Raw genomic sequence first — 144,179 nt, 5'->3', positions numbered from 1 at the left:
TATTTCCGTAAGAAAGTGAAGTGACCACCTGCACGTAATGCGTCAATGTGTCAATGCGTCGTGGGCACCCAGCTGGGCGGCAGATGCCCGAAAAAAGAAAAAACCAATAGTGTGTACCTTTTCAACGGCACAGGCAGAAAAAAAAGGGGGAGGCAATTATCCTCGCTATTGACATTCCTTTGTAGAAAGCATCGTAAATACGACACCCTCAAACTTGAAAACGTGATTTCGATGTAGAGTTCTTAATTTATGATATTTTCTGAAATGAAATGATGAGAAACATTTCGTGTCTATTGTCTTGCTAGTTGAAAGATTGTTTACTGCATTATGAAATGCCATATGGCTAGTGAATGACGTTTCACGCCTTGCTTCACCTATTTTGTTTAATATCTAGTTTCTAGCTGCACTGCAGCCTTGGTTAAAATAAAATTTTATAGATGTACTAATATAAATATTTTATGCCTACAGACCCAGTAAAGAATAACTTTGATGTACTTAAAAAAAAACGAAGGAGCACAAAAACACATTTCCCTTCACAGGAATTGCATACAGAATTATCTTTTCAAGTACTTGGTAATTTCTTTTGTAGAATAAATTGTGATGTATCACTCTAGTGTTAAGATGTGACATAGGTATTAAACATGGCCATTTTTACTGTAATATTTTTTCTGCTTGAGCTTTCTCATGTTTAGATATAAGTTATTAAGCTAGTTTTACTACTGATTTATTTTTCTTGTTTGCTTCACAGTGCCTTATATTAGTTGTAATATTGCAATTGCTTTGCTTATTTAAATTTTTTGTCATTGATGTTTGTGTTCATTGTTTTGTGCTGCTGCATTACCTCGTCCCTTAGTTTAGCATCTGAGCTCAGTAGATTTAAGTTAGCTTAAGAGGGGGTAGACTATATAAGAAACTAACTATGATGAATTGGAAGAAATGCATTGAGAAGCTATAAGAAACTGGTTTGGCCCAAAAAAAGTATTTTGAAAGAGGATATGAACAAAAAAGTAGGGTTTAGAGACAACAGTATTAGGTAGGATTTTCTTGGGAATAAATGTTGAGGTAAGATTATGGTAAATAAATAATGAGGTAAGAAATGTGTGAACAGAATACAGAAAGCATGCTTGGATAGAATTTTTTTGGCTGGAGCAAATGTCGAAATAAGAGGAACGATCTATGGAATGAAGTTTTGGGTGGGACTGCAGTACCAAATGTTACACTGAAAACGAACCCTGTCCTTTCCTTTTGTGTTATCCCACTATGTGTTTGTGTACCCTTGTGTATTTGTTTTCTTCCTGTCTCTGCGTAGTTTCATAGAATTTTTTCTTCTAATACTAAGCTACATTCACTATGATGGGAAATACCGTTATCCTCAAATATAATTGGCATTAATAATGTGTTATTTACCTTGTAAATATGCTTAGACATTATTTATTCTGTTTTGTTTTAATGCTAATGTGTGAAGTGGATGTTTCAATAATTATTCTGATCTTTTATGTATGTACTCATGTCATAATTCCTGTAACACTGATGTATATGTCTATTTCTATTCTTTTGTAAAGCCCCTATTACTACAAATGTTATCTGTATTATTATGTTTTTAATGATGTATCTTGTACCTTTGTAATTGTATTCTCATGTTATAATATTGTAATTGACACCAGTTAATCAAATTAAGTAACTTGTAAGCATTCATTTCACTGCACACATTTCTGTTGGTCACAGTAATGCACAAAATGTGAGAAGTAGGGACTGTTAGTGTTTGCATGTGTGTTGATAATTCAGCAAGGGACTGGATAACAGCATTGCTGGTTGTAAGGACAATTCCAAAAACTTTGTGAGTGCACAAGTGGTGGTTTATGGACTTGCTATCTTCTCTGCAAGAGTCTTCGATGGTGATTGTGCACCTGCACAGTCGCAGCAGATGGCTGCTGGCCATCTCTACAAGGACTACAGTGGGTCTACACCTTTGCTGACTCACCAATACCATTATTTCTACAAGGACTGCAGTGGGTCTGCACCTCTGGTGGCCCACCAATACCGTAATCTCTACCAGGACTACAGTGGGTCTGCAACTTTGATGGCCCACCAATACCATTATTTCTACAAGGACTGCAGTGGGTCTGCGCCTCTGGTGGCACACCAATACCATATTCTCTACCAGGACTACAGTGGGTCTGCTCTGTGACGACCTACCTAACAATCTTCTTCAAAACGTCGAATGACTCTAGTGTGGTTTTGCTCTGTTGTGGCCCATTACCTGTCAGCATGTCAAGAGTTAGCACTGTCTTTCAGTTGGAAGGACAACACTACTTCTTCAAGACTGCATGGAAATCCACTACTTCCGTGTGCATTGTCTTTTACTGCTCAGACTTAGAAAAAAAAAACACTGAAATTTTACTGTGATGAACAATCTGGACTGTCTTTATGGACTGTGAGAAAATTTTAGCTTTTGACCAACATTGTATAAATAAGTGTGTGCATTTGATATCTTTGTTATTGTAATTATGAAAATTTTTTTCAAATCATTATTGGCCACTGCCCAAAACGATTTGTAAAATTTTTTTGTGGGGAGCATGGGGGCTATGTAAGTAGGCTGTTTATGTTTTCTTTATGTAAGTAGGCTGTTTATATTTTCTTATTGGCAACGTTACGTAGCGCTCTGTATGAAAATCACTGGCTGTGCTGTGTGCAGCCTGTGGCTAGTTTGCATTGTTGTCTGCCATTGTAGTGTTGGGCAGCGGCAGCTGGATGTGAACAGCGCGTAGCGTTGCGCAGTTGGAGGTGAGCCGCCAGCAGTGGTGGATGTGGGGAGAGAGATGGCGGAGTTTTGAAATTTGTTATACTGGATATTATGAACTGCTATGTATACTATGGTTTTTCAACACTATTGAGGTAAATACATTGTTTGTTCTCTATCAAAACCTTTCATTTGCTACCTATGCCTATCAGTAGTTAGTGCCTTCCGTAGTTTGAATCTTTTATTTAGCTGGCAGTAGTGGCGCTCGCTGCATTGCAGTAGCTTGAGTAACGAAGATTTTTGTGAGGTAAGTGATTTGTGAAGGGTATAGGTTAATGTTAGTCAGGGCCATTCTTTTGTAGGGATTTTTGAAAGTCAGATTGCGTTGCGCTAAAAATATTATGTGTCAGTTTAAGCTAAGTCGTGTATAAATTGTTCTAAGGGGACGTTTCATACTCTGTTAATAGTATTAATTTCTTTTCTCATTGGCGTAGAGTTGAAAATCCAAGGGTGGCGTCGAACCTGTCACTGAGTCGACCACGGCCTTTGATGTTAGGGTCAAATTCCTCTAACATTGTCCATTCAGTTTTCGCTTGCTTGGCCAGTGTACTATAAAAATCATTGTACGACAGGGGTACTTCTGGGGGAAGTAGATGTTGCAGACCCTTTGGTCTGCACGTTTGTCCACCCTAATACCAACACGGCGCGGTACCCATTATGGATTGATCAGGTGACAGATGCGTGTCACTGTATCGTGTGTCAAGGGATTTACAGTTTTTCCTTCGCCTGCCCTCTTGCTGTAGGGCACTCCTAATGTCAGTGTATACTATAACTTGTCGACCTGTACATCTGTTGTGAAGGCATCGTAAAACTGCCTAATGAATCAGCAGTCACACGTTTGACAAATGGTGCGTAAGATTCTCAGCACCAAGTTTTTAATCGACTATGTAAAGAATAGCTTGATGAACGGCATCCAACTCTACGTTTGATATCGATGCTTCTGTTGTTAACAAGAATGGCAATGGCCTTGCTGCAGTGGATACACCGGTTCCCGTGAGATCACCGAAGGTAAGCGCTGTTGGGCGTGGCCGGCACTTGGATGGGTGATCATCCAGCCGCCATGCGTTGTTGCCATTTTTTGGGGTGCACTCAGCCTCGTGATGCCAATTGAGGAGATACGCGACCGAATAATGGCGGCTTCGGTCAAGAATACCATCATAATGAACGGGAGAGCGGTGTGCTGACCCATGCCCCTCCTATCCGCATCCCCCTCTGAGGATGACACGGCGGTCGAATGGTCCCGGTAGGCCACTCGTGGCCTGAAGACGGAGTATTTTTTTTTAACAAGAAGAACTGCCCGCAGCTCATTTACGCATCAAAAAATGCAACTCCTACAGAGACATACATTTCGGAACCATCGTGTGCAACTGGTATCACTTATGGTAGTTAACGATCCAATTTTGGCAGGGTAGAGGCTCTCTGTTCACTCGATGGTACGTGTCTTTTAGTTAGATGAGCACCACATAGAGTACAGTGAATTTTTAAGGAGATAGCGTCTGATTGATACCGCTTGTCCTGTGTTAAACTGATTTTAACATTGTGCTGTCAGATGTCCCATAATATCACAATACTAGATGATACTGAAAGTAATGGTTTGGCTTTCCTCGTACAGTATGACGTGTTCTGTATCACGTCAAGTAAACATCGTTTTCTAGTAGTAGCACGAATTAAAATTGTCATGCATAAAGTGCGCTTGCTATCTCTAAATGAATATCAACCCAGGAATCGAAGAACAAAATTATAACTGCTCTCTCTCTCTTTATCTAGATTGTGACTCCATAAGGAAAACTAGGCTTATGGAAAGTGTGTGCCAACCGTTTCCTCGCCCGACTGCTTCGTTGGAAGTACTGCAAACAGCGACTGTTTATGCACCTACATGTGCGCCCCAGATAATACGTCGCTTACTTGCACACGTCTTACCTGAATAACACAATGCATCGCACTGAGTCGTACATGGTCAGCGAACTGCACATGGTTCACATGGCTCTGAGCACTATGGGACTTAACATCTATGGTCATCAGTCCCCTAGAACTTAGAACTACTTAAACCTAACTAACCTAAGGACATCACACAACATCCAGTCATCACGAGGCAGAGAAAATCCCTGACCCCGCCGGGAATCGAACCCGGGAACCCGTGCGTGGGAAGCGAGAACGCTACCGCACGACCACGAGCTGCGGACAGCGAACTGCATGAAAACATTCCGGACTCTCCCACTGTCGACCCGTCAGTACTTCGGTACATGTGAGCTGTGACTAATTTCTTCTAATCATTTAAATTAACAGCACAAATAACGTCAGTGTGTTCCTGTTTATTTAAAAAAAACTCTTGACTGAAAGGTGGAGTACCAGCTGTCTCATTCTACCCTCATTCTACCTTCCTCAGTACGTTTAGACATTTTTCCAAAAATTTTGGCTTGCGAAAGTCCCACAAGTTCCCCTAACTGTAAGTCACTCACACCCACAAGACCATCGCTGTGAGTCGCTCATACCCATCCACTCCCAGTTCCCCTTTCTCACTCATTCAGCCCAACTCATTGTCATTATCTCTTTGTGTCTCTCTGTCATTGTCTCCTGTGTCACAGCCACAGTCCTCTTCAAATAGTTCAAATGGCTCTAAGCACTATGGGACCTAACATATGAGGTCATCAGTCCCCTAGACTTAGTAATACATAAAACTAACTAAGCTAAGGACATCACACACATCCCCGCCTGAGGCAGGATTCGAACTTGTGACCATAGCAGCAGCGCTGTTGCGGACTGAAGCGCTTAGAACCGCTGGGCCACAGCGGCCAGTCAGTCCTCTACCTCCTGCCCTACTACTACAGTCTCTTCTCAGTGTCTTCTTGCTCTCTCTTACTGCTAATATCTCATTTCTTCCTTCCTTCTGCTGCTGTTTCTTCTCACTGTCACTACCGCTCTCTTCTTCGTTGTCGTTTTCATACACTCTGTTACTCCTTGTCACCAGCTCTCACGCATTTCCACTTTCTCCTTCTCTCTATTCCTGGCACTGTCTCCTTCACTCTTTTCCTAGCAGTGTTCTGTCACTGCCAACTATGCTCCACTGCCGCAGTGTCCCTCTCTTCCTCTTACCCTGCAACTGTCTCCTCCGCTCTTTCTATACCAGAACCACTTTCTTATGTCTTCCAGTATTTACTACTTTGCCGTCTCTTTGCCACTGCTACTTTCTTCTTCTCTCTCAGCATAAAGAGCGGGAATACGTTCATATGGCAAAATTTTTGGGAAATGAGACAGGTACAATGAGACAGTTGGTAGCCCACATATCAGTCTGAGTCTTTTAAATAAACAGGAACACATTTTCATCGCTTGTTCTCCGATAGGAGCATTTTTGTGCTGGTTCCTTTCTTTCCCCTTCTGCTGCAAGGCATGTACGAGGGTAATCCAAAAAGGTCTCCTATTTTTTTTATCAGTACAGAACTTTGTTTGTGTGGCAGTTGGTCACTGTTATCAAGAGTACTTCACGCGCTGTGTGTAAACATGCGCACGCAGCGCTGAGACGCTCAGTTTTGGCTTGGCAGCTGTTGAGAATGGAGCTCCCGTTGGATGTTACCGCCAAGTGCAAATTGAACGCAGTTATCCGGTTTTTGAATGCAAATGGCACTGCGCCGATTGAAATCCATCGCTAATTGACGGAACTGTGTGGTGAGTCGTACATGGATGTCAAAAACGTTCGTAAGTGATGTAGAAACTTTGCAGCTGGTCGGACCGAAATTCACGACGAACAAATGAGCGGGAGACCGTCAGTCTCTGAAGAGACAGTGTTGAAGGTTAAGCAAAGCAAGCGTTAAATAGGCAGATCACCGTGGATGATCTCTACACGTTGGTTCCTGAGGTTTCCCGAAACACCGCTCACAGAATTTTTACGGAAACATTGATCTACCGGAAGGTGTGCGCAAGATGGGTGCCACTCATGCTGACTGAGGACCACATGCGGCAACGAGCTGATGCTTCTCGCACATTTCTTCACCGCCTTGCAGCCGAACAGGACAACTCTCTGGACTCAATTGTCACGAGTGACGAAACCTGGGCATACCACTTTACACCTGAAACCAAGCAACAACCACGCCAGTTCATAACTTTATGAACAGCATGGCGGTGAGCTGGTATGACATGCGAATACAAAAACTGCCACAACGTCTACAAAAATGCATCGACAGAAATAGTGATTATGTCGAAAAGTAGCTAAATGTTCAAGCTGTAAACTGATGTAAACCATTGTAGAAATAAACAGGTCTATGTACTTATAAAAAATACGAAACCTTAGTTTTGGGATTACCCTCTTAACACATATGAAAAGAAACGTCTTGGTCAAAAAATTTAGGTAGTTTACTTATGTGAAACTGAAATAACGCAAAATATATTTTACTCCTCAGACCGCATTTTATGTACAAAAAAATTTTGCATTTGCTTCTGTATTACAACAGGGCGTTCTCAGATGTTAACGGAGACACTTCACAGCATATTTCTCTGCGCATATTTCCCCCTCTCACTGGATTTTGCAAACGTATTTTACGTGTACAAGTAGGGTAACTTTAAACCTCTATATCTCGGAAACGGATAAATATCTAAAGAAACCTTTTTAAGATAGGTCGAGATCGGGACCCTAGAAATACATCGTAAAAATTTCAGTCTTTATCTGTGAATATCAGTCTTCAAATTCTAGTCTGGGGTTTGGTCCGCTAGTGACGGCGAAAATATGGTAAAAAAAATTATTTTGTTTTCCAAGGAACCGACCATGAACTAATGAAGCCTCTATAAGTCCCATCAAGCCCACCGTAGACCAGATCAAATGCAAAAAGAACCAATCTATGTGCTTCATTTGCCTAACCAGAAGGAATTGTGAATACTCATACTACGACACTGTACTGAAAAATAGTGCCACTAAGACGATGCTTCTGTTGGGTATACAAATGGTCCCTAACCCAAGGGCTACCAAATCGCTTTTCATCACCAATTCGACCCGGGGTATAAGGACCGGAAAATAAGGTTTCTATGCCCGGCGTTTCGCACACTTTAGGTACGCAAGCTGTCGCATGCATACCGTCTTCCTACAACTCAGATTTAAACGGGTGTTGCAGTACATGAAATACGAACACGACTTAAACACCTCTCAGTTATGGAGTTATTTTCCGTGCTATTGTAAAACTCTTCGAGAATATTCTCTTAATACATTTTCTCATATTTCCGTTCAAAATAGTTCCAGTGACGGAAACAGTTTCCTTATCAATTTTTTGTTATCAGATAAGAGTGCTCTCAGGACTCAGCAGGGTTCTGAGAACGTCTTTCAATTTCTTTCATATAAATAGTGTATTTACATGATTTTACAGAGGGGTTAGTAACACCTTTTCATATATATATATACATAGAAGATATAACATGAGGATTAGAATATTTCGCCAACAGCCTTGCCGCAGTGGTAACATCGGTTCTCATCATCTCACCGAACTTGAGCGCTGCCGGGCTGGGCTAGTACTTGGACGGGTGACCACCCGGTCTGCCGAGCGCTGTTGGCAAGCGGAGTGCTCTCAGCCATTTTGAGGAAAACTGAGGTGTTATTTGATTGAGAACATGCGGCTCCAGTCTCGTAAACAGACATACAGCTGGGAGAGCGGAGTGCTGACCACATCCCCCTCCATATCCGCATCCAGAGACGTCTGTGGCCTGAGGATGACACGGCGACCGGTCGGTCCGGTGGCCCTTCCTAGGCCTGTTCGGACGGTGTTTAGATTAGTTTTACAATATTTCACTTACAACGAGCGTTCAATAAGTAAAACAACATCTTTTTTACTGAAAGCAGGTTGGTTTTATTCAGTGTTCCAGTACCTCATACCGTTCACCTCTCTTTTGGCTACAAAGGCCTATTTTTCAACATAATCTCCGTTCAGTACGACGGCATTGCATTGCATTACCTTAGTGGAGGGCCTGTATGCCCAAATGGTACCACCTTCCTGGTACTTTAGAGCCGACTTCTTGTTGCACTAATAACCTCTCCCTCCTCGTCTACGGCTTCGGGGGTGAGAATAGGCGCGAGGTATTCCTGCCTGTCGTAAGAGGCGACAAAGAGGAGTCTCCCACTTTTCGGCCTAATACGTTACAGTCCCCTTTCAGGGTTTGACCTTCCACTTTCAAAATTCTACAGCAGTGCGGGCCATTCGGGGAAGGGCGCCTTATGTGGTGCACCATACATCCCTTGTGCAATTAGACTTTCTGCACCTTTCACTGTCATAGATCTGGAACATCACCCACAATCCAGCACTTTGGGAGAGGACACATTAAATTATGCATCATCTACTTCTGTTTTCCGTTGTCCTCTTTTGCCCCCATGACAATTTTGGATTTCTCCACACCTAATATCCATAATGGTCGTTAATCCATTGTGGTAGAGCTGTCAGGTACCCTCTTGGTTATCGCCCCTGACAACAAAGGGATCGCACTGCTGATGCCTGAGCTGCAAACTCCCCATGTAGGCCAAGGAGTAGATGTCCATCTTCTTGGGGCATCAGGACTTATGATACGGCCATTGCGCCAAATAGCCTTTGCCGTGGCTAGGTGGCGCCCCTGATCGGAGTGGATGGCATCAGAGTGGATGACCTGAAATGAAGTGGACCAAGTCATCTCTTGCCGGTGATCGACTGGCGCCAATGTCTCTAAGAAGGGCAAGACAGACTATAACTCTGACAGCTACGACCCTAAATCGCTCCCTCCCTAGCTAAAACATAGGAGGAATGTAGGAGTATGGAAAAAGAGGGAGACTTATGGGCCAGGGTATTTAGTCTGCAGCAGAAGAGATGGGGACTCCTTTCTGGCTACAAAGCCTTTATTTTTTGTTGAAAACCTGAGAGACAAGTTTGGGGAAGTGGCTGCACTGTCCAAACTGACAAATGGGTCTTTCTTGTTTCAGACAGCACCCTCTTCCCAGTCCCAGGCGTTCCTGGCCTTTCACAACCTGCGTGATATTCCCGTTTTAGCACACACTGTAAGAGCCTCTACATGGTCCGGGGGACTGCTTTCCATCGCGACCTTCTGTTGCAGTTCGACGACGAGCTAAGCGCAATTTAGAATGGGCCTTGCCTGGAGCCATTTAGGGAAATCACAAAAAACCTAAATCAGGATGACTGGACGCGGGATTGAACCGTCGTCCTCCCGAGTGCGAGTCCAGTGTGCTAACCACTGCGCCACCTCGCTTGGTACTTACCAAGAGATTAAACGTAAACATGAATGGCTGCAAAGCATTCACATGACATCTTCGTATGTTGCAGCTACATCAATGTCACCCTCTCTGGCGACAGTAGTTCCCACATCTCTGCCCTGAGGGCCACCTGAATACATCTGCCCTGTGATGATTGGGGGCACTTCTCTTCCATTGCTCCCAAAGCACCTACTTAAGGAGCAACACCCTCCCCCCTCTAAACACCGTGGACGTCAGTCCCCTCCCCCCAGCCTGAGAAGCAACAGCCTCCTCCTACTCCTCTCACACGAAAGTGATCCCTTGGGACTTCCCCTTCCAAGGTCTCAATCAATGCAAAAGTGGGCACTCGACAGCGGCTGAAGGGACCACAAGCTGCTGGATGAAGGGCTTCATGGTCTTCCTCAATGTCTGAAGTTACATCAGAGAAGTCTTCCCAGCAAGCCCCTAAAGAGAAGCGAGAGAGCAAGAAGATGAATAAGAAGTCCGCTAAGAAACAGGAAACTCTGGTGACCCCAACATCACCACTCCCTACCAGTTCTGCATCTGAGGATGAAGTGGAGATTTTAGCGTCCTCCAAGAGCTGACACCTCAGCCGCAATGGAAATGGATACAAATACTCAACTGGTGTCAGCAGGTGATTGTGAGGCGTAAACTGCCTCCTTGGTCACTTCATACCTTCCCTGACAACAGAAAGCGTCACCCTCCAGTGGAACCGCGGCGGTTTTTCCCCCCACCTGGCTGAGTTATGACAAATTTTAAGCGTTACACTGGCTTTTTGCGTTGCCCTTCAGCAAAACTGGTTTCCAGCAATGTGGATCCCTGGCCTTTGTGGCTATCAGGGGTATTACAAAAATCATACTGACTGTAACAGGAACTCAGGTGGAGTCTGTATCTAGGTCCATAGCTCTATATATAGCGCACCTGTGCCACTTCAAACACCTTTAGGAGGAGTGGCTGTCAGGTTGAGGACAACCCAGGACATTAACATCTGTAACACCTACCTGCCTCCAGATGATGAGGTGCCACACCCTGTATTGGCTGCGCTAATTTCCCAACTCCACACCTTTTCTACTTCTGGGTGATTTCAACGTCCCTTTGTGGGACGGAACCAAGGTTACTGGCTGTGCGGAAAATGTCGAGAATCTGATAATTCAACTCGACCTTGGTCTCCTAAATACAGGTGCCCCCATTCATTTCAGTGTGGCACATGGTACATACTCGACCATTGATTTCTCTATTTGCAGTCCTGGCCTTCTACCGTCTATCCACTGAAGAGCTCACGACGACTTGCGTAGTGGTGACCACTTTCCGCTCTTCCTGTCCCTGCCTCAGCGTCACTCACCTGGATGCTTGCCCAGATGGGCTCTTAAAATGGCTCTGAGCACTATGGGACTCAACTGCTGTGGTCATTAGTCCCCTAGAACTTAGAACTACTTAAACCTAACTAACCTAAGGACAGCACACAACACCCAGCCATCACGAGGCAGAGAAAATCCCTGACCCCGCCGGGAATCGAACCCGGGAACCCGGGCGTGGGAAGCGAGAACGCTACCGCACGACCACGAGATGCGGGCAGATGGGCTCTTAGCAAGGCAGATTGGGACGCTTTCACCTCCGTTACTAGCGTTGAATCTCTGTTGCATGGCAACATTGATGAGGTACTCTAGCGGGTTAGGCTTTAGTGACACTAGATATTGAGCGTCATTGACAGAGGAAAGGAAAGTTCATTATTTTGTTATGTATGGTGGGACGGAAACGACACTTTGTGGGCGGTGGAATGGGTCCTTTTATTGGCTCACTGGGTGAGGTGTGAGAGTAACATTGGTGGTTCCACTAAAGTCATTTACTGAGGCACAAGACCCTTTAAAAAAACAGAGCAATACAATGTGTTTTAACTCGCCCAATTCCTCGCAGCAGCGGAGCGGCGGGATCGCAGCGTGCAGGTGCTGCTGATAGCTGATGCGGCAACGGCTCGAGTTGCAGCAGCGCGCCGCTGGCGTATTCTTCCAGCCAGTACCGTACCCGTAACTCAGTGTGCCCCCGCCACGGCCTCCTCCTTGTGAATTCGCTCGTTGCATTATTAACAAGCGGCTACAGCGTGGCGTGGAGTTCTCCGTCCCGGACTCCAACCAGCGACCCTCAGTTTCGGCATCTTCTGGCAGAGTTCATCAACCTCTAGGTTCACAGGTGACTCATTTGGTGAGACCGCAGTCCATTCGTTCTCAACAGCCACCTGGGTAAGTAACACCCGAACTACTCTGGTAACATCTGGGATGGCATATTCTGCGTTGACCTATTGGCGCGGTACTGACATCATCTACATCTATACTCCGCAAGCCACCTGACGGTGTATGGCGGGAGGGTACCTTGAGTACCTCTATCGTTTCTCCCTTCTATTCCAGTCTCGTATTGTTCGTGGAAAGAAGGATTGTCGGTATGCCTCTGTGTGGGCTCTAATATCTCTGATTTTATCCTCATGGTCCCTTCGCGAGATATACGTAGGAGGGAGTAATATACTGCTTGACTCCTAGGTGAAGGTATGTTCTCGAAAGTTCAACAAAAGCCCGTACCCAGCTACTGAGCGTCTCTCGCGCAGAGTCTTCCGCTGGAGTTTATCTATCATCTCCGTAACGCTTTCGCGATTACTAAATGATCCTGTAACGAAGCGCGCTGCTCTCCGTTGGATCTTCTCTATCTCTTCTATCAACCCTATCTGGTACGGATCCCACACTGGTGAGCAGTATTCAAGCAGTGGGCAAACAAGCGTACTGTAACCTACTTCCTTTCTTTTTGGATTGCATTTCCTTAGGATTCTTCCAATGAATCTCAGTCTGGCATCTGCTTTACCGACGATCAACTTTATATGATTATTCCATTTTAAATTACTCCTTATGTGTACTCCCAGATAATTTATGGAATTAACTGCTTCCAGTTGCTGACCTGCTATATTGTAGCTAAATGATAAAGGATCTTTCTTTCTATGTATTCGCAGCACATTACACTTATCTGCATTGAGATTCAATTGCCATTCCCCGCACCATGAGTCAATTCGCTGCAGATCCTCCTGAATTTCAGCACAATTTTCCATTGTTACTACCTCTCGATATACCACAGCATCATCCGCAAAAAGACTCAGTGAACCTCCGATGTCATCCACAAGGTCGTTTACATATACTGTGAATAGCAACGGTCCTACGACACTCCCCTGTGGCACATCTGAAATCACTCTTACTTCTGAAGACTTTTCTCCATTGAGAATGACATGCTGCGTTCTGTGATCTAGGAACTCTTCAATCCAATCACACAATTGGTCTGATAGTCCATATGCTCTTACTTTGTTCATTAAACGACTGTGAGGAACTGTATCGAACGCCTTGCGGAAGTCAAGAAACACGGCATCTACCTGGGAACCCGTGTCTATCTCGTGGACGAATAGCGCGAGCTGGGTTTCACACGATCGTCTTTTTCGAAACCCATGCTGATTCCTACAGAGTACATTTCTAGTCTCCCGAAAAGTCATTATACTCTAACATAATTCGTGTTCCAAAATTCTACAACTGATCGACGTTAGAGATATAGGTCTATAGTTCTGCACATCTGTTCGACGTCCCTTCTTGAAAATGGGGATGACCTGTGTCCTTTTCCAATCCTTTGGAACGCTACGCTCTTCTAGAGACCTACAGTACACCGCTGCAAGAAGGGGGGGCAAGTTCCTTGGCGTACTCTGTGTAAAATCGAACTGGTATTCCATCAGGTCCAACGGCCTTTCCTTTTTTGAGCGATTTTAATTATTTCTCTATCCCTCTGTCGTCTATTTCGATATCTAGCATTCTGTCATCTGTGCGACAATCTCGAGAAGGAACTACAGTGCAGTCTCTGTGAAACAGCTTTTGAAAAAGACATTTAGTATTTCGGCCTTTGGTCTGTCATCCTCTATTTCTGTACCATTTTGGTCACAGAGTGTCTGTACATTTTGTTTTGATCCACCTACCGCTTTGACATAAGACCAAAATTTCTTTGTATTTTCTGCCAAGTCAGTACATAGAACTTTACTTTCGAATTCATTGAACGCCTCTCGCATAGCCCTCCTCACACTACATTTCGCTTCGCGTAATTTTTGTTTGTCTGCAAGGCTTTGGCTATGTTTATGTTTGCTGTGGAGTTCCCTTTGCTTCCGCAGCAGTTTTCTAACTCTGTTGTTGTACCACGGTGGCTCTTTTCCATCTCTTACGATCTTGCTTGGCACATACTCATCTAACGCATGTTGTACGATGGTTTGAACTTTGTCCACTGATCCTCAACACTATCTGTACTTGAGACGAAACTTTTGTGTTGAGCCGTCAGGTACTTTGAAATCTCCTTTTTTTCACTTTTGGTAAACAGAAAAATCTTCCTACTTTTTTTAAAATATTTCTATTTACGTCTGAAATCATCGATGCAGTAACAGCTTTATGATCGCTGATTCCCTGTTCTGCGTTAACTGTTTCAAATAGTTCGGATCTGTTTGTCACCAGAAGGTCTAATATGTTATTGCCACGAGTCGGTTCTCTGTTTAACTGCTCAAGGTAGTTTTCAGATAAAGCACTTAAAAAAATTTCACTGGATTCTTTGTCCCTGCCACCCGTTATGAACGTTTGAGTCTCCCAGTCTATATCCGGCAAATTAAAGTCTCAACCCAGAACTATAACATGGTGGGGAAATATACCCGAAATATTTTCCAAATTATCCTTCAGGTGCTCAGCCACAACAGCTGCTGAGCCGGGGGCCTATAGAGACATCCAATTAACATGTCTGAGCCTGCTTTAACCGTGACCTTCACCCAAATTATTTCACATTTCGGATCTCCGTCAACTTCCTTCGATACTATTGCACTTCTTATAGCTATAAACACGCCTCCCCCTTCACTGTCCAGCCTGTCTCTGTGGTATACATTCCAACATTATTACTGCCACCCATCCCTGGAGCACCTCATTGTCTTCAAACGGCTCTGTGCCCATGTCCACCAACTCATCAAATAACAGAAGCAAGAGTGTTAGGAATGATACATCTCCACCATTAGAGCACGAACCTCTCCTTTCCAGGTTTTGGCCAAGCTCAGATACCTTTATTGATAAATTACTCCTGGAGGTATACCTGGAATTTCCACGCATATGCTGTCAGAGGCTCAGCATTCATTTTCTGAGTACGGGCTTGACGACTCCGGATTTCCCGAGTTGGGGACTGGTAAGTGCTGCCAGTTCTTTGTCACTGTAAGCTCTGGGGATGCTTCAGCGACCACCGTGTAGGGTGGCAGTGGAACGTTGAGTGTCTCAGGGAACACGGACCTTGGCTTGACCGCCCAGATCCCGAGGATCGAATAAACCTCTATAAAAAAAAAAAAAAAAAAACTCAACGTCAATGTGAGCTACGTGCTGATCAGATGCATGGCTGTTGAGGTGGAACAGTCGTTAGCTCTACAAGTGCTTCACCTCCACAATACAAAGATAGGGGTAAAGTAAACCCACATCGATGCAATGGCTCCCGTCCTACAGTGGAACTTGCAGGGCTTCAGGACGCATGTGGAGGAGCTCCGTCTCTTCTCTCAGGGTAGACCACTGTGTCTGTGTTTCCAGAAGACGAATTTCCATAAATCGTATATCCCTGAGCTATGAGGCTATGTCCTACAAAAAAGGACGACCTGAGTGGAGAGAGAACTAAAGGAGGCATAGGCATTTTCGTGAGTATCGACTACCACTCCTCCCCTCTCTCCCTTACAAAGAACTTACACACCGTATCAGTGCACTTGCATTATCCATTGACAATATGTTCCCATTTCTTGTCCCCACATGATGTGTTCAATGAAGAGGCCTTAACCAGCCTCATCACACAGCTCCCCCACCCCTTCATCCTCTGTGGTGAATTTAATGCACACTATGTGCTTTGGGGCTCTGCAACTACCTGCCCCAGGGGTGGAGGAACTGAGGGGCTTCTAGTGTCCTCATGCACATAATTGCTAATTACGGGACAGAGCACTCATTTCTGCACAGCAACTAGGTCACTCTCTGCCACTGATCTCTCACTTTTCTCTCCAGCTCATACTCACACTGCTCAATGGGAAGTGATCGATGACTCGTACGGAAATGATCAATTCTCAATACTGATTCACCTGCCAGATGGAGTGGAATCCGAAAGCAAACCGCAGCGATGGGTGCTCGGTAGAGCCAACTGGGCACTTTATAGTCAGTTGGCCCAGTTTGAACATTGTGCAAATGTCGAGGCATGGGTGGATCATATTACCACAATGATCCACCGCGTCGCTGCAGCATCCATTCCACAGTCCATGGGACAAGAGAAGAGGCAACCTGTCCCTTGGTGGAGAGACGAATACCTCTCTGCAACCAGGACTAGGCGTGCAGCTCTGCGTTGGTTCAAGTGTGGGCCAGCTTCAGAGAATCTTGCCGCCTTTCGGGTGGCGAAGGCGAAGTGTCGCCGAATTATTCGAGAGAGTAAGAAGAGATCGTGGCAACAGTTCCTGAATATCATTAATCGTTCCACCAAGAGTTCCGTTGTGCGGGACACCACTAGGAGAATTTCTGGAAGAGGAGGGAGATACCCTATGGCTGCTGTAATGAGGAACGGCACTCTCCAAACCAGTCCACGACACATTTTCCAGACTATGGCGGCCTATTTTGCCACTGTTTCTGCTACTGCCAGTCAGGATCCAGGTTTCCAGCGCCATAGAGTGGTTTCTGAAAGGTTAGTTTGGACTTCCAGACCACCTCTGATAAAGATTACAACTGCCCATTTTCCATGTGGGAGCTGGATTAAGCATTGTCTGTGGCTCATGACACATCCCCTGGTCACGACAGAGTCCATTACAGTATGCTGCACCACCTCACCAGGCGAAACAAAAATTTTCTCCTCACCCTTGTTAGTTCCATTTGGGCGTCAGGTCACTTTCCTGACCTGTGGGGTGAGACAATTTTAATTCCTCTTTCAAAGCCTGGGAAAGACTGTACATGCCAAAGTAGTGTTGCCATCACTAGCTGCATGGGAAGGACCTTGGAGCGGATGGTCAACCGCCTCTTTGTCTGGATCTTATAATCCAAACTAGTCCTCAGTCGCTTTCAGTGTGGGCTCTGGAGGTATCACTCCACCTTCGATAACCTGGCCCTCCTGGAGGCGGCTAAACAACAATCTTTCCTATGCCGGCATCACCTTCTAGGTAGATTTTTTGACATTGAGAAGGCCGACGATAATGCTTGGAGGCGTCTTATCCTCAAGCAGCTTCATAAATTGGGTTTTTGTGGAAGTCTTCCCGTTTTTATCCAGTCCTTTCTCTCGCCACGATCTGATCATTTTGAGCAGGAGAACAGTGTCCCTCAGGGTAGAGTTTTAAGTGTGACTGTGTTTGCCATAGCTATTAATGGTATTATGTCAGCAGTGAAAAGTTCTGTCCAGTGTTCCTTGTTTGTGGATGACTTGTCTGTGTTTTGCTCTTCTTCCAGCCTGGCAGCGACAACACGTCAGCAGCAACTATCTCTTCGACGTTTGGATGAATGGACGCAGAAGAGTGGTTTTAAATTTTCAGTCGGAAAGTCTGTGTGCGTTCTTTTTAACTGTTCTCTCTTTTCAGCTTTCCTGAATTGAGGATGAGGGACACTGTTCTTACATTTAAAGACAGAGTGAGGTCTCTGGGCCTCATTATTGACCGTAAACTTACGTGGTTGCCACATCTTAAGGACCTGAAAAGACGGTCCCTTAAGGCTCTATATATTTTAAAATGTCTTAGCTACAGTACATGGGGAGAAGACAGGACTTTTTTGCAAGTTTATGGGTCTACAAGACCCTCTTATTTAAATATGTTGAACGTGGTGTACCATGAAGGGATTCGGTTGGTCACTGGGGCGTTCAGAACAAGCCCCATACCAAGCCTCTGTTTAGAGGCTGGTGAACCGCCACTTCGCATCAGGTGATGGCTACTTACTGTGCGCCAGGAGTATAAAACACTGTCCAAACCATGCACTCCCACCTACCATACCGTTTCTCACTCTCTACCGGAAACGCTTTTTCGTAACCGGCAACAGGCAACGAGGCTCTGTGAGATTCGTGTACGGGGTTGCCTTCTAGAGATGGATGTGGTCGGTCTTCGTGTTTTACATCGCGGTTCGAGCAGATTCCCACCTTGAATTCGCCAGAGGCCAAGACTTATTTTAGACTTGACCAATTTTAGGAAAGATAGTTCGTCACATTTTACATTTCAATTTCTGGTTTTTAACATTTTAGATATACATCACGGATTGACAGTAGTGTACACTGACGGATCCAAACAAGGGAATTCCTTTGGCTGCTCTGTCGTGTTTCCCGACCATGTCACCAGGAATCGCCTTCCTGACGAGTATACCGTTTTGTCAGCGGAGCTCCACGCGATCGTGAAGGCACTGGAGCAGATGCGTCGTATTCAAGGCAAACGGTGTCTCATCTGTTCCGATTCCCTCAGTGCCTTACAATCTTTCCATAATCTTTACCCAGCTGAGGACCGATACAGCTGATATATGACCAACTATACTTGCTCACAGTACGCTATATTTTAACAGAGTGCACTTTATACCATGATGCAAGGGCAAAGGCAAATATCGGTGGGGATCTACCCTCTATTTTAGCTGATGATGAGACGAGTGTGACTAAAGTTTTAAAGTTTTATAATATATCTAGACTCTGGGCTAAACTTTTAGGAGGGAGATTTTAGTATGTTGCAGAGCGGCTGGCTCCTACCTTTATTTTTATGGTCAGCCAGTCACGTACATCTGATACATTGTTTTAACTCCTTATTTCTCATTCTTCCGTTTCGTTGTTTTAACATTGGCATGATGCTTCGTTTCGTGCTTCTGTGTGGGTACACACGTGGTATTCGACGTTGTGTTCTTTTTAGTTTCCGTGCTCTTTTATACTCCTTTTTCTAGTCTTTTTCTGATACGTGTCTCAAACAGTTTTCGCATAGGCACTCGAGACCTTGGTGTCGTGCGGTCATCCCAACATATCCACCACCACCACCACCACCACCACCTTTCCACACATGGAGCTGTATATGCCGATCCAAACGTAATCGCAGAGCATCTTGCAGAGCATTATGCTTCTGAGAATTACCGCCCTGCCTTTCGTCTCCTAAAACACCAGGTGGAACGACAACACCTGTATTTTGCTCCACGCCACTATGAGCCATTGAATGCTCCCTTCAGTGAGTGGGAATTACTCAGTGCCCTTGCCGATTGTCCTGACATATCATCTAGTCCAGACCGCATCCACTCCCAAATGATTAAACATCTGCCAACAGAGTACCAGCGCCACCTCCTTGCCAAAATGGCGAATTCCCGTCGCAGTGAAGAGAAAGTATCATCGTTCCAGTGCTAAAAACTGGCAAGAACTCGCTATATGTGGATAGCTATCGTCCTATCAGCCTCACCAAAGTACTGTGCAAGCTGCTAGAGCGTATGGTGAGCCAGCGGTTGTGTTGGGTACTTGAGTCTCGGAGCCTTCTGGCTCCGTCCAAGGTCGATTTTCGCCAAGGTCGATCCATCACTGACAACTTGACCTACCTGGAGTCTGCCAGCCGAACAGCCTTTACCCGGCGTCAACACCTTATTGCCGTCTTTTTTGACTGGTGACACCACATTCTCAATACTCTGCACGAGTAGGGTCTCCGCAGCCCGCTCTAGATTTTTAAACAAAACTTTTTGTCGTTCGGCACTTTCAGAGTTCGAATCGGCGCTTCACACAGTTCGCCCCACCTCCAAGAGGATAGGGTCGTGCAGGGCTCTGTTCTGAGCGACCCAGTCTTTTTAGTTGCCATTAATAGACTCGCAGCAGCAGTAGGGTCGTCAGTATCCCCCTTCTTACATGCTGACGATTTCTATATTTCCTTCTGCACCTCTTCTATTGCTGTGGCTGCACATCGACTGCAGGGACCCATTCGAAAGGCGCAGTAATGGCCCTCACTCACGGCTTTCAGTTTTCAGCCGCCAATACTTGCGTCATGCACTTCTGTTGTCATCGTACTGTCCATCCACATATGGAACTTTACCTCCTCGATTACCAACTACTTAATGTAGTGGAGACGTACCGCTTTTTGGGACTGACCTTCAACGCCCACTTAACTTGGCTTCCCAATCTTCGTCAGCTTAGCGAAAAGTGCTGGCGGCAACGTAATATTATTCGATGCCTGAATCACATCGACAAGAGTGCTGATCGCCTTACACTATTTCAGCTGTACAAATCCTTGTGCAGTCCCATCTTGACTATGGGAGCTGGTGTACTGTTCAGCATCACCCTCAGCATTGCAGCTACTGAACCCTATACACCACTGTGGAGTTCGACTTGTGACTGAACTTTACGAACAAGCCCAGTGAATAGCCTCATCGTGGAAGCTGGCATTCCTCCATTTCGTATCAGGCGACAACAACTGCTTGCGAATTGTACCGCCCACATTCATATTTCGCCTCACCATCCAGATTACCGTTTCCTTTTCCCTAAGACAGCGATCTATCTCCCGCAACGGCGGCCCAGAATGGGGATTCCAATCGCAGTCCATTCCCAGTAGCTTCTTAGTGAACTCGACACTTTCCCTCTACCACCATTCTGCGAGTCCACTCACGTACACCTCCATGGCCCATGCCTCGGCCACAGCTTCGTCTGGACCTATCGCAGGCTCAGTTTCACCTGAGGCCCTCCGCCAGAAATTTTTCTCTGTTCTCTGCGAGTTCCAGGGCTCAGCAATAGTCTACACCGATCGCTCGATGGTCGATAGTCACGTGTGCTTCGCTTATGCTCCCGTTGAACATACTGAACAGCTCTCCTTGCCAGATAGCTACAGTGTTTTCACTGCAGAGTTGGTAGCCATCTCTCGCGCTCTTGAGCATATCCGCTCCTGCACCGGTGAGTCCTTCGTTACCTGTAGTGACTCCTTAAACAGCCTAAAAGATGTCGACCAGTGCTTCTCTCACCGTCCTTTGGTAATGACTACCCAGGAATCTCTTTATGCCCTCGGAAATAGTGGACATTCAGTGTTCTTCATTTGGACCCCAGGACATGACTGGATCCTGTGCAACGAATTTGCTGACAGGCCAGCGGAACAGGGTACCGGCAGACCAACTCTGGAGATCGGCCCGCCAGACACTGATCTCCGATCGGTCTTAAGCTGTAAGGTTTTAGTCATTTAAGACACTGAATGGCGCACCCTCAGGACACCAAATGAACTCCGTGTTATCAAGGAGACAACGGATGTGAGGCAGTCATCAACACGAACCACTCGCAGGGACGCCGTTGCCCTTTGCCGGCTGCGCAACGGCCATACTTGGCTGACCCATGGTCGCCTCTTCTGTCATGATAAGTCACCTCAGTGTCGATGTGGTTCTCACTTGACTTTCGTCCCATCCAAGTTTTAGCCGCTCTGTGACGGACTTTTAACCTTCCCGCCAAACTGCCAACGGTGGTGGGATACAATATCTCAACGCCTGGTATAGTCTTACCTTTTATTTGTGAGGGAGGTGTTTGTCACACAATCTAGGGGTGAGCGTCTGGCCTTCTCTCCCAGGTCTCCACCCTCCCTCCATTTTAACTATTTCACACTATTTCTTTCCTGTTTGTTCGCATTGGTGTTCGTCTTTTCCCTCTCTGTGTTCCTCTAGCTTTTTCTTTTAGACTGGAAATGTTAGTGTGTTGCAGAGTGGCTGGCTCATCATTTTTTCTTCTTGCGATCAGCCAGCCCAGGCCATCTGATATACTCTTAACACCTTCTACCACTTTTTTCCTTTTATTGCACGTTCTCCCTTTTTGTCTCGCCTCTAGCGTTTTCTGTTTCCGTCTGTTTCCCAGTTAGTTTTCCGCCTTTTTTACTTCCCAGACTCTTTTAGAGACTGGTTTTACTCTGCGATCTGTTTGATTGTGGAAAAAGAGACAGATGACCCTGTAGTTTGGTCCCTTTCTCCCTAAACCAACCAACTTCCCCATCATTTGTGTACTGCTTTCCGCAGTGAGCATCCTTCATTGGGCTAAACAGATGGAAGTCGGAAGCTCTGGGCTGTAGGGTGGATGAGGAAGAATGGTCCACTGAAGTTTTCTGACGATGTTGGACAAAACGTCTTCACGATCATCCTCATAACGCTCAAGTCTGCACAGATGGTCCTTCGTTGCTCTTTATGGTCTTCTGTTAGATGGTGAGGGCACCAGCGAGGACACAGTTATGAGTACCGCGAATGGTGGCCGACTGTGTCAACACCACCAACAGAGAAGTGCAGATGTTTGGTTGTGATCACCTCGAATGAGAGTGTCCGCACATTCCAACATTGCCATGAGTCGCAGCTATGTGCGGACGGCCGACACGTGGGAGATGGGACAGGTTTCTGTGACCTTGTTGCGATTATGACAGACCCTTCGCCCAACGATTCACCGTGCTTTTGTTCACTACCAGGTATCCGTAGACATTCTCCAAGCCCCTATGAACATCTGCGGCGCCCTAGTTTTCTGCCTAAAGGAACTCAATGACAGCTGTCTGCTTGGAACACATCTCCGTTGTAAACGCCATTTCTAAGGTTACATACATCCCCACTACCTATTTCAACTTCATGAAACCATAGGGGCTGAAGAGAGAATATTCTACGATGTCGCACAACAAATTCCACATATTTTCAGCCAACATTGCCGAGAAAAAATGTGGTTCATTACTTATTGAACGTCCCTTGTAATAATACATGGTCCAGTTGAATCACATTAATGTTGTGGAGGGTATATAAGACGTGTCGATGGGACGCGTATAACACGGTGGTGGCGGAACTACAGTCATTGTACACAATGACATTGAACACACGAACCCCACTCTCCCTGCACTTGAGATAGTAGAGGCTACGGCCGTCAGGGTCAAGTTCAACGGAGCTTACACGGCACTGACACCGCTCTATAATAAGCCTGGAAACATCAGCACACGCAATATCAGCGCAGTACTCAACATAGAATCGCTTTTAATCGCTGCTGGAGATGTTAACGCAAAGCACACTGATTAGAACTCACGAAGACGGAACCCCAACTGCAGAAAACCATACGAACATGCACTAGGCCGAAAATACATCTAACCTGCGCCGTTTAAATCGACTTATATTCTTTACCAAAGAAACCAGAGGCCATATGTGTTAGACATGGCCCTCATCAGTGGTATAACAGTTACTCTCAACCTTGAAGTTGTAAACGATCAGCCCTCCAACCACACACCTGTTACACTTCAAATGGTTCAAATGGCTCTGAGAACTATGGGACTTAACTGCTGTGGTCATCAGTCCCCTAGAACTTGGAACTACTTAATCCTAACTAACCTAAGGACATCACACACATCCATGCCCGAAGCAGGATTCGAACCTGCGTCCGTAGCGGTCGTTCGGTTCCAGGCTGTAGCGCCTAGAACCGCTCGGCCACTCCGGCCGGCAGTTACACTTCACACGGAAGAAACACTGCAGAAGAATGAACTACAAGCGAGTGAATTGGACCCTGTTCAAGGAATCGCTTGATAGTCGCATTCCTGAAATACACGAAATTACGAAAACAGAACCAATCGACTCAGCGGTTGAAGATCTCATCACGGCAATCCAAGACGCAATGGCTGACGCATTTCCACTTCAGTCACCACAGCGCCACACAGTGGCTATGTTCCCGGAGATTCTGGACGTTATCTCATTGAGAAACCGTCTCAGGAGACACTGGCGGAAGACCAGGCTCTCGCTGTATAAACTCCAGGGTATCATACCGAATACAATACGAACATGTAAAGCCACACAATGGAACCAAAAACTTGCTGGGCTGGATACCACGCATCCTAGAGAGTGGCAGCTATCCCGACACTTCACCGGGGGAAAACACTACACACCAACGCTACACGGTCCGGCCGGCCCCGCATACTCCGCAAGGAGAAAGCGAAGTTCATGGCACCAAACTAGTAGCGTCTTTCACAACGAATCTGGTTCCATCCCGATTCTGTGTTCACACTTGAAACCGGTCGTGTGGTTACACGTCTTGTAGCCCAGCCAGCGAGCACCGAAATGTGACGCACGACCACACGCGATATTACCTGGGCTATTGAATACTCTTCACCTAGAAAGCACCTGATCACGATTATATTCAGAACCGTGTCCTCCAAGAGTTCACTGCTGAAGCTATCGGATACCTTACGCACACCACAAATGCCATTCTACATCACCACCACTTTCCTTCCAGGGAAAGAGCAGTTTCTACCGCAAAATTGCCGCTGCATCAGCCAGTTGAGCGCGCTCAGCGAGGTTGCTGAGAAGGTAATACTAAAATGATTCACTCGGTTTTATATTGACAGTAAGACGCTGCGCCCGGAGCAATTCGGCTTCAGAAATCACCAGTCCACAACACAACTCTTAAGAGTGGTAGAGCACATAACACACGGCTACAACGTGAACAAGGCAACAGGGGATGTGTTTCTGGACATCGAAAAAACCTTCGATCGTCTCTGGCACAACGGCCTCAAATGCAGTAGACGCTGGATTCCCCGATGGACTCATATGTATCGCACACTCACACCTCACAAACACATGTTTCAGCACAGAAGTGCATGGCAAACAGTCGGCACAAGACGTTATCCAAGCAGGCTTACCCCAAGACAGCAATCCTCGACCCCGTCGTACTTAGCCTCTATTAATGATATCCCAACAACACGCAACACGATGGTAGCCATCTACGCGGATGACACTGCCATTCTTGCGCAAGACAGGAAACCATCGCACAGTAACAAGAGACTGTAGACAGCACTCAGAACTGTTGAGAATTGGTTGGAGCGATAGCATGTTAAAGTGAACGTCGACAAGTGAAAGGGAGTTCTGTTTATTCGCACGCCGAAACTATTGCGTAAATACCATGACTGTAGACAGATAACACTCCCCGTACACTTTTGTGCAAAAGTCAGATACCTTGGCATCTGGCTGGACCAGAAGCTTACTTGGGAGGACAAAATACAATACGTGACCAACAGAGCTAAAACGCGGCTCAAACAACTATATCCAATGCACAATACGAATAGTACACTGAGTAGGAGGCTGTCTAGGTCAAAGTACACGACACTCATTAGGCCATTGGTGACATACGCAGCTCCTGCCTGGAATACGCAGCGGCTAAACACCTGAATCGCCTTCAGAAAATACAGAACAAATTTTAGCGCATCGTAAGCAACGCTTCCAGATATACTCGTAAGCTGATCTTCCCAACAAATACTGCCTGGAGACTCTCTCGGAGGTATTCGAAAACACGCAACACTACTATACAGAAAATCTTGTCATTCGATCAATCCTCACATTAAACACCTGGGTAACTATGGTCACAACCATAAATGTAAACACAAGTGCCCAAAGACTCTGCTCCTTAGGGGCTAACCAAATTTGGTATTTGTGCAATCAAGCTAAATACACAATAAAGCATAACAGCCACTGACTAGCACTGTTAGCTGAGCCGCAGCCAAAAGAATTGTAAATGGCAGGGAAGTCGAACACAGTACACAAACTAATTCTCATCACACACTGCAGGCGTCAGTTCTTTCAAGGACCGTCGAACTGACTAACATATGACGCCACTCCTCTGTTAGGAGCAGCCGCAGTTGCTGTCCCAGGAGACTTCATCGGTGCCCGGCAGCAGGGTCCCTTACTTCTCTACAGGACTAATTCGTTGTATGACAAACCCAGCTAAGAATTACGATACCGATGCATAATACTCAACGACTAACACAATCCGACCTTTGCATGATCCCTCGCAGATAGCAAGAGACCACTACTGCCCTTACCACCCGACCTGACTGTAGCAGAGGTTCTTTTTTCCCTTGGCACTCTGCCTTGGCACTTTTTCCCTCTGCCTTTCAAAACCACTACCCTTCGTTCCCTTTCGATCAACTATATCTCCAGATGGGACCGCATTAATAAACAATCCTACCCACGTAAGGATCACATTACATGAGGTGTGTTTGAAAAGTCCATGGAAAAATAAAAACTACTTACGTGTTTGGGGTAAACCATTTTATTTTTCGACATAGTCTCCTTTTAGACTTGCACCAACGGTGTTCTAATTTGTTGATTCCTTCCGAATAATAGGAATTGTCCAAGTCTGCAAAATAGGTATTAGTTGCTGCAATCACTTCCTCATTTGAATAAAATCTTTGTCCCGCCAGCCATTTCTTCAAATTGGGGAACAAATAGTAGTCCGAGGGAGCCAGGTCTGGAGAATAGGGGGAATGTAAAACGAATTGGAATCCTGTTTCCAATAATTTTGCGTCCACAACTGCTGAGGTGTGTGCTGGTGCATTGTCGTGATGGAGAAGACATTTTGCGGTCAAATCGCCGGCGTTTTTCTTGCAGCTCGGTTTTAAAACGGTCCAGTAATGATGAATAATATGCACCTGTAATAGTTTTACCCTTTTACAGATAGTCGATGAGGATTATCCTTTGCGAATTCCAAAAGACAGTTGCCATAACCTTTCCAGCTGAAGGAATGGTCTTCGCCTTTTTTGGTGCAGATTCTCCCTTGGTAACTCATTGTTTAGAGTGTTATTTCGTCTTAGGACTATAGTAATGTATCCATGTTTCATCAACAGTGACGAAATGATGCTTTAAGTCCTGCGGATTCTTCATGAACAGCTCCAAACCATTCTTTCAACACTTCACACGATTCCGTTTTTGGTCAAGAGTGAGCAATCGAGGAACCCATCTTGCGGATAGCATTCTCATGTCCAAGTGTTTATGCAAAATATTATGTACCCGTTCATTGAGTTGACCACAACACTAGCAATTTCACGCCCCTCAACTCGTCTGTCATCCATCACCATATCATGGATTTTATCAATCATTTCTGGAGTCATAACCTCCACAGGGCGTCCAGAACATTCAGCATCACTTGTGCCCATATGGCCAGTCCGAAAATTTTGAAACTACTCATAAACTGTTCTAATCGAAGGTGCAGAGTCACCACAATGTTTATTAAGCTTCTCTTTAGTCTCCTGAGGCGTTTTGCCTTTCATAAAGTAATGTTTAATCATCACAATAAATTCATTTTCGTCCATTTTTTGACAATCACTCGACTTCCTTCTTGATTCACACGAATGCCAAACACAAAGAAATAGACCAATAGGGCTGAAACTGGGTATGCGTTCTTTCCAAAGATGCTACTAATTAAACATGACCTCGATACGTGCCGGTGGTCCCATCTCTCGGACTTTGTACCGACTTTTCAAACGCCCCTCGTAGACCGCATCCTGTGACCTCGATTAAACACTAACAAACGCAATGGTGGCAGTGCAACTTTTGTGATGGTCACCATGCCAGTGCGGGCGTGAAGGGACTCCAATCTAAAAGACAGGGACGCGGATAACAGTGCAGGGTTTGTCTTAATGTGGAAACGGAGCGATTTACCTGATGTCCAAAAGGACATGATGGTTCAAATGGCTCTGCGCACTATGGGAATTAACATATGAGGTCATCAGTCCCCTAGAACTTAGAACCACTTAAATCTAACTAACGTAAGGCCATCCCACACATCCATGCCCGAGGCAGGATTCGAACCTGCGACCGTAGCGGTTGCGCGGTTCCAGACTGAAGCGCCTAGAACCGCTCGTCCACACTGGCCGGCTAAAAGACATGAATTTGGCGTTTGGACCAAGTGTGGAAGCATTTCCAAAAAGGCTAAGTTTGTAAACTGTTTGCCTGCCGTAGTGGATGAAGTATACCGTGCATGGCAAAATGGTAATATCCAAAACAGATGACGAGGTAACTGTGGTGCACCACGGTCCATGGAGGACGGGGGTGAACGACTGCTGCGAAGATGTTTACGTGAGAATAGATGTGCAACTGCTGAGCAACTGTCCGCCCAGCTGAATCAAGAGGCTACCAACAGCGTTTCCCCAACGACTATTCAGCAATCGTTGCTGCGAATGGGGCTCCATAGCAGGCGCCTGATTCATGCAGGCATGCTAACTGCCGTTCATAGGCGACGAAGTATGTAATTTGCACACCACTACCGCAAGTGGTCGTGAGAGGTGCCAGGTGCCCTAAGTCACGTTTTACACTACATCGGACAGATAGCCGTTGGCGTGTGCAGTGTGAAACGTCTGAAAGCAAACACCCTGGACGCGTTATGGTCTGGGGAATGTTTTCGTAGCACTCCCTGGGTGATGACGGCATTGTGGAAGATACAGTGGATCAACACAAATGTGCATCTATCCCTCGGGACCGTGTCGACCCCTATTTGCAGCTGTGTTTCCTTGACGCTATGGCACCTACCAGCAAGACAATGCAACGTGTCACACAGCCCGCAGTGTACGTGCGTTTTTCGAACAGCACCAAGATGAGTTTACCGTACTTCCCTGGGCACGTGGCTTCCCGGATTTAAGCCCAATCGAGAATCTGCAGGACCAACTCGATCAGACTGTTCGCACCATGGATCCTCGAAAGAGAAACCTATCACAACTGCTAACGATACTGGAGTTTGCATGACTACATATCCCTGGTGGTACCTTCCAGAACATCATTAACTCTCTTCCTGCACGGTTCACAGCGTCCCGCGCTGCAGAAGGTGATTATTCAGGCTCTTGGCAGTTGGTGACATTCATGTGAATGGACTGAGTTTGCATCAGATTTTCATAGCGTTGGATTTTCTTTCCGTTTCCCTTCTTAAGCTGGCAATTTTATTCACATAATTCTGGCTACTGAGAAGTCCAACTGTCAGCGTTGATATTTACGACAACATGTATGATAATTCACACCAAATAGATGCATATAGAAACATAGCATACTTGGAATTTGGGCCTATAATCATTTTTAAAATTTCTTTTGACAACGGTAAGAATATATTCTGCGTCGAGCCCTTCTTGCCTTAATCTGTATGGCGCACGTCCAGTTCAAATATATCTTCTATCAATCTATGTACAATATGAGGAAGTTTTTTACTAGACGCTGTTATAGCAATGTTATCAAATAATAAAGTCAATTTCTGCCAGTTTCAGACCGAAATTTCCTCTTAGGACCGCTTGATCTGAGACATGTCACCACATGTACACAGTGTATTTTATTGAAACTGTTTCAGGCTTTCTTTCTGCTGTAACGTACAGAAGCACGTCTCTTAATTCTGGAACAGTTCTATCTGTTTCGCTTTTTATAGCCTTCTGTATCACACGTTCATTGCCAGCGCAGGCACATCGCGTGGGCGGACCTATTTAGCCTCCCTCCACTGCTAAATGGAATAATGCATTTATCGTCATATAATCTAATACCTCTCTGCGCTTATAAAATGTCCACCCGTATATGAAAAGTATTTTTAAAGTGAAAATTAATAAACATCTCCGTCAACGTACAAAATACTGTGAACGTTTCATGCAGGATTATATAGGTAATACCAATTAAAGAAATCATGTTATCGCGAGCATTTTTGATGAAACTGAGCTAAATAATTGGACTGCATTTTGGCGCTTCTGAAAAATCTGTCGGCAATGATTTCTATCCGCTGTTTATTTTTGTTCTGTCGACCGAAAAACGTTGGAGATTTTAGAGGGTTCCAAGAGAAAAATGAACTGCGGATGAAAAGCCGTGTCCGAAACCGTCATCCACCGAGCCAACAGAGTATCGCATTCGTAGGAAACAAGGATTTTCTTGAATTACAGAGCCAACTACCAAGAATCAAAACAAATGTTTCAGACAAAATTTACGTTGTTTTTTATGTAGAATCTGATTCTGCAATAAAAAATGGGGGTTCCCATTTGAAATTTTAAAATTGCCTCCCCCCACCCCCAGAGGACTAGGGTGGCGGGCGAATTTTAGCACCAGCAGATGTCCCCCTCTTAAATAATCAACTTTGGGTTCTAAACATTTTTGCGTGTGAAGCTTATTTTTCGAGTTATTCTGGTTAGTCAACTTAAAATTTACTCCCTGTACAATGTACTGAATACAGATTGCCGCACACAGGTATATTTGTGAGGCCATTAGCCAATCTTCACGGGCCATTATGTGAAGTTAATTCTCACGTAGGAAGAAGTCCGGGATAAGACTTCAATAAGGAATGACGTCATTGCTAGCTGAAAGCCACAGCCCGAGAGAGAGTCCAGCCTGGAACTCATGTTCCAGGCAGCGACTTGCAGACATCACGCGATTTCTTCCACGCTATTGGCTGCCCACAACGGGTGCATTGTGGCCAGGTTGTGAGCAGAGCACTTAGATCATATTTTTTGTAGATTTACCTAAGAATATTTGACAATGTTCGCTGGAATACACTGCAGCTAGGCTCAGCTGGACTCTGGGTACCTAGTAACACTGTTGTTCTGTTTAACAACTAGTGACCCCATCATTATTTGAAAATGTTACAACTATAGGTTAGTTACTTCCGTTTTACGTACGAAAAGGGAGGTTGAAACATACGTCAATATCTCACAACAGCTTTGTGGACGACCCCCATGATATTCAGTCTGTATACTGACCTTAAGTTAGTTAGGTTTAAGTAGTTCTAAGTTCTAGGCAACTGATGACCGCAGAAGTTAAGTTGGTTCAAATGGCTCTGAGCACTATGGGACTTAATTCTAGTTAGGTTGTACCACAAATTTCTATTCTCCTCACTTCCATTCAGTACCTCCTCATTACTTAGGTGAGCTACCCAACCAATATTGAGCTTTCTTCTATAGCACCACATTTCAAAAGTTTCAATTCTCTTCTTGTCTAAACTGATTATAGTCCATGTTTCATTTCCATACATGGCTTCAATCCTACCAAATATTTTGAGAAAAGACTGCCTGACACTTAAATCTATACTCGATATTAACAAATTTCCCTTCATCAGAAACCCCTTCCTTGCCATTGCCAGTCTTCATTTTATATCCTCTCTGTTTCGACTACCATCAGTTGATATGCTGCCCAAACAGAAAAACTCATCTACTACTTTAAGTGTCTCATTTCCTAATCTAATTCCCTCAGCATCACCTGATATAATTAGACTACAGTCCGTTGTCCTAGTTCTGCTTTTGTTGATGTTCATTCTCCTTTTGAGACACAATCCATTCCGTTCAACTGTTCTTCCAAGTCCTTTGCTGTCTCTGACAGAATTACAATGTCATCGGCGAACCTCAAAGTTTTTATTTCTTCTCCATGGACTCTAATTCCTACTCGAAATTTTTCTTTTGTTTCCTTTACTGCTTGCTTGATATACAGATTAAATAACATCTGGGATAAGCTACAACCCTGTCTCCCTCCATTCTCAACCACTGCTTCCCTTTCACGTCCCTAAATTCTTATAACTGCCATCCGCTTTCTGTACAAATTATAATTAACCAGTGTTTCTGAGACTCATCCTAAGGTCCCTGACTTGTAGTAAGTACAGGGAACTGCACAACTGGCCATTAAAAGTGCTACACCAAGAAGAAATGCAGATGATAAACGGGTATTCATTGGACAAATATATTGTAACAGAACTGACATGTGATTACAATTTCACGCAATTTGGGTGCAAAGATCCTGAGAAATCAGTACCCAGAACAACCACCTCTGGCCGTAATAACGGCCTTGATACGCCTGGGCATTAAGTCAAACAGAGCTTGGATGGCGTGTACAGGTACAGCTGCCCAAGCAGCTTCAACACGATATCACATATCATCAAGAGTAGTGACTGGCGTATTGTGATGAGCCAGTTGCTCGGCTACCATTGACTAAATGTTTTCAATTGGTGAGAGATCTGGAGAATGTGCTGGCAAGGGAAGCAGTCGAACATTTTCTGTATCCAAAAAGGCCCATACAGGACCTGCACCATACGGGCGTGCATTACCCTGCTGAAATGTAGGGTTTCGCACGGATCGACTGAAGGGTAGAGCCCGGGGTCGTAATACATCTGAAATGTAACGTCCACTGTTCAAAGTGCCGTCAATGCGAACAAGAGGTGACCGAGACGTGTTGTAAGTAGGCTGTTTATGTTTTCTTATTGGCAACGTTACGTAGCGCTCTGTATGAAAATCCCTGGCTGTGCTGTGTGCAATCTGTGGCTAGTTTGCATTGTTGTCTGCCATTGTAGTGTTGGGCAGCTGGATGTGAACAGCACGTAGCGTTGCGCAGTTGGAGGTGAGCCGCCAGCAGTGGTGGATGTGGGGAGAGAAATGGCGGAGTTTTGAAATTTGTAAGACTGGATGTCATGAACTGCTATTATGACTTTTGAACACTATTAAGGTAAATACATTTTTTGTTCTCTATCAAAATCTTTCATTTGCTAACTATGCCTATCAGTAGTTAGTGCCTTCCATAGTTTGAATCTTTTATTTAGCTGGCAGTAGTGGCGCTCGCTGTATTGCAGTAGTTCGAGTAATGAAGATTTTTGTGAGGTAAGTGATTTGTGAAAGGTATAGGTTAATGTTAGTCAGGGCCATTCTTTTGTAGGGATTTTTGAAAGTCAGATTGCGTTGCACTAAAAATATTGTGTGTCAGTTTAAGCACAGTCCTATATAATTTTTCAAACGGGACGTTTCATATGGCGACCCTGCCAGGATACCTTACTGGAATCTTCTGATTATTTTCTTGTAGTTTGTGTAATTAGTGTAGCTATTGTTTATTGCTAGTGTGTAACTGTAGAGAGAATCTCCTTTGTAGTTGCAGTCTTTCATTGTTGTACAGTAAAACGGTTGTGGCATGCATGTTGATTTGCACCAAGTATTTTGCAGTTGCGCTTGCAATTAACTAGATATTATTTTCAGTGCTATGTTAATGTGTTCCCCTATTTTTGCTCTTCAAATGGTGTTTTTCTGTGTTGTCGTGTGAAATATTGTGACAATAATGGCGTGTGAAAAACGTAATACTAGGCTATAAAGTAAACTGAGAAATGACAGTGAAGACGAAAGCAGTGAGTTAGCGCCACCATGTAATGAATTAACTAATGTTCAACATAGTAATTTGGTAATTGTGCATAGGGAAATGGAGTGGGCGGCAAACAATGGCGTAGGCAGTGAAACAATTAGTGAACAGGGAAGCATTATCGATCGATCGCTCGGCAACAGCTCGCCTCAGGAATCCAAAATGACGGGGCACAATTTTGCAAATACTGTAGATTCAGGTTTTGCGTCCTCACCGTTTTCTCAAATAAGTCAAGACACATTTTCTGCTTGTCAAAATGTGAGTGTTGCCGGTGCAAATGCACTGCCGAAAAGCGTAGAGGAACAGATTCCAGACACTAATGCATTGTTATTACAGCTAATGCAACAAATGGAACAAAATCAGAGACAAACACAGCAAAAGCTTCAAAAGTTAGACACAATGGAACAAAATCTTCAAAAGTTAGACACAATGGAAAAACACCAGAGACAAACACAGCAAAATTTTCAAAAGTTAGACACAATGGAACAAAATCTTCAAAAGTTAGACACAATGGAACTACACCAGAGACAAACACAGCAAAAGCTTCAAAAGTTAGACACAATGGAACAAAATCTTCAAAAGTTAGACACCACACTTGAACAAACACGTGAAGATTTAACTACTAAGTTACATGAAATCGAATCGAAATGTCAAAAAGTCTGTAATGACGTGAAAACACAAATTTGTGAGCATTTCCAACCTATTTTTTCGCGTCATGAAAATGCATTACAGAATTACGAAGCAGCCATAAAAGAACTGCAAACCATTGTTCATGAAAATCATGAGACCTTGTGGACTAAAATTGACTCAGTTGCATCTACCGATTCGGTTACACAACTTGCAAAAACTCACGAAAACTTAAAGGACACAGTAGATTCTATTTCAACACAAATGGACACTCTGAAACTTGGTTCAGAAAAACACTCAGAGGAAATAATTTCACTAACGGATAAAGTAGCTGAACTTTCAGATCAGTTCACTAACTTATCTACAAAGGTAGATGATGATCTGAATGACACAAGACCTGTAGCCATCACTGACACAGAAGAGTATGAACAAATTAAGAAATTCAAACAAAATCAGAATCAAATTAATACGCAACACAAAACAGAAATCCGGGAAGTACAAGATCAGTTGGCACAGGTAATACAATAATTACATATTTCAGAGGACACTCGCCCTCCAACACGGGAAGAGGGACTTAGAAATACGGAACAACCACAAAATAATAACACAGGACACTTCGGAAATTATGAAAGAAATTGGCAAGGAACACCGAATTTTGAGATGGAACCGCCGAAACGACGTAACAATGACCGACATGCGACTCGCCGACATGATGATTTTGACTATAAGCTGTTCATTACTACACGTAATTTCAAAACATTTAAGAATTCTGGCAACGACATTCATCCACAAGCGTGGCTTCATCAATTCTCTCACTTTTTTCCTCCCAACTGGTCATTGGAGCACAGGTTAGAATTTATGTGTGGCTACTTAGAGAATGAACCAGCTGTAAGAATGCAATCGGTCATTCACGATTGTCACAGTGAAGGAGAATTTTACCATGCGTTCCTCTCAGCATTTTGGTTTCAAGCTACACAAGCCCGAGTAAAACATAGCATCATGATGATGAAACACTTTGAACAATCTGAATTTTCCAGTCTTGTGAAATATTTTGAAGACATGTTGCACAAGAATCAGTACCTGTCAAACCCATACAGCCCCTCAGAACTCATCCGCATTTGCTTAATCAAACTACCTGAACATTTACGGCATATTATTTTGGCAGGACGTTGCAAAGACGACATTGAAGCTTTTCAGGGACTGTTACAAGAATTAGAAATTGACACAGACAGTCGCGGGATGCGAAAACAGGAACACAATCACTACAGGTCACATCAGTCACAATTCTGTGATGACAGAAACAATAACTGGACACGACAAGTCTATTCTTACAACGCAAATCGTGACCAAAACAGACACCACCCATATGACAACCACTGGCAGAGTAATAATAGTTACAGAGAAAGATCGCATTTCTGTAGTAATGAATATGACAGAGATTACCATAGAAACAGACAATATGGGAACAAAAACAGTTATTATCAAGGGAGACAGAATAACTTCAGACGCAACTGTCCACCACGCAGTTACGATTCCGGGAGAAATTCTCCACCACATGACCGACAAACAAGAAACTATGTAAACTACCGACAAAACGACAGACCTGAATTCCATCAGAACTGGCGAGCTTCAAACAGGGCAGGGCCTTCTCGGCAAGGTGAATTTGTAGAAGTTAGGTCTCCTAATCGCAATAACGGCGCGCGCCAACAAAGAGACAGACAATGACTCATACCGCTGGCAGCAATAAAACGTACATATGACACTAACGACGCAGCTGCCATAGCTAGTAATTACGTAGAAATGGAAGACATTAGGGACATCTTACTACAGGAACACAACGTAAAAGATAACAACATTGCATATCCTGTGATTCACATTACAGTAAATGACGTAAAATTTACGGCAGTACTTGACTCTGGCAGTCCCATTTCAGTAATTAGTGAAACAGCCTTTAGCAAATGCAACAAATCGAACGATTGCCCCACACTTCCGTTACGTAAGAGTAAATTAAAAGGTGCAATCTTTGGAAAAAGTGTAGATGTACGCCAACAAACCAACTTAGAATTCTTTTGCCAAAGCCACAGGTTCTCTATGAACTTTCGTATTGTTCCAATATTGTCGACGGAAATTATACTGGGAGTAGACTTTTTGAATGAATACAAAGCAATCTTAAGCTTTCACGATGCTGAAATAAGTTTAGAGAAAGAAGGTAAGTCAGTAGCTTTGAAATTTGAAGATTGGGTCTCAAACCATGACGAAGAAATTAATCGGCTTTACCTCCTGTTAGACAACACTTCGGAATTTTTTACGGAACTTGACACTAACAATCACTCTGCAAGTACTGACAGGGATGATATCGACGGCGCATTTGATACTAATGAGTTAATTCAGAATAAAATTCAAACAATTGAGAATTGTAATGACACTGATAGGGAGGACCTTTTTTAGATTTTACAAGCAAAATCAACAGTTTTTACTCACAAAACAGGAACAATCAAGGGATTTCAATACCAATTTCGTGTTCGTGAACATACTAAATTTTGTGTTAGACCATACGTAATTCCGGCGCATTATAGGGACCGTGTTAGAACAGAAATACAATCTATGCTTGACGAGGGCATTATTGAGACTGCAGTAAGCTCATACAACAATCCATTACATGTTGTTGAGAAGAAAAATGGATCGATCAGGCTTGTCTTAGATTCGAGACAAATCAATACTATCATCATTCCTGAAACAGACAGGCCGCAAACGCTAGAAGAACTTCTTCAAAGTTTTAATGTTGTAAAAGTGTTGTCTTCTATTGATTTCAGATCCAGCTTTTATCAGATCGAACTTCATCCAGAATGTAGAAAATACACAGCTTTCCTTTGTTTCGGCGTTTGTTATCAGTTTCGGAAACTTCCTTTTGGTCTGAACATTTCTTCGGCAGCATTCATTCGCGGGCTAAATTCCATATTACCTGAGTTCTTAAAACGTCACATCACCTTATATGTGGACGATATTCTAATAGCAGAAGCTTCATGGGAACAACAGAATCGCATCCTCAACAGTTTGTTACGTATTTTTGCAGAATCTGGAATTACAGTTAACTTGGAAAGGTCTGAATTCGGTAGGTCGAAGGTGAGGTTTTTGGGACATATTATTTCTTCTGAAGGCATTCAGCCGGATCCTGAAAAGTTAGAAGCAATCAGAGCCATTCCAGTTCCATCCACAAAAAGACAAGTCCACGGTTTTCTAGGTCTTGTAAATTTTTACCGTCGTTTTCTGAATATGCAAATTCTAGTTACACCAAAACTTTGTTCTCTCACTGGAAAAAATACTATTTGGAACTGGGACGAACAAGCACAGTTGGAAATCAATTCTTTGAAAGAATCGCTACTTAACGCACCAATACTAGCTCATCCAGATCTGTCACAACATTTCTGCGTTAGCACGGATTCTTCTAAAGTCGGTCTTGGTGCCCATTTATTTCAAGAAGCCACCGAAAATGACACTACTGTTCAGAAAACCATTGCTTTTGCTAGCCGAGTGCTAACAAAATCTGAAAAAAATTATTCCGTTACTGAATTAGAAGCTTTAGCTATCGTTTGGGCATTTAACAAATTCCGTTTCTTTCTTGCTGGCAAGCACGTAAAAGTATACAGTGATCATCGTGCATTACAATTTCTTATGTCTTCAAAATTAAATCATGACAGGTTAAAACGATGGGCATTGTTTCTGCAAGAATTCCACTTCACAGTAGTCTACATTCCCGGCAAGGACAACATTGTTGCGGACGCACTGTCACGCGCACCGGCTGGGCTTGAGAAAAGTAACACAGAAGGCAACCTCGAGAAAAATTTCAGTATTCTTTACATTCAGAAAGTCGCCTTTGAAAACTTCATCACCACATCTTTAAAGGACATTGCCCACGAACAAGATAAAGATCCGATTTGGAAAGACATCACAAGTAAATGGCATGAAAAGACACACACTCAGATTCGGCATTATTATCTGATTAGAAACAACATACTCTTCAAACGCTACACTGTTGATGACAAGCTATGGGTACTTTGCATTCCAGACGATTTTGTTAATAAGCTCATTTGGTACATTCATTTCAGCTACGCACATTTTGGTCCACGAAAATGTTATCATATTCTTCGAACGACTTGTTATTTTAACAATATGGAAAAGAGAATTCGAAGAGTCTTGTCTATTTGTAAACTTTGTCAAAAGGCGAAACCATCTACTATCTCACATCGTGCTCCGTTGTTTCCTATTATTCCTTCTAAATTAAAAGAATTTGCTGCTGTTGATCTCTTGGGACCCCTTGTCAGAACATCGAATGGATTTTCGTACGTTCTAGTCGCTGTTGAACTTACTTCAAAATTTGTTTCTTTCACTCCGTTACGTAAAGCCACTGGACGGTCTGTATCCAACGCCATTGTTAAAAATTTCTTGCGTAAAGTTGGCCACGTTGCTAAAGTCATTTCAGATAACGGACCGCAATTCAGATCTGCTGTTTGGTCACGCATGCTTCGGAATCATAAAATCAAACCTGTTTTTATTTCATTGTACTCACCACATTGTAACCCGTCTGAACGGATTATGAAAGAAATCAATAAGCTTTGCAGACTTTATTGTCACAGAAAGCATCAGCATTGGGACAGATATTTACACTTATTTCAAAATGTGCTGAATGAAATGCCTCATGATTCCACTGCTTTACCACCTACTCTTGTACTAAAGAATGAAGAACCACCGAACAGAATCAGAGAGCTTGTACCTTTCCCGAATACACGTAAACTTCGACACAAAGACATAATTGATTTGGCTCTTAAAAATATAAAATCTGCAGCAAACAAAAGGAGAAAACTACACGGTAAAGCAAATGCCAAGAAATTATATATTCTTCAGAATGTTCTCATTGAAGCTCATTCATTGTCACATAAGAAGAAACACTTGAGTCACAAATTCTTTCTAGTTTACAGTGGACCTTACAGAATCCGACGTATACCACATGATAATTGCGTTGTAGTTGAAACTCTGCATACTAGGAAGAGTAAAGGTTTACACCACATTGCACATGTAAAACCGTTTATTGAAAGATAATCTGCTTTTTAACTTTGTCTTTGCCATATAACTTTTCACTTTACATTACTAGTATGCTTTGTCAGACTTAGAATCTGTTAACACGCAACAATGTTTGAAGTTAAATATCCAGTCAAGAACCAAGAGAACTTATTTAAACAGAAATTACGAATGCATTGTTATTGTGAACAGACGACACAGTGTTATTGTGTGTGTACATTCTTGCTTGTTAGTTGCACGATTACGTAACGACTATAAGGCTCACATACTTAGAACATATACAGGTACTGCTAATGAGATTTTAATGCAACGTTTTGGTTTACTTGAAAATACATTCTGGATTTAAAGTACTTTCTGTGAGATGCCAGATGACACAGTGGTTAATTTATGTGACAGCTACACGATTTTATCTCGACGCTACTAATGAGTGACAATTTACAATATTGCTTTTGCGGTGTTTCTGTTTTATATCTGCACAGTTTTTCTGTATTATTCTGGAAAGTAAAACATGTTTTAGTAGTAACTTTTGTGGTATAGCTACAATGAGACAGCCTTTTCCGTAGCACAACAATACGTTACAGCACAGTACTTTCTTCATCACGGCAATAAGCGTAATAACTAAAATATCTTTACGCAAAGCATTTCCCTTTTGTTTGTCATGAGGTAAGTACATTGACTTGTGCAGCACTTAGTTTTCGGAGGACAATAACTACAACACTTCCACAGAGATTATCTTACAGCAAAACGCACATTTAGTGCTACAGGACACGTATTTGAGTGATTAATTTTGTACTTAAAACACTTATTTTTAATGGTTTTTGAATTACAATGATACAAAGGTTTTCCGTGATACATTTCATTCCATTGCTGTAATCTGTAACTCCTGAGGGTATAATTACATTAATCCTCAGGGGGTACACGCTTACTTTGTGTACCATGTGTGTGGCAAGCACAAGGAGCCCTAGCTAATATGGTATTTGCTTATACAACTTTACACATCGGTACCATATTTCTCCAACACAGAATTACACAGCTACCTGATTATTTAACAGAGAAACCAACATTTTGTTTTTACTACATCAGTGACACATGTTTACGCAATTACACAGTTGGATACCTTCACACCTACGAAATTGTATTTTGTCTGTACTTTGTGAACTGTTCATATTTTTTCGGAACCATTGTGATACTATGAGAGATTAGAATGATGTATTTGGTATGAGATCATGATTTTTAAAGTTCGTCTGAGGTAGATGACACTACTGAAATGAGCAGAGAATTTTCTTTATGATTTGAAATTATTATACAACATTTTTGAGATTTGACTGAGGTGTTATGATATTATTACGACGACGATGTGTATTATGCTGCTGAGTATGTTTATGATTAATAGGCTGATGCTATATGAGTTATTTGATTATGCTACATATCTGTTATGATGAAATATTGAAGAAGTGTCGACGAATAAGGTAAGGAATAATGAGTAGTGGTTAGGGACACTGATTTGTGAAAAATGTTGTTGGAAACCAAGAATCGTACTTTAAGAGTTATGAAATGTATGTAAATGCGTGAATGTATCAGAATGCGGACGAACATTTTTTGGACACTGTTATATCAATAGGATTTTGTTTCTACAGATTTGTAAGGCAAATTCTTGACCTGTGAATTAATTTTATATGAGACTGCCACTGTAGCGGAAACTGCTGTCGTAAATGTTTCCGTAAGAAAGTTAAGTGACCACCTGCACGTAATGAGTTGTGGGCACTCAGCTGTGTCAGATGCCTGGAGAAAAAGCCATTAGTGTGTGCCTTTTCAGAGGCACAGGTAGAGGAAAAAAAAAGGGAGGCCGTTATCCTCGCTATTGACATTCCTTTGTAGAAAGCATTGCAAATACGACACGCTCAAACTTGAAAACATATGATTATATTGTGCAGCTTTTAATTTATGGTATTTACTAAAATGCCTAATGAAACAATGAGAAACATTTCACGGCTATTGTCTTGCTAGTTGAGAGAAATGCCATATGGCTTGCTTTATGTATTTATTTACTCATTTTGTTTAATATCAAGTTTCTAGCTGCAGCAGCATTGGTTAAAATAAAATTTAATAGATGTACTAATATAAACATTTTATGCCTCCAGATCCAGTAAATAATTTTATGATCTATTCAAAAAAAAACAAAGGAGCATAAAAAGACGTTTCCCTTCACAGGAATTGCATACGGAATTTTCTTTTCAACTACTTGGTAATTTTTTTGGTACAATAACATCTTGTGGTGCACCACTTTAATTACATAGACATTAAGATGTGAATATACATTTCCCTTGTCTGCATTGTTGTCTTTAATGTAGTATTTTTTCTGCTTGAGCTTTGTCATGTTCAGATGTAAGTTATTGCATTTGCTGCTGCTGTTTGCCAGGCATAGTGCTACTAAATTTCACTTTGTATTACTCTGTTAAGCTAGTTTTACTACTGATTTATTTTTCTTCTTGCTGCACATTGGCTCATATTAGTTGTAATGTAGCATTGCTTGGTGATTTAGATTTACTGTACCTTGATTTGCAATTTTCCATTATTTTTGTCATAGCTGTTTGTGTTAATTGTTTTGTGCTGCTCCATTGCCTCGTCCCTTAGTTTAGGATCTGAGCTTAATAGATTTAAGTTAGCTTAAGAGGGGGTAGCCTATAAGAGAATGAGTTGCGATGAATTTGAAGAAATGCACTGAGAGGCTATACGAGAAAAGTACAGAAAGCAGGTAAAGATAGGACTTTTGGAAATAATGAAGAACGAAGGGAGATCTCTGAGAAGTAAAGAAAGTTTTTTTTGCAAAATACTGCAGTAAAACAAACCCTGTCCTTTCCTTGTATTATTCTGCTATATGTTTGTGTACCCTTGTGTATTTATGTTTTTCCTGTATTTATATGTTTATCTGATAAGACTTATGTTGTAGAATTTTTCTAATACTCAGCTACATGAACTATAATGAGGAATACTGTTATCATCAAATATAATTTGAATTAATAATATGTTATTTACTTTGTAAAGATGTTTAGACATTATTTATTCTGTTTTGTTTTGTTTTAATGCTCATGTGTAAAGTTGATGTTTCAAAAGTTATTATGATCTTTTATGTTTTTACTTATGTCATAATTCCTGTAACATTGATGTATATGTTTATTTCTATTCTGTTGTAAAGCCTGTACTACAAATGTTATCTGTATTGTTATGTTCTTTAATGATGTATTTTGTACCTTTGTAATTGTATTCTTATGTTATAAAATTGTAATTGATACCAGTTCATCATATTATTAACTTGTAAGTTACATTTCACTACACACATTTCTGTTGGTCATAGTATTTGGACAATATGTGAGAAGTAGGGACTGTTAGTGTTTGCACGTGTGTTAATAATTCAGCAAGGGACTGGATAACAGCATTGCTGGTTCTAAGGACACTCCCAAAAACTTAGTGAGTACACAAGTGGTGGTTATGGACTTGCTATATTATCTGCAAGACTCTTCAATGGTGATTGTGCACCTGCACAGTACAACAGATGGTTGCTGGCTGTCTCTACAAGGACTACATTGGGTCTGCATCTTTGATGACTCACCAATACCATTATTTCTACAAGGACTGCAGTGGGTCTGCACCTCAAGTGGCCCACCAATACCATACTCTCTACCAGGACTACAGTGGTCTGCTCTGTGATGACCTACCTACCAATCTTCTTCGAAACGTCGAATGACTGCCGTGGGTTTGCTCTGTTGTGGCCCATTATCTGTCAGCATGTCAAGAGTCGGCACTGTCTTTCTGTTGGAAGGACAACACTACTTCTTTAAGACAGCATGGATATCCACTACTTCCATGTGCATTTTCTTTTATTGTTCAGACGTTCAGAAAAACACTGCAATTTTACTGTGATGAATGATCAAATCATTACTGGCCACTGCCCAAAACAATTTGTAAAATTTTTTGTGGGGAACATGGGGGCTATGTAAGTAGGCTGTTTATGTTTTCTTATTGGCAACGTTACGTAGCGCTCTGTATGAAAATCACTGGCTGTGCTATGTGCAATCTGTGGCTAGTTTGCATTGTTGTCTGCCATTGTAGTGTTGGGCAGCTGGATGTGAACAGCGCGTAGCGTTGCGCAGTTGGAGGTGAGCCGTCAGCAGTGGTGGATGTGGGGAGAGAAATGGCGGAGTTTTGAAATTTGTAAGACTGAATGTCATGAACTGCTGTATACATTATGACTTTTGAGCACTATTAAGGTAAATACATTGTTTGTTCTCTATCAAAATCTTTCATTTGCTAACTATGCCTATCAGTAGTTAGTGCCTTCAGTAGTTTGAATCTTTTATTTAGCTGGCAGTAGTGGTGCTCGCTGTATTGCAGTAGTTCGAGTAACGACGATTTTGTGAGGTAAGTGATTTGTGAAAGGTATAGGTTAATGTTAGTCAGGGCCATTCTTTTGTAGGAATTTTTGAAAGTCAGATTGCGTTGCACTAAAAATATTGTGTGTCAGTTTAAACACAGTCATGTATAATTTTTCTAAGGGAACGATTCACACTCATTTCATTCTCATCCATATTATAGAGCTTCTTTATTTTTTATTTAAATATAATGGTTCATGATATTTTTTCTTTAATTTCATATAATTTTCTTACATAATTATGTATTACTGTTATTGTATTGTCTAAATAGTTGGCACTTCAGATCAGTTATCTTATGCAGCGGCGGGTAAATTAATAAAATAATCTTCGCCGTTTACAAAAGCCTGAAAAAAATTTTTTGCGGTCAACCGGAAAGCGATGGAGAACATACTGACCATAATTCCCAGACCGCAAGCCCGCATTACTCATTGTATTCACTGCACGAAAATGTTCCTACTTGCTATTCACTCAGCGAGATCAGGAACCATGACTGTGAATAAAAGTTTTGAGTTTTAACATATTGGTATATTACGTAAAAGTTCACAAGCTCAAAACAACATAATATTCCTGATAATAATCTCCCTATCGGAAACAGCACTGTTAGCTGCTCAGAGGCGACCTCTGAGAGGAGCTCCAGATAAAGTGATCTATCGCCCTGACTTCTATTCACAAAAGTTAACTGATTGCATTTAAAATTGAAAACGATCTCGCCACTTTCCACCCGGTTTTGTCAACATTATGGGGGTCACACGAACAATTACTTCCGTGAAAACTAGGCGATCGAAGACGGTGTACAGTCCGCGCGAGCTCATTTCCTACTTTTAGCGAAATCGCTTTTGATAGCTGTCTGGCTGTGACGTCATCCGAGTCAGAGTCACAGCGCTCACAGGCGTTTGAATGATACGGACAGACTGATATCTCGGTGCAAAGTGTCTCCTCTCGCTGCCTCTCTGGCCATATTTATATTTGGGCGCAGCACACTGCCGAACGGAACATCTGGTATCGACAGCTCTAGGCACAGGCAGCAGCATCTAAATGGCCCCTTTCTCGGACACGTATTACTCGTATCTCTGTCGTTTGATAAATTACAATCTTCTTAACTTTTGTATGAGTGGAATTAAGTTGTCTTTAGTTACTCGGAAAGTTTTATCTCGACCACATGTAAACTTTGTCAGCTAGAATTTATAGAACGGAAACAACAGTAGAACATGACCTCTGAACTGCCTCTTCAAGAGTCCTTGTATTCATAGTTATTTATAATACATCCTTTAAACTAGGTACAGCTGAATTATAGCACTATTGTAATCGAGTGTTGTAACTAGTTTCTTTCTATTACAAATACAAGTGATACTTAATCTATTATGAATAAGGACGTTTTTGTTCCATATTAGGTTCTTAGTAAATAACTTGAAAACTAATAGAGGTAGCTTAATGGAGTCAGACAGTTAATGTTTTCAGATGAAACTCATGATACATTAGAATTTTCATATTTCTCAGTCCAATATTTAACGCCTTTAATTTTTAGTAAAAACGCCAGTTTTAGCCAAAATATCGCGCCGATCAAGTATAGACTTGTAACGTTTGATTGTGACATATTTTTGCACTTTAGCTTCTTTATTTAGCGCCACTGATTTTTTTTTCTCAAAGTAATGTATTTAGCGAAACATTCATTAGATCATTCTGAGACTTCACACACAATGATACGACGCTTAGTCCGCCAACACTGCATTTTTAATTTACACTTTTTCTTCATTTAATTAACTTAATTTACTACTTTTCGATAATATTTGTGTTTTCAACTAGTTATCGCATTATATATTTTAGAAATCTGGTCACGTATTCTTCTTTAATATTGCTGGCCTCTCATACTTCTGTCATTATTTGCTAGCATATTATCATCTACATCTCTTTACTATAAACCGATACGTACATTAACAGATATTTATTATTTGAATCCTGGGACTGCATCTATAGGGCGTTCTTTCCGAAGCTTTATCAGTCGATGTTTGTGGCTGCTTCAGAGGAAACCTTCCAATATCAGCATTTTCCGTCTCCATAGTAACCACCTACTTCGTACACCTATGCAAGGTCGTCTGTTGGACATCACCTGTCGATACTCGCAGTCATCTCTTTGAAAGTCTCCTGTTGCTCCATCTTCGTAACAGCGTCCACCATCTCAATGGAAACCGACAATATCGTAATCATTTTTCCAACCTATTCACAACGAATGTGATGTTTACTTGTTCGTTTTTAGAGTTATTATTATATTTATTTGACAATAGCTGTATTAACAAGCTATTCCATCTTTATTGTAAAATTATTCTACGTACTTTCGACGTTCCGTTTACTAATAAGTGCATCTTTTGGTATATAGTACTCTCTCCGTCAGCTTACTGATATCATTCTACGGTTCATGATCCATGCAAATACATTAGCCACCAGTACTTGTATACCTAATTTTAAGGTCTTTCTGTCTATCCTTTTAATTTATATCCCCTATTAAATACAGCTGTGATGATCGAAGCCGGTGACCTATTAACTATTGTGCCTTTGCTATCTAAACAGTTTTATAATTAATTTAAAATATTACATTGTGATCGCTGACTTTCTCCAGCAATGTTTATCAAAAACAATCGATGAAATACTTTTCACAGCACGAGGGATATCAACTGAATCTCCCAAAACTCAGCTACCTCAATATCTGAAGAGGCCCAGAGGCTTAAATTGACTGCATCTGCTACAGTAGTAAGAGACCAAGTTGTTATGGAACCTCATATGTAAGATGCATTAAAAGAAATTTTAAAAAAGCTGGCCGCTGTGTAATGAAAATCGCTGAGAAGGTCGTAATGTCGTTGCTATCGGAACAAGATACGATCCCTAAAAGAGCGCTGAGGGCCATAAGTCGCCCTTAGAGGGACACGGGCGCACACTCACGTGACTACAGAGTGAGAATGTGCACGCGTCGTGTTGAAATCAGTGACATGAAGGCTTCAAAAGAAGAGCAAAGGGGTGTAGTGCGTCTTTGATGGCAGCGACCTTGCACGCTTTCACTGGAGGCTTTGTCGTTTTGACTCGGGTTGAATGTGAAGACACCGCGATTTGTCTCCAGTGACCCACTCATGATATAACCCATTTCCTCCCTCGGCATAGCACTTCAGATCTTCAAGAGACAGCCTCAATCGGCAGGCTTCCTGTAATGGTTGAAGACTTTGAGGCGTCCAGTGGGCGCACGTTTCGCGAAATTTCAGTCTTTCCTTCATGATGGTATGAGTAATTCCGACATTCAACCCGAGCTATGTAGTAATGCCTTCCTCTATATCTCGCCGGTCTAATGTACTGAAGGTATCCACCTGCTGGACACCTTCGTGGCGTTGCAGACCATGCATCATCGACCAAAGACATCCGCTGTTCCCTGGATTGCTCGCGCCACGCTTTGGTATATACTATGTGAGGAAAAGTATCCGGACACCTGGCTGAAAATGACTTACAAGTTCGTGGCGGCCTCCATTGGTAATGCTGGAATTCAGTATGATGTTGGCCCACCCCTTAGCCTTGATGACAGATTCCACTCTCGCAGGCATATGTTCAGTCAGCTGCTGGAAGGTTTCTTGGAGAATGGCAGCCCATTGTTCACGGTGTGCTGCACTGAGGAGAGGTATCGATGTCGGTCGGTGAGGTCTGGCACGAAGTCGGAGTTCCAAAACATCCCATAGGTGTTCTATAGTATTCAGGTCAGAACTCTGTACAGGCCATTCCATTACAGGGATGTTACTGTCGTGTAACCACTCCGCCACAGTCCGTGCATTATGAACTGTTGCTCGACCGTATTGAAACATGCATTCGCCATTCCCAAATTTCTCTTCAACAGTGGGAAGCAAGAAGGTGCTTAAAACGTAGGACTGTGCTGTGATAGTGCCATAGAAAACAACAAGGGGTGAAAGCCCCCCACATGAAAAACATGACCACACCATAACACCACCGACTCCGAATTTTACTGTTGGCACCACACACGCTGGCAGATGACGTTCACTGGACATTCGCCATACCCACACCCTGCCATCGGATCGCCACATTGTGTATCGTGATTCGTCACTCCACACAACGTTTTTCCTCTGTTCAATCGTCCAATGTTTACGCTCCTTAACCAAGCGAGGCGCTGTTTGGCATTTACCGGCGTGATGTGTGGCTTGTGAGCAGCCACTCAACCATGAAGTCCAAGTTTTCTCACCTCCCCCCTAACTGTCACAGTTCTTGCAGTGGATCGTGATGCAGTTTGGAATTCCTGTGTGATGGTCTGGATAGATGTCTCCCTATTACATATTACGACCATCTGCTACTGTCGGCCGTCTCTGTCAGTGAACAGACGAGGTCGGCCTGTACACTTTTGTGCTGTACGTGTCTCTTCACGTTTCCACTTCACTATCCCATCGGAAACAGTGGACCTAGGGATGTTTAGCAGTGTGGAAATCTCGCGTACAGACGTATGACAGAAGTGACACCCAATCACCTGACCACGTTCGAAGTCCGTGAGTTGCGCGGAGCGCCCCTTTCGGCTCTCTCACGATATGTAATGACTACTGAGGTCGCTGATATGGCGTACCTGGCGGTAGGTGGCAGCACAATGCCCCTAATGTGAAAAACGTACGTTTTTGGGGCTGTCCGGATACTTTTGATCACATAATGTAGCTCGCGAAGGATATGGTGGCCGATGCGCAGTGACCAGTTTTCGTCCGAAGAGCTGGGCGAGTTCATTTGTTTGTTCAGAGGGGGAGGCCGACAAGCGTTTCCCATCTACCGGCCGGTCGGCGACGACGGAATCGACGCGCACGCCCTACAATCTTTCTCAGACGATTTTACAGGAACTATTCGGTAAACAAATTTCATTTTTGCTTTACTTGTAGCTTTATATGTCAGGTTCATTATCACGTGCCCGTCATTTCGTTAATGGTCATAGTTATTGGGATATTTACGTGGAAATAAAAAACCTCGCAAAATTCGAAATGTTTGCAGTGAAAAATAGGGGGCGCTATGATTTTCCGTCTGGTGCATATTATGTAATGTGTTGCTGCGTATTAAATTTCGCTGACACATTGAATTTTTCTTTAGACTTGGCTGGAGGTCTCTATCTGTCACCAATCTCGAGAAACTACACCTGAGGTTGCGCACTCATTTGCGCTCGCACCGCGCCAGCGATAAAGCCAGAGTGAAATATCCAAAACATTCCTCATATTCCATAAATGGTTTGCTATACTGAAACGAGATTTTGGCAAATAATAGCACACAAATGGGAGAGTATTTTGCTGTATGGCTATTATGCAAAACTTCATTTTCTACCGTGTTATTCCACTATCAACCGACTTTTCCGATGAAAGAATGTAACTTTTAAGGGCGATCGATAGCTGGTCAAACGAGAAATGCTATGGGCTTTGGAACATAAGTGAAGTCATTATACGTTTATTTTCTACCGAGGATGCCCTTTTTCTTCAGATGCTGACCTCACTTTTCCTCAGTTCGTCCTTTAATAAACCACTGTTACAGAATTCTCTCGCAGTTGCGTCTGCACAACGTGTTTGTGAGGTGAGACTGTGTAAACTCCATTGAGTTTTGGCAAAAGGAGCCGATTTGAACATGGCGACAAGAGAAATATGTAGGTTTTACTCCAAATTCCCCACTTGTTACTCTTCTCTGAAAGTTGCAAATGGTTAACAAACCAGGCGCAACTAAATCGCTGCATTTTCGGCGGAATTCTTTTTAGATACTAACGAAAGAAGAGGCGACAAATCGTTGTGAATGGTCACCATGCAAGTGTGGGCGTAGATGGGCCCCGCTTAATATTTACCAAAAATGTGAGTGTAGGCATCAGTTTAGAACGGCACTTCCCCTACAGCACTCTTAGCGAATCCCCACCACTTCCGCTCTCCCCACGTTTATCCAGCTGACTGCGCATCTACCGGCCACGGCATTTTGCGTGCACTATACTTGCAGTAGCCGTACAGTACCTTCTGTACACCTGCGCCATTCTTCGATGGATTCCCGTTTCCTACACTCCTTCCGCTGTCAGAAAAGCACTACATCCCTTTGTTCTTTGTTCGAAGCCTCTATTTCACTGTTTTCAGCACGAGTGAGTTCAGTGGACGGGCGATGCGTGCTGGTGCTCACTCTACCGTCACGTGGGTGTGGCCTGTGTCCCTCTAGGAGCTATTTTGGGACCTCTGCGCTCTTATAGAAACCGCACCTTCTTCTAGAGACAATGATATTACGATCCTATGAGCTGTTTTCATTTTACAACCTCCATCTCGTTTCTTTTTGAAGGAGGTGGTCAGTGTTCAACGTTCAATCGAGAACGAGATCATTAGAAACGGGGCAAAAGCTCGGATTAGTAAAGGACGGAGTAGGAAAGCGGCCGTGCCATATCGAAGCAACCATCCCGGCATTTGCCTTAAGTGATTTCGGAAAATCACGGGAAATTTAAGCATGACCGGACATGGGTTTGAATCAGTGTCCTCCCGAATGTTGTTTCTCTTTGAATGCACCTTATATTTTAATACAAGTTAAGCAGGGCATTAAGCAGATTACTGATCTAGACTTTAACATGATCAATCACATTCCATCTAACATATTCACACCCATCTTGCGAAACATATTGTGGATATCTGGTAAGTCGCCCCATTCAGTGGTACCCACTCTCCAAGTATCATCAGTTCCTGAATAGTAGCGGTTTATGCAGTATACCTGTAACACAATTAAAGGTTAAGAGAAGTGCAGTAACTTTCTCGTCATTCATTAATGTGCAAACAAGAGAGTACAACACAGTGTCACACCTTTACAACATGCTGTCAGCGACAGTTGCAGCAAGGTGTCACATTTACCAGTCCATTCTCCTTCCAACCAGTACTACGTAGGTCATTCACAACATCACTCACAAACACTTCCCAGCCATTATTCGCCGGAACGTCTTTTACACAAACATCCACTTAAAATCACTCACTTTATAAACTGAAAATAACTACATTGTATAAACACGATCACAATTAAGTTATTTTCTCTCCTCAGGAAATGCTGGAGAGATATAGTCTGTCTATAAATTGAAAAGCGAGCAGTGCTCGTGGTGTGGAAGTTGTCTTTCTCATAAAAAAACCTACAACTGTCATACAGAATGACTAAGAATCAAAATCCCCTCTTGGAAAGTACAACTGTGTTCATAGATTTAGGTAGAATCTGCCCACATGCGTTACTTGCTTTTATATTATTAGTAACCCGTCACTATATTGCATGTAGCGTTAACGCACTTTGTGCAAAATAACCCCCTTCCTCCAAGCATTTATGCACTCTGCCTCGCGAGTGATTCATAAGGCGAGTTGTTGAAGGGTCAGTATGCTTTGTGGGACATCCTGTAGTTCCTTCTAGTGTCGTGTTCCAGTAGAGACTGTGGGGAACACGCTTGCTCGCTCTTCAGTTTGCATACCTACGAAGGAGGTAAGTTCATGACCACCTTCCCACCAGCATCTAACTTTAATGTCGTCGTCCCCCGCCCCCCTACTTTTAGGCCATCAAAATGTATTCCTTAATACCATTCTATTGCACTTTGATGTGGTAAACACATTTAATATTTGTTCTGAACACACTTCATTTAACAACAAACATTAATTTTATACCACTAATACACTGCCTTTAGATTTTCTCTGCCTCGTGATGACTGAATGTTGTGTGATGTCCTTAGGTTAGTTAGTTTTATGTAGTTCTAAGTTCTAGGGGACTGATGACCAAAGATGTCAAGTCCCATAGTGCTCAGAGCTATTTGAACCATTTTTGAACACTGCCTTTAATAACAGGCGATTCTTCTTCCCCTGTAACGTGAAAACAATTGGTCCTATAAAAAAAATGAATAGGACCTTTTTGTAGGAAAATTGATGCAATTTAATTTTGTAGTGGGTAACATTTTCGCTGTAAGTTGCCATTCAAGAAAAACAAAAAAGAAACTTTCAAACGTCTTCTACCTCAAAGCTCACAACAAATCGGTCAGGATTTTTAGTGCGTTGTTAGCGGCACTCCCTCCTATCACTGCTGAAAACTTTGAAACTACAGGAGTTGATGCACTATTATACCATTTCTCTCTTCGTTTACTGGGCTAGCTGACAGGATATATACAGTCATTTTGCCCCACTCAATACGGAATGTGTAATACATATGCAAATGAAGATCATGGCAACATGTAGGCATTCGTGTTCATTTTCATCAAAAATAATGTCGCAAGGGATTCGAACATTACACGTGGCTCTTGAAACTTCAGGATGGAATTCGTGACAGACCGACGTTTGCTATGACTGCCAATGATAAGGAACTGCGATGTACCCTTGAGACGGCAAGAACCACCGCTATCCAACCACCGCCCACCGACCTGATCTCATCAGTCCCCTGGTCATCGAATGTGTCAAAGCTTATTGTGTTAAAGTAAGATGAGATTTTTATCTGGGAAAATTGATAACAACTTCTTATAAATAAATTAAAATAGACCCAATCCTCGACTGAGACCAAGGTTTTAGATAGGTGTCCCTTAGCTATGCGAGTGCCGGAACTGAAAGCTCCTTCCCAAATATTATAAGCTGCCCCACTCCCAGTTTTCTCCCATATACTAGTCTGCATCTCACTCTCGTCTATCTCTTCTCCCCCCGCCCAACTTTTCACTCCCACATATTGACAGAGATATTTATTTAAATTCTGCATTTTTCTGGCAGCCACTGTCATTGTCGTGATTCTTCAGTTTCTCCCGGCGTATTTGTTGCTCGAACAGGAGCTCAGTTCGTCAGCGCACCTGACGATGGCGACATGTCTGATCGCCGAAATATTGTGCCCGTTGGACACTATGAACCATCGATATACCGGTAGATTGTTCGAGCACTATCATTGTCATTTCACTCTTCTCTTCTTTAAAATTTTTGAGAACATTATCAGCGATCTTATATAACAGAATATATATAATTAAAAACAAGTCTTGATCTCAAATTTCTTTTAATAGGAATGACCGGTTTCAGTCCTTAAGGATCAATTTCAGACTCCAGAATGGCAGGTAGACTTCCATGGACTGTTTTTTAATTATATATATTTACTTCTATTTCTTTATCCCTTCTCTGTCTATATTACTAAATATTTATTCAAATATACTAAACTAGATGTACCATTCTTATGCTCTTTACTGTTATTATCATCATTATTATTAGTGCCAAGTATTATTTTCATTATTACTGTCAATTTTTATCATTGTTAGCGTTATTTATTATTATTATTCTTGTGTATGTTTTGTAATATCTTTGGTATGTGTTGTTCCTTGTTAGATGTAAGAGATAGACTTAAGGCACTGATATGGTCAGGTTAAATAAGCAGTAAGTAAATAAATAAATAGCAAATAGTAATGGCCCGGTATCTGGGAATGACCATTTTGGAAACGGTGCATTGGGCGGCTGTTTCCGCGCTACTGTAGTGAGTGTCAATGGAAAGTTGTTAACGGACAGTAAAACCACAAGTAGGCGACAAGTTATTGGACGCCCAAGTCTCATCGCAGATCATGAAGGGCAGGCGGCGATCTTTGGCAGACAGCTTATAGTGCTAGTGCAGGTTGGTTGGTTGCTTTATTGGAGGGGACCAAACAGCGAGGTCATCGGTTCCATCGGATTACGGAAGGATGGGAAAAGAAGCAGGCCGTGCCATTTCAAAGGAACCACCCCGGCATTTGCCTGAAGTGGTTTGGGTAAATCACGGAAAACCAAAATCACGATGGCAGAAGCGAGATCGAACCGTCGCCTTCTCGAATGCGAATCCAGTCTGCTACCCACTGTACCATATCGCTCGGTGCTGGTGCATGTACAAGGGTTTTGGAGTATACTGCTCAGTGCATGTGTTAGAAAATGGGGTTCCGCAGCAGTGACCTCAAGCTAATCCTGTGTTGACCCAACGACATCGCTAATTACTGCTGCAGTCGACACGTGATTATGTGAATTGGACTGCGGATAAATCGAAACATGTCGACTCGCCGGATGAATCACGCTTCTCGTTACACAAGGTCGATGGTCTTATCTGGATACGCCTGCATCCAATCGAACCGCTGCTCGAAACGTGCACCCCACAACCGACTCTTCCAGTGGGGCTATTGTTATACTAAGGAAGGCATTCCTTTGTGCTGCCTTAGGACCTTTGGTATTAATGAAAGTCACTCTTACAGCTATGGACTATGTGAACAGTACTGCGGACCACCAACATCCCTTCAAGTTTGATGTCTTCCGCGACAGTGATGGCATCATCCAGGAGCGTAACTGTTCGTGCCACAGTAATTTGAGAAACGTCATAGGGAACTCACGCTGACGTCTTTCCAACCAAATTCGCCTTATCTGAACTCTATGGAACAAATCTGGGACGCTATCGGACGCCAGTTCTGCACCCGCTAACTACCGAACCGCAATTTACTGGACTTGAGTGACCTGTGCATAGACATCTGACGCTTCGTTCTTCCAGAAACCTAATGAAGACTTTAAATACATACCTCTCATAATCGATACTGTATTTCGTTTCAAAGATAGAAAAACGCGTTATTAATAAGGTGTTCATAATTTTTTGGTTAATCAGTGAGTTATACCAAATACGTGCGTGGATTGTAGTTTCTTGGGAAATAGAATTCAACTCTGAGTAATCAAGTCATCAAAGAAAGGAGCCGAAACTATCTGGCTTCGAAATGCAATCGCAAAAAATAGTAATATATGTATTACGGAATAAAGCCAAGACAAGCAGGCTAACTTCTCGTTTCTGTGTTAATGTGTCTGACGCATTTCACGTTGTATATGTAGATTCGGCTAGGCATTCCAAGACAACAGCAGTTTTCTCCCTCCAACTTCATGTGTAATTAAGTTGTAATCGAGCTCCCAGTCCAGCCCCTTAACGCTCAAGGCACGTAGAGTGGCCAGTGGAGCCGCAACTTCTCGGTAAGCATCACGACACAGAGTTCACCCTTCATCACACCTCCCACCAAAGAAAAACCCTGGTAATACTGGGAATCGAACCCAGGTCCAATGCATGACACCCATCTATGCTGATCACTCAGCTATGGAGGCGGACACTAAGCTTCAGTCACAGGATTTTAAAGCTGTCAAGCTGATGGTGAGCTGTAGCATTGTACAGAATATGGACCACGTGAAATAAGTCTTTTCTTCAGTTAAGAACAATGCCTTCAAACTTTTGTAGAGTCTATACAGACGTAAACACTAAAAGAATGAATGGAAATTGTTGAGAATTTTGTAATTGAGTGTCACTATTAATTCAGTCCAGACACACAGCAGCAGAAAACTGCTACACGTTTTAAAGATGTAATCTGAATTCGGTTTTACAAAGAGTGCTCTATGTCATTGGACCCTTACTTAGTTTGCATTTATCTCGAATTTGTCGACCAACGCAAGGAGTCGAGCGACTGGATAAAGGCACGGGTGACTGCTGTTGATCAGAAGGCAAAATAACACGCCCGCAGAATTACATGTCACTGTCCTTAACATCGGTTTGCTGCAGAATTCTAGAGCATATTCTGAGTTCGAATATAATAAATTCCCCATAGAGACCCAAATGTTTGTGTCCACAAATCAGCACGGCTTTAGAAAGCATAGCTCGTGCGAAACCCAGCTTGCTTCTCACATGATGTACTGCTAACTATGGATAAAAGGCAACAGGCAGATTCCAGATTTCTAGATTTCCGAAAAGCATTAGACATGGTACTCCACTGCAGACTGTTAACGAAGGTACGTGCATACGGAATAGGCTCCCAGATATGTGACTGGCACGAAGACTTCTTATGTAACAGAACCCAGTATGTAGTCCTCGACGACGAGTGTTCATTGGAGACTGAGATAACATCAGGAGTGGCCCAGTGAAGTGTGATAGGACCGTTGTTATTTTCTATATACATAAATGGTCAGGCAGACAGGGTGGGGAACAGTCTGCGTTTGTTTGCTGATGATGCTGTGACGTACAGGAAGGTGTCGAAGGTAATTAGCTGTAGACAGATAGCCGGCCGTTGTGGTCTAGCGGTTCTAGGCGCTTCAGTTCGGAACCGCGCGGCTGCTACGGTCGCAGGTTCGAATCCTACCTCGGGCGTGGATGTGTGTGATGTCCTTGGGTTACTTAGGTTTAAGTAGTTCTAAGTCTAGGGGACTGATGACCTCAGATGTTAAGTCCCATAGTGCTCAGAGCCCTTTGTACCATTTGATTGGTGTTTGACCTATGGTAGCGTCATCTAGCGGGCCAACCATAGCGCCATAGAGCCATAGAGCTATTTGAACCATTTGAACCATTTTTGTAGGTAGGTACAAGATACAAGTTGACCTAGACAAAATTTCTAGTTGGTGTGGTGAATGGCAGCTGGCTCTTTATGTAGAAAAATGTAAGTTAATGCGGATGAGTAGGAAAAACAAACCCGGAATGTTCTGATACAGCGTTATTAGAGTCCTGCTTGAGACAGTCACGTCGTTTAAATATCTGGGCATAAAGTTGCGGAGCGAGATGTAATGGAACGAGCATGTGAAGATTGTAGTAGGGAAGGCGAATGTTCGACATCGGTTTATTGGGAGACGCACTTGGTGGGATTGAAAGAAGACATCGAAGCAATTCAGAGGCCAGTTGCTAGATTTGTTACCGCTAGGTTCGATCAGGATTCAAGTGTTAGAGATATGCTTCGTGAGCTTGAAAGGTCTCTGTTGGGTTCCTTTCATGTTAATTTCTTAAATCTGTTGTCATTTACGGCATAAATTCCACTTCTAAATTTACTGTGGTGTTTCTGACTATCTGGGAGGAGACTGAGCAGTGGAACGTGTTACTTCTACACATAATCAAGAAAAATCTGTCACACTACTACACTTTAAAACACAGTTTATATGTAATTCATGTCACACAGTCTCATACGGAACCTACATACGCTTTATTTTATATACTGTATCTGATAAGATACTGTCATCCACGTTCCCTTCTGTGTGAAAGGATGAATGAGCAAATGTATTTCTAGTTGCATGCTCTATGGTAGCAGACAAGCCGGTCTGCTAAAGAACAGAAGGACCAACGTCGGAACAGGTAGCTACGCTTTCTAAAAGCAAAGAGGTTTCTATTCTTGGTATGGTCCTGTCTGTCCCTTGTCATGTTAGGTTCGTATGAGCAGTTGCCAGCGGGCTCGTGCGCGTGCGCATGCGCATGCGCAGAGCTGAATTCGCTTATGAGCAGTGCCTTCCTCCCGCTTCTGGCTACTTGAAGCGTGGCTGTTTGCTGTATGAGCAGTAGCAGCAAGTAACCAGAAGCCACCCGGAAAAATTTTTCTAGCGCGCCCAAGCTGCCAGATTCGCGCATGCGCAGAGCAAGCTGAGTTATAGTGGGGGGTGGGGTGAGGGGGGGGGGGTCCTTCCCCACGTGACCCGGCCGTTTATATGTTTCGTGTCTTCGTTTACAGCTCCCACGTCAAATGAAAACAAAACAGCTTTCTGTGGCCGGGAGCCATCAAGTGAATTAATATACATTCTCATAACCATGAAAGACCAAAATAAGTTAGTAGTTTCAATTTTCTGATCTTATATTATTTCCACGTTATTAGCAATCAACCATTAATGTCTTAATGATGCTATTTCTGTCTGTTTTATAGAGAAATTATCTTCAGTTAATTTTTTTTCCGCTGAGGCAGTTAGTTTATTTGAAACGAAGTGTTTCATTCCTCACTATTGGCTACTTTCAACCCCATTCAATTTAAAGTGCTAATTTTCATTTTCTGGGACGAATGACGTTATATCATAATAAAGAACCAAGCATGAGAATACAGTACTAGACCTCCAAGAAAATTGGTATCACGAAAACCACATGAAAAGCTGAATATCATGTACTTCAGAGTGCAACTGGACATAGATATGTGCAATTAGAACGGAATGAAGCATTTTAGTATGGTTTATGAAATTCCGATGCTGCTGGAAAAGTCACTGATGTCCTTTTATGACACTGTAAGAGCTCTTAATGCTATATACGTACGGACATACATAAAAACTGACTTGAAGCTGACTAAGTAGGCAAATGTGGTCAGTAGTTTTGAACTAAATATTTTGTTTCAAATATGACAGCTGTAGCAGAATTTTACATATCTGCCTTCTGTGAAAGTATTCTTCGATCACAAACTACTGGTCTAGTACTTCCTCTAGGCCTGAAGTTATTTCTTAATTTGTGTACACGTCTTAAATTTATAGAATGCCATTCTATGCTAAATTTTAGACCGGCAGCATACCATGTTTTATCGTTTTAACGCCCCACATGGCTTCATATTTATTCGTAGAGTAGAATACAAACTGTCAGTTGTACAATTTCTTTGCCTCACAGACAACCATGTTAATTTTTTCACATTTTGAAATAGTCATGAAATTTATTGTCCTTTATTCCGGTGTAAGCTACACTAGACACTGTCTCTTTTTTTGTTGCAAGAAATTTGTATTCCATCCTACTAGCTTTTTGCAGTGCTTTGTAGAAGTAAACCTGTTGGAAATGCTACATAACAATATTGCAGAGTACGAATTAAAAAATCTGTCAAAGTCACCCCCTGGGCAACATTTTATGGTACTTCGAACCGTGGAGTCTAATTTTGAAATGATATTTTGCCAAGAACTGCTTCCTTGTTTGCATCCTTTATCTGTGTGGGATATAATAAAACAATTGCTCTAAGTACAACTCAGTATGTCCTCTCAACAACATGCCACAAGGCTACACATGGTCACGTGATGCCCCACCAGAAATACGACGGAAAGCGTATGAGCAGAGCAAGCACCAAATATGGGCTGCCTACGTTATAGTAGCTGCGCATGCACAGTACAGCCTGTTGTCTGGCGCTTTCTCGTAACTGCTCAAACGAAGCTGTTGGTATAGGAAGCTGCCTCTCTGGTCACTTCCGTTTGTATTTGTGTGGTACCCTCGGTAGGGGCCCACGCCAGTCTGTTCGCGGCCAGCGCCTGAAGTGGTTAGACCTCCGGCTAAGCGCGTCTCTGCTAAGTCTGTAGGACAATGAATTTCTTAAGTTCAGCCTAACTGAAAATTTAATCACCTTTATTTCAGGTTTAGATCTAAAATATCTTATATTATCTTAAATTGCAACGCAGTGTAATTAGAGCGTGAAGTTGAGAATATCTTCCAGTAGTTGCTTTGTCACTACTTTGTGAGTAAAGTGGAACAACGTGTTGATGATCTGTAACTCTAAAAAACATCATCAATCTTAAATGCGAATGTGAGTGAGATTATAACGTCTCGTCTTGACAATATTTTTCAATATAGCAACTTTTCTTTATGTTCAACCCACGTGGGGCATACTTTGTGAGACCATATATATATACAATTGTTTGACCCATCGGGTTAGTAGTAAGACGATAGTAACCAGTTCGAGGTTTTCCTTTTGTAAATTGCGTTTCGATGTAATTTATTTTAATTGTCAAAATTATTGTGGAGTTACACTCTTTGTGTAAACCAAGTTGACCACATGAAGCATGTGGTGTAATCATCAAAGTAGCCCTCAGCTATTCGTTTCAGGAAGATTTCACAGAGAGTTAGTATGAATTTAGTATACCAGTGTGTGGTAATTTCATGACTGACAGGATTGCGCTACGAACGCAACTTCTTTGGGTGAAAATTGAATCGGTTGGTTGCGGTTAATTTCCTCTTGCATATGTATGAATGCAGAGTCTCGCGGCGATAACATTGAATAAAATGTTCTCGGGTTTGCAACCGTGTCAATTGGTTAGAACACTCCTTGGCCATTGTCAAGTGTTATGACTGCCAGTGGGCTGTTGGTGCGCCCGTATATACGCTAGCTGCCGGCTGTGACGTTACTGGTGCCCGTGACATTGCCATATATGGGCATGTTTTGAGTCGGCGTTCGATGTGCTCTCTCGAAACCCGAGAACATTTTATTCAATGTTATCGCCGCGAGACTCTGCATTCATACATTACGTACCTCTACGGGGAGGAAACGTGGCGCAGCGTAAAACGTCTCGGAAAGCTGCGTGTCAAGAAGGCAAATTTGTTAAGTTCGCTAGCCTTCCTTCTGCGCTGCCGCGACGAGAAGACCATTCCACGATTTGCTATGGTATCCCATCATATCAACACCGCTGCCACCAGGAGGATATTTCGTCGTGCCAGCTTTGCATTATTACGAGAAAGGATTCACAACACAAGGCAACAGCTGGATGCAAATGGACGTGCTCTTATGGCCTTGCACCTGCAGTTATCAAGAACACTCACAGCTTTGGACTGGGAATGGGTCGACGCTGCTACGGTTTCTCAACAGACGTCAGCACAGAAACGAACTACAGAGAAGCAGAAAGGAAAGTTCGGCCGCCTTTCGCAACAACATGGTGCCGACCACAGATCTTCAGAACGCACCGTCATCAACTTGACGGCGAGAGATATAGACGCAGGTGCAATGTCGGCACTTAAAGGATTTAATTTCTCACCTTCACCGCGGGACATTCCTGTCTGTGAAATAATAAGCGGTGTTGAACAGGCAGTTCACAAGCTCCCACATGAAACAGCGGACGAAATACGGCGAGAAACCAGCCGTATACTGACAGAGGCGAAGTTACCAGCATCCAACATGACCAGGGCTGAGCGCAACGGCCTTCGAGCACTATGTAATGATGAAAGCATTGTGGTACTTCCCGCTGACAAGGGCAATGCTGCCGTAATTATGGAGTTCCAGGACTATGATACGAAGATCTGTCCGCTACTGAACGAAGATACTTATCGGAAGCTCCCACGCGACCCGACATCAAGAATAGTAAGAAACACATCAGAACTTCTTAAGCGATCTTCAGTGGAAGACAGTGTGGTAAAGAATCTTCTCCAACAGGCGCCTAGACCACCAACTGCTTATGGTTTACCGAAGATACACAAGGACGGGACGCCATCTCGCCTTATTGTGTCCAAAATAGGTTCTCCAACATACAAGCTGGCGAAGTACTTGGCCAAGCTCCTCGCTCCACATGTGGGACACTGCGAACATCATATAAAAAACTCAGCAGAATTTATCAGCAGAATCAACCGTCTACGCCTTAGTGAGGACGATATTATGGTCAGTTTTGATGTAGTGGCGCTGTTTTCGAATGTGCCTATCAAAGATTCTCTGGATCTAATTTCTCAGTACTTCGTAAGCGACGTGGTCGAGCTATTTAGGCACACACTTACGTCATCCTACTTCGTGTACAACGGCCAGTATTACGATCAGACAGACGGCGTAGCAGTGGGTAGCCCGTTGGCCCCAGCTGTTGCAAACCTCTTCATGGAGAATTTTGAGGATATTGCCATAGATACTACGCCATTGAACCCTAAGTGTTTCTTTCGATACGTTGACGATACGTTCGTCATTTGGCCACACTGACGCGAGAAATTAGACGAGTTTTTGGAACACCTCAATGGCATCAACAGTAACATCTAGTTCACCATGGAGGTGGAAAAAGATAATGCATTGAACTTCCTCGACGTCCTTGTCCACCGTAAACGAAATGGGTGCCTTGGCCACAGCGTCTACAGAATACCCACCCACACAGACCTATACCTGCACGATACCAGCCATCATCATCCAGCACAGAAGCGCACAGTATTGCAAACATTGGTGCATCGTGCAAGAGTAATAGACGACGACAACCTGCCCCACGAACTGAGCCCCGTACGCAAGGTTTTCAGGAATAATGGCTACAGCACCCATCAAGTGAAAGAAGTGATTTCTGGGAAATATCAGAATAAGACCAGCGACGAAGAGCAGGAAAAGAAACTTGCTTTGCTGCCATTCTGTGGCTCTGTGTCGGGCAAGATAAGCCGCCTGTTGAAAAGATCAAATCGATCTTCAGGCCTCCAACGAAAATCCGTCAGTTACTGAGACCGGTTAAAGACGCTGTAGGTCTCAGAACACCTGGAGTTTACGAAATACCTTGTGAGTGTGGCCAGAAGTACATCGGACAAACAGTACGCACTGTGGAACAACACAGGAAAGAACATGAGAGGTATTATCGCCTACGCTATCCAGAGAAATCTGCGTTAGCTGAGCATGCGTTAGAAAACGATCACCACATAAAATTTGGCGATACCTCTGTCGTGGCTCGCACTAACGGCTTCTGGGACAGTTTAATACGGGAAGCTATTGAAATAAAAATTACCACAAACACCCTGAATAGAGACGGTGGCTTACAGCTCAGCGCTGCGTGTGATCCAGCGATCGCGTGGTTTAGGAGGGCACATCGAACGCCGACTCAAAACATGCCCATATATGGCAATGTCACGGGCACCAGTGACGTCACAGCCAGCAGTTAGCGTATACAAGGGCGCACCAACAGCCCACTGGCAGTCATAACACTTGACAATGGCCAAAGAGTGCTTGGCTGAAAGCTCGTGTAGTTTTAACCAATTGACGCGATTGGAAACCCGAGAACATTTTATCCTCTTGCATATGTTTCAACGTTCTTCGTGTGTTATTTTATGAATGCAGTGCTGTATGCAGTCTCGGGCAAGGATAACTTCCCCCAGATAGCTCACAGCTTTTAACCCGCTTTTATTGTCTTTAATATCAGCACCGCTTTCAGAACAACTTAATGCATCAACTTTTCAGGCTCAAGTTGGAATCCCTGGAGGGAAGAAGACATTCATTTCGAAGAACACTACTGAGAAAGTTTGGAGAATCGGCATATGATGCTGACTGCACAACGAGCTTTCTGAGGCTAACATACATTTGGGGAGCACGACGATAAGATACGAGGAAATTAGGGCTCATACAGAGGTATACAGAGAGCAGCTTTACCGTCGCTCTATTTTCGAGTGGAACAGGAAAGGAAACAACTAGTTGTGGTACAGGGTACCCTCAGCCACGTACCTAACACTGACTTGCGGAGTATGTAGATGTAGAGGCAATTACACGCGAAGATTATTAACATAAACAAAGGGCAGCACTGGAACAGAAATGTGGCAAGATAATGCGAAATAACCAATAACATTTATTAAGAGTATGTTACAATATAGAACTTTGGCACGACTGATAAAATTTTCTCGGGCTTCCAGCCACGTCAGGGGGTTAAAATCTCACGAGCTTTCGACCGAGCTCTCCTCAGTCATTGTCAAGTGGTAAGACTGACTGCTGTGTCGCTTTTTTTTTCTTTATTGATTTTCAATTTCCCCCGAAGGGGGCGGGCTGGCAGCAGCTTACTACGCTGCTCTACAGCCTACAGACTTTTTTTAAAAAAAGGAAGAAGAAAGAAACAAGGAAAAACAGGCGATAAAATGGCGATTTAAAGTGTAAAATGGCGTAAAAATGCGGAAAGTTAAAACAGAAAGCAAAGGGGTTGGCAATATTGATAAAATACACAGGAATCAGACAAGTAACATAGTAGACACACAATTAAAAAACATGGCGACAGTCTGGTTTCTGTTCGCAAGAGATAAAAAAATCACACCTAGCGACAGTATGATGGCTGTTCGCTACACTTCCCGAAAGACACAACACGGAACACTCACTGGAAAAACACACTGTAAAACACTACACGAAAATGGCGGCACAAATATGGCACTCCCGATTCAAAGGCAGATTGGGGGGGGGGGACCTGGAGGAGGGGGAAAAACAAGGACAGAGGAGAGGAAAAAACGAAAAAGGGGGGGGACCAAGGAGGGAGAGGACTAATAAAGGGGGAGAAGGGCAGACGCGAGAGGGAATGAAAGGAGGCAGAGGAGGGAAATGTAAAAGGACTCAGGGGAGAGAAGGGGGCAAAGAGAGGGGAGGTGGGCAAGAAAGAGGATGGAAGGGGGGAGAGGGAGCTCGGGAAAAGGACAGAGGAAAGGAGGGGGAGTGAGGATCAGAATTGATAGGAGGGATAAATGGAGGGAGAGAGGGCATCATCTGGGAGGGGGAGTTGATGGAAACCACCTTGGGAAAGGAGATGTAGGGTGTAGAGATGGATGGTAGGGGGGACACAACGGTGAAGACGTGGCAGGGGGCGGGGTTGGGAGAGGAGAGGAGCAACCAGGGGGTGAGGGGGTTCAAGAGGGCGGGAGGTGTAGAGGATGCGGATATGTTCGAGGAATAGGAGCAGATGGGGGAAAGGAATGAGGTCATAGAGGATCCGCATGGGGGACGGGAGGCATATACGGAAGGTGAGGCGGAGTGCATGACGCTCAAGGATCTGGAGGGACTTATAGAATTTGGGGGGGGGGGGGCAGATATACAGGCAGGACTGGCATAACAGAGGATGGGACGGATTAAGGATTTGTAGGTGTGGAGGATGGTAGAGGGGTGCAACCCCCATGTCCGGCCAGAGAGGAGTTTGAGGAGTCGGAGGCGGTTGTGGGCTTTGGATTGGATTGAGCGGAGATGACGGATCCAGGTGAGGTGACGGTCAATGGTGAGGCCAAGGTAGGTGAGGGTGGGGGTAAGGCGGACAGGACAGGCGCAGACAGTAAGGGAGAAATCCAGGAGCCGGAAGGAGCGAGTGGTACGACCTACGATGATGGCCTGGGTCTTGGAAGCGTTGAGTTTCAGGAGCCACTGGTTACACCATGCAGCAAAAAGGTCAAGGTGATGCTGGAGAAGGCATTAGGACCGGTGGAGGGTTGGAGCGAGAGCAAGGAATGCGGTGTCACCAGCATATTGCAAGAGGTGTGTCGCCGTGGCCGTATCGTTATAAAGCCCCACCGCTGCCTGTGACGTCGCTGGTGCTCTCTTCCTCGCCATATATTGTAATGATTTCATCCCGCGTCCATCGCGCCCGTTTCAACGTCGCGATGGCCGGGTCCCAGGCTGCGCTGAGTTCCAAACCGCCGTCCTTATTGATGGTGCTTTCAGAGGTTTTTATTTCAATAGCTTCTTTTATGACGCTATCCCAAAATCCACCGGACGGAACACGACAGGTGCTTACGCCTACGCTATCCAGAAAAATCAGCCGTGGCAGAATACACCTTAGAAAATCGACACAAGGCTTTACGTCTGAAATGGCTCTGAGCACTATGCGACTTAACTTCTGAGGTCATCAGTCGCCGAGAACTTAGAACTAATTAAACCTAACTAACCTAAGGACATCACACACATCCATACCCGAGGCAGGATTCGAACCTGCGACCGTAGCGGTCGCTCGGCTCCAGACTGTAGCGCCTAGAACCGCACGGCCACTCCGGCCGGCCTTTACGTCTCGCCTGGACCCGTCAAGTGTCATGAATTTTGTCTCTAAGCTGGTCGTAAGTTGTGTTCCAAAAATGAACAGCATAGAGACAGAAGTGATGGCACTACCTGCAGGATCTGACCATCATTTTACAGGACAATGCTCAAGCACGTACAGTGCAAGCTGTTACAGATTTGTTTGACTGATGGAGCTGCTAAGTGCTATACCACCAACTGCACTCCCCTGACTTAAGCCCTCCTGAGTTCAGTTGGATTTCTAAACTGAAGGAAACACTTAACGGCATTCGCTTCAGAACTGCTACAAATTCGTCGGGCAACAGACCGCGCCGCTCGAACTGTCAACCCAACTCGCACTGCTAAGAGTATCCTACGACTTCCACATCGCCTGCAACGGGTTATACACAATGCTGGTGACTACATTGAAGGTTAGTAAAACTTTGAAACACGTATCTATATTGTACGAGCTGTAAATAAATAGTTGCCACTATTGAAGTTCCAACCCCCGTATGTATATAATCATCCCATACTACCCCTTCATCTTACCCTTAAAACAATGTATCCCACTCTCGTCTAAAAACGTCACGGCCTTCTATGACCCGGTGTCAGGGCATTAAGGTGGGTATTCATTAAACTAATTTTGCATCGTGATGACATAGTCCATTAACGAATGGGCACACATTAATTGTTTCAGCCTGAGCATTGTCGATACAAATGTTATCAGTTATAGTCCTACTACGTTGCTACACACAAGTTGGAAAATTGAGCAGTGAAATTAGACTGAAATACTCAAATAATAAATACAGTTCATTTTTCGTGTCTGTTTCTTTTAAGAAATCTACATTGAAATATGCACCAAGCACTAACTGTTTCTTCTTGTCCAATAGGTAGCTCACTAATGGGTCCGAGTTTCTCATAAAAAGATGAAAGTTTCGTAGACATGATCTTTAGACTGAAAATTATCAGAGTCTACAGTGACAACTCAGAAGCACATGCTTCTAGGTTCTAATCTACTCAAAAACTGTTTCAATATTTTTGACTGTGCCCAAGTTTTGCGTATGTCGCAACTCCTTCCATAATAGATCTATGTGAAGAGATGCTACTCTATAAACAGTAATATTTAACTTCTTCATCCCTGTGGTCACATGGTATACCGAGAGGAAAATAACATCGGTAACTTGAGAATTTTCCATATCTTCTAAGAGCCGGCCGTGGTGGTCGTGCGGTTCTAGGTGCTCCAGTCCGGAGCCGCGCTGCTGCTACGGTCGCAGGTTCGAATCCTGCCTCGGGCATGGATGTGTATGATGTCCTTAGGTTAGTTAGGTTTAATTAGTTCTAAGTTCTAGGGGACTGATGACCACAGCAGTTGAGTCCCATAGTGCTCAGAGCCATTTGAACCATATCTTCTAAGCGTAAACTAAGCTCGTCTATCTTGTTTTTCCATTCCTAAATATTTTGATGAAACGACTTAATTTATGGAAAATGTTACAGGGTGGTCCATTCATTGCGACCGGGCCAGATATCTCACGAAATAAGCATGAAACGAAAAAACTACAAAGAACGCAACTCGTCTACCTTGAAGAGGGAAACCAGATGGCGCTATGGTTGGCCCGCTAGATGACGCTGCCATAGGTCAAACGGCTATCGAACGGTTCAAATGGCTCTGAGCACTATGGGACTTAACATTTGAGGTCATCAGTCCCCTAGAACTTAGAACTACTTAAACCTAACTAACCTAACGACATCACACACATCCATGCCCGAGGCAGGATTCGAACCTGCGACCGTAGCAGTTACGCGAAAACGGCTATCAACTGCGTTTTTTTTTAATGGGAACCCCCATTCTTTATTACACATTCGTGTAGTACGTAAATAAATATGAATGTTTTAGTTGGACCACTTTTTTCGCTTTGTGATAGATGGCGCTGCAATAGTCACAAACGTATAAGTACGTGGTATCACGTAACATTCCGCCAGTGCGGACGGTATTTGCTTCTTCATACATTGCCCGTGTTAAAATGGACCGTTTACCAATTGCGGAAGAGGTCGATATCGTGTCGGTGTACGACTATTTTGATCAAAATGCCCAACTGGCGTGTGCTATTTACGCTGCTCGGTATCCAAGACGACATCATCCAAGTGTCCGGACAGTTCGCCGGATAGTTACGATATTTAAGGAAACAGGAAGTGTTCAGCCACATGTGAAACGTCAACCACGGCCTGCAACAAATGATGCCCAAGTAGGTGTTTTAGCTGCTGTCGCGTCTAATCCTCACATCAGAAGCACACAAACTGCGCGAGAATCGGGAATCTCAAAAACGTCGGGGTTGAGAATGCTACATCACCATCGATTGCACCCGTACCATATTTATATGCACCAGGAATTGCATGGCGACGACTTTGAACGTCCCGTACAGTTCTGCCACTGGGCACAACAGAAATTACGGGACGATGACAGAATTTTGCACGCGTTCTATTTAGCCACGAAGCGTCATTCACCAACAGCGGTAACATAAACCGGCCTAATATTCACTATTGGGCGACGGAAAATCCACGATCGCTGCGACAAGTGGAACATCAGCGACCTTGGCGGGTTAATGTATGGTGCGGCATTATCGGAGGAAGGATAATTGGTCTCCATTTTATCGATGGCAATCTAAATGGTCCAATGTATGCTGATTTCGTACGTAATGTTCTACCGATGTTTCACTGCATGACAGAATGGCGATGTACTTCCAACATGATGGATATAAGGCACATAGCTCGCGTGCGGTTGAAGTGGTATTGAATAGCGTATTTCGTGACAGGTGGATTGGTCGTCGAAGCAACATACCATGGCCCACACTTTCACCGGATCTGACGTCCCCGAATTTCTTTCTGTGGAGAAAGTTGAAGGATATTTGGTATCGTGTTCCACCGACAACGCCTGACAACATGCGTCAGCGCATTGTCAATGCATGTGCGAACACTACAGAAGGCGAACTACTCACTTTTGAGAGGAATGTCGTTACACGTATTGCCAAATGCATTGAGGTAGACGGACATCATTTTGAGCAATTATTTCATTACTGTGGTATTTACAGGTAATCACGCTGTAACAGCATGCGTTCTCAGAAATGCTAAGTTCACAAAGGTACATGTATCCCATTGGAACAACCGAAATAAAATGTTCAAACGTACCTACGTTCTGTATTTTAATTTAAAAAAACCTACCTGTTATCAACTGTTCGTCTAAAATTGTGAGCCATATGTTTGTGACTATTACAGAGCCATCTATTACAAAGCGAAAAAAGTGGTCCAACTAAAACATTCATATTTGTTTACATACTACACGAAAATTTAATAAAAATGGGGTTCCTATTTTTAAAAAAACGCAGTTGATATCCGTTTGACCTATGGCAGCGCCACCTAGCGGGCCAACCATAGCGCCATCTGGTTTCCCCCTTCAAGCTAGCCTAGTTTCGTTCTGTGTAGTTTTTTCGTTTGACGCTTATTTCGTGAGATGTTTGGGCCGGTCACGATCAGTGGACCACCGTGTATAATACGTTCGCGTTCTGCTACAATTTTTCTCAGTGCTGGCTGTCAGTAACCTGACTCTAATCTTAAATATATGCGTCTGTGACTCCAGTAATCACAGAGATTTCGTTTTATGTGCTTGTGGCCCCTTATTCTTTCTGCAGGATCCTTAGTTAATCTGTTCTTCCCCCTCCTATTCAGGTGGAGGTCATGAGTTGTGTATTCTCATCTTCCTATTGTAGGCACAGCACGGATATGAGTCTTTGTTTCAATCAAAAAGAAATTCGCTAAGCTCATTGTACACACGGCTTACGGCACTGTTAAGTCAGGGTTGGTCATGACTTTCACATATCCCACACGGGTGCTCTTATTTATTAATCGTTAGTAGTCGACGCGGAAAAGCGATGGGTCGTCCTTCTTTACAAGGACTATAGGAAATACCAAGGAGTCTGAGGGGCCAATGATGTAATTCCGAGACGTCGTCCCCAGTTCCTCCCGAATAAGCGTTCTTTCTGCCGCGACATCCTATTCGAGCGTTGACTGAATGTATTATGATCCCCAGTGAGTATGATGATCCCTATTGTTGGTACGATGTTTAAACACTGGTCGCTTGGTCTGTCTTTTCTCCAATCCGAATCTGAAAGCATCCGAAAATTTGTCTCTGAACGGCTAACGTTGACCGACATTGCTATTCAGTCAGGCCAGCTCTTTTTGGCAGTTCGACAGTAGCTTCCCCCATTACATTATCTGTAGTGGCTGCGGTGCACAATTCTTCGTCGACGTCACTGAGCTGCGTATCTTGGCCTTTCGGTATAAGTTCTAGCAAGTGACAGTGATTCTAAGTTCTCCTTGACTACCTGTGATTCTTACTACGTCGTTATGTAGAATTCTTTTATTAGCCTGAGTAGCTTCTCGCAGTCGACAGACGCTTCACAGTTCAACGGAGTACCTAGATTCACGGCAGGAAATCGTCTCGTTGATGGCGGTGGGATAAAAACAGCTTCAGTGGATTCAACTACTCAGAGCAATCTTTGTTATGTCTACTTATTGGTATACCTTCGTCAATCTGGACCTCTGATCACATTAATGGGTACACCGCCTGTCTTTGACGTCACTGTGCAATAGCCACGAAAGGACAGCAGGTGGGAGCATTAGCAACGAAACGTATATAAAGTGCACATCAAATGAATTCGCAGTTGCGGATAACAACTATCAGGTGTAGAATGGAATGACGACGATTATTCCCGAATGTCTCAAATATGCTGAAGTCAAGCCTTTTCTTAAGAAAATAAAAATCTCCCGATTTCCTCCTATTTCACTTATCCCAGAATCGTCAAACAATTTAGAAAAGGTAATATACAATCTGCTACTTAAACAACTGACAACAAATAATGTATTGTTAAATTCATAGACAGGATTCCTAAAGAGTTCCGAGAATGCATTTACTCATTAGACTATAAATTACCGTCTACTGGCATATTTTATGATCTGTAAAAAGCATTTGATTGTGTTGAACTAAAATATCCTTTTAAGCAAATTAGAATATTAGAGTGTAACAGGAAATGCTGCAAATCTTATACCTCTGACAGAAAACGAAATGTGTCAGTTGGAAAGAGACAAATTACGCAATTATTCATCATCAAACCGGTAACTAATTACACTACTGACCATTAAAATTGCTACACCACGAAGATGACGTGCTACAGACGCGAAATTTAACCTATAGTAAGAAGATGCTTTGATATGAAAACATTAGCTTTTGAGAGCATTCACACAAGGTTGGCGCCGGTGGCGACACCTACAACGTGCTGACATGAGGAAAGTTTCCAACCCATTTCTCATACACATACAGCAGTTGACCGGCGTTGCCTGGTGAAACATTGTTGTGATGCCTTGTGTAAGGAGGAGAAATCCGTACCATCACGTTTCCGAATTTGATAAAGGTCAAAGTGTAGCTTATCGCGATTGCTGTTTATCGTATCGCGACATTGCTCCTCACGTTAGTCGAGATCCTATGACTGTTATCGGAATATGGAATTGGAGGGTTCGGGAGGGTAATACGAAACGCCGTGCTGGATCCCAACGGCCTCGTATCACTGGCAGTAGAGATGACAGGCATCTTATCCGCATGGCTGTAACGGATCGTGCAGCCACGTCTCGATCCCTCAGTCAACAGATGGGGGCGTTTGCAAAACAACAACCATCTGCACGAACAGTTTGACGACGTTTGCAGCAGCATGGACTATCAGCTCGGAGACCATGGCTGCGGTTATCCTTGACGCTGCATCACTGCCAGGAGCGCCTGCGATTGTGTACTCAACGACGAACCTGGATGCACGAATGGCAAAACGTCATTTTTTTCGGATGAATCCAGGTTCTGTTTACAACATCGTGATGGTCGCATCCGTGTTTGGCGACATCGTGGTGCACGCACATTGGAAGCGTGTATTCGTCATCGCCATGCTGGCGTATCACCCGGCGTGATGTTATGGGGTGCCATTGGTTACACGTCTCGCTCACCTCTAGTTCGGATTGACAGCACTTTGAACAGTGGACGTTACATTTCAAATGTGTTACGACCCGTGGCTCTACCCTTCATTCCATCCCTGCGAAACCCTACATTTCAGCAGGATAATGCACGACCCCATGTTGCAGGTCCTGTACGGGCCTTTCTGGATACAGAAAATGTTCGACTGCTGCCCTAGCCAGCAAATTCTCCAGATCTCTCACTAACTGAAAACGTCTGGTCAATGGTGGCCGAGCAACTGGCTCGTCACAATACTCCAGTCTCTACTCTTGATGAACTGTGGTATCGTGTTGAAGCTGCATGGGCAGCTGTACCTGTACACGCCATCCAAGCTCTGTTTGACTCAATGCCCGTTATTACGGCCAGAGGTGGTTGTTCTGGGTACTGATTTCTCAGAGTCTATGCACCGAAATTGCGTGAAAATGTAATGACATGTCAGTTCTAGTATAATATATTTGTCCAATGATTACCCGTTTATCATCTGCATTTCTTCGTGATGTAGCAATTTTAATGGCCAGTAGTGTACATATGGTGAGCCACACGGTTCCATCTTAGGTATCTCGGTTAGGTTAGTGATAGCTTTTCGGAGGGCATGGATCCTGATGACGGACGCTAGACGGCACTGTTATAATCTGTGGGCGCTGCTGCCCCTCCACAGCGCTGGCTACGGAGACACGCCCGTCCTGCAGGCCTATCAGCGCCTGCGACTGAACATTTAAGGTCTGCATCGCAGCCGCCCACCCAGTCGGTCGTGATTTCTCTGTGTTATTGTATTGATATCGCTACACACCGTTGTTTTGCTTCCAGATCTGATACGTTTTAAGTTTTATATCATGGTTTACTCCCTGGAATTGTTAATTCGCCGCGCCGTCTTCGTTGTTTGTCTTTCTCTTGTTGTTGTCCACCTGTTTACCTGCTGGCAGCTCAATGTTGATACCATCGGTTTGTCAGCTAGTCTCTGAAGGTTCTCGAATCTTTCCTTCTCTTATTCGATTCTGGGAAGTATACTTAGGGCCCCTGTTTTTTCTTGTGTGTCTGACCTTTCATATGTAACGTTACAAGATACCAAGTTTGTTTTTTCTGCAGATGATACAAACATTGCAATAAACAGCTAATCAAGTATAGTGTCAACGTTCAGGTAACCTTCCGCATTCAAACTAAGAAAAATACAGTATACCAAGGGGGTATCAGAATTCCCTACAGCAAAATAAATTTTTAGACGTAGTAGATGTACATAAAAAAAAGCATTCACATACAGTGACACAGTAGTGGTGAAAGAATCTTTTACAACGACAACGTAACGAAAAAATCTTACATAAGTATGCTTGTAACATGTTATGGGCATTACTGATTTTTGCGGATGTAGTATCTATTGGTAATTACAAACGTTTCATTGCGCATCAGTGGAATTTGATATTTTTTCCCATTTTCACACCTGCGTTTTCAAGCCAAACAGAGCAGTAACACTTGCCGCGTTTTGTTTTACACTTCGGCTATTTTTCCTACGACACAGTTTGCGACGTCCAGATATTCGCTGGCCCTTGCCGAGGTTCCATTGAACCTGACTGCTGTGTCATTGGGCTTCATCTTCTCCAAACACCGAGCGAGGTGGCGCAGTGGCTAGCACACTGGACTCGCATTCGGGAGGACGACGGTTCAATCCCACGTCCGGTCATCCTGATTTAGGTTTTCCGTGATTTCCCTAAATCTCTCCAAGCAAATTCCGGGATGATATCTCTGAAAGGGCACGGCCGACTGCCTTCCCCGTCCTTCCGTAATCCGATGAGACCGATGACCTCGCTATTTAGTCCCTTCCCCCAAAACCCAACCCTCTTCTCAAAACAGTATTTCCTTCATTGGTGTTCCCGTGTTTCCCGGCATTCCATTCAGCTTCAGCATTCTTCCCAGATAGGAATTTTCGTCTTCCAAATAACGTAGACATTTATGGCTGCTGTATCACGTTCAAGAACAGCACAAATGTCCTTCGCTTGGTAGTCTTGTTGCATGAATGCTTATTTATCATTTAGTTCATTGTACCAACAGAAATTTCTGTTTTATTCTAGTGTAGAATAATGCCTCCTTTGCTGTGCCGCAATTGTTATCATGATGTTCAGAACTCAAAAAGACTGCTGCCTTCTTCTTTGTATGTACGTACGATACTAGGATTAAATATTCATTTAATGTATTCATAGATGTGGTTTCAGTGGCATTGGTCGATGCTCAAATGGATTTCAAGTTTAATTTTTCTAAGAGTCCCAGTCACAGCCTATGATTCAAAGACATTCGTAAAAACTCGTCTGTTGTAACATCATATCCATATCCTTAAGGAGATGTGAGGTCCACTCGGAATCTAGCACCTTGATTCTTTTCAGTAGATTCATCTTTCCCTGTGTGTACCTGAAAGTTGCAAACATACGAAGATTCAACATGGTTGAGGGCCCAATTTTTGTGGCATATTTAGCTGATTCGGACTTCATGTAAACCCCAAATAGGCGTTACCTACTAAAAGCTACCCATTTCTAATCCACTGTCAAATTAGTACTTGAATAATAATTTACACAGCATTACTGTGCAAAACTTGTAAATGTTCCTCTAAATGCAAAAAATTTATCCGATTGTCTCTGTTACTCTAGTGGTCATGTAGTCGAATCTGGTGTAAGAAAGAAAGTCAGAAAACTTATTTCTCGACAATGAGGCTGTGAATATTTTTGTAGTGTCCTCGTCGGCACTGTAGAGACTTGTACCATGGGAAGCAAGGGAAAGTATGTTGCTTGGTGGCTGGTATCCTCGTTCTACAACACAACTGCACCCATGGAGTAATGGGGCTATTTATTTACATGAACAGGAAGCTACTTATCTTTCCATGTGTTGTAGTACATGCTCGTCCATACTAGTCCACTTTAGCCTCGCTGCTCCTGAAGCACAAGTCCTGCTACGCATGAGTGACAGATGCCAACTAGAGTGCAAGTTGGTGCGTTAGTGACAGATTCAGTCCTCCGGTCCGCTGCGGCGATCTACACTACTGGTCATTAAAATTCCTACACCAAGAAGAAATGCAGATGAACGGGTATTCATTGGACAAATATGTTATACTACAACTGACATGTCATTACATTTTCACCCAATGTCGGTGCATAGATCCTGAGAAATCAGTACCCAGAGCAACCACCTCTGGCCGTAATAACGGCCTTCATACGCCTGGGCATTGAGTCAAACAGAGCTTTGATGGCGTGTACAGATACAGCTGCCCCTGCAGCTTCAACACGATACCACAGTTCATCAAGAGTAGTGACTGGCGTATTTTGACGAGCCAGTTGCTCGGCCACCATTGACCAGACGTCTTCAATTGGTGAGAGATATGGAGAATGTGCTGGCCTGGGAAGCAGTCGAACATTTTCTGTATCCAGAAAGGCCGTACAGGACCTGCAACATGCGCTCGTGCATTTTCCTGCTGAAATGTAGAGTTTCGCAGGGATCGAATGAAGGGTGGAGCCACGGGTCGTCCATTGTTCAAAGTGCCGTCAGTGCGAACAAGAGGTGACCGTGACGTGTAACCAATAGCACCCCATACTATCACGCCGGGTGATACGCCAGTAAGGCGATGACGAATACACGCTTTCGATGTACATTCACCACGATGTCGCCAAACACGGATGCGACCATCACGATATTGTAAACAGAACCTGGATTCATCCGAAAAAAAAAAATACGTTTTGCCATTCGTGCACGCAGGTTCATCGTTGAGTACACCATCGCAGGCTCTCCTGTCTGTGATGCAGCGTTAAGGGTAACCGCAGCCATGGTCTCCGAGCTGATAGTCCATGCTGGTGCAAATGTTGTCGGACTATTCGTGCAGATGGCTGTTGTCTTGAAAAAGTCCCAATCTGTTGACTCAGGGATCGAGACGTGGCTGCACGATCCGTTACAGCCATGCGGATAAGATGCCTGTCATCTCGACTGCTAGTGATACGAGGCCGTTGGGATCCAGCACGGCGTTTCGTATTACACTCCTGAACCCACCGGTTCCATATTCTGCCAACAGTCATTGGATCTCGACCAACGCGAGCAGCAGTGTCACGATACGATACACCGCAATCGCGATAGGCCACAATCCGACCTTTATCAAAGGTGGAAACGTGATGGTACGCATTTCTCCTCCTTACACGAGGCATCACAACGTTTCACCAGGCAACGCCGGTCAACTGCTGTTTGTGTATGAGAAATCGTTTGGAAACTTTCCTCATGTCAGCACGTTGTAGGTGTCGCCATCGGCATCGACCTCGTGTGAATGCTCTGAAAAGCTAATCATTTGCGTATCACAGAATCTTCTTCCCGTCGGTTAAATTTCGCGTCTGTAGCACGTCATCTTCGTGGTGTAGCAATTTTAAAGGCCAGTAGTGTAAATACCTGCGGTCGAGAGGGCTTTGGAGACATGTTGCTTGCGAATCTTTCTTCGACCTCTCTCCTGATAGCCATGCTTTATCCTGCGCCCACTATCGATGTTCTTGCTACATCTTTGCTAACTGGTGAGCTGGCAAAAGGTTACTACGCCAGCACAATTTGCCTTTGGGACATTGGGTCCGTGGACCGTATCATACAAAGCGATTCTCTTACCTTTGAGTCTTCCCATTGTTACAAGGAGGTCTATGAAAAAGAACATTTCTTTTGTACGTGTTTGGATTTACTTACGTTTGCTTGAAGGATGAGTCGAATCCTATAAACTATAAAAACTTCGTCTGCTATTTTTTGTATATTTTACAGCTTTGTCCACTATTTTTAGTCTAATTAACTGCATGAAAGGCTCCGTAATCTATGATACACTCCTCGAAGCCAATGTGAGACAGCCTGATTTAGACTAAATATTCTGTCTCTGACTCCTGCTTGGTTGTTTGTACATAGATTGCCATAACGATCCATTTTTATCTGGTGTATATGGGTCTCTCCGACTTTGGAAACTCATATGTCACGTCTTTGTTGTCCTTTCCATTATTAACGTCTTCAATCATTACGATTTCTTCCATATTGTCTTCTGTTTCTGAACATACAGACTACTCACCACTATTTCCTGTTATTGCTTCTGCTTCTATTATTTGCGTTACTTCTCAGAGATGTCGCTCATTGCGGAAACCGTACGTCTTCTGTAACTTTAGCTCTTCCGACATGTTCGTTTTAGAACACAACGTGCTATAGCAAATTGAATGAAGGAAACGACTGCTGTTATGGTCTTCAGTGTTCTGTAAGATTGTTGTTGTTGTTGTTGTTGTTGTAGTTGTTGTTGTTGTTGTCGTCTTCAGTCCTGAGACTGGTTTGATGCAGCTCTCCATGCTACTCTATCCTGTGCGAGATTCTTCATCTCCCAGTACCTACTGCAGCCTACATCCTTCTGAATCTGCTTATTGTGTTCGTCTCTTGGTCTCCCTCTACGATTTTTACCCTCCACGCTGCCCTCCAGTACTAAATTGGTGATCCCTTGATGCATCAGAAAATGTCCTAACAACCGATCCCTTCTTTTAGTCAAGTTGTGCCACAAACTCCTTTTCTCCCCAATTCTATTCAATACCTCATTAGTTATGTCATCTACCCATCTAATCTTTAGCATTCTTCTGTAGCAGCACATTTCGAAAACTTCAATTCTCTTCTTGTCCAGACTATTTGTCGTCCATGTTTCACTTCCATACATGGCTACACTCCATACAAATACTTTCAGAAACGACTTCCTGACACTCGTATCTATACTCGATGTTAAATTTCTCTTCTTCGGAAACGCTTTCCTTCCCATTGCCAGTCTATATTTTATATCCTCTCTTCTTCGAACATCATCAGTTATTTTGCTCCCCAAATAGCCAAACTCCTTTACTACTTTAAGTGTCTCATTTCCTAATCTAATTCCCTCAGCATCACCCGACTTAATTCAACTACATTCCATTATCTTTGTTTTGTTTTTGTTGATGTTCATCTTATATCCTATCAAGACATTGTCCATTCCGTTCAACTGCTCTTCCAAGACCTTTCCTGTCTCTGACAGAATTACAATGTCATCGGCGAACCTCAAAATTTTTATTTCTTCTCCATGGATTTTAATACCTACTCCGAATTTTTATTTTGTTTCCTTTACTGCTTGCTGAATAAACAGATTGAATAACATCGGGGAAAGGCTACAACCCTGTCTCACTCCCTCCCCAACCACTGCTTCCCTTTTATGCCCCTCGACTCTTATAACTGCCATCTGGTTTCTGTACAAATTGTAAACAGCCTTTCGCTCCCTGTAGTTTACCCCTGCCACCTTCAGAATTTGAAAGAGTATTCCAGTCAACATTGTCGAAAGCTTTCTCAACGTCTAAAAATGCTAGAAATGTAGGTTTGCCTTTCCTTAGTCTATTTTCTAAGATAAGTCGTAGCGTCAGTATTGCCTCACGTGTTCCAACAATTCTACGAAATCCAAACTGATCTTCCCCGAGGTCGGCTTCTATCATTTTTTCCATTCGTCTGTAAATAATTGTTAGTATTTTGCAGCCGTGGGTTATTAAACTAATAGTTCGTAAATTTTCACATCTGTCAACACCTGCTTTCTTTGGGATTGGAATTATCATATTCTTCTTGAAGTCTGAGGGTATTTCGTCTGTCTCATACATCTTGCTCACCAGGTGGTAGAGTTTTGTCAGGGCTGGCTCTCCAAAGGCTATCTGTAGTTCTAATAGAATGTTGTCAACTCTTCACGCAGTAACGTATCTCCCATTTCATGTTCATCTACATCCTCTTCCATTTCCATAATATTGTCCTCAAGAACATCGCCCTTGTATAGACGCTCTATATACTCCTTCCACCTTTCTGCTTTCCCATCTTTGCTTAGAACTGGGTTTCCATCTGAACTCTTGATATTAATGCAAGTGGTTCTCTTTTCTCCAAGCGTCTCTAATTTTCCTGTAGGCAGTATCTGTCTTAACCCTAGTGAGATACGCCTCTACATCTTTACATTTGTCCTCTAGCAATCTCTATTTAGCCATTTTGTACTTCCTGTCGATCTCATTTTTGAGACGTTTGTATTCCTTTTTGCCTGCTACATTTACTGCGTTTGTATATTTTCTCCTTTCATCAATTAAATTCAATATTTCTTCTGTTACCCAAAGATTTCTACTAGCCCTCGTCTTTTTACCTACTTGATCCTCTGCTGCCTTCACTACTTCATCCCTCAGAGCTACCCATTCTTCTTCTCCTGTATTTCTTTCCCCCATTCCAGTCACTTGTTCCCTTATGCTCTCCCTGAAACTCTGTACAATCTCTGGTTCAGTCAGTTTATCCAGGTACCATCTCCTTAAATTCCCACCTTTTTGCAGGTTCTTCAGTTTTAATCTACAGCTCATAACCAATAGATTGTGATCAGAGTCCACATCTGCCCCTGGAAATGTCTTACAATTTAAAACCTGGTTCCTAAATCTCTTTCTTACCATAATATAATCTATCTGAAGCCTGTCAGTATCTCCAGGCTTCTTCCACGTATACAATCTTCTTTCATGATTCTTAAACCAAGTGTTAGCTATGATTAAGTTATGCTCTGTGCAAATTTCTACCAGGCGGCTCTCTCTCATTCCTTACCCCCATTCCATATTCACCTACTATGTTTCCTTCTCTTCCTTTACCTACTCTCGAATTCCAGTCACCCATGACTATTAAATTTTCGTCTCCCTTCACTATCTGAATAGTTTCTTTTATCTCGTCATACATTTCATCAATCTCCGTCATCTGCGGAGCTAGTCGGCATGTAAACTTTTACTACTGTGGCAGGCGTGGGCTTCGTGTCTATCTTGGCCACAATAATGCGTTCACTGTCCTATTTGTAGTAGTTTACCCGCATTCCTATTTTTTTATTCATTATTAAACCTACTTTTTCATTACTCCTATTTTATTTTGTATTTATAACCCTGTATTCACCTGACCAGAAGTATTGTTCCTCCTGCCACCGAACTTCACTACTTCCCACTATATCTAACTTTAACCTATCGATTTCCTTTAAATTTTGTAACCTAACTGCCCGATAAGAGATCTGACATTCCACGCTCCGACCTGTAGAACGCCTGTTTTCTTTCTCGTGATACCAACGTCCTCCTGAGTAGTCCTCGCCCAGAGATACGAATGGGGGATTATTTTACCTCCGGAATATTTTACCCAAGAGGACGTCGTCATCATCATTTAACCATACAGTAAAGTTGCATGCCCTCGGGATAAATTACGGCTGTAGTTTCCCCTTGCTTTCAGCCGTTCGCAGTACCAGCACGGCAAGGCCATTTTGGTTAGTGTTACAAGGTCAGGTCAGTCAATCATGCAAACTGTTGCCCCTGCAACTACTGCAAAGTCTGCTGCCTCTCTTCAGGAACCACACGTTTGTCTGGCCTCCCAACAGATACCCCTCCGTTGTGGTTGCACCTACGGTACGGCCATCTGCATCGCTGAGGCACGCAAGCCTCCCCACCAACGGCAAGGTCCATGGTTCATGGGGAAGAGGAAACTACTAACAAGTAAAAAATATTTAGCTTAACATTAATACGAACAGCAATGTATTAAAATAAAAAACATTAATTTCACACTTATGTCGAAACATCAATGTGCATTTATACACGTGTGTTTCCTTGCAACACGGAATCCCAAGTGAGATGATAAAGGGCCCCAATAAGAATTCCAATTATTACTTATTACATAGATAAATTTAATTTAAAAAAATTCAACAACGGTAGGTTTTGGCGGGGACGGTTTAACAATGTCACATAGCCTGAAAAACAAACTAATTTAAACATTACAACCAAAGGTTCTACAGTGCCTTTAATTTTCATTATTTCCGTATTGGACCTTCTACAGTGTCTTGAATTTTCATTATTTCAGTATTGGACCTATCGTTGACGTCATTACTCGGTCCCGGCATAGTGTCGACATTGTTACTGATAGATACTATCTCAGATTTGAAGTCCCTGATTGCATTACAAAACTTTAGTCTACTTCTATCTGTTTACTCGTTTTGATGCCTTGAATTTCAGTTTGATGACCTTGTGCTTTAATATATTTGTTAATATTACTACTTTGTGCTGCAATTTGTACAGACAACATTTTTAACAAATCGGTCATATTCAGTGGCTTTTAGCTTTCTTGTTCTAAGGTATCCTCATATTCAGATTCTACTTCTCGTGTTTCGCTCAGTTCACTTTTAACTTTCGATGAATTGAACATATCCATCGAGTCGTTAACATAAACACTGTCTTCGGTCGTGTCGTCCTTCCTACCTTGTTTTATTTGCGACGATCTCATCGTCTGAATTTGATCGTTGATGTGCGTATGGTACTACACGTAAGCCTGTTGCCGTCCCGTGGCGTCATCTGTGCTCTTGTCTAGTGAACTACTGCCAGCTAGTACACTAGGTACTTTTTCTTCTCACTCGTTCTGACCTACTGTCGTCTTTGTATAGATTTTTGTTAATACTTTATATTTTACCTTTTGAAGACCTGTAAAGTTTTCTGTTAATTATTTTGCTTGATCTATTGCACGTTAGCGCCGCTGGACATTTAATACTCGTTTTACAATTGTTTACGACCAATATTTACGTTATAAACTGTATTTTAGTGAGTAAAACTGACCAATGTCCTGTCACGCAGCGCCACGTTTAACACTAACTTGCCACATGTAATACACAAGCCTACCATGAAACAAGCTAATGTTACCCTCTGAAAGGATTTTTTTGTAGTATTTATTATTAAAACTACACACAAATTAACTGGTCCATGCCCACATACATAGCTGGATGTATGAAATTAGTAAAGCATTGGCGATGTTTTTGTGGCAAGCGACATGGCGGCTAACTGTACTCACGATTCTTGATGTTCGAATGCTCTATAAAATCTCTTCTTTGTGTCGGATTTTCAACATACACTCCTGGAAATTGAAATAAGAACACCGTGAATTCATTGTCCCAGGAAGGGGAAACTTTATTGACACATTCCTGGGGTCAGATACATCACATGATCACACTGACAGAACCACAGGCACATAGACACAGGCAACAGAGCATGCACAATGTCGGCACTAGTACAGTGTATATCCACCTTTCGCAGCAATGCAGGCTGCTATTCTCCCATGGAGACGATCGTAGAGATGCTGGATGTAGTCCTGTGGAACGGCTTGCCATGCCATTTCCACCTGGCGCCTCAGTTGGACCAGCGTTCGTGCTGGACGTGCAGACCGCGTGACACGACGCTTCATCCAGTCCCAAACATGCTCAATGGGGGACAGATCCGGAGATCTTGCTGGCCAGGGTAGTTGACTTACACCTTCTAGAGCACGTTGGGTGGCACGGGATACATGCGGACGTGCATTGTCCTGTTGGAACAGCAAGTTCCCTTGCCGGTCTAGGAATGGTAGAACGATGGGTTCGATGACGGTTTGGATGTACCGTGCACTATTCAGTGTCCCCTCGACGATCACCAGTGGTGTACGGCCAGTGTAGGAGATCGCTTCCCACACCATGATGCTGGGTGTTGGCCCTGTGTGCCTCGGTCGTATGCAGTCCTGATTGTGGCGCTCACCTGCACGGCGCCAAACACGCATACGACCATCATTGGCACCAAGGCAGAAGCGACTCTCATCGCTGAAGACGACACGTCTCCATTCGTCCCTCCATTCACGCCTGTCGCGACACCACTGGAGGCGGGCTGCACGATGTTGGGGCGTGAGCGGAAGACGAACTAACGGAGTGCGGGACCGTAGCCTAGCTTCATGGAGACGGTTGCGAATGGTCCTCGCCGATACCCCAGGAGCAACAGTGTCCCTAATTTGCTGGCAAGTGGCGGTGCGGTCCCGTACGGCACTGCGTAGGATCCTACGGTCTTGGCGTGCATCCGTGCGTCGCTGCGGTCCGGTCCCAGGTCGACGGGCACGTGCACCTTCCGCCGACCACTGGCGACAACATCGATGTACTGTGGAGACCTCACGCCCCACGTGTTGAGCAATTCGGCGGTACGTCCACCCGGCCTCCCGCATGCCCACTATACGCCCTCGCTCAGAGTCCGTCAACTGCACATACGGTTCACGTCCACGCTGTCGCGGCATGCTACCAGTGTTAAAGATTGCGATGGAGCTCCGTATGCCACGGCAAACTGGCTGACACTGACGGCGGCGGTGCACAAATGCTGCGCAGCTAGCGCCATTCGACGGCCAACACCGCGGTTCCTGGTGTGTCCGCTGTGCCGTGCGTGTGATCATTGCTTGTACAGCCCTCTCGCAGTGTCCGGAGCAAGTATGGTGGGTCTGACACACCGGTGTCAATGTGTTCTTTTTTCCATTTCCAGGAGTGTATTAGAGCCATTCCTGGCAAAAATCCTTTGCAAAGCAGCTTCCAATTGTCTCTCTTGGCACCGTCGAAGTGTACCGTGCTATGGCTAGCCACATACTGTGTGCCGTTCACACCAAGGAGCCACCCAGTTCGACCGCCAAAACGGTCTTTTACAACGCGCCATGCCACTTCCGTTGCGGAGGGACTTCACTGCATCTTTTATATATAACAAATGCAAGTTCCCTAAGCATGGACCAGCTGTCAATAAACATTGCCTCTGATCCCTTCAACCCCCAAAAATCAACCAACCAAACATGCCTTTTTTATAAACATACATATATTAAAAAACGTATTATTTTAACAAATCATTTTAAAAATGGGATGAGAAGTTCCGCCTTATGCAATACACCTTATTTCTTTTGTTTCACCCATACATGTTTCAGCACTTTTGTGCTATCATCAGTGGGTTCTATTTATTTTTAACTGTAAATTTGTTGTTAACATATTAATATTTTCGTCGTTTACAACATTATGTAAAAGTTGCATATATAACTTAATTGGCGAAAAGTAACATACCTTACATTATATTATTGTCCTCTTGTTTTGGTAGCTGTTATGCTACACAATATACAACATGTCATCTGCAAACAGCATAACGTAATTTATTTTCTATTTGTTATGTATTTACGAACGGAAATAAGACTGTATCACGTTTTCTTTCTGTAACTTACAGTTTTGAAGTTGTGGTAGGTTTTCCTGTTTTGTTGGCGAAGTAAATGGGCTTACTTCTTTGCCTGTGTTCGTGTGGCAATGCAGTTTATCGATTATTCAAAACATAGGCGGAGTTTTCGCTGCCATTACGTGTTGTTGTGGTTGTGTGGCGTTCATTTGTTTCGTAGCGTGTTCTGTTGGCTGAGGCGCGCGAGTTTGAGTTGTATTTGGTGTCAGTTGTGTGTGGTTTATGTGGGTTTGTCTGTGTGTGATGAGTACTGGGGCAGAGAGGGAGTGTGTGTGTGTGTGTGTGAGAGAGAGAGAGAGAGAGAGAGAGAGAGAGAGAGAGAAGGAGAGAGAAAGAAAGAAAAGAGAGAGGATTTATGTGTGTGTGTGTGTGTGTGTGTGTGTGTGTGTGTGTGTGTGTTTGTTTTATTTGTACATTTCTTCTATTGTGGTGATGAGAGTTTTGTTGCACAGTGATGTGTATTCATTGAGTACTTTCTTTCCTTGGGCTATTGATTTTTGGATATGGTAGTTTTCTTCTATAGTTAATTTTTGGTATAGGCTGCTGCTGGTTTTTAGGATGTGAAGGTCAGTTTCAATGTTTGTTGGGTGGTGGTTGTGTGCTACCAGGTGGTCTGCAAATGTTGAGTGTGTGCTATTGCTTTTCAGTGCTCTGAGGTGTTCATTATATCTGGTTCTGAAGGTCCTGCATGTTTGGCCCACATATACAGATTGACAGCAGTTGCAAGTAAGTTGGTAGATGCCAGACTGGCTGTATTTGTCAGTGTTGATGGTAATTCTTCCAAATCTGCTCTGTATTGTGTTGTTGGTTCTGTATGCTATGTTGAGTCCTTGTTTCTTTAGTATATTAGCCACCCTGTGTGTGACTTTGTTGTTGTAAGTCATTATGTGCCATTTGTTGCTTACTGTCTGCCGATTTGTTGTGTGATGAGTTGTGTTTGTATGTATGTGTGTTTCATGGTTATGTGCTGTTTGTTTTTGTATTTTGTGGTTTATTTTGTCTATTCTCTTTGCATCATATCCATTCTCCTGTGCAATTTGTTTTATTGTGTTCAGTTCTTGTGTGTAGTCATGCTTATTCATGGGTATTTTGTTCAGCCTGTGAAGTAAATATCTGAAGCTGGCTTCTTTGTGGGTTATGGGGTGATTGGATTGGTTATGAATAAAGGTGCTGGTGAGTGTGGGTTTTCTGTAGATTGTGAATTCATGTTTGTTGTTTCTCTTGTGTATAGTGAGATCTAAGAAGTTAAGTTTTTCATCTGTTTGTGTTTCTATGGTGAATTGTATTTGTGGGTGGATGGTGTTTATGTTATCATGAAGTTCTTTTATGCGGGACAGTGGTTCATCTATTAAGCAAATTATGTCATCTACGTATCTGTACCAATATATTATTTTGTACTGTTTTGGTATTACTATTTTGTCAAAGATTTGTTTTTCTATTTGGTTGAGGAAAATGTCAGCTAGGAGGCCACTGATTGGGGATCCCATGGGTAGTCCATCTTGTTGAGAGTAAAATCTGTTGTTGAATGTGAAGTAGTTCTGTTCTGTGATGAGCTTGAGTATGGCTAATATTTCTTGTATGTTTGTTGTGGGTATGTTTCCTTGCAGTTGGAGGTTTCTTTCTATTATGTTGATGGTTTCTTCTGTTGGGATGTGTGTGTACATTGAAATTATATCAAATGAAACCAATGTTGCTGTGTTTGGTATGTTTTAATTTTTTATTTTTTCTATTAAGTCACTTCAGTTCTTTAGACTTCTGTTGTCAACTCAAACTCGCGCGCCTCAGCCAACAGAACACGCTACGAAACAAATGAACGCCACACAACCACAACAACACGTAATGGCAGCGAAAACTCCGCCTATGTTTTGAATAATCGATAAACTGCATTGCCACCCGAACACAGGCAAAGAAGTAAGCCCATTTACTTCGCCAACAAAACAGGAAAACCTACCACAACTTCAAAACTGTAAGTTACAGAAAGAAAACGTGATACAGTCTTATTTCCGTTCGTAAATACATAACAAATAGAAAATAAATTACGTTTTGCTGTTTGCAGATGACATGTTGTATATTGTGTAGCATAACAGCTACCAAAACAAGAGGACAATAATATAATGTAAGGTATGTTACTTTTCGCCAATTAGGTTATAAATGCAACTTTTACATAATGTTGTAAACGACGAAAATATTAATATGTTAACAACAAATTTACAGTTAAAAATAAATAGAACCCACTGATGATAGCACAAAAGTGCTGAAACATGTATGGGTGAAACAAAAGAAATAAGGTGTATTGCATAAGGCGGAACTTCTCATCCCATTTTCTTAGCAAGCACGGAGACAACAAGAAGAACTGCACCACAAGATGATTAAATCATTTTACTTTTTTTCATATATATATATATATATATATATAACAAAACTAAATTTTCTTGTAACAAATAAATGACTTTAAATAACAAAGAAACAACACTTCATAAATGCAGATACACAGGTACATAATATTAACCTACTTCTAATCGATATCCGTGTTACAGGGAAACGAACTATGACTTCGAAATATATTTATTCCTTATGTCATTAAAATATATATCTTTTTCACACCAACTGCTCAACTCATGGAATAAGTACTAGATGAAAGAGTAATATTCACAAAGATTTGAAGTTAATTTAGTTCAGAAATCTGCCTGTTATACCGGAACACCCAATTTCAGTAACTTGCCAGTAACCAAAAAAGTTTAGCTACCAATAACGTTTAGTTTAAGAGGAACCTAAAGGATGTACTTGTTGCCATCTCCTCCTATTGCAGTGATGAATTTGTTAATAGAACCAGGTGACATGTATGTGATACTAAGAATATCAAATAAATGTAGCTATTATTTACAATCTGACATCTTTAAAACTTCAGTGCAGTAATGCCATCATTGTAATTTTTTCTTTTTTTTGTGTTTAAGGGCGCTCAACTACTGAGGTCATTAGCGCCCAGTCACAATTGTTAGAGCACATAGAATCTAGTAAAACTCAAGGGGAGGGGGGACACCAGAAAGTTCTTACAAAGATGCAGATAAAATAAGTGCAGGAGTTAGATGTCTTTGAACAATCCAGTCAGGGTAATGAAACGAAGAATACGAGCAGCTGCTCGAGCGTCATCCGCTAAAATATCCTGTAAAGTAGATGGCAGAGACAGGACAACACGAGATTGACTAAAACGGGGACACGACAATAAAACATGGCGCACTGTTAATGCACAAGGGCACTGCGGGGCTGGGTCACCAGAGATCAGGTAGCGGTGGCTAAACTGGCAATGCCCAATCCGCAACCTGGTCAGAAGGACCTCTTCTCGCCGAGATGGTCGTGAGGAGGTTGTCCAAGCAGTTGGGAACGGTTTTACTGTCCGGAGCTTGTTTCCTTGAAGTGAGGACCAAGTATCCCACCACAAGGACACAAGCCTCTTACAAACAACTCCACTAACGTCAGATGACGGGACACAATGGGAGGCTGGCCGAGGCAGGAGGACTACAGCCTTGGCTGCAGCATCAGCAGCCTCATTCCCAGGCACTCCTACATGGCCGGGAACCCACAGAAAGTCGACAGGAGAGCCACCCTCAGCAAAAGAATGGAGGGACTGCTGGATCCGTTGCACCAAGGGATGGACCGGATATGGAGCTCGAAGGCTCAGAAGAGCACTGAGTGAATCAGAGCAGAGTACATACGATGAATGGCGGTGGCGGCGGGCATACTGAACGGCCTGATGGAGAGCAAAAAGCTCAGCCGTAAAGCTGGAACACTGGTCGAGGAGCCGGTATTTAAAGGTGACGGCCCCGACGACAAAGGCACAGCCGACACCATCATCAGTTTTGGAGCCATCAGTGTAAATAATGGTGTGACTGGCAAGTCGCGCACGAAGTTCGACAAACCGTGAGCAATACACTGCAGCCGGAGTACCCTCATCCGGGAGCGAGCTGAGGTCGAGATAAACATGAACCAGAGCCTGGAGCCAAGGTGGTGTCGGGCTCTCACTCTCCCTGAAGGTGGTAGGGAGGGCAAAATGCAATTGTCGAAGCAGGCGACGAAAGCGGACTCCAGGGGGCAGCAGGGCAGACACATACAACCCATACTGACGGTCGAGAAGGACTGATAAGAGGGATGGTTGGTCATTGACAACAGCCGGCAGGCATACCGACAAAGCAGTACGTCGCGCCGGTAGGTCAATGGTAATGCGGCAGCTTCAGCATAAAGACTCTCGACGGGACTAGTATAGAATGCTCCGGTCGCAAGACGTAACCCCCTATGGTGGATGGAGTTGAGACGGCGTAAGAGGGATGGCCGAGCAGACGAGTAGACGAGGCTCCAGTAATCCAGCTTTGATCGGACTATGGACCGATACAAGCGAAGCAGGACAGTGTGATGCGCTCCCCAAGATGAGGCACTAAGAACTCTGAGGACATTAAGGGAACGTGTACAACGGGCAGCCAAATAAGAGACGTGCGGAGACCAAAGTTTCCTGTCCAGTGTGAGCCCTAGAAACTTAGTTGTTTCCCCGAATGGGAGAACAACGGGACCGAGATGTAAGGATGGCGGAAGGAACGCTTTGTATCGCCAAAAGTTGATGCAAACCGTCTTCTATTCAGAGAACTGGAAGCCATTTGCCACACTCCACAAGTATAGGCTGTCTAGACAACGCTGAAGGCAGCGCTCCAGGAGGTATGTTCGCTGGACACTGCAGTAGATCGCGAAGTCATCGACAAAAAGAGAGCCTGAGACATTAGGTGGAATGCAATCCATAATTGGATTGATCGCTATGGCAAAAAGGGCTACGCTCAAGACGGAGCCCTAAGGCACTCCGTTCTCCTGGAGGAAGACGTCGGACAATACGGAACCCACACGTACCCTAAACTTTCGATCTGTTAAAAAGGAATCAATAAAAAGGGGCAGGCGACCGCGTAGACCCCACCTGTGCATAGTGCGGAGGATACCTCCTATCCAACAGGTATCATAAGCCTTCTCCAAATCGAAGAACACGGCGACCGCTTGGCGCTTTCGCAAAAAGTTGTTCATGATGAATGTCGACAAGGTCACAAGGTGGTCAACAGCGGAGCGGCGGCGACGAAAGCCGCATTGAACATTGATAATTAGCCGTTGAGATTCAAGAATCCAAACTAACCGAGCGTTAACCATGCGCTCCATCACCTTACAGACACATCTTGTAAGAGAAATGGGGCGGTAACTAGAAGGAAGGTGTCTATCTTTCCCGGGTTTGGGTATAGGAACAACGACGACGTCACGCCAACACATGGGGACTTGACCTTCGGTCCAGACGCAATTGTAGGTACGAAGAAGGAAGCTTTTGCCTGCCAGAGAAAGGTGTGCCAGCATCTGAACGTGAATGGCATCTGGCCCCGGAGCAGAGGACCGGAACAGTGCAAGGGCACGTTCGAGTTTCCGCATAGTAAAGGGGGCATTATAATTTTCCAGATTCAGCGAGTGGAAGGAAGGTCGCCGAGCCTCTTCTGCCTGTAATGGGCGGAGCTTGAAACCTCCGCGAAAAAGCGGCCCAAGGCGTTGGAGATATCCACAGGATCAACAAGGACCTCATTACCTGAAGTCAGGCCAGGTACCGAGGAGTGGGCCTTAATGCCCGACAGCCGGAGCAGGCCACCCCAGACGACAGAAGAGGAAGTAAAACAGTTAAAGGAGCTGGTGAAAGAGGCCCAACAAGCTTTTTTGCTGTCTTTGATGACTCTACGGCATTGCGCTCGGAGTCGTTTGTATTCAACACAATTCGCCAACGTAGGATGGCGGCGAAAGGTCCGTAAAGCACGTCGTCGAGCACGGATAGCGTCTCGACAAGCCTCATTTCACCAGGGGACGGAAACGCGACGTGAAGAAGAGGCAGTACGAGGAATGGAATGTTCGGCAGCATTGATGATAACAGCCGTGAGGTATTCGACCTGACTGTCACAACTGAGAAAATCGTGGTCCGGAAAGGTCGCCAGGGAGGAGTAAAGTCCCCAGTCAGCTTTCGGTATGTTCCAGCTTGAAGGACGTGGGGATGGGGTGTGGTGCAGAAGACAAACGACACAGGGGAAGTGGTCGCCCGAATAGGTGTCAGAAAAAACATACCACTCGAACCGACGGGCAAGAGTGGTAGAACAGATCGAGAGGACCAAGTGGGAGTAGGTATGAGTAGAGTCCGAGAGGAAAGCCAGGGCGCCAGTATTGAGGCAGACAAGATGAAGATGGTTGAAGACATCCGCCAAGAGGGAGCCTCTCTGACGGGATGCAGGAGAGCCCCAAAGGGGATGATGGGCATTGAAGTCGCCAAACAATAAAAACGGCGGAGGAAGCTGAACAATCAGGTGCATCATGTCAGCCCGACTAACTGCGGATGACGATGGAATATAGACGGTACAAACAGAAAAAGTAAAGGCAGAAAGAGTAATATGGACAGCTATTGCTTGGAGTGGGGTGGTCAACGGGATGGGATGGTAATAGACATCGCCCGAACGAGCAACATGACCCCACCAAGAGCTGGAATACCGTCCACAGGGGTGAGGTCAGAACGCTCCGAGGTATAGTGGGTAAAAGCAATACGGTCAGTTGGGCGTAACTTGGTTTCCTGGAGACCAAGGACGAGCGGACAGTGCAGGAGCAGTTGTAATTCCTCCCAATTAGATCGAACACCTCTTATGTTCCAATGTAACAAAGCCATCGCTAGTCAGAAAAAATGGGGAACGAAACGGGTGAAGAGCTGGTCACCTCGACGGCCGCGGAGGGCTAGGTCTCGAGGGAACAACGCTACAACCGGCGGGAGGCGGATCCTGTCCCATCGAGTCGTCGCCAGCAGCGGCCGCTTTCCCGGGTTGCGTAGGAGGGGCAGCATCATTTGCCGACGAGAGGCAGGCTGAGCGCCTGGCAGCAGAGCGTCCCGGCGAAACTGAGGATGGCCGGGAGCAGCGACTCACTGATGGAGCGTCAGACGAAACGCTCCGGGGTGGAGAGGGGGATAAAGATTTCTTCTTGGAGGCCTTCTTGGAAGTCCGATGAGGCACGGGGATGGTGGGCTGGACCCGAAGAAGGTCCTCACACACGGGGTCAATTTTGGAACGCCGGACCTCGGAAGCCGGGGTTCGGAATGTTTCCCCGATGGACGCCTGAGAAGAGGATCGCTTCTCAGGTGGTGGAGGGGGAGGAGGAGTAAGGGTGGCCCCTGGGGCCGAGGGGGCAGGGGCCGCGAGGGAGGAGGATTTGGAAGGGAGGGATTTGGGAGGTGGAGGCATAGTCCCCAGATGGGGTGAGGAGGTGGAGGGGGGACAGGAGAGGGGTGAGGATACTGTGGAAGGAGTGGACACGACTAAGGCAAACGAAGTTGTCAACGTCACGGGATGGAGGCGGTCATACTTCTTCCTGGCCTCAGAATAAGAGAGACGATCCAATGTTTTTAATTCTTGAATCTTCTTCTCCTTCTGATACGCGGGGCAGTCTAAAGATCTAGGCGAGTGGATGCCAGGACAATTGACACACCGAGGTGTGTGGGGTGCATGTATGTTCCTCACAAAGAGGACATCCACAATCGCCACAAAGGGGCTCAGCCTCACACTGTGACGACATGTGCCCAAAGCGCAAACACCGAAAGCAGCGCATAGGAGGTGGGACGTAAGGTCTCATGTCGCACCGGTAGCACATCACCTTTACCTTCTCCGGGAGAACGTCCCCCTCGAAGGCGAGGATAAAGGCTCCGGTGTCGATGCGATGGTCTTTGTGGCCACGCTGAACTCCCCGGACGAAATGCACGCCTCGGCGCTCCACGTTGGCCCTGAGCTCCTCATCAGATTGCAGCAGGAGGTCCCGATGAAAAATAACCCCCTGCGTCCTATTCAGTGCCAGATGCGGGTCAATGGACACTGGAATGTACCCTAGTCGGTCGCACGCCTGGAGCGCCGCCGACTGTGTGGCGGAGGCGGTCTTTATAAGAACGGACCCGAACGCATTTTACTGAGAGCCTCGATTTCCCCGAAGATGTCCTCGATGTGCTGGACAAAGAACATGGGCTTGGAGGTGGCGAACGTCCCCCCATCGGTCCGAGAACAGACTAAATAGCGGGGGAAGTACTTTGCCCCAAGCCGGCGGGCCTGTCCTTCCTCCCAGGGAGTGGCCAAGGGGGAAAGGGCAGGAGAACCAGAACCAGAGACAGTACCTTTCTTTTTAAAAGACACGGCCGCAGAGCGACCTGATACATGTTGACGTTTCATCTGCGAAACGTCCGCCCCAATACCACCCACTCAGACCAGGGGCTCTCCCCACGGGCGCCACCCAGCCTCAGCAAGGGCCACCTGGCTGGATGACCGTTGCCGGAAGTCCTGATGCCCCAAGGAGACGGGCATCTACTCCTTGGCCGACGTGGGTAGGGTGCAGCTCAGGTATCAGCAGTACGATCCCTGTGTTGTCAGGGGGCGACAACCTAGAGGGTACATGACCCCACCACAACCGGCTGGCTACCGTGCTGGATTTCGGGTGCCATGGAAAGTCCATCATGATCGTAGGTGCAGATGGGGACGCACTATGGGCGTAACTTGTGCAACCCATCAGGCGTTTAGGCCCAATTTGAGGAATAGTGGGTGTGGTTACAATGCCGTTACAATGCTGAGTGCCAAGGTCTTAGTGCACTGAGGACCAGTGATACACCACGTAAGGCGTCCTTCCCCAAAAGGCTCGGACTTCTGTAGAATTTTGAAAACAGGAGGTCAAACCCCAAGGGGGACCATCACATGGAATGCCGAAATGGTTGAAACTCCTTTTAGTCGCCTCTTACGACAGACAGGAATACCTCAGGCCTATTCTTACCCCGGACCCGCAGGGGGAGCCTTCATTGTAAGTAAGTGTTGTAAAACTATTTTTCTCTTTGATGATGCATGACAGCAACAGCCTAAGAATTATCATATGCACTTTAGCGTACTGAGTATTTACGTTTTTATGACACGTTTGGTATTATCTTCTAAATGAAAATACGGCCAAGATTTTGTGGTTTATTCCACAGCAATGAGGCCTTTAACTTGAGATCTGTAGAAGATACTTTAGCATATTTGTTTTTCTTCGTAAATATTTATTGTATGTTCCTGTTGTATGACATGTTTTACATCCTGGATGGTTCCCTTAAAATGGATCTATTCGAATTAATAGTACATCTTATCTGATCTGAACAAAAACACATCAAAGTGACTTAATTCACGGTGCGGTGAGCATCATATCAGCAGTAATTCAAACATGAAATTTCAATGAAATGCCATATTGATTAAGATTTCAAATTATTCACCAAATAAATCAAGACCAGTCACATAATTCAATTATCTTGCTTTCTCTTCAGATTCACCTTTACACCCCTACTGAGACAAATTTGAAGTTTCGTCACATAAAAACTATTTAACCTCAATAGTAAATTTCTATTTAATAGGTTCTCATGCTGCACTGAAAGAGGTCATGATACGCAAAAGGGCGTAACTAGTAACCACAAAATGAAACTTCTGTTGCGTATCGTTCTATACTTTATGCTTTTAGAACATTAGTCCAGTGATAACGGCGAAATATTATATCAAGAAAAACTTACAAATCTAATGTTTTCTGAAAACATGTACCAGTCATGAGAAGGGGGAAAGTATTTTATGAGACTTCATTAATTTAATGAACAGACGAAATATCTTTCCCTAGAGAATGGCTTGTTCTGCCCAGATTGTAGGGCAAAGAATTGCCGATATTTCACTTCTCTAGAATGGCAACTAGCATTTCTGATGGATGTTGCCCAGAAGACGTCAGTAGTCTGCATCTGAGATGGTTATTTTATGGTAATTGAACATAATTGCTCATTTGCTTTTACTATGGTGTCTACGAGCCAATTTAATTATTAATAAGGCAGCTATGGCTTCACAATTAGCGGTAAGTAATTCCAAGGGATTAAATATCCACAGAAGCGTTACAGGAAAGACAACAGCGCTGACAGAATGTTGTAACGCTCCCTCTATTTTGTGTATAGCTAAGTCATCAAGTGGTATGATTATGCTGGAGTATAATGGTGATGACTGAGTAAAGAGTTCTTGCCGGCTTTTGAGCTGACGCGAGTGGCCTGGCGTGCCGAGACGCACCGTCACGTGAAGGCCAGGTAGAAGCCAGAGGCGGTCACGCGGAGCTGCCAAACATCGGAGTGACCGGAAGTTCCGCTGTACTGTTCATCTCAGCACATATTATGCCGTTCGTCAAAGGTGACACAGAAGCGTCCAAGGTGCTAGATTAATGAGCTACATCAGATGCACCAGCTGATTTAACCAAGTTTGTTGGCAACATTTCCTCGATAAAACACTTAGTGACGTAGCAAATCATTCTGAATTATTATTCGTTGCAATAAAGTACGTGACCTTAGAGTGTACCTTGTCATATGCAACTGATGCTGTGATATTAAACCAGCATCACGTACGATCTAAATGCATATTCACACTCTCTTTGAAACTAAAGGAAATATTGTTAAATTTTCGCTGATTTATTTCATACCTCATATATAGTGTTGTGTTGCTAATAAAACTGTACAGTTAAAATCTCAGACAATTACATACCATACTTTCTGACCTAAGATTTTACCTAAAAACCATTACAACTTTTCTTGTACTACGAAAGGCAGTTACACATTGTAATATATTTACGTATATTTTGATCTGAAAATATAACTAAAATATCAGTTAACTAGCAATTTCTCATGTAGAATTTCATTTGTTTTGCCTATAATAGTTTTCTGGCTAAATTTAATTGTTCCAGAATTATTATTTAATTATATTTTGTTGTGGAAGTGTTTTGTAAACAGAGTGCATACTTGAAGTGTGGATTTTTTATTTTGTTGATAACTGAGTAAAAGCATGCACAGGAAAGCCTTATGCAATCGCGTGTCATGTGTCGTATGTCCAGTGCGTATGCTTTTGTACAAAGGCAGCCAGAATGAAAGTTTGGAGTTTAATTAATTAATATTTTATTTATGCCAATAATTAGAACGTTGCTTTGCACTGTATTTTAATTTGCTTAGGTATAGCTGCAGTTATCTGACAGCGGGAAGGTATAGCAGTTATCTGAGAGCAGGAACCTTCTGATAGCCCGTTCAGATCATCAACCAATTAAAATTAAGCATTTCCTGTGCTTAGAAGGGGGCTTTGTGCTGCAGTTCAGTGTGTCGAGGAGCCACTGGGCAGCCGTCTTAGTGGGCGGAGCATGTGGGACTGCGCCACACAAATTTCGGCTGAAAATGAAGAAACCCATGCATCCTTTCTGTTTTTTAAATTAAATGGAAGTCAACTACAGTTTCAATCCGTTCACTGAAATTTTAAGATTTTTATGTGAATTAATTTGGAAGTTTTGAATACGTTATGGGAGTGGGAGTCAGCAATGTGTTACAAATATTTGCTATTCAAAAGTCTTGATCACGATTTATTTATCAAGGTGACCGGTTTCGACCACTGCTGTGGTCATCTTCAGACCTACAAGTTTTATACAAAGCTATAATTAGAGGGCTACATACATTAAAGAAAATAAATAAAGTTATAAAGCAATAAACGATGAATTATCATTGGGTAGGAACCTCTTACTGTTGGAGAATCACTACTGGAGAAACCAGTGCACGTCTTACTATATATAATGGTGGCTCCGCCCACTTCTGACATGACGTCATTACTAACCAATGAGATAGAAGTCTAATAACGATATCAAATTTCTTAGTTAAAAGAACATTGTCAAGAATTAAAAATACACACTAAACTTAGCTTATTAAACAGCTATTGTCAATTACGAAGAGTTAAAAGTATTTAAATATGTAGGATAAATGAACATCGGTTTGGCAGTACATGGGTTGCCCTCTCAAGGCCTGTTAGTGAACAACTTGGAACCACTGGTTGCCATGGTGAAGCTGGACGCCGTTCCAAAGATGAGGCAGCAGGCTTCTTTCATTACAATGTGACAATTATTAAAAGGCATGTAATTTACATAGGAACTTCATAGACCATATTTCATAAAATACTTCGTATAGTATTTGTGCAGCATGTAGTATACATGTCAGCTAAAGATTATTGCAGCCTACTCATTGAAAATCGTTTCAATAAAGACATGTTGCTGCTCAATAATATATCGTCTGACCGGACAGTCTTCGCCATCCCACTTTGGCAACAACATCATGACATCATGCCGTCAGAAGTGGGCGGAGCCTCCATTATATATAGTAAGGCGTGCACTGGTTTCTCCAGTAGTGATTCTCCGACAGTAAGAGGTTCCTACTCAATGGTAATCCACCGTTTATTGCTTTATAACTTTATGTATTTTCTTTAATGTATGTAGCCCTCTAAATATAGCTTTGTATACAACTTGTAGGTCTGAAGATGACCACAGCAGTGGTCGAAACCGGTCACCTTGATAAATAAATCGTGATCAAGACTGTTTTTAATAGTAAATATAGTTTGGAAGTTATTGGCGCGTGAAATTCCTGGTGATTTGTGCAGCCCAAAGTGGTATTAAGGGTAGAAAAGAGCATTACTTTCCTTTTTCAAATTCTGTAATTCTTTCTTGCGTCTGCCACTGCGCCTCCCTAGCGTGATGTAGGTTACCTAAACAGCTCCGCAGCAACGGGATGGATCCCACGCTCACTTCCGCAGAGCTAGGGACGCTATCCATGGGACTGCTGAGTGAGTAACGACTTCACAAAGTTAAAAGCCAGCCAACGGGAGAGTAGAGATCGGTCACGTGGTGTCCGCGGGTTGGCCGGCGAGACAGTAACCGCAGGAGCGGTTCGCTCTCTTGTCTACCAGCCCTCCTACCCTATGGACGTATCCGCCCGCCCCTCCGATTGAGCGTGAAATGCTCTCCAAAACGCGCGGTTCCCTCCGCGGTCGAAGCAGACGATAGACCGAATGTATCCCGTACAACAGGAGGAGAATAAATCCCAGTATTTTTGGCAACTGTTTAATTCCATATGCTAGAGTGAACAGAATCCTGGATGCCCACTTACTCTCCGCCGCGCGGGATTAGGCGAGCGGTCTGAGGCGCTGCAGTCATGGACTGTGCGGCTGGTCCCGGCGGAGGTTCGAGTCCTCCCTCAGGCATAGATGTGTGTGTGTTTGTCCTTTGGATAATGTAGGTTAAGTAGTGTGTAGGCTTAGGGACTGATGACCTTAGCAGTTAAGTCCCGTAAGATTTCACACACATTTGAACTTACTCTCCTTAACCAATCCTGACACGTACAAGTTGTGTTCAGAAGTGGGATCAACACCGTTATGTCCACTCGAGCTTTTCCTGTCCATTCGAATGAGCTGGTAGACACACAAGTGTCCGGCGGTACCTTGACGCATGTTACATGTCCGCCTGCGCCGGACGTGCGCCTGGTGCGCTCGCGCGTAAGTTTGCGTGCCGAGCACACCTGTCATAGCAGTCACCCGCACGACTACGTAACATCTACATCGATTCTTAGTAATCCGTTAGGTGCGTGGCGGAGGGTACCCTGTGCCACTACTTGATTCCCTATCTATTCCACTAGCAAATAGACCGGGGGAAAAAAGACTGTACCCCTCCGCATGAGCCCTAAATTCTCATCGTGGTCCTTACGCGCTGTGTATGTTGGAAGCAGAACCGTTCTCCAGTCACCTTCAAATGCCAGTTCTGTAAATTTTCTTAATACTGTTTCCCGAACAGAACGCCGCCTTCCCTCCAGGGATTCCCATTAGAGTTCCCGAAGCATCTCCGTAACACTCATTTTATTCGAGCCTACCGGTAACAAATCTAGCAGCCCTAATCTGAACTGTTTCGGTGTCTTCCTTCAATCCGACATAATACGGATCCCAAACCCTAGAGTAGTATTCAAAAATAAGTCGCACCAGCGTCCTATATGCAGTCTCCTTTACAGGTGAACCAATCTTTCCAAAATTTCTCCCAATAAACCGAAGTTGACCATTTGCCATCCCTACCACAGTTTTCACATGCTCGTTCCACCTCGTATCGCTCTGGAACGTTACGCCCACATATTTAAACGACTTGACTGTGTCAAGCTGGACACTAGTAATACTGCACCCGAACATTACAGGTTTGTTCTTACTACTCATCCGCATCAACTTACATTTTTCCACATTTAGGGCTAGCTGCCATTCATCACACCAACTGGAAATTGTCTAAGTTGTCTTGCATCTTCCTACAGTCACTCAACTTCGACCCCTTACTATCCAACACAGCATCAGCAAACAACCACAGATTGCTGACTACCATGTCCGCCATATCATTTATGTACCGGGTGATCAAAACGTCAGTATAAATTGAAACCTTAATAAACCACGGAATAATGTAGAAAGAGGAGTAAAAATTGATACGTGCTTGGAATGACATGGGGTTTTATTAGAACAACAAAGTTCACAAAATGTCCGACAGACGACGCTGGACAGCGAAACGTCTGTCTGCGCATGACAATAGTGTATAAAAAGAGCTGTAATGAGAGGGAGAATCAGATGCGCCAGCAGTCGCAGCATGTTAACATTACATGAAAAGGCGCTTTTAGTGAAGCTGTATTGTCAGAATGGGGAATGTGCTAGTTCAGCGTTACGATCCTATCGCCATAGGAAGGGGGTTCGAACGCGTAAAGGTCCGTTGACAAATGCAGCTGTGGCGAGAATGATTTCGAAGTTCGAAGCCACGGGTTGTTTAGACGATAGACCCCGTAGTGGCCGACCGAGCAAAGCGTAATGCTGCTGAGATAGTTCAGGAAGAAATGGAGACTGTAGCGGGTTCGTCTATGCACGGGGAAGTCAGCGCTCGTGCAGTCGCACGTCGCACCGGCATTCCATACACTCGTGTTTGGTTGGCACTTAGGCGTACCCTCCGATGCTATCCGTACAAAATCCATCGGCATCATGAACTGTTTGTTGCCTGGCGATGTAGTAAACCGGAGGGAATTTGCGGTGTGGGCGTTTCAAAAGATGGTGGAAGATGATTGGTTGACTAATGTGTTATGGACCAACGAAGCTCATTTCACGCTCCCAGGGTTGGATTTACCACATCTACCGTTATCGGGCATTTTTTCTTCAAGGAAATGCGTAATTCTGGTTTTGTAACTGCTACCATGACGGGTGAGAGGTACGCCGATATGTTACAGAATCGCATCATCCCCAGCCTGGCTGATAAACACCTGCTGGAACGTACGACGTTTATGCAGGGTGGCGCTTTACCCCATATTGCTACACGCGTGAAAGATCTCTTGCGCGCGTCGTTTGGTGGTGATCGTGTGCTCAGCCGCCACTTTCGTCAACCTTGGCCTCCCAGGTCCCCAGACCTCAGTCCGTGCGATTGTTGGCTTTGGGGTTACCTGAAGTCGCAAGTGTATCGTGATCGACCGACATCTCTAGGGATGCTGAAAGACAACATCCGACGCCAATGCCTCACCATAACTCCGGACATGCTTTACAGTGCTGTTCACAACATTATTCCTCGACTACAGATATTGTTGAGGAATGGACATATTGAGAATTTCCTGTAAAGAACATCATCTTTGCTTTGTCTTACTTTGTTATGCTAATTATTGCTATTCTGATCAGATGAAGCGCCAACTGTCGAACATTTTTTGAACTTTTGTATTTTTTTTTTGTTCTAATAAAACCCTATGTCATTCCAAGCATGTTTGTCAATTAGTACCTCTCTATCTACATTATTCAGTGATTTATTCAGTTTTCAAATTTATACTGACTTTTTGATCACCTGGTATATGGAGAACAGCAGCGCTCCTATCACATTTCTCTGGGGGCACTCCTGACGATATCCTTGCCTCTGATGAATGCTCGCCGTCGAGGACAACATACTGGATTCTATTATTTCAGAAGTCTTCGAGCCATTCATATATATGTTAACTTATTCGACATTCTCCTACCTTCGTTAACAGCCTACAATGGGGCTCCGTGTCAAACGCTTTCCGGAAAACTAGAAATATGGAATCTGCCTGTTGCCCTTTATCCATAGTTCTTAGTATATGATGTGAGTAAAAGGCAAGCTGAACTTCGCAGGAACGATGCTTTCTAAAACCATGCTGATTCGTGGACATAAGCTGCTTAGCCTCATGAAAGTTTACTATATTCGAACTGTGAATGTTATCAAGGATTCTGCAGCAAACAGAAGATAGGGATAATTCTGCAGCTTTATTCTTTTACCCTTATATGCTGGAGTCACCTGCTCTTTTTTCCAGTCGTTTGGTACTTTGTGCTGAGCGACAGATTCACGGTAAATGCCAGCTATGTAAGGGGCCAGTGTTGTAGAATTCTTTTTGTAAAATGGAACTGGTTATTTGTTTTCAAATCCTTAAGTTGCTTTTCTATGCCAAGTATGCTTATTTCTATGTCGTCCATACGGAAGTCTGTCCGATGGTCAAATGACAGTATGTTTGTATGGTTCTCCTGTGCGAACGATTTCTTGAATGTGAAATTTAAAACTTGCTTTCGTTTTGTTATGCTCAGCTGCCACATCAGACTGCTCAGCAAGGGACGAAATGGAAGCCTTACACCATTTTACGAATTTTACATACGACCAGAATTTTCTCGGGCTCTCTGCCAGATATTTTGCTAAGGTGTGGCGGTGGTTGTTGTATGCTTCCTGCATAAATCTTTTCACAGACGAACGAATCTCTACTAAACTTCACTTGTTCTCGTTTGTGCGTCCCCTTTCGAACCAAAAGTGCAACAGCCTCTGATTCCTCAGCATCTTACGAATTTAGTTATTAAACCATGGTGGCTCTTTTCCATCTTTTATCCACTTATTAGGCACGTAACTCTCCACACCACGATTTACAATCTGCTTAAACTTAGCCCATATTCCTCTGCATCTATCTCAGTGCTACTAAGTGATGCCAATTCACTGCCGAAGTAAGATAAATTCTTTTCTACTCTATCTAGCAGAAACAGTCTCCTAGCCTTCTTGACTGATTTATTACCTTTCGTAATCCTAGTTGCTATGACATGATCCCTAATCCCCGTTTCTATACTGACATTGTCGATAAGGTCCGGCCTGTTTGTAGCTACAAGGTCTGAGACGTTTCCATTGCGTGTGGGCTGCCGAGCTAGCGGCTCAAGACAATTTTCGGAATACGTGTTCAAAAGTATTTCGGATGACTGTACTCCCCGCAATGAATCCATAGACATCCCAGTCTAAATTTGGCAGGTTAAAGTCGCCTCCAACTAGTATCTCACGGTCTGAGTATACCTAACCTAACTTAACCTAACCTAACATTGACGGTAGACTTTCTTCGAATGACTATAACTGCCTCAGCGAAATCGCGTGATGTGTAAAAACATCCAATAATTAACTTAGTTTCATGTACAATTGTTGCACGTGACTAGACGACTTCACTGTCACACAATTTCGACCTCTCCAGAGACAATATTTTTGTCAACTGCAATGAAAGTTCCCTCATATGAGGATAGGAGGCCTGTCTTTCCAATATACGTTCCACGAGTCGCTAAATATCTCAGAGCTTTCCACTTCGGGTTTCAGCCAACTCTCAGTCCCAAGAATAATGTGAGTGATAACTTACCTGGAGTGCAGTAAATCCGGGAACTTTATTACGAATACTTCAACAGTTTTCTGATGAAATTGTGACAGTCGAAGTGTCTATTCTGAACGCCGTTTGACTTCCCTTGCTGTGAATCGACTAGCGAGTGTTTATCAGAGTACCTAAAATTACCACCAATCCAAAAAAAAAGCCTCATGTGCACTCCAAAGTGCTCTGCTACCCGAGTAGCTAGTTCCTTGTGTAGTGCACCTGTCAATAGGAGTCCTACAAATCCCCACACCATAACGTAGGTCCAGAAGTATGCAGCAAAGACAGTCTTAGAGTCCACGAATCCTTTGGTTGAGGCAAATGGCGCGTGGGTTCCTTTGAAAGGGCTCGGCCGACTTCCTTCCCATACTTCCCGAGACCGATGACCTCGCTGTTTGGTCTCTTCCCCCAAACAACCCAACCCAACCTTTGGTTGAGACCTTCCACTCGGCTCCAAACCAAAGGACCAGATCAACTCTGGGAACAATGTTGCAAAATGCAAGCTCTGCTTGCACCCCGCAGTCGAGGCCAGCAGTCTTCACCACCTCCACCAGCAGCTCGTACGAACTGAGGATCGCCCCGTTGGTGCAACAGCTTGCCGACGGCTGCACCCTGCACGCTCGACAGCCACCGGCAAGACCGCCTGCACATCTCGAAAGAGGCCCGCCGGCGGACGTACCGAGTGCACATTGGCTTTCTTTCCAGCCCTGAACGGTATCTGCCTAAGGGGCTCCGTAACGCGCCTAATATTGGAGCTCCCAAAAACCACGGAGCCCCTCCCCCGTGGACTGTTCGGACACTGCTGAAGGAATCGCCACCTGTCCACTCACAGGGTGAACGAGCGAGACTAGGCGACCAGTCTCCACACTGGCCCTCCACCTCGAGCGACACGAACGCGTTATCACCCGCTAGTCACCCTGCTGTGAGGGCGGATCCACCGTGTCGTGGGCACTAGGAGCTGCCTCGGAAGCAGAGCCCGTGGACAGAACACCTGAGGTGTAGCATGCGACGCGCCAGGTTCTCCACCACCGCTACACGCCGTGGCAGCAACCTGAAAGTGATTGATCGCAGCCAACAGCACGTTCAGCTATTTGCGAACTGCGGCCAGCTCGTTCTGCGTCCGCACACATCCTACCCGTCCTAGCAAGACTAACTGAAGAAGTGAACTACACTCCTGGAAATGGAAAAAAGAACACATTGACACCGGTGGGTCAGACCCACCATACTTGCTCCGGACACTGCGAGAGGGCTGTACAAGCAATGATCACACGCACGGCACAGCGGACACACCAGGAACCGCGGTGTTGGCCGTCGAATGGCGCTAGCTGCGCAGCATTTGTGCACCGCCGCCGTCAGTGTCAGCCAGTTTGCCGTGGCATACGGAGCTCCATCGCAGTCTTTAACACTGGTAGCATGCCGCGACAGCGTGGACGTGAACCGTATGTGCAGTTGACGGACTTTGAGCGAGGGCGTATAGTGGGCATGCGGGAGGCCGGGTGGACGTACCGCCGAATTGCTCAACACGTGGGGCGTGAGGTCTCCACAGTACATCGATGTTGTCGCCAGTGGTCAGCGGAAGATGCACGTGCCCGTCGACCTGGGACCGGACCGCAGCGACGCACGGATGCACGCCAAGACCGTAGGATCGTACGCAGTGCCGTAGGGGACCGCACCGCCACTTCCTAGCAAATTAGGGACACTGTTGCTCCTGGGGTATCGGCGAGGACCATTCGCAACCGTCTTCATGAAGCTGGGCTACGGTCCCGCACACCGTTAGGCCGTCTTCCGCTCACGCCCCAACATCGTGCAGCCCGCCTCCAGTGGTGTCGCGACAGGCGTGAATGGAGGGACGAATGGAGACGTGTCGTCTTCAGCGATGAGAGTCGCTTCTGTCTTGGTGCCAATGATGGTCGTATGCGTGTTTGGCGCCGTGCAGGTGAGCGCCACAATCAGGACTGCATACGACCGAGGCACACAGGGCCAACACCCGGCATCATGGTGTGGGGAGCGATCTCCTACACTGGCCGTACACCACTGGTGATCGTCGAGGGGACACTGAATAGTGCACGGTACATCCAAACCGTCATCGAACCCATCGTTCTACTATTCCTAGACCGGCAAGGGAACTTGCTGTTCCAACAGGACAATGCACGTCCGCATGTATCCCGTGCCACCCAACGTGCTCTAGAAGGTGTAAGTCAACTACCCTGGCCAGCAAGATCTCCGGATCTGTCCCCCATTGAGCATGTTTGGGACTGGATGAAGCGTCGTGTCACGCGGTCTGCACGTCCAGCACGAACGCTGGTCCAACTGAGGCGCCAGGTGGAAATGGCATGGCAAGCCGTTCCACAGGACTACATCCAGCATCTCTACGATCGTCTCCATGGGAGAATAGCAGCCTGCAATGCTGCGAAAGGTGGATATACACTGTACTAGTGCCGACATTGTGCATGCTCTGTTGCCTGTGTCTATGTGCCTGTGGTTCTGTCAGTGTGATCATGTGATGTATCTGACCCCAGGAATGTGTCAATAAAGTTTCCCCTTCCTGGGACAATGAATTCACGGTGTTCTTATTTCAATTTCCAGGAGTGTATAAAAGCAGACCATCCTAGATATGCGACTTGCGACCCTCCTGACGTGTGCCAATGCACGCTGATGCGTTAAAGTGGTGCGTAGCTGGCTGTTCAGTGAGCAACTATTGCGCTAAGGACTGACCGAATTTACACTTACGAAAACTCAACATTAGCCCCCTTAGCCGGCCGTGGTGGCCGAGCGGTTCTAGGCGCTCAGTCCGGAACCGCGCGACTGCTATGGTCGCAGGTTCGAATCCTGCCTCAAATATGTTATGTGTGTGATGTCCTTAGGTTAGTTAGGTTTAAGTCGTTCTAGGGGACCGATGACCACAGATGTTGAGTCCCATAGTGCTCAGAGCCATTAACCCTCTTAAATAGAGAAACAAGCACGAAATTTAATAAATATACGTGGAAAAAGTAGAAAAGGATAAAAAGTTAACTTGCTGCTCTGTAGACGCACTCGTATAGCATGTCTGTAAACTCAATAGCGAGCAGTGCTTTTGGTGGGGGGAAGAGGCCTTTCCCGAAAGAACGCCGCCACCGGCCTACAGGGGCACCCAAAATCTGTTGCCCGTTACCTGTCTAGAAGTGTAGATCGACGTGCAGTGATATACATCGTATCTGTTCGTGGGATCTTAGTTGCCAGTGTCAGCCAATCAACTCTGTATGCTTAATTATATACTTCGATATCCGGAAGTGATGGATAATCGTCTAGCATTGCAAGAAAATGTGCAGAATATTAGGAAGAGGAGCTATTTGCGGAGTAACGAGCGTTCGATCGTCTCTAATGTTATTACAGCGTATATTAAAGAGACGATCCAAAAAGAACTGTTGGCTAACATTACCAGGCCCAATCAAAGGGCTGCAATTTATGCAAACGTCAGCCTCGTCCAATAGGATGCATAAGGAATGAACGAGAAAATAAGCCGCATGGTTTAGTGGAATCGCCACGAAGGAAAACTAATAATCTTGGGAGATCGTTATAGACAGTTTCAAAATCACGTAAAACCTTTGATGCTTATGGAACACAATCTATCTCTGTCACTATTTACCTGACTCTGAGACACTGATCGAAATACACTCCTGGAAATTGAAATAAGAACACCGTGAATTCATTGTCCCAGGAAGGGGAAACTTTATTGACACATTCCTGGGGTCAGATACATCACATGATCACACTGACAGAACCACAGGCACATAGACACAGGCAACAGAGCATGCACAATGTCGGCACTAGTACAGTGTATATCCACCTTTCACAGCAATGCAGGCTGCTATTCTCCCATGGAGACGATCGTTGAGATGCTGGATGTAGGCCTGTGGAACGGCTTGCCATGCCATTTCCACCTGGCGCCTCAGTTGGACCAGCGTTCGTGCTGGACGTGCAGAACGCGTGAGACGACGCTTCATCCAGTCCCAAACATGCTCAATGGGGGACAGATCCGGAGATCTTGCTGGCCAGGGTAGTTTACTTACACCTTCTAGAGCACGTTGGGTGGCACGGGATACATGTGGACGTGCATTGTCCTGTTGGAACAGCAAGTTCCCTTGCCGGTCTAGGAATGGTAGAACGATGGGTTCGATGACGGTTTGGATGTACCGTGCACTATTCAGTGTCCTCTCGACGATCACCAAATGCTGCGCAGCTAGCGCCATTCGACGGCCAACACCGCGGTTCCTGGTGTGTCCGCTGTGCCGTGCGTGTGATCATTGCTTGTACAGCCCTCTCGCAGTGTCCGGAGCTAGTATGGTGGGTCTGACACACCGGTGTCAATGTGTTCTTTTTTCCATTTCCAGGAGTGTATGTGCGCAATAGCTATTGTAAACACTGCTGAAATTTTCTTCAAAACATGTACACCGATTATGGACTTCTAAGCAAAAAGCTTGACATACGAGGAGCGTTCACGTATTAATTTTTATTTTTCGGTGAGAGCTTTGTTTTTTAATCTACAGCAATGTTATCCTCATCAAAATATTCCCCATTACATACTATACACCTGTGCCAGTGCTTTTTCCAATTTCCGAAATTCTTTAGGAACTGTTTCTTTGGGATAGTTTATAGGTCTCTCAACTGTGCATTTTTAATCCTATCCATGCTTTTAGAACTGCTGTCCTTTAAGGCCTGCTTTGAAATGTTTATACCACTTGTATGCTCTTGGTTCATTCATAACAGGCTCACCATAAGCAATATTTAACAATTCTAAAAATTTCACACACTATTCCATTCCTATAACAAAATTAATACAGATTATCTAATCTGTTTTTATACAAAACAATCCTTGATGCTACCAAAACACAGGTAACCTTTTTGACAGCTGACAGAGTAAGTAACCAATATGCATAATATTGTACACATACTTTAGAGACATGTTTACGAAGACAGTGACAAAAAAGTAATGTAAATCGGATTAATACAACAGACAAAATTATAAATTTCTGCTCACTTTTTAAACACTCTTCGTGTTGCAACTCCTTGAAAGAAAACCTCTACCTTTTAGTAGAAACACATAGTAAGAACAAGCCTTAAATTCGACATATTTATTGCATTATATGGCGTTCGTCTTACGAATAGCAATAGAGGAACATACAATACATTCAAATGAACAGGCATTCGGTTCTATGTTTGTAGTATAATCCTGACTTCCGTTCTTACCTTAATATTATTTACTCTTTAATGTTTTGTTTCGGAAGAAGCTATCTTTTTTTTGTATTCCTTACGCTGTTAATGCATTTGTCTAAAAATGAACGCAGACGAGACGTATCTGTACACGGCGTCGCCAAAGATTTAAAGCGCGCGCCGCAGCAGGGTTGGCAGTGTGGGGACTGGCTTGCTCCTCAGTTTACCGACAGTCTATATCACAGCCGAGAGCTGGAGCCTGACAGTACGCCGCTAAGCGCGCTGTCAGCCGCGCGCCACCGCCGGGCTGTGGCGATCCGCTAGCAGTTGCAGGACCGCCGGTTCCCACCAGGGCAGCGGCGTGGTTGCTATGGAAATGCCGTCAGCAGCGCGGCGAAGCGGGGTCTCCGTCACGGTTTTGACCAGGTCGAACCGCTTCCGCTGCCGCGTGCCGCGCTCAGGTCCGTGCCGCCAATCACAGAACGCACTGAGCGTGACGTCAGGTACGGAACCCCAGGCCACACGAACTTTCGCCGAACCGCTGGCGCTGACGCGGCGGCAGCTATGAAATACTTATCATCCGATTCCAAAGAAACTATTCGGTATAAAAATTTGATTCTTGTGCATGTTACAGCCTGATATCCTCTCTCGATAAAGGACCGAATTTCTTTTCGTTATTTGTCGTGGTTACTTGCCGTATCACATTTACATAAACCTTTACATGAACTTTTAATGAGTGTGTAGAAATAAAAACGCATTGCGTGGACTTTTCGTACAGTTCATTTTAGGTAATACATTATTGCGTATGAAATTTAGCCAACATATCGAAATTGTTTTTAAAGCTGAGAGCAGAACGATAGCTACAACCGTTCTCGATATATTGAATGATATGTCGGCGGATGGGTTGTCCTGTGACCGCGCGCGGGTCGCTCGCGATGCGACCGATACTTCGACCTGCTCGTCTTAAGTCATGTGGTTGTATCAACCGCAAATTTCGTAAACAGTTCAAGAAATCTAAACGTGTTTTTCTGCAAACGATAACTTGTAAAAAGTCATGTATTTCGTTGCATGATAAATATCCAAATTCTATTTATCTACCGAGATATGAAAGTAACTACAGTTTTTCAGAAGGGATAGATGAATTTCTTTTGAACGGCATTTAATAGCATGTGGAATGAGAAGTTACACCGAAACTAATTTGCTGGTATGTCATAAGATGTAATTTGCTAAGTATCTACAACTATTGATTATTTCCTTTGATAATTAACAAACTTTTTTTTTTTTCTTGATCCAGTGCACTTTATTGGTTCAGGACGCGTTTCGCCTTTTACTTTAAGGCATCTTCGGTGGAATCTAGAATGATTCAGTTTTGTTATGATATGTGATACTTGCAGATTATAAAACAGTTCACATCTTCTTTTACTTATAGTGAATCGTGTTTTTGGCGGACATCTGCGTTTTCCCCTCACCTGGTCACATGCTGGAGGTTGAACTAAAACTTAGGTAATTGAACATAAGCACATTTTCATGTTCGCTCTTTTTTCTCCTGTCACTAGCTGTAGACATTTTACCGAAAACTCTGATTTGAAGTCGTAACTACAGTGTGTTCACCTGATGTCTCTTCCTGTTTGGTTTGTTTATGTACATGTTGCCAACCTAAAGAATTACATGCTGAAAACTAATGTTTGTTTATTTCTGTTCTTATTTCCGTATGTGTGTGTGGCTAGCCAGTGATAGTTATAGAAAGTTGAAAGTGAATGTAGTAGTTGTCAGACAGTGGTTGAAAAGCTTTGTGTTCAGCTGATTTCAGTTTTGGTTTAAATGTTTTGTGGAGGAGTGCATGGAAGAGTAAATTCACTGCTTACATTAATAGACAAAATAGTAGAACAGCATTTCAGCAGATGAATATTATCAAAATACTATCATCCAACCCCTTTGTCCTCACTCTTTGACGCCTCATAATATGTCCTGACAACAAACCCCTCTTGTAGTCAAAGTTGTGCCGTAATTTCCTCTTCCTCTATTTAATTCCGTACCTCTTCTTTAGTTACACGACTCTCGTATCTAATCTTCAGCATTCTTATTGATCACCACGTTTTGAAAGCGTCCATTGTCTTGTTGACAGAACTGTTCATCGTCCACGTTTCACTTGAAAACAAGACTGCACTCCACACAAATACCTTTGTAAAATAGTACCCAACCATTATAATTTATATTAGAAGTGAACAAATTTTCTTTTTCAGAACGCTTTTCTTGCTATTGACTGTCTTCATTTTATATCCTCTCTACTTCTGCCTTCTCAATTGCTGCTTCCCTTTCAAGTCATTGAAGTCTTAGAAATGCAGTTTGGTTTCTGTACAAGTTGTAGATAATATTGTGTCCCTGTGTTTTATCGATGACATCTCCAGAACTTCAAAGAATATTTTAATTAAGATTGTCAAAACCTTCCTCTAAACATGCAAATGCTATAAACACAGTTTCGCAGTTCTTCAGTCTGTCTACTTAGGTAAGTGGTAGGATCAGTATTGCCTTGCGTGTTTAGGCATCTCACAGGAATCTAACATTGTGCTTACGTTGGTTTGTACAACCCCTCCCGCTGTCCTCTACATATTCTTTCCACTTTCTAGCCTTCTCTTATTTGCTTAGTTCTGACTTGCCAAGTGAGTTGACAGTTGCTTCTCCTTTGAGCAGTTTCCTTTCTCATTTTCATTCTCTTATGTTTTCGAAGTGCGAAATCGCGTAGCGAATTTGGACTTTCTGTCAAAGTCATGTTTAGACATTTCTATTTCCCATGGCCTACTTTATTTGCTGCATTTTTATATTTCTCCCTCATGTCAAATTTAGTATATCACGTTTTATCTAACGATTTCTACTGTACCTTTTTCCACTTTCACATACTCTGCTGCATTCACCACTTCTCTCAAAGATACCCATTCGTATTCTAGCGGATTCCATCCTCTGTATCAGTCAGTCGTTGCATTACGGTAACTAAGATTATCGAAAAACTGTGTGTCTTGACTTATTCAAGTTCCATCTCCTTAATTTGCTGCCGTTTACTGTCTCTTTAGTTGTAAACTTGTGATGGTTCTTTATTTACGTGACCATTACGGCACTCCAACCCCAGTTCTCGATACCAGTAATATCGTACTACTTTCCTGCGAAGACATTTTTGTGACAATATTCACATTTGGTTTTATTAATGTATTGGTGCTCCAATGTATCGATATATTACAGTGAAATGATTCTTGTGTGTATTCATTTCTGTGAGACTGTCAATCTTTGACTTACTTGTAACCGTTTTGGCGCGAATGCGCACAGAGCAGTCTGTTTCACTTTGCAGAAGTTAAGTTATTTCGCTTTGTAAAAGAACAGTCAAGTCTTGTGTTTGGTTGAAGTGGAAATTAAATATATGAAGATTTATACAAAACTGTTTTCTTGATGTGACAATTAAGAAGTATATGTGAATTTACATAAAGTTTAATAAAAATGTGGATCGTGAACTCCAAGTCAATAATTATTTCTACCATACCATTGTTCTGATCTGGGATTGATCATTAAGAATTTCCTGAAAACGAATTTGTTATGTCTTCAAATATTGCTAAAATACTTATCTGGACCTTCTAGCAGTCAAAGTGGAATCACCCTAGAATCAGCAAGGTGAGCCATAATAACAACTTCGACGAAATCTACGTGGAAATCCATTCAAGATAAGTGCCAAAATTAATGACTTATTTACAGTCACTTCATTATTTCCATTCTGATGATACCATCCACAGTCAATAACTTTGTTGTTGCCCGATAAAGCGAACATATGCTGCGTGAATAACATTATTAGTATGATTTCTAACCTACTTTGCAAGTGGCGATATTGTTAAAAACTGCAGCTCGTAACCAATAAATTATTGTAGGTTTGCGTCTGCACCGGGAAATGTCTCGTAATTTAAAATCTGGTTTCGAAAACTCTGTTCCAAGTATACATTATTCTTTCGTGATTTTAAGCAAGGTGCTGGCGATCATTACATTATGCTCTGTGGGAAATTCGATTAGGTGGCTTCCACTTCCATCCCTACCCCGTAGCCTTTGTGTTCTTACAGTTTTCGTGTACCTGCTACCGTATCACATTTTAAATTTTTGTCTCGCTTAACTGTCTGAATAATCTCTTTTATTGTACATTGTCTCAGTGTGTTAGGAGATAGTGAACAATCATGAACGATAGCTGTTTATGTTGAAATGGGAAAACATGAATAATGAAATGTGACAGAATACATTGTACAGAAAATGAAAAATTGGTATGTCTTCACCCAACTTCGTCTTTCCTTCATGTAGGTGTGAGATACAGTTAAACGCACCGGGCGTTTCAGTGGGTCCCGCCCCGTACCTCAGTGGCTGTCCGTCATTGGCTACTGCTAGCTTCTGCCGCTTCCAGAGGGGAACGCCAATTACGCGAGCCGCCGCGTCAAAGCGGAAAACACAGCCTTGGCCGTTGCCGTTGACGCACGCCGCGCTGTAGTGGGAACCGGCACTTCGACGGGCGCCGAGCGCCGCCGCCTCCAATGCTGCCGCCCTGTCGCTGCTGAGGCCGCCACCGTCAACGTCGACGCCAACGCCACTCCGGCGAACTTCCACCGAGAGATCTTTTCATCGTCTAGAACACAGCGAGCCTGCTTTGCGTCCTCGCCAACCAGCGAAGAAGACCGATTCGGTTATCGATGCAGCAGCTACTGCGCCGAACGAGCCTGATCGCATTACTTTACTGCAACAGCAGATAAGCACCCTGCCACTTGATAAAAATAGAGCTACAGAAACGGCTTAAAGCGGTAACTCGCGAATGTGAAGCCAGAACTGCCGAAAATGCGGCAACTCTGGGCTCTTCGAGAGTTCCTAAAGTTGAACCAGAAAAATTAGTACAAGATATAGCCCGCTTCCAGCCGCAACTTTTGTTCCTTCTTTTGCCGGAAAGCCAGGCGAAAACGCAACAACGTTTTTGCGGAACGTCGGGGACGTATATGCGCGAGACTAGACCACTTTTTTGTGACATGTTACGAAGCTGAAGCTTTGGGGCGATGCGCGACTTCCGTTAAATCATTAGAAGCGTTTCGAGAAGCACCCACTTTTGAATTCTTGGCAAAGGGGTTGGCAGAGTGCTACTCCGACAAGCGTGGGGTTAGCTGTTACCGTGATCGGTTGTCCACACTTAGACAGAATAAGGGCACTTTCCTGTCGCAGATACACCCTAGAAAGGACAATACGCGTAATGAAGTGTTAATTGAAGAATCTGAAGCGAGGGCAGTGGATGTATTCATGCTTGGAATTAATCCAAAAATAGGGAGTGAGGTAAAGGCAGCCTCCTCCTCCTCTTTACATGAAGCCGTCAGACTTGCTCTAAAACGCGAGGAAGCGGGAAGATTTGTATCCGCCTCCGAGCGCGCCAGCGAAGCGCAACGTTTATTAATGAAACGAATTGACAAAGATGCGGGAAGCCAAACAATACGGCCGAGGGATGCTGGGTTTCGTGTTGTAAGAAATGCCAAACCGTCTAACACGAACAGGATCGTTATCCACAAAATAAGAGGCCGAATTCCCCCAAGATGGATGTGTCAGCAGACAGCAAAAGAAACAGTCAAACAGGAGTACTACTCCACAGAGAAACGAGCGTGGGGTAGGTTCTGCACCCATCTTCGCCCCCCAGTCAAATATACACTGAAGAGCCAGAGGAACTGGTACATCTACATTTTAATATCGTGTAGGTCCCCCACGAGCACGCAGAAGTGCCGCAACACCACGTGCCACGGACTCGACTAATGTCTGAAGTAGTGGTAGAGGGAACTTACACCATGAATTTTATAGGGCTTTCCATAAATCCGTAAGAGTACGAGGGAATGGAGACATCTTTTAAACAGCACGTTGCAAGGCATTCCAGATATGCTCAATAATGTTCATGTCTGTGGAGTTTGATGACCAGCGGAAGTGTTTCAACCCCGAAGAATGTTCCTCGGTCTACTCTGTAGCACTTCTGGACGTGCGGGGTGTCACATTGTCCTGCTGAAATTGCCCAAGTCCGTCGGAATGCACAATGGACATAAATGGATGCAGGTGACCAGACAAGATGCTTACGCACGTTTCACCTGTCAGAGTTGTATCTAGACGTATGAGGGGTCCCACATCACTCCAACTGCACACGCCCTGTACCATTACAGAGCCTCTACCAGCTTGAACAGTGCGCTGCTGACATGCTGGATCCATCGATTCCTGAGGTTGTCTCCATACCCGTACACGTCTATCAGCTTGATACGATCTGAAGCGAGACTCGTCCGACCAGGCAACATATTTCCAGTCATCATCAGTCCAATGTCGGTGTTCAAATGGTTCAAATGGCTCTGAGCACCATGGGACTTAACATCTGAGGTCATCAGTCCCATAGAAGTTAGAACTACTTAAACCTAACTAACCTAAGGACATCATACACATCCATGCCCGAAGCAGGATCCGAACCTGCGTCCATAGCGGACGCGCGGTTCCAGACTGAAGCGCCTAGAACCGCTCGACCACTGCGGCCGGGCATGTCAGTGTAGACGGGCCCAGGCAAGGCGTAAAGCATTATGTCGTGCAGTCATCAAGGGTATACCAGTGAGCCTTCGGCTCCGTAAGCCCATATCGGTTATCTTTCTTTGAATGGTTCGCACGCTGACACCTGTTGATGGCCCAACATTGAAATTGTAGCAGTTTGCGGAACGGTTGCACTTCTGTCACATTGAACGATTCCCTTCAGTCATTGTTGGTCCCATTCTAGCAGTATCTTTCTCTGGCCGCAGCGATGTCTGAGATTTGATGTTTTACCGTATTTCTGATATCCGCGGTACACAGGTGAAATGGTCGTACGGGAAAGTCCCCACTTCATCGTTACCTCGCAGATACTGTGTCCCATCGCTCGGGCGACGACTATGACAGTACGTTCAAACTCACATAAATCTTGATAACCTGCCATTGTAGCAGCAGTAACCGTTCTAACTGCAGCAGACACTTGTCTCATATAGGTCTTGCCGACCTCAGAGACGTATTCTGCCAGTTTACATATCTCTGTATTTGAATACGCATGCCTATACCAGTTTCTTTGGCGCTTCAATGTATATGAGCCCTATGGAAAAGGGAAAGCCTACTGAGGTAGAAAATTTAGTTTTAGAGGGCAAGCTCAGACGGCAGACTGTCAAAATTAATGTGGATAACGGAGCTCAGACTAGTGTTTTTGTTTCTAATAGTGACAAGCGTTTGCTAAAACCGCCACGCTACAGTATAAGGGCACTTGGAGGCGAGATAATTATTCCAGCGGGCACCTACACAGTAGACTTGCACATTGAAGGGAAAAGTATGTCACATGGAAGTAGTAAGGAAACGCAGACAGGACTCTGATGTTATCTTAGGGAGCGATTTCCTAATAAGCTATCAGCTGTGGTAGATTATAAAGCGCGCACTGTTCAATTAAATGATTCCATACATTGAGGAGTGAGCGTGTGTCACAGTCGCGAGGAACATGTGAACCAGTCCCGCCTTTCAAGCTTCAACCAAGCCGCGTATATAGGGGCTGAAAACTTCCACACCTATCAAAACCAGCAGCGGAACGGAAAATGGTTATTAGTGGGTGAATGGTTATCTGGCGCCAAAAAATATTGAAGCGTTAAAATCTTTTCTTGGCAGAGCCAATTACTATCTTCAATTTCTACAAGATTATGCTACAATAGCAAAACTTTTGACAAATCTACTAAAGAAAGGTACAGTGTTTGAATGGACAGAGGAGTTTGAGACAGCGATGAGACAAATTAAAAACATTGCCTAGTTCACTTCTATTAGCATACCCAGACTTTGAGAAACTGTTCATCCTCTCGACGGATTCATCAGATTGCGCGGTTAGGGCCGTTTTGAGCCAGTAAATTTATGGTGAGGAAAGACCAACAGGTTATGCCTTAAGGCAAATGATTTCTGCTGAAATCAACTATAGCTCTACCGAGAAAGAGTTGTTAGCTTTCATGTTTGGCATCACTTTAAATGCTACTTGTATGGGCGCCAGTTCATGTGGTTACAGGCCACTCTGCATTAGTATGGATGCTGAGTTTAATGGACTCCAGCAGTCGCTTGACTAAATGAGCATTAAAATTATCTACAACAACCGGGTTACTTGCGCACGCGCTTAGCAGAAAAATTAGGGATGATGTTTCCAGAGAAGAATTGAAAGAATCACATGAGAGATGTAGAATTCCACCGATATGCATCACTCTTCAATATTGTTATAGAAGACAGTATACTATATCGCAAGACCCCGTCGGGTAGCAGAGTAGTAATACGTAAAGAATTCCAACAACGAATAATAGCACAGTGTCATGATAGTTTACAGGCCTGCCATAATGAGCGACGAGCCACGAATGCAGAATAACCTCACATTACTGGTGGAGAAGTAGACAAATCAACGTTCAAAAGTACCGGGTGATCAAAAAGTCAGTATAAATTTGAAAACTGAATAAATCACGGAATAATGTAGATAGAGAGGTACAAATTGACACACATGCTTGGAATGACATGAGGTTTTATTAGAACCAAAAAAATACAAACGTTCAAAAAATGCCCGCTAGATGGCGCTTCATCTGATCAGAATAGCAATAATTAGCATAACAAAGTAAGACAAAGCAAAAATGATGTTCTTTACAGGAAATGCTCAATTTGTCCACAATCATTCCTCAACAATAGCTGTAGCCGAGGAATAATGATGTGAACAGCACTGTAAAGCATGTCTTGAGTTATGATGAGGCATTGGCGTCGGATGTTGTCTTTCAGCCTCCCTAGAGATGTCTATCGATCACGATACACTTGCGACTTCAGGTAACCCCAAAGCCAATAATCGCACGGACTGAGGTCTGGGGACCTGGGTGGCCAAGCATGACGAAAGTGGCGGCGGAGCACACGAACATCACCAAACGACGCGCGCAGGAGATATGTCGGACATTTTGTGAACTTTGTTTTTTTTTTTCTAATAAAACCTCATGAAATTCCAAGCATGTGTCACTTTTTACCCCTCTATCTACATTATTCCGTGGTTTATTAAGTTTTCAAATTTATACTGACTTTTTGATCACCCTGTACTTTTAGTGCAAATATTCAACACAGTGAGCAGCATACACAACTGAACTACGAACGCAAATACTAAAATAATATTTTCAACACCATACAGTTTCTCTATTGCTTACCTTCATCGAAAGACTACAATACTCCAAAAGAATAAATCCAACGAATTACATACTCACTATTCACAAACTACACAACCATATGTGATTTTGAGACTAGTAATTCCAGTCCAGGAATTCCAGAGGAACTGTTTGTGTGTGGCGCCACGTGCGCGAAAACTTGCAAATTCCACCGACATACTCGCCCCTGTATGATCCTCGAAAGTTCCAAGTCTGTTAGAGCATAATAGCAAGCTATGCGCCAAACTAGCAATGGCCGAGAGAGTTGCATAATTATAAGCGTTATCATCTCCGACCAGGTGGCTGACACAAAAGGCACTGCTACGAAATGAGTCTGCCAGGAAGGGGACATCTAGCCACAGCAAACCAATCGTAACTTGCAGACATGTTCACCAGCGGAAATCTGTGGCCGAGTATGCAGATAAACGTTGCTAACTGTTTACGTGGCAAGCATTTCCCTCCTCCCCCTCTTCCTCTCTGGACTAACAAGAAACCAGCTGCAACAAGAAATCAGCTACTCCTACTCCCCCAACCTTCCCATTGTTAATACCAGATTGTGTGTGTGGGCGACCCCATTTACATCGCGACAACACTCCCAGGTGGAAGAGAGCTATACTGATCGAGTCAGAAATATTTAATACTGAATGTAAGGACGAAACCAATAACTCATCTGCTCCCGTTCTGCTGCTATTTACATGTGTTATTTAAGGATATATACGTTTCGCTAATGTAAGAATTGGACCTCCACCTTAGAGTGTTGTATTTCGTGTAATATGCTGATGAATTTCGCCTGACAGTCTATCCCTCTTCTCTAAGCTTGACCGTCATTTGAAGATGTATTTTAACTTTATTATGTCAGTATATGTGAATATTTCAGTGTAGTTAGATATTGTTCACCACGAGGCTTTAGGAATTAACAAATGTAGTTAGTCCATGGATTAGCAACTTAGTTTATTTGTAAGTGATATCTATGGGAAACACCCTAACTTTGAGAACATATCTCCTCTGGAACTTAATATTGTAGTGCGTTGCTGTTCTCGTAAAGGGACACATCTACTCGTTCCGCAAATTACAGACGTTGAGCGTGCCTGACCTGAGCCACAACATGCGCATTCAGGTGCATTTCATTTAAGTATAGGTTATATTAATAATGTCCATCTTACGGATTTCAACATTATTCCCATAAGAACTGGCAGTAGTAACCTGTGTAACAGCACTAGAACTTTTGTTCGCCTTTTCGACATCACAAACTCTAGCTCTCACCTGTATTAAGGCATGCTAAATATCGTGCACAAGTAGCATCGCTGCCGAGCCCATACGCAATCGGACTTCGCACTACATTGTTATGTTAATCAATGCGGATAGGCATGGGTTGGTTTCCGCATTAGACTGTGTAAATTCGGTATAATTTTGATGACTGTTCCTTCGCCCTACTGCTGGGACATGAAACCTGTGCATCCATTCTGCTGGCGTTGGCCGGTGGGCGCATACGGCAGCATTGTCACTGTAGCTAATTTTTTACCCCCGCCCCGCTTTTATTACTTAACCTATTGCCGTGTTGTCAGCTCTATACTGTATTTCTTTTTTCAGTCGATGAAGAGCTAGCCGGATTAATTGGGACTAAGCCCTCCTACAGTACCAGCACTAACGTTCTTTCCCAGACATTTAATATCGAGGTATCGCTCCTCTTTTTTTTTTTTTAGTATCCATAATATTTCCCTCACATTTAATCGCGAGACACCAGCCGCTACTCCAGTCGCCAATCAGGCACACTAACTCCGCTTAAAGGAAGAGAAACAGTATAATTCAGGCTATCTTTAGCAAACAATGTCAGGTTAGGGAAGCCAGTGAACGCCCCTGTTGGCAATCGCTTAATATATTCCGTGCATCAACCCATTATCATGCTTTTAACTTGTTACTAACCCATGGCCATGTCGCAGACCTATCATTTCGCATTAGCAGGCAGTGATCTTTTACTTAATATTTGACCTGCCATGTTAGCTGAGGTGCGCCGGCCCCGGATTGAATCCGCCTGGCGGATTAACGGCGAGGGCCGGTGTGCCGACCAGCCTGGATGTGGTTTTTAGGCGGTTTTCCACATCCCGCTAGGTGAATACCGGGCTGGTCCACACGTCCCGCATCAGTTACACAACTCACAGGCATTTGAGAACATTCGCACTATTTCATGGCTTACACTAGACGCTTACAGCTGGGGTACGCTAATTCCATCCCAGGGGTTACAGAGGAGTTACAGTGTGGGGACAGGAAGGGCATCCGGCCACCCTCTGACACTAACATCGCCAAATCCATAGAACTAGGCTGACCCAGTGTTTAAGAGGGACAAAGGCTCAAAGAAAATGATGATCTTTTACTTAATATTTCTTCGCCCCTACTACTAAATTTTCAGCTCAGTTCCCACACATAACGTATGCCTTATGCCAATCCTGCTGTACCTGCCTGAAGTACCAGTACGCTTCCCACAATTGGACAGCTATCCGACGTTATGTAACACATCGCGGGGTCACCTCTTAGAGTCCATCAATAGCCTCCTAGCCAAGGAGCACCCCTTGCTGAATAGCACACTCGCAATTATTGCAACAGAGTGGTCATTCAGAGTTTCTAATGAAGCTTTGTCTCTACCTGTGAATCGATTTATTGTGTGGATTTTATATAAATACTGTCCACAGGGATCCTCAGTGAGTAACGCCTTCACAAAGTTCAAAGACAACCAACGGAGATCAGAGCTCTGTTATGTGGGTTGTGTGGTTTGGCCAGCCAGAAAGTGGCAGCAGCAGTGGTTCGCTCTCTTGTCTACCAGCCTTCTTACCCTATGGACATGTCTACGTGAGGGCAAAATGCTCTGCGGCACTATGCGCGGTTACCTCCGCGGTCATAGCAGACGACAGACCAAAAGTATCCCGTAGAACAGGAGAAGGAGAATAAATCTCCAGTGTTTCTGGCAACTGTGTTTCATTCCATATGGTAGAGTGAACAGGATCAGTCCTGGATGCCCACTTACCTTCCTTAACCCATCCTGACACGTACAGATTAACAACTCCTTGTGGCAGCTTTTGTGAACTTTACAGAGTATTTTAAAATATAGTTGTAGTTATGAGTTGTATGAAAACTGGTCACTTAAATTAATTAAAAAATGATACAATAAGCTGATCCAGTGTTGCAGTTACTGAATAACTCGAAATTATTAATTGAAAATATCTTCAGTACCACGTGATTCTCCTATCTCAACAATAAATGGTCTGAATTTAATGAGCAGAGGATAAGTCTCTTTCAGCGAAGCATTGTGCGCATTCAAAATACTCTTTCTTTTCGGCATATGGTAGTCTGAAAATAGACTACTAACAGCTCAAACTTATCATTAATCAGACAACCAACCTCTTTCTAGGCTCAGAATTTGAAGGAGTGAATCTTTACTTCATAGAAAAAAATGGACCTGTATTCGTTTATTTAGGGGATACCGCCGTAGGATGTACCTAGGGAACAGAGATTGGCGTGTGTAGGATAGATTTTTTTTGCAATAACGGTGAAATTCTATTAAAATTGGACTGAACATTTATTGTATCCATAAATTTAGATAGAAAACCGCTAAAGATTTGTATTGGTACATAGAAGGTTGTGTGTCCTAGTTTGTTGAGGAAATAAACACTAAAATTAACCAACTGTCTTGCCTCAAGGGCTTATGAACTGTCGATAATTAGTGAAATACAGATAGTTTGATGGGCAGGTATCAGACAAGCACTTCATATATACATTAGCGCTTCACAGAGAAAGAAAGAAACAATAAGAGTTACAACAAGTACAACTATCACTTATAGTCGGCATGAAGGCATGTTCCCACTGGCCAACGCGTGAATGATGAATACAGAACATTTAGACCAGAGAATTAAATGAAAAATTATGGCACGAAGTGCAGTACATATCAGAAATAGCGACTCAATAATAAACAGAATTACGGAGTCATCTAATTGGACGGGAAAAGAACCAGGTGATGAAACAAGTTAACATGCAGAGTATACAGCTCGTCTATAGCTCGACAATTCCGAAAGTGATGAAAAAAAAGAGAAATGGCTAACGTAAAAGAACACTACAATGCCGAATTAACCATAGTCTCAAGCGTAGGTAGCCACATCTGATGGTACAGTGATACAAAGCACCCACACAAAGAACAAGTCACGTAAAACTACGAATAGTCAGCAATACACATCTGAAGCAACACCCGCGAATGGAATTTAATTTAAAACCTACCGGTAAATAAAGAATCTGAAGAGCGAGGAGGTGAAGGCTCATTCTTTTTCAAACAAGTGGTCCAAGTTTCACAGACCTACAAATTCTGGAAATTTATTAATCCGGAGAAAGATTTACTCACGTCAGAAATTCGTCGGAACGTAAATACAAAATAAAACAGATTCAGAGAACTGAACACTCTCTAAACAATATACGGACGCGTGAGCCTGAAGAGACAATGGCACACTTACAAAGAGTATAGTAAAACGAAAAAATGCTAGAAGTACCAACAGACTCACATTTAGACTGACAAAAGAAAATCCCCAGCGCATCCCCCTTAGATTTAGTGGTAAGATGACCCAGTGGATAGCTCGTCAAAAACTGAACGTAGATGAAACATGAAAACAGGAAGAAGGCGTACTGAACTGTGAAAAGAAAGCAAAATAGGAACACTGAGCGGTCCAATCTTAACAAGTGCAATATCGAGAGGAATGGAGCAATCGCGGTATCGTGGTTAAGTAATCAAGGTGTTGGATTGTAAACCGGGCGAGCTGTGTTGAAACCTACCTTGCGCCATTTGCTATTTCTTCCCCGCAAAGTTATGAACTGTCCGACCGGTCATTGAAATTTTTGTTCTCTTTCTGTAGTCGTGATAAGAGATTCCTATCATACTGTCACTAATGCTATGTATGACACACCAGATGTGTTTTCCGGTAGAGGATTCGATGACTTGTCGCCTTGTCATCAAACGTTTGCGGTTCCCATTCGAAAGCGAATTCCTTTCGGCTGGTAATAAAGTCACGACATATACACAAATTTGAATACAGCGAGCAGCGAAAAAAAGACCACTTTTTTTCTTTAACTCGAGCTCAGCCCTCTGCCTTCCACGGACAAGTGTTCTACGTACTTTTTTTGCAGTGGCATTACCATTTTTTCTTTTGTTTTTAAGTAAAGTGGGAGAAGCAGAAACCTTTATTATTCACAAAACAACAGTACGTCCTTATACATCATAACTGTCCTGGAAGGAACCTCGCTGCTGTCCTGCCATTCAGCATGAAATAACAAAATCAAAATGGGGCCACCTCTGGCACCCTTAAAAAAACTATTTATAGATATTAAAACAAAATTCGAAGAAACATTCCATTGCTAACTGTGAAAGTGATAGTTCTTCCTGGGACGCATACTCGCGTAGTTTTCCTCAGCTGATCACTTTACTTGGTCGATTTCACACCGACAGCACCGCCGCTCAACTTTACGCACCTGGTACACCCCAAGTATATGGCGAGCCCGCAAAAACCGTTACCAGGAAATTGGCATACCTGTGATCCACGTCACTGCGTTCGTCTTATGACGCCTCGCAGCAGACCAGTCGTCCGCATCCAGCATGCCGCATTGCTGACACATGGGCGAATCCGCCAAATGTATTGCGTACTTTGTCATTCGTTGGGTATTTCCGGTTCACTACAACGTACCATGTTGACCTGACTGTTGTAGGTAGGTGGGGATGGTGTACCGTGAGCCACACCACGTGCCAATTGACAGCTGGATGTTTCCGTTCCACCCTGATCCGAGCGATCTGTCGAAGAAGCAGATGGTACACATCCTTCGATGTCGACTGTCGGGACATTGGTAAACGCTCTCGAACTTCACTGTGTTCAACGATGAACGTGCGCACATACGTTAACGGGGGCGATATACGGCCGACACTGACCGGGGGAAGATGCGATGTTGGTACTAGTTCTTCGATGATCGTCTCCGTAAGCGAGTGATTCCTCTTGCACCACCGTTTCAGCATAGCATTAATATACATGGGACACGCCTTCTCGTGCACGTTCACTAACCCAACGCCCACTTCTCGTGCTAGGAGGACAAGTGTGTTGTACTGTAACTTAAAGAGCTGTCCCAGGCTTACATAGTACCCAAAAGTCCCCTGGATCCCCATAGCCATCGTGCACGTCAAGGGAGAAGCTGTGCCAGGTGGCGCATCATGGGAGCGAGATAAAGGTTGACGAGTGACACTCGCTGCAGCATATCCATCGACCGTAGGGCGTTTAGTCGGACTTACGTGTGAACTCTGAGAAAAAAGCCGTCGGTAGTTGTCTGCAGCCGTTCCCGCCGTCTCCTTATGAAAGGTGATACCCAAACAGCGGAAGATTTGCACCACAGGTAAGGGTCTTCCGTTCCTCGTCTCCTAATGAAAGGTGATAATCATCGGAGGGTTTGCACCACAGGTAAGGGTCTTCCGTTCCTGATTCTAGTCCACTCCCCATATACATGAATTGTGATTTTCGGAAGTTGACCTCGCTGCCAGCTGCCATATCATACGTCTGTAGCCAATTCAGTGCTGATTGAGTCTCGCCCTCATTCCGGACGAGGAACACAATGTCATACGCGTTCACTCTACATTTGAATGATAGATGCTGCAGGGAGATCCTGGTGAGACGGCGACGAAGGCTTGCGATGCACGGTTCTAAGGCGATCGCATATAGGAGGATCGACAAGGAGTAACCCTGTCTTAAGATCTTAAAATACTCTGTTCTCCGTTTGTTGATCACCATCGCTTATCTGGCGCCGTGCAACAGCCGCATCACTTCATTGGTCAATAATGGCGAGACACTCATCCTATTCATCACCGCCGCGAGGTACACATGATCCACTCGATCAAAAGCATGAACAAAATCTACAGCAACCGGTGCCCCCCGGATGAGGCATGCAGCCGCGAGGTCGACGACATCACGATAATCTACTAAGGCTGTGTGTACATTACTGATGCCGCCAAAACAAGTCTGATCGGCCAGCGACGTTTTGATACGGCTGCCCAGTATGAGCATAAAGATCTTGTAGTCAAGGGCGATAATCACAAGGCTGTTTGCCACCACGGGGCTTGGGTATCGGGATCAAGAGCCCTTCCGTGAATTTAATGGGAACCGGTACTTCTTGCCGCAGAAGCTAATTAAACATGCATAACCACATCGGTGTCATAATAGTCACGAAGGTACGATAAAATTCCAACGGGAATCCATCTGGACCTGGGGACTTGGAGGCACTTCGTGTCATCGCTTCCTCCTGCTCCTCATACGTAGTTTCAGATAACACATCCGCTTCCCCGTCCACACGCGTCGCGTCTGGGATCTCTTCCAGGACGTTCTCCAGCTCCCTCTGGCCCTCCCAGTCGTTAGCATAGAATCTGCTAAAATGATCCGTGAAAGCCTGTGCTATGCCCATTTGTGTTGAAAACCAACGGCCATCGCCGAGATCGATCTCATGAATTAACATCCTTCGTCTTCTTCTTCTTTGCTTTATCACATAATGCATCGAGGGGACCTCGTAGGGCAGGCAATCCCGAGACCTTGCGCTATCATCGTACCCGCCATCCTTAGCGTCGCAAGCTGTACCAGCTTTGCCTTGACTCGGTGGACGCCCGTCTGGCGTTATGGTGTAGGTGCTTGAGCGAACAGTTCCCGGAGGACCGTTAAGTAAATGTAAGTGGTCGCGCGCTGCCATTGAGAAGCCTCTTTCCCATAACCTATTAACGTTCCCCGTAAAAATGGCTTCGCGCACTCGATCCACCACTGTAAGACAGAACCGTAAGAATTTCTTCGACGGAGGCGACTGAGCATCTTGAGTTTTACCGGCGTCCCAACGCTATTGATGTTACCAGACTATCCGATAAGCTTGTTGCATGGCTGTCAACGTAGATAGGATACCTTACGGTCGCTAATTCTTCCGTACACAGGCTGCTTTCTTTCTAACGTCCCCCGCCGTCCCCTCATATGGTCTACAGTTATTCCGTGCACTCTTCCGGTATTACACCGGCAAAGTGTGTGGGAGCAGTTCCTCCAGCATCATCTAGCGTCCCATGGTTGTCGTGCGTTGTAGGCGCCGTAGCCTCCTCAGTAGCCTGTTGCCGTCGATCGAGCTCCTCCGCTGTTTCTAGAGCATCGTCATAGGAAGTAAGTGTCGCCGTCCCGCTGGCCACCGTTGCAACCACGCTAGGCAGTTCTTCTGTATCCATGGTCGTCTGCTCTGTACCCGAAAACGCCTCAGAATTGTCTGCTGGATCAGACTGGTCGTTTTCCACCGTGAGGCGGAGCTTCTTCCAGCGTTTTGGTGATAGCTGTTTTCGTTGCAGAGCCTCGGAATCGGAGGTCAGCATCGCCTCTGATTGTTCGTGAGGGACGTCGCTGTCGTGCGCCGTCGAATTATCGACGTCTTTAAATGCCTTACCTGAAGGAAGCGTAAGCAGCACCGAAGAGAAGGCGTCCTGTGACTGCTCCAGGCTGTCCAGCGCAACGTCGTCCTTCCGCGGCTCGCCGCGATCTGCCTCTGTCTGTACGTTCCGGTACGTTTGTGCCTCGCGGCCTACGTCATCGCGTAATGCGGTGACATAGGTCACGAGGAGCACAGTCGGTTGCGGTGTGAGTAGTGGATCATCCCGTGGCAGCTGTAACAAATGGTTCAAATGGCTCTGAGCACTATGGGACTTAACTGCTGTGGTCATCAGTTCCCTAGAACTTAGAACTATTTAAACCTAACTGACCTAAGGACATCACACACATCCATGCCCGAGGCAGGATTCGAACCTGCGACCGTAGCGGTAGCGCGGTTCCAGACTGTAGCGCCTAGAACCGCTCGGCCACTCCGGCCGGCTTGTCCTTGTCGGCGTCTGAGTAGTAGTTCGTCACATGCCGCTTCATTGATGAGCATGACACAGACTACGCTGCTGACTATAGAGAAGTGTGTTCCAACTACGTCAGGCTGGATTTCTACCTCGTCTCGTAAACAACGTTCTGTTTCATAAGCCTTCGGTCGAGCATATTCGTTAACAAACCTAAATTTTAGTGTCGATTTGCGAAATGACAAGGCCTTGATTCGTTCTATGTATTACCGTGCCACACCGCTACACACGTAACGTAACCACTTCTCGCGCTACAGTCTGGAACCGCGCGACTGCTACGGTCGCAGGTTCGAATCCTGCCTCGGGCATGGATGTGTGTGATGTCCTTCGGTTAGTTAGGTTTAAGTAGTTTTAAGTTCTACGGGACTGATGACCTCAAAAGTTAAGTCCCATATTGCTCAGTGCCATTTGAACCATTTGAACTTCTCGCGCACACATGCGGCGGGGACGTAAACACCGTCCGAACCGCTGCGCCGCTGAAGGCTGACTGTTAATCACGACGCCGTTGCTATTACAGGGTGCTCTATATTGCACTTCTTGTTTTTGGACCGCTCACAGTTTTTATTTTGCCACTTTTTCGCAGTTCGGTACACCTTCTTCCTGTTTTCGTGCTTAATCTATGTTTAGTTTTTGACGGGCTGTCCACTGTACCATCCTACCAATAAATGTGAGGGAAGGAGAGGGGGTTTGCGATGGGGAGTTTCCCTTGTGCGAAACAGAATACTGAATACTAAAAGAAACCAGGCATGGCTCGTTCACCACTCTTCCACATCTCTAAGTCCTGGCTGAGCGAAGTAACTACGTATAAAAATCGAATAAGTGCAAAAATCACAGCACTTCCTTTACCGAATAAACTATACCACATGATTATCAAGACCTAAAGCTTTAAAAGAAATGGATTAATACTTCAGCTATGCCGAAACTTACATGATCTCTATCACTACCGTAGACGAGCTCTTACAAAAAACCTTACTCACCAGAGAACCCTATACGTACTGCGCCAAATTGAGCATAGTAGTGCTTCGATTAGATGGGACCAAACATCTTTGCCTCACTCAAAGTCTATACAAGAGTGAGCTAAACTGCCACAGCAGCAGATGGGAAGTATACCTACAACCAAAAACTTTAAAAACACACTAATCAGACACATTCGTCCATTCTCTCATTCACAGAGGGAAAGAAGGGAAAGAAACGTGGGAATACGACATTAAACATCATAAGCATGGATGTGGAAGATCGAAGAAACACAAACGCTTAATTAATTTAAATGTATGCCTAACCCAGGTATGAAGCAGACACGACTGCAGAAAATGAGTAAAACAGTGGTCACTAAGGATGAATTCAGCAGTTCACTCTTTATCATGGCATGATTTATTAAAATGCACCAAAATATCAGTTGCTAAATATATGGAGAATGAAGCTGACTTGAGTAAAACTTCATGAAATTGCTGATACAGTTATCTTTAATTATGATGAGCACTTTTTTTTTAATGAAGACCACTCAACGGTCTGATGTAGTAACTCACAAATAACTGTGGGTCAGTGACTGTTTAGGTCGTGGAATTTATTCGGGTTGGAAGAGTAAATTCTGGCTACTTGCTGGGTGAAGACTTACAGGAAAAGAACTGTAACACTGAACTTGCATTTATAATAGTTTTCTGGCAATAATTGTGGATTTGATAGTTATTTACAATTTGTTTCAGCAGTAATAAAGCTGAATTACGTGATCTTTAAACCTTTCATGCGAATAGATAGAATCCGAAACGCCCGATATTTTTCCCGAACTTACAAATACTGCCTTCAAAACTGAGTAATGCGGCCTCTGTTTGGTAGATATACACGGTGTTTCTCGAAGGCTGCTGTTCAATGACTGCACCAGTATCTATTCCTACAGAGTGAAGGGGATGGGTTTCGAGGAAACTATCTATGTGGGTGGACTGAATTTTCCGCAGTGAAATGAAAACACTGGCTTTAAGGCCAAACTTTTATCTGAAGCAGGTGTAGGAGTAGCAAAAAAGCACCCGCCCCACCACATATTGTGCATTTAGTGTCAGCGAATAGCAAATTTCAAGTGACTCTGAACTTTAGAAGCAGCAGTATGCAATCCGAAAAAGAAAGACCCAAACTTTTGGACTTGAAAAAACTGAGAATGATCTAAAATCGACGCATATTTATTGTGCGTTTAAGAAACAGCGGGGCAGGATAGCCTGTTGTGAGGTCAGCGAATTACGACGGAAAAAGCGTGCAGTGGCTAAATGGTTCAAATGGCTCTAAGCACTATGGGACTTAACATCTGAGGTCATCAGTCCCCTAGACTTAGAACTATTTAAACCTAACTAACCTAAGGACATCACACACATCCATGCCCGAGGAAGGATTCAACCCAGCGACCGTAGCAGCAGCGTGGTTCCTGACTGAAGCGCCTAGAACTGCTCGGCCACAGAGGCCGGCGTGCAGTGGCCAGCTGTGGCGGAGTTCGGAGACAGGCCCAGCTGGTAGCAGGAAAGGAAAATGGATCTGTTAACTGTACCAGTAGTGGGAGATCTTGGCGGAAGGATTCACAGTAACATCTCACCGTGCTGTCGACGAAGGGAAAAGCAAGTAGTGCTTCATTTCGATTGGTGTGTGAGTGTGTAGAGAAACTTGTGAACTTGAAGGAAAACAACAGCTCTGTAACAATTGAAGAGATTGTGGGATTAGATATTAAAGAGACAATACTTGTAAATGGTAGTATAGGTGATGAATTTAAGTTTGATTTCTCAACATCAAATTATATTGGCTGCCCGTGTTCGATGTCGCGAACAAGAGATGGTAGAAGCTGATGTTAATTTTACAATATTTCTTGTGGAAAAAAATAAAAAGGGAGCTGGAATTCGAAGCTGATGTTATATTTATAGGATTTCGTGTTCCAGAAATAAAAATAGAGCCGGTAGTTCAGTAAATTTATACCGTTTACTATGAAAGACACAAAACGTGAGTCAGTATCAGATGCTTATAAGCAGAAAGACAGTTTTTCAGAAACACTGAAAAATATTATGGAGCAAATGGGGCACATCAACTGCAGTATTATGAATGAAGTCTGAAATAAATAGGTTGAGTTCTGAAATTAATAGTAAAATGCACGAATTTAGTTCTCATAGTAACAGTGATATGACTCAACAGTTTAGTAAACAATCAGCAGAATCCGAAGCTAAATTAAAGCGTTTTTAAGGTGAAATACAGGAAGGAAATGGTAAACAGATTTTGGAATTTAAGAGATTCGTTAAAAATGACATGTCAGAACTGAATAATGCCTGAAACGAGAAACTTTTCAAGTAAAACTGGAATCTAACGGTACTAAAGTAACAGTGAAAAGTGAGTTAACGAATTATTAAAACCAAACTGCTGCATAGGGGAAACAATGTAGAGTACAGTTAAGGCCGGCCGAAGTGGCCGCGCGGTTCTGGCGCTGCAGTCTGGAACCGCGAGACCGCTACGGTCGCAGGTTCGAATCCTGCCTCGGGCATGGATGTGTCTGATGTCCTTAGGTTAGTTAGGTTTAACTAGTTCTAAGTTCTAGGGGACTAATGACCTCAGCAGTTGAGTCCCATAGTGCTCAGAGCCATTTGAACCATTTGAACAGTTAAGCGCCGATTTGAATAAAATATGAGTGTGAAGTGAACAATGATCAATAACAATGTGGCAATAAACATAATATTTTAGAAAATAAAATTGAGGAAGAGAAAGCTAAGCGTGAACAGTTTTTATTGCAAATGTCCGCCAGGACTAACATAACGCACTTTAGTACAGTTGTAGGGGAAAACATACGTTAGCATTATTGAAGAATAAAAAGAGCGTAACAAAATGTAAATAACAGTAATGGTCATGTAATATTCAGTGGAGTTGCAGAGACATCTGAAAATGTTTGTTGCATACAGAACATTTTTGGGCTTGACTGCACCAAAAGTGTGCACTCTAAGGAATTTTCGCGTGATTTAGAGTATATATTGCCTAAGCCATGGAACGACTGACACAAAAATTGGCTTTGTTGTGTTAAGTATTATAGGTGAAGCTCGTGTATGGAGAAATGTAACTATAGCTTAATATGAAAATTTGCAAAGCTTTAATCATCATGAACATTGGGACAGTCAGAAGCAAATGGAAGCGGTTAATAATTTTTGGTCTGGTGAAAAAAAAAATGATCCAAAGAATATTCTATTAAGAGGTTTGTGGCAAAGTGGATAACAGCTTTGTCTAATCTGAACACTAAATTACAAACTGAGTAGATTATTATGGGAATAGAAAATAACTTGCCTTTGTACTAGCGAGATAAAATAGTTTCTGCACCCAGGAAAGGCATTAGTAAGTTGATTCTTTATTTGGAGAGAGTAGAACATCTACTGAAGGAAGATGAGACTGCAAAGAGAGACTATAGGCCTCCTATCAGACAAAATGAGAATAGGATTGAGGCACATGTAGACAGAATAGGAGTACAAAGAAAAGACAGTTACGGAGGAAGGGACAGAGGACGAGAGGGTTCTACTGGCAGTTGGTATTATGACAGAAGAATGCCGACTACCAACAACATCAGTCAGTTGAATGGACAGAGAAAGATTCCAGTTAGCCAGTAGAACATAATGCCAGCTTATTGAAGGAGGAGGAGATGAGTAAAACACATAGCAGTCTGTAATGGTGCTATCGTTTGCAAGCTGCAAGAACATACCTTAACTCTGCTAGCGGAATCTTTTGTAAGCCAACGAATAGAAAATAACAGTACTGGTACATTAGGAACAGGTATAAAGGATGTGTACTTTTCAGAGAAGAGTGGTAGATTTGTATAATCTAATAGATAATAAAAGTACTTCTAGAAACCAAGCTGACAAGGAACGAAAGTTGGTTCAGATGGTCCAAATGGCTCTAAGCACTATGGGACTTAACATCTGAGGTCATCAGTCCCCTAGACTTAGAACTACTTAAACCTAACTAACCTAAGGACATCACACATATCCGTGCCCGAGGCAGGATACGAACCTGCGACAGCAGCAGCCGCGTGATTCCGGACTGAAGTGCCTAGAACCGGTCGGTCACAAGGGCCGGCGAATGAAAGTTGGGTAATGAAGTTTTAGAGCGGGCTCATAGTGTAAATGAGCACTGCAATGCTAATGACGATCCTGTAGAGAATTTTGGGGAAAGCACTGTAAATGGGGAAACCATAGCAGAAGAGAAAGACAGACAGGCAGAAGCAGCCTCATGTAGAGTGGAACATACTTCGCCTGATTGTGACAAAGTAACGACACAAGCAGTAGAAGCTGGAGGTTGCTTTATAAAGTCTAGCAACGTACAAGAAACAGCTGCAGAATCTAATAGAAAGAGAGAGAATATTTGGGGAAATGTTTCGACTTGTAACTGGTGAATAGATTAACTGGAGCTGCTGCAGTTAAGGAGGAAGAAGATCTTGTTAATATATACGTTATTTACACGAAAGGATTAATATTCGACAGTTGTGAAGAAGTGAAAGGTTTGCTAGATGAATCTGATTCTAAAACTAGCGAAAAAACAGAACAGCTTATAACTGAAGTTACGATTTTTGATGAAACGGTTAATTGTTTACTTGATAGTGGTTCCGATTATGTGCGGTGTCGCAGAATTTTGTGAGTGCTATCCCTGAAATGGTTACCATGCCAGGTCTAGAATAAACATTATTCTATCCACAGGAAAAAAATTAGAAATTACCAAAGCATGATGTTATGTTACCTTCAAAAATCCAGAATATACAACTATAACTTCATTTCCTTATACGCGGACCACTCACATTAATGTGACTACCACCTATATTCGACTTCAACATGCAATACTCACTCACAGACGGCAGGTGGCAGCACTAGTAGTGGGGGATGCGGAAAACTAGTGCAATTGTTGTCGTAATATGGAAATAGAGCGATTTATCTGAAGTCGAGAAGGGCATCATCATTGGCTTTCAGGCCAAGAGTGGAAGCACTTCCGAAACGTCTAAGTTTGTAAATTGTTCAAGTGCCACAATGGTGACAATATATCTTGCATGGCAAAACGTCGCTACTCAGAACTGATGCCGAGGCAACTGCGGTTCACCACGAACCATAGATGACAGAAGTAAATGATGGATGCAGATATATGCACAGGAAAATAGAGAAGCAACTGTTGAGCAACTGATGGCCCTGATGAATCAAGAGGCTACCAAGAGTTCCTTCTCAACAACCATTCAGAAAACATTGCTGGGTATGGACCTCTGCAGCTGGTGCCTGGTTCATTTACCCATCGTGACTGTTTTAGCGGCATATGCATGGTGATTTCGTGATTCTGCAAGAAACGATGGATCAACACAAGTATGCCTCTGTCCTTGGGGACCATGTCCACCCCTACATGCAACGTGTTTTTCCTTAGCACAATGGCATCGACCAGCAGAACAACACAACATGTGACACAGCTCAAAGTGTACTCGCATGTGTGTGTTTCAAACAGCACCAGGACGAATCTGTTCATGCCAGTGGGACTTCAACCAAGAAGCCCACCACATCTGGCCACAGCAATGGAGTCAGCATGGCCCTATATCCCTATCAGCACCTTCCAGAAGCTCACTGAAACTCCTCCTGCACATCTCACTGTGGTCCGCACTGCGAAAGGTAGTCATTCAGGCGTTTGAAAGGTGGTCACATTAATGTGACTGGGCATCATAATATCAGTCCTGAGTGTGCAAATGTCAGTAGAAGTGGAGTTTTCCAAAAATACAAATGGAAAATTGACTTTGGAGGTAATGAGGCTGTCATTGGAGTATATGTGAATCTGTAACTATACCTTTTGTTGGAAGGAAACACTATACTTCAGAGGAGCAATATCACACGCCTATAAGTTAGAAAAAAAAGATAAAATCCTGTAGTGAAATGAATATGGGGACAACAGTAACTAACTGGCCTCAAGAGACTAGCACTCTTTGCAATGTAAGGCTTTTGACCAAAATCAGGCTCCAGAATTACTGACAATGCTACTTAATTTTCATTTTGTGCTGTCAACTGACTCCCTCTCCCTTCAGACCATTTTACTGTCATCTTTCAGTCTTCCCTATCTTGTGTAGATAATATATATAATATTTGGAGTAGATAATAGTTATTCAGAATTTTTTTACAGTACACTGTAAATCAAGGACAGGTCATATGAGAAGAGTAATATTAGTGGAGTTAAGAAAGTAGATATATACTTACATGGTAACACACGGCTGTATCATGTGAGAGTGACGTGAATATGTGGAAGTTCTGCAGAGTATGATAGTGCGCAATGAAACTGTAATGTAATGTGGCACTGTATAGTCATGTGTAAGTTTCCAGAGGAGATGCGATAATGTTCTGAGAAATAAGAATGTTGTGTACATAGTTCCGCGTAGTCAGCGCGTACACAACTTTCCCACTAGAGCGCGCCCCGCTAAGCACAACAGCGCAGGCGCAGCGCTCGTCCGTCTCCGCACTACGAGATGGCGCTGCCATAAAAACGGACCAAATTCTGCTTCCGCCGATCCGCGTATTAATATGTAACGCAGCCAATGAGATTGCTGCTAACGTAGAACCTTTTCTTCTCGCGGATCACACTCGCGCAGTGATACATGAACGCGCGAGCTATTATAACGAGTGTACAGACCTCCGAATAGTTAGTCTGCATTTGTCTGCATCAGTCTGCGTCAATCTATAGTCATGTTTCAGTCTGCGCCTAATAAGATTATCATATTCCTGTACATAGATATGAAGAGAAATGTAGACACTTTGTCAATTATCAGAGATATGTGAGAATAAGACCAAAGGAATGTAAATTGTCAATTGTAAATAGCATCCAGAATCAAGTTAAGTAAGGTTTATGATTATTATTATTTTAATAAATTTGTGTGAAAATTAATCAAGTTCTGTTTAAAATTGGTCACCGTCAATCTGCTACTCTAAGCGTGCAAGTGGCATTTCTATCGTCTGACCTAACGACAGAAGATAAACACGCCACGATAAGACCACGAGACATATTGCTGACACTCGCCTACTTCGTTAGAGTGACAAGTCAAATAATCTGACGGTGTGTACCGAAGGTCTTGCAGTACGCACACCACAAAGAATCATCAATTTATGATTCTAAAGAAATTATACAGAGAAGTAGGTTAACATTTTCTGTATTTTATGTTTATTGGAAACTAAAGAACTTCTTGTAAATATTTTAAGAATTTTCATAATTTTTGCAAGTATTGTGGATTAGTGTTATATAGTGTGAAGTTTATGTAACAGGAAATAGCAGTTATAAGATTTCATCTTTTTTTTTTTGGAAAAGTTATGAAATATGTTTACCATTTTTAGTGAAAGTTACAAGAATATGAGCGAAAAGTAAATTGCTTGCATAAAAATAAGAAATGTCTTTCAACAGTAACTTGATAAAGAGTTAGTTTGAGATTGAAGTTCATTTCATGAGTATTTTTGGAAACTGTATCTCGTGTAAGTCCTGCCATCCAGTACAGCTGTTAGTTCACCTTTTACTGAATAATATTAACACTGAATAATAGTTTTGTTGAATAAAATTGCTACTGGGAATTTAATTTTTGTTGAACAACTCGTTTTTTCTGAATAATAATATTGGAGCAATAATTAAATTTTCTGGAGGGTATATAACTCATAAAAATCTATCGAGTTGTCTTTAATACTGTCAAACTTTTATCAGTAAATTGTCGAAGTATTTTTAACAAAGTTCCCAAATTTACTGGTCTCCAGGTAAGTTCTCACACTCAAATTCTTCTTGGGGCCAGAGCTGACTGGAACCTGAAGTATAAATTTCTCAGTTACTAGCGAGTCATGGAACACACATGGGAAAGACAGATAAGACGCCATAGGGGGAGGAGTGTTCGTTACAAATGACATAAACATTGTCTCTATTGAGGTCGAAGTTGAGTGTGACAGTGAAGTTGTCTGGTTGCTTATAAAAGTCTAGGTGAAACCATGTTAACTTTTGGATGTTTTTAGCGACCACGTGATTCCACTGTGTCGGCCCTGGATTCATTGAAAGAAAGTCTACTGTCAGCAGCCCGTAAATACTGAGATCATGTCCTACTGGCTGGAGGCGACTTTAACATACCGAGTATAGACTAGGACGTCTGTGGATTCATTGCGAGGGATGCAGACAGGTAGCCTTGCGAAGCACTTTTCAACTCGTTCCCTAAAACTGTCTTGAGCGGCTACTTCCACAGCCCAAATTCCATGGATATGTGTGAGAGATTGTAGCTAAAAACAGGCCGGACCTTATTGAAAGCATCAGTATAAAGTCGGAGATTAGTCATCATGATGTACGAGTAATTATAGCAACTTTGGTTACAAAAGTTAGTAAGTCAGTAAAGAACGCCAGGAGATATTTGTACTAAAAAGAGCGTATAAGCAGTTGTCAGAATCTCACTTAGACAGTGAACTGACATCACTTTGATCTAGTAAGATGGACGAAGAGGAATTGCGGGCAAAGTTTAAACAGATTGTAAATCGTGGTATGCAGGACTGTGCTATAGTAACTGTGTGTTCTTCTACAGTAAGTTGATTACGGACGGAAAAGCCCAATTATGGTTTAACAACGAAATTAGGAAACTGCTGAGAAAGCAAAGGCCTTTGCACTCTCGGTTCAAAAGAGAATGCTCAAAAGGGCTCCATCCAGTCACTCGCTGACCAGTCTGATGTGGCTGTTGAATATAGCGAAACGAAAGACGAAGTTTTAAATTACGCCTTTAAGAAATCGTTCAAGAAGGATAACCGTGCAAACATACCTTCGTTTGACCATTCAACAGACTCCTGTAAGTGCGACGTAGTAATAAGCATCCCTGGCCTAGAGAAACAAGTGAAAGAACTGAAAGCAAATAAGGTACCCGTTCCGGATGGAATCCTAATTGGGTTTTACAAAGAGTACTCCACAGTATTGGCCCCTTACTTAGATTGCGTCTATCGCGAATGTTTCGACCACCGTTAAGTCCCATGCAGCTACAAAAAGGCTCACGTGGCTTCTTCATACGAGTATAAGAAGGGTAAAAGAACGGATCCGCAAAGTTATCGAGCAGTATCCCCAAATTCGGTTTGATGCAGGACCCCTCAACGTACTCTCAGTTCGAATATAATAAATTTTCTCGAGACTGAAAGGCTTATGTTCACGAATTAGCATGGTTTTAGGGAGCACCACTCGTGCGAAACAGCTTGCAGCTTCCTCACATGATATGCTGCGAACAATGCATGATGGGCAACAGGCAGATGCCATATTCCTAGATTTCCGGAAATTATTTGACACGGGGCCCCACTGCAGACTGTTAACGAAGGTACGGGCATACAGAGTAGGTACGCAGACGTGAGAGTGGCTCGAAGACTTCTTAAGAAATACAGCCCAGAACGTTGTCCCTGACCGCAAGTGTTCATCAGACACAAGCGTACCGTCAGGAGCTCCCCAGAGAAGTGTGATACGACCACTGTTATTTTCTATACACATAAATGATCTGACGAACAGGGTGGGCAGCAATCTGCAGTTGTTTGTTGATGATGCTGTGGTGAACTGGAAGGTGTCGAATTTGAGTGACTCTAGGAGGATACGAGATGACTTAGACAAAATTTATAGTTGGTGTGACGAACGACAGCTAGCCCTAAATGTAGAAAAATATCAGTTAACTCGTATGAGTAGGAAAACAAACCCATAAAGTTGGGATACAGCGTTAGTAGTGTCCTGCTTGACAGTCACGTCGTCGAAATATCTGGGTGTAACGTTGCAAAGCGACATTAATGGAACGAGCATGTGAGGATCGTGGTGGGGAAGGAGAATCTTCGACTTCACTTTATTGGGAGAATTCTGAGAAAATGTGGTTCACCCGTAAAGGAGACCGCATATTGCACGCTATTGCGACCTATTCTTGAGTGCTGCCCGAGTGTTTGGGATCCGTACCATGTCTGATTAAAGGAAGACGTCGAAGCAAATGGGAGGCAGGTTGCTAGATTTGTTACCGGTAAGTTCGGACTATACTGAAGTGTTATAGTGATGTGTCCGCATAGTATGGAATTTAACTTTTACATAACGACACAAGCTCAGCACAATAGGCTGTGGGGTGGTAGGACGAGAACAAGTGACACATCAGGCAATCACCATAGACAGTTGCACTGAATATTTATTTGGCACATTTAAACAAGAAAAATAACAAAACCATCAACACCTTTCAAAAATTACCATTTAGGTGAGAGCAGATTACTTCAAAATTTAAACATTCATAAACCACGGCACTTATGGCCTATTACACATTTAGTGATACGAGTTAAAATTATTTACTCAAAACTATGATCAACCTGAAGAACAATTTACTAAAATTTAACTAGGAAATGTAGTCTTTCGTTACTGCAGTGATTGGTACTACCAAAGTAATTCAGAGTACAGGCAACAACAAATTAGATACCATGGCACACAACCACGTTACTTAAATGGCAGGCACCCTACAATGTAGGATATAAAATATAAAATTTAGCAACCTCGTGGGATTCAAAAACCTACGCCCTTCAGTGAGCAGCAACGGTCACGAATAGGCACGAAAAATTCCAGAACTAATGGGTATCTACAACAAACTGACATTTGCCTTAAGTAACAAGAAACACAATAATTCATTACAGCGCATCATCTGTAGAATTAATCAACCTATTAATGAACATCAGCTATGCAGTAAAAATCTATTATCTTATGTGCGTAAGGCCAATTATACATTAAGCCGTGAGCGAACTCTATACACGGTCAGCCGGCACGCGCGGGCAAAGGGTGAGGAAAATACACAACAGCACAAGAAGGCCACAACCCAGGACGCCGCACCCGCTACCAAGACAAACAGCAGGTGTCCCGATGAAACGAAATAAAAAAAACTAGGGTGCAGGCTAACGGTATATCGAGTTCCCCCCACCCCCCCCCCACCCTCTCGCCATCCGACGCAAAACACAAAGCGACTTACAGCAAATAGCCAAATTTAAATTTGTGATTAAATCCGAATTAATTATAATATCCACATACTGTCATTGAAGGAATTCTAGTACTTTCATTAATAGAATAAGTTTCAAACTATTTAAACACACCATAACAACTGGCCTCTCAGTAACTCTTAAGAATTTATGAAACTACTCATTTAGAATTAGACACGTGTCTCTCAGACACACTATTACTTCAGATAGAAACGTAACAGTAATTTTATTGCAATTCACGGCAAAATATATCCAGGGAAAATGTTATCCATGTATATCTATAGCAACTGGCCAGCTTAACTCCGTCGTGTGATATAAATACAATAACCAGGCGGCACTTAGACAAGGACCAGCCAAACTGTTTTCAATGACGGTTAAACAATGAAGGTGGCAACCTACAAAAAGAATGTATCAGGACTCCAGGCCCCAGCAAACGTTAATCATCACATCACATACAGCTCTCACTAGAACATTGCGTACTAAGCAAGTTGAAATTAAACAAATTCGAGGACAGACTCAGTAGGCGTAGCAACGGCCGTCCAAGAATATGAAGTCAACAGTACAGAACCCAGCAGCCGATTCCGACCACAATTTACAGCACAAGGAAGGCCCTTACCCTGTTGCTTGCTCGACGAAGCCAGCCGCCGCAGAGGCCGGTGCCAGGAGACACATAGCAAGCGAAATACACCAACGGCTTTCCAGTAACGTGACTGCTTCCACGCCGGCGACATTTCCTACGGCGCCGTCACCCGTGTAAACAGCCCCTTTTAGATGTCCTCTTCCTTCTACCTCGCACGACACCTGTACTGTCCGCCACACTTGGCAAATGACGTTACTGCTAGGCGCCCCAAAGCAAAATTCCACGCTACTTGCTAGAGCTTACCGCTCGCTCCCCGATCGGCTCTGCGCAAACCACCGGAAAGATGACCCATACCGGCGGCGGGAATATCGCTGACCGAGCCACACGGCTCTCAGACGTACCTGGGGAACTAAAATGGCAATCCCTGGAGAGAAAGAAACGAACTTTTCGAGGAACATTATTAAGAAAATGTAGGGAACCGGCATTTGAAGCTGACTGTCAAACGGTTCTTCTGCCGCCAACGCACATTTTGCTTAGGAGCCACGAAGATAAGATGCGAGAAATTAGGGTTCCTATGGAGGCGTATAGAGAGTCGTTTTTCCCTCGCTCTGTTTGGGAGTGGAACAAGTAAGGAAATGACTATTGTTGGTAGCCGGTACCCTCAACTTTATGTATGTAGATGCAGTAAGAATGCTCTCTAGTGTATCGGTGGATATTTACAATTTCGCTTTTGCACTGTGTAGCTGGTGTCAACCCAGATAGTTACTGTTCGCCACATCTTTCCTGCGTCGTTTAGTATCCCATTACAAACAAAATCATTTTTAAATTGGAATTTTACGCTTCCACGCCACGCAACGTTCCCAAATTAGTGTACTCCGATAACTGTACTATCGATATGCATTAACAGGTACAATAACACAGGACGAATATAAAGCAATTTAGCAGCGACTGAATATCAATGTATGCTTGGCAGTAGGAGTTAGTACGGGCTAGGGCGATGCTTTCGCTGCTAGAGCACTGGCTACACTTAATTTTTACTGCCCATATTAATATACTCCGATAATACAAATATCGCACTAGAGTAATATGAGACAGCTCTATTGAATTAGCACGTTCGGTTCTGCTTTAAAAATAATTTTATTTGTGATGGAACACAGACGAATGACTTCTGTCGCCAGTCAGCGTCTCATGAAAGACGGGATGAGCAATCTTTGTTTGGGCTGACTCCAGCTGAACAATGCAAAAACAAAACTGCAAATATCTGCTGAAGTACCAGAGAAAGTGCGTCTGACGACTCTTAGAAGAAACAATTTCAGCGTGTGAGGATCTGATGAATTGGCTTAGACATAGTATAATTAGAAGGTATGGCATTTTTGTGAACCTTGTACGAATGTTACCGGATTAGTGACAGAGGATCGGACGTCCTTATAACAGACTGCGTGTGTAAAGAATGTGTGTAACGGGAGAAAGAGGAACGTTCACCACAGTGCCTCTTGATAACGTAACTGATGTATTGTTATACATTTTTTCGTTGACGCTCAACGTCTATGTAAATAGTTGTCTTTGTAAAAAGTGTGAGTATTGCACTAAGAAGGACACCAACCGTAGTGCCTATGTGTAAAATAGGTGATGTAATTTGAATCGTTTCAATACAGTGGAATCTTTTTAATAGCAAATACACTGAAGCGCCAAACAAACTGGTAGTGGCATGCGTATTCAAATACAGAGATATTATGTAAACAGAGAATATGGCGCTGCGGCCGGAAACGCCCATATAAGGCAACAAGTGTCTGGCGCAGTTGTTAGATAGGTTACTGTTGCTACATTGACAGGTTATCAAGATGTAAGTGAGTTTGAACGTGGTGTTATAGTCGGCACACGAGCGATGGGACACAGCATCTCCGAGGTAGCGATGAAGTGGAATTTTCCCGTAAGGCCATCTCACGAGTGGATTATGAATATCATAAATCCGGTTAAACATCAAATCTCCGACATTCCAGCGGCCGGAAAAAGATCCTGCAAGAACGGGACCAACGAAGACTGAAGAGAATCATTCAGCGTGACAAAACTGCAACCCTTCAACAAATAGCTGCAGATTTCGATGCTGGGCCATTAACAATTGCCAACGTGCGAACCATTCAACGAAACATCATTGATATGGGTTTTCGGAACCGAAGGCCCACTCGTGTACCCTTGATGACTGCACGACCCGAAGCTTTACGCTTCACCTGGGCCCGTCAACACCGACAGTGGGCTGTTGATGACTGGAAACAGGTTGCCTGGTCGGACGAGTGGACTGTTCAAGCTGGTGGGGCTCTGTAATGGTGCGGGGCGTGTGCAGTTGGAGTGATATGGGACCCCTGATATGTCTAGATACTACTGACGGGCGACACGTCCGTAAGCAACCTGTCTGGTCACTTGCATCCATTCACGTCCATTGTGCATTCCGATCGATTTGAACAATTCCAGCCTGACAATGCGGCACCCCATACATCCAGAATTGCAACAGAGTGGCTCCAGGAACACTCTTCTGAGTTTAAACACTTCCGCTGGCCACCAAACTCCCCAGACATGAACATTATTGGGCATAATTGGGAAGCCTTGCATCGTGCTGTTCAGAAGACATCTCCATACGCTCGCACTCTTACGGATTTATGGACATCCCTACAGGATTCATTGTGTCAGTTCACTCCAGCACTACTTCAGATATTAGTCGAGTCCATGCCACGACTTATTGCGGCACTTCTGCGTGACTACGGGGGCCCTACACGGTATTAGGCAGGTGTACCAGTTTCTTTGGTTTTTGGATGTATTTAAGAGAAATTTAGTTTTTAAGGATTTTCAGAAAAAATCAAATGTAATTTACTTGTCTTATTTACGAAACACTTTAGAAAAAATATTTTTGGTAAAAAACTGTAAAATTATTTCGATGTATTGCTATCATGTCTAAGGTGTTAAAATTTTGATGTAATAATGTAAATGTTTCATAATAAAATAAACATGCACAGTCACAACAGCAAGAAACTTCTTTTTTATTGAGGTCACCGGTTTCGGCCTGTTTTAGACCATCTTCGGTACTACTACCATGATGGTATACAGTGGCAGTGAACAGTGCGGGCGCTATGAGTCTACGAACGCTACCTGTTCAAATGTTCTAAAAAATTACTGTTTCATTAATATTTGGTTTATCGACAAAGATCTTTCATAGTGAAATTCTTGTGAGTCTATGGTTAATGCAGTTTACATTTAATTAAAAGAGATGTTTCTTAATAATAATGCTGTTATATGACTCTCAAATGTACGTAAATAAATTAGGCATAAAGGGAGTCTCTAAGGGAAATACTGTTAATTTTTCGCCGATTCGTTTCATACTTCATATACAGAATTATGTTGCCAATAAAACAATTCTGTTAAAATCTCAGATCATTCGGAGGTATAAAATTTTACATAAAGGCTATTATAACGTTTTTTGTACTAAGAATCAGAGGAAGACATAAAATACTTACTTATAATTTTATGTAAAACTACAGCTAAAATAGCAGTTTGATATCTAGAAATTTCTTTGTTTTGTTTACAGTCCTCTGCTCATAGAAAAGTAATTATGTCAGAATTATAGTTCCCTTATGTTTTGTTAAGTGTTTTGGAAACAGTGAGAGTGTATGGAGGACATACATAAAGTGTGTATATTTTATTGTATTGATAACTATGTGTAGGCATACGAGGGTTGTTCAGATGGTTGAAATGGCTCTGAGCACTATGGGACTTAACATCTGAGGTCATCAGTCTCCTAGAACTTAGAACTACTTAAACCTAACTAACCTAAGGACATCACACACAGCCATGCCCGAGGCAGGATTCGAACCAGCGACCGTAGCGGTCGCACGGTTCCAGACCGAAGTGCCTAGAACCGCTCTGTCACATCGGCCGGCGAGGGGAGTTCTTCTGCAATCGTGAGTCATGTGACTTATGTCCAGAGTGCATGATCATGTATAGTGAAAGATAGGAGTTGACTAAATTAATATTTTATTTTTGGGAACACTCGGGCTTTGTTTTGTATTTTAATTAAATTTAGTTTCGTAAATTTCGAAGTTCTATCATATTTATTTTCTGCAGTCTTATTCGGTGAGCTGAGAATTAGTGGTGGTATTTGAAGGTAGCAGGTTTTGTGATTGATCATACAGATCATCAGCCAATGAGAACGAAGCGTTTCCCTCAGTGTCAGGTTTTGAGCTGTAGTTCAATGTGTCGAGGAGTCGGTCGGTAGCTGTTTTAGTGAACAGAACATGTGGAATCGCGGCACACTGATATCAGATTTAAGCTTCCTTTTAGCCGCTACACTGTTAGAGTCCTAATGTGTTGTTGGTGCCATCTACCTTCCTCGCTTATAACTGCAAGCTGCCAGCTATGTAAATGGAGTGTCAAAAAGTTCACTTCTTGAAGGCGTAGCTATTTTGCGCATAAAGAGACAGTGGTGTGACTTTTAAAATATCAAAAAGGCTTCTTTCGAATCAAATACTACAGTTAGGATATTTCTATAACAGAAGACGCTAGAAAATCAAAAGAGATGTCAGATATGAATAAAGCTTGAAAATAAATAAATGAAACAAAATCAGTCAAATGTTTTTGCAAGTGATGTGTGTAAAGGTAAGAAATAAAAATAGATAAAAAACATTGACGTGCCTTTGAATGGTGTTTTGAATCATGTACAGCAAATGAGAAGCATCAAAAGTTTCTTGAATCTATTGTATTTCTTATTTTCAGACAAATCATTTCACAAGAGTTTGCTTTTTATTGTTTTCAAAATTATGCTTTATTTATGTAAACTATTTATATTAACTGAAACAACTGGCATTAACATTGATTGATGTTGAAGTCTGTTCCCAATATCAGCAAAATTTATTGGATCTTCAATATGTTTTATTAGGAATTTAATGTGTGTGGTGTATTGGGTAGATCCATATACACTTACAGAGAATCATATACTGTATTAGGTAAAAATACACTTTGAGATGCAGTGTAAAGAGTATACAGGAAACTTTGCATATACAGCAGGTGATAGAATTGTAGCTGAGTCAGTTAAACTCGCCTCGTATAGGGTGCCTAAGGGATGCTGTGTTCTCGGAATGCTATACAACAATTCAAGCAAATAACATTAGTAATTTTATTTCTATAAAGCAGATTGACAATACTTAACTTGTATTTACAAAGGTGTCGCGAGCGAGGGGCGACATGCATCCACGTCAGAGTTCACTCGAGTCTGTCACACAGTTTGTAGATCACATCTAACTGTTCGTGCAAGCTGACACACGTCACTAATACTGCTCTGTGAATACGTTCCTAATGTCCCGATACTGAGTCGATACTGAGCGGCAGAGGCTGGCTGTAGTGATGGGGAGCTCGTGAATGAGTCGTTCAAATGAACGCTTCACTCCTGTGAAGTGTGAACTAACCATTCAATTTCAATGAACTGGTACTTCAAACTCTTCACAGATAGCACACTCCACACTTTTTTCTAGTTCACTCACTCTCTTCCCCTCTCCCTCACCCACGTCACTCCTCCTCCCATCACTTCACTCCTCCCTGTCCTGCCTGTCGACGAATCACGCGGTGTTAGTGGGGAACGATAGGTTTAGGACGGGTGGGGTTGGTGAGGGGTGAGGAGAAGGCAGCGTCAGCTGCTACCTGCAGTGCTGACATCATTACCCGTGACTATTTGTGCAGTTAAACTTCGCGTCTACGGGTAGCCTACCGTTGGCAGCGCTTGAAGACAAATGAATATTAAAGATAGAAACGAAGAGGCTATCTGTGTGAGCACGCACAGCAAACATGAAAATAAAAGGTTTGTTAATAACACTGAAAGAGGGATTTTACCTGAAATCGTACCAATGACTACAGGTGACAGTTTACGTTTTGAATCTAGTGGGTTATTATTGTCAACAAAAATAAAATCTACAGGAAAACTTCTGAACAATTACTTAACGTAGGTATACAGACTTTGTGACAGTGTTAAACATACTCATTCTATTTTGGATTAAATTTTAAAAGGAACATAAAATTGGACTGCATTTCGTTGGTAGCCCTATTTTTCAATTCATGAATACAACAAATAATGTTTCATTTGGCAGATAAAGACTTTTTTGGGCGCTTCATGAGAAAATGTCGAGCAAGATTAAATGTAGTACCTTCTTTATATGTGACAGCCTTCTCTTTTTATCTTTCCTTTGTCCTTTTTTTTCTTTATTGTCATTTTGCAACCTGTATACAGGCAGGCCTGCAGCAGCATACTACGCCGCTCTTTGGCCGCAGAGAAACACAAAAGATAGAAATGAAGACAATTAGAGAAAAAAGATGGTGGACATATAAACGGAGCCAAACACTTTTTAAAATACAAGGTGCCGTTCACGGGCGTAGAGTCCAAGATAAAATTGTTCAGACACTTGGACACAGACAGAAACGTCCTTTGTCCCCTTCGACCATGCTCTATTTAAGATAACTCAGACGCTGTAAGAGCGTAAAACGTTGCGTGCACGTTACTCCATAGTTCCGCCATCTGTTGGTAAAATTGTGAAGTATTACGATGCTTTATTGTACGAGCGAGGCGAGCGTAGCAGCGGCTGAGCGGCGAACTGGGCAACTTCGCTAGGCTTCCGTACTTCACGAATGAACTACTTCATTTGAACGCTTCACGGCAAAGAGTGAAATGAATGAAGTAGTTCACGGGAATGAACGAGTTCGACCCACCTCTAGCTGGCTGGAGCGGCGCTTATATTCACTGCTCCCAGAGGTCTCTCCTGGCGCGGCGCGGTCCTTGTCAGTGGGCTATTGGCTGGCGTTTCCTCACCGCCTTCTCTGGTCTTCCGTTCTTCCTCTTCGTTCCGGCGCTTGTGGTTACGACAGAACTTAAACTTTAAAACATAACTGGATCCGAAACCAGGACTCACAACTAAGTACATTACTGGTGAAAGGCTACTGCTAAACTACAGGCACCTCGTTGCTACGGCAACCCATTTCCCCTACTTACAGACATCAGACATTCTGCTGTACTTACCAGCCGCTAAAAGTTGGTGGTCACATAAGAGACACTCATCTTTAATTCGTTGATGAGGTAGTATCTGTGCTCATTCTCGTATATTCCAAGAATGTGTCTGGTGTTTTCGAAGGGCAGGATATGAATGACGAAATTCTCGACGAAAATTCCTCCCTTTGTAAATTGTCATGCTTGCGCTCCTTTATCACCCAATTATCCTAAATGAAGCTAATTTTGGTGCCTTACTCTCGAGCTACAACATTCAACAATCCATGGGCGCCGTTTCATAGAAACATATGGTCAGCTATTGTAGCCATCTTGTAGTGAGAGCTCGCCGCTCGCACGCAAGGACACCAAGGCATGTCGCCTGGCGCTGCTGCTTGTAGCTGGAATGTCACGCATCCAGATGTCACGCACTGTCGGTCGCTTCTGTCACTCACGTAGGACGCGGCCTAAGGGGCGTTCTGCTCTTCTCTGTGCCGCGTCATAGCCTTTTTCAGGCAACTGTCAACAACATCGATATACTTTGGGAAATGTATGATACACACTGTGCTGTCTTATTCACTACCGGTTTCGATCACGAACCATCTTCACATTCGAAAAATATCTTCTGTGGTAACTTTACATGCCATACACGCTAGTAGAAGCCGAACTCGGGGAAGATCAGTTTGGATTCCGTAGAAATACTGGAACACGTGAGGCAATACTGACCTTACGACTTATCTTAGAAGAAAGATTAAGGAAAGGCAAACCTACGTTTCTAGCATTTGTAGACTTAGAGAAAGCTTTTGACAATGTTGACTGGAATACTCTCTTCCAAATTCTAAAGGTGGCAGGGGTAAAATACAGGGAGCGAAAGGCTATTTACAATTTGTACAGAAACCAGATGGCAGTTATAAGAGTCGAGGGACATGAAAGGGAAGCAGTGGTTGGGAAGGGAGTAAGACAGGGTTGTAGCCTCTCCCCGATGTTATTCAATCTGTATATTGAGCAAGCAGTAAAGGAAACAAAAGAAAAATTCGGGGTAGGTATTAAAATCCATGGAGAAGAAATAAAAACTTTGAGGTTCGCCGATGACATTGTAATTCTGTCAGAGACAGCAAAGGACTTGGAAGAGCAGTTGAACGGAACGGATGGTGTCTTGAAGGGAGAATATAAGATGAACATCAACAAAAACAAAACGAGAATAATGGAATGTAGTCGCATTAAGTCGGGTGATGGTGAGGGTATTAGATTAGGAAATGAGACACTGAAAGTAGTAAAGGAGTTTTGCTATTTGGGGAGCAAAATAACTGATGATGGTCGAAGTAGAGAGGATATAAAATGTAGACTGGCAATGGCAAGGA

Source organism: Schistocerca cancellata, chromosome 4 (genome assembly GCF_023864275.1).
Source record: "Schistocerca cancellata isolate TAMUIC-IGC-003103 chromosome 4, iqSchCanc2.1, whole genome shotgun sequence".
NCBI lineage: Eukaryota > Metazoa > Arthropoda > Insecta > Orthoptera > Acrididae > Schistocerca > Schistocerca cancellata.
Note: the sequence above shows the minus strand (reverse complement) of the source record.